The 137995-nt window shown below is 37.3% G+C and overlaps 7 protein-coding genes, 1 long non-coding RNA gene, 1 other non-coding gene and 1 pseudogene across 13 annotated transcripts; 6 read left to right on the top strand and 4 right to left on the bottom strand.

Moving 5' to 3' along the window:
• Positions 1-3104: 3104 nt before the first annotated feature.
• Positions 3105-47030, top strand: LOC122294097 (callose synthase 3-like). Its single transcript, XM_043102560.1, has 44 exons — positions 3105-3263; positions 3398-3434; positions 3567-3826; positions 5217-5317; positions 8925-9049; positions 9147-9240; positions 9422-9532; positions 9617-9730; positions 9881-9973; positions 11606-11697; positions 11872-11998; positions 12401-12538; positions 12639-12715; positions 12796-12886; positions 13767-13889; positions 13987-14104; positions 16441-16775; positions 16923-16975; positions 17066-17126; positions 17532-17613; positions 17698-17747; positions 17828-17914; positions 22975-23112; positions 23210-23295; positions 23432-23516; positions 23591-23751; positions 23904-24027; positions 24118-24215; positions 24302-24434; positions 24522-24673; positions 39710-39819; positions 39910-40065; positions 40194-40262; positions 40390-40579; positions 40653-40806; positions 41204-41323; positions 41415-41533; positions 41635-41718; positions 43347-43459; positions 43542-43771; positions 43867-44664; positions 44749-44799; positions 46104-46289; positions 46562-47030. The coding sequence occupies exons 3-44, from the start codon at positions 3619-3621 to the stop codon at positions 46808-46810; spliced, it is 5886 nt and encodes a 1961-aa protein (XP_042958494.1). The 5' UTR covers positions 3105-3263; positions 3398-3434; positions 3567-3618; the 3' UTR covers positions 46811-47030.
• Positions 47031-48638: 1608 nt separating this feature from the next.
• Positions 48639-52024, top strand: LOC122293202. 2 transcript variants are annotated; one of them, XM_043101706.1, is made up of 3 exons: positions 48639-50689; positions 51519-51599; positions 51719-52024. In XM_043101706.1, the coding sequence occupies exon 1, from the start codon at positions 49015-49017 to the stop codon at positions 50431-50433; it is 1419 nt and encodes a 472-aa protein (XP_042957640.1). In that variant the 5' UTR covers positions 48639-49014; the 3' UTR covers positions 50434-50689; positions 51519-51599; positions 51719-52024. The 2 variants fall into 2 exon arrangements, with proteins under 2 accessions (XP_042957640.1, XP_042957639.1); XM_043101705.1 differs by having other exon boundaries at positions 51519-52024.
• A 1451-nt stretch (positions 52025-53475) lies between these two features.
• On the bottom strand, positions 53476-57548 carry LOC122293203 (probable plastid-lipid-associated protein 12, chloroplastic). Of its 2 annotated transcripts, XM_043101708.1 has the most exons (12): positions 57224-57548; positions 57044-57097; positions 56644-56718; positions 56325-56444; positions 55860-56051; positions 55643-55726; positions 55458-55550; positions 54386-54439; positions 54204-54283; positions 53984-54091; positions 53762-53873; positions 53476-53676 (listed from the first exon to the last, which is right to left on the bottom strand). In XM_043101708.1, the coding sequence occupies exons 1-11, from the start codon at positions 57491-57493 to the stop codon at positions 53786-53788; spliced, it is 1218 nt and encodes a 405-aa protein (XP_042957642.1). In that variant the 5' UTR covers positions 57494-57548; the 3' UTR covers positions 53476-53676; positions 53762-53785. The 2 variants fall into 2 exon arrangements, with proteins under 2 accessions (XP_042957642.1, XP_042957641.1); XM_043101707.1 differs by having other exon boundaries at positions 53476-53873.
• Positions 57549-62738: 5190 nt separating this feature from the next.
• On the top strand, positions 62739-64697 carry LOC122293206 (peroxidase N-like). Its single transcript, XM_043101712.1, has 4 exons — positions 62739-63173; positions 63278-63460; positions 63673-63841; positions 64176-64697. The coding sequence occupies exons 1-4, from the start codon at positions 62958-62960 to the stop codon at positions 64601-64603; spliced, it is 996 nt and encodes a 331-aa protein (XP_042957646.1). The 5' UTR covers positions 62739-62957; the 3' UTR covers positions 64604-64697.
• Positions 64698-65435: 738 nt separating this feature from the next.
• On the top strand, positions 65436-65508 carry TRNAA-AGC. The gene has a single exon. It is a non-coding gene; the product is annotated as a tRNA-Ala (tRNA).
• Positions 65509-65569: 61 nt separating this feature from the next.
• Positions 65570-68112, top strand: LOC122293207. Its single transcript, XR_006237201.1, has 2 exons — positions 65570-65891; positions 66744-68112. It is a non-coding gene; the product is annotated as an uncharacterized LOC122293207 (long non-coding RNA).
• LOC122293204 (peroxidase A2-like) lies at positions 67073-69148 on the bottom strand. Its single transcript, XM_043101709.1, has 4 exons — positions 68851-69148; positions 68505-68696; positions 67902-68067; positions 67073-67784 (listed from the first exon to the last, which is right to left on the bottom strand). Exons 1-4 carry the CDS (start codon positions 69067-69069, stop codon positions 67294-67296), a joined length of 1068 nt encoding a protein of 355 aa, XP_042957643.1. The 5' UTR covers positions 69070-69148; the 3' UTR covers positions 67073-67293.
• A 20399-nt stretch (positions 69149-89547) lies between these two features.
• Positions 89548-99962, bottom strand: LOC122293205 (peroxidase A2-like). 3 transcript variants are annotated; one of them, XM_043101711.1, is made up of 6 exons: positions 99910-99962; positions 96828-96844; positions 91396-91547; positions 91068-91259; positions 90447-90612; positions 89548-90308 (listed from the first exon to the last, which is right to left on the bottom strand). In XM_043101711.1, exons 1-6 carry the CDS (start codon positions 99960-99962, stop codon positions 89818-89820), a joined length of 1071 nt encoding a protein of 356 aa, XP_042957645.1. In that variant the 3' UTR covers positions 89548-89817. The 3 variants fall into 3 exon arrangements, 2 of the variants coding, with proteins under 2 accessions (XP_042957645.1, XP_042957644.1); XR_006237200.1 differs by lacking the exons at positions 96828-96844; positions 99910-99962 and having other exon boundaries at positions 89548-89710; positions 89745-90308; positions 91396-91686; XM_043101710.1 differs by lacking the exons at positions 96828-96844; positions 99910-99962 and having other exon boundaries at positions 91396-91686.
• An 18218-nt stretch (positions 99963-118180) lies between these two features.
• Positions 118181-122382, top strand: LOC122293172 (metal tolerance protein 4-like). Its single transcript, XM_043101661.1, has 7 exons — positions 118181-118465; positions 118603-118772; positions 119019-119217; positions 120851-121029; positions 121126-121276; positions 121494-121624; positions 121922-122382. The coding sequence occupies exons 1-7, from the start codon at positions 118252-118254 to the stop codon at positions 122099-122101; spliced, it is 1224 nt and encodes a 407-aa protein (XP_042957595.1). The 5' UTR covers positions 118181-118251; the 3' UTR covers positions 122102-122382.
• A 687-nt stretch (positions 122383-123069) lies between these two features.
• On the bottom strand, positions 123070-124380 carry LOC122293858 (annotated as a pseudogene).
• Between the last annotated feature and the right edge of the window lie 13615 nt (positions 124381-137995).

A 137995-nucleotide genomic window follows, 5' to 3' on the forward strand; every position in this document is an offset into this window, starting at 1 on the left:
TTGATCCAATTTGGTCCCTTAGAGGTGATTGGTCCGGTCTGTCCTAAAAAATGATGGACCGGACCATCATCCTTCTAAATCGGACTGTTTTACACCCTTATTAATCTAGAAGTGTAACGAAGTTAATGTTGATACGTCATATTCTCATAGGAGGGTAAGGAGTATTAATATTCTCATATCATTTGAAATTTTAAAAATTAATTTCTTAATATTTTCTGATACCGTACACTTTTTATATTTTAATTTTTAAAATAAAAAGTAACTTGACATGTGTGCCGGCATGGTTTACCCAAAGTTAAATTGAAAAACTTCGTTTTACGCAACTTTTCAAATCTATTTCACAAAACTCAATATAAAACATAATTAGGCAGATGGGTTTAGGTGGTAAAAGTATTTTATTTTATTTTATTATTATATTTTTTTAAATTTTTATAAATAATTTAATATTTTAAAGTCTTAAAATAATAATAATATTTAAAAAAATATTTTAACACTATTTTATTTTATTTTTAATTTTTATTTCAACTCATCTCATCTTAATTTATTATTTATATAATATTAAAATCCATAACAAAACAGATTTCAAAATTCTTTTAAATAATTCTCAAAATGTCCAACAACTCGCCAGGCCCAGAAATTAGAATACACGGCCTTATCTCACGGCCGACAATCATCACAGCATGAGTCAAGACAATGGTACAACATTAAACTTTAATGTAAAAGAAAAAGAAATGGCATAACAGTAAATGGGACCTACCTTTCACTTTTTTCCTCGTAATTCATAAAGCAAAGTTTGCAAAAGTCAGGAAGAGAATCATAAAATGTCGGTCCCACGGGACCCCGGTTTTCATGGTGGTTTGCTCGGGTCTTGAGAGCGTTAGGGACTCCGTCACTGTCACCGTCACTCCTGACCAATGGGGATATAAAATATGTCACTTTAAAGGACAAGTTAATCCGGACAAAGAAAAATTTTCTTGATAAACACTTTTGCCAATTACGATGATGCTAGTGGAGTTCATAATATTTTTAATATTAAAATATGTACACAATTTCGATAAGAATTCCCTGCCGACTCTCGTCCCAAAAGCTCGATCGGATACGTTTGGGACACAACTTCCTTTTAAATATTTTATTATTATTTTATAAACTATTTTATATTATTTATAAATATTTTAAAATATTTTTACTATCTAAATAAACCATAAATTTAAATTATTTACTTTAATTAAAAGGAATAGAATTTTATTTTAAAATATTATTAATATTATGAAATTTTCTTTAAAATATAAAATATTTGAATAAACAATTATAAATAATGTAATGAACATGCTACAATTATATAAAAGAAAAATTTTATTTGCAGTCTCTAAATAAGAATTATAAATAAAATCATTATTTTAAGATAAATATTTTTGTAATTTTAAAAAATTTTAAAGATAAAATTATCTAAATTTATATTATAGTTCTCAAATAGAGACTATACGTAGTATTGCTCCACAGAGAAAGGCCACCGAAGATGACTACCGAACATGCTATTTTTTTTTATTTGTTTTATATCTTTAAATATTTCTTTTAAAAGAATTTACAATATTATTTAAAAATATTTTCTTAATCATTAAAAATAAAAAATGAAAAAGACACCGATAGCCCGCATAGATATTTTCTTAATCATTATCCTAATACAATACAATTTTACGGTTTATACCAAAATGATATCATGATATTCTTGATAGGATAATATAGAGATTAAGGGCAGTTTGGATTTTAAACTCTTTTTAATTTATCTTATTTAATTTTTATAATTTTTTTAAATTTTAACATAAAAGATAATAAATAATTTAATTTTTTTCAAATTTTAAAATAATAATAATATTAAAAAATAATATTCTAATAATAATTTATTTAATTTTTAACTTATAATTCAGCTCAACTCAACTCAACTCAATTTAACATCTAAATAAAACTTAACAAATTATCTTCTGAACAACAAAATTTCTATATAGTTCTCTTCTTTTTTCTTAGAGTTAGTTTGGATTTAAAAATGGTATAAGATAATTTTAGATAAAAGGTAAAAATTTAATAAAATTTTATTAAAATATTATTTATTAATATCATTATTAATTTAAAAATTTTAAAATATTAAATTAAGATTTGAAAAAATTAAATTATTTATTATATTTTATATAAAAATTTAAAAATTTATAATAATAAAATCAGATAAACGATCTAATCCAAAGGACCTTAATGCTTCACCATCCTTGCGGTAAAAAATAATTGAAGGGCCCATCAGTTGTTACCGCTGTGTGATGCATTTACTATATTGGCCCCGCTCTTGCTTGGGAGGTACTGGGTGGTGCGTGAGAGGGATTGTAATTTAGTTGTTTTTAGGAGGGTAAAAGGCGTAATTCGATTTTGTGAAACGGCTACTTTTTCCCTCGATTATCTTAACTTTGGATCTCCGTGAATCTTATTCAACATTTTGAAATTTGAACCTTTTATTCCTAAAAAGACCCTTGTATTTGCCCCTTTTTACGAGCTTTTGATCTTCGTGTACGTTGCAAACCTCAAGGGCCTATTTGACGAAAATACCCCTTTCCATAACTCAATTTAGTAATTTACCGGGATAGAAGAAACAAAATTAAATTCTAATAAATATCATAATCATTTTACAAGAATATATGATTTTTTAATATTTTTTTATTGGGCTAAGCTTAATATTAAAATCTCAATATAAAATATTATTTAAATATTTTATGTAGAAAAAAATATTATTTTAAAGAAATATTTAATTTATATATTGAAATTGCTTCCACTTTTAACCAATGTATTGGATTTATTTAAAATAATTTTCCTTTAAATCTCATGGATAAACTCATAAACTTGTTGTAATGGAAATAAGAAATGTCAATATAACATTTTTTAAAAAAATGGATAGAAGGGGTTTTGAGTAATTTAACTGGATTGCTACATGCACATGACAGAATGAGAGCCCGTGGCAGTCTTGTAATTTCATGCTAACAGTGACAGTTGCCCACACTCCCTCAGTCCTCTCTCTCTCTCTCTCTCTCTCTCTCTCTCACCTCTTTGCTTGGAGCCACACTCAACCCCACCCCCCCTTCTCACTCTCTCTCTCTCTCTCTCACTCATATTCTGCTTTGTTTCCTTCTTTCCTACGTAGCTTAAAATTGCAGCAGCACAGAATCCTTGTCTCTCTCTTAGGGTTTGTTCGTGCTTCATCTGAAACCCATCTACATCATTTCTCCGTGAGATCTCTCTCTCTCTCTCTCTCTCTCTCTCTCTCTCTCTTCTAAGCTTTAAGTTTCTATTTTTGTTCACGTTATGTGTAGTTTGCTTCTTAGCTTCGGTAGTGGTTTTTACTCTCTCTGTAATGTTGCAGATGTCAGATTCAGAAGTTTAGCCTTCTCAACCAGTTGGTGAGCAAAACATAAAAAAGATCCTCCTTTTTTATTTTTATTTTTTTTAACGCTTTTCCACTCTGTGCTCTCTTGCTTTGATTTGTGTTTCACTGTCTTGGATTTGACCTTTTCATTTTCTCTTTTTCTTAGGGTGGGGAAGTAAGAGAGTTGGGTTCTAAAGTTCTGATAGGAGTCCGGGAACATGTTGTCCTCGTCGTCTTCGATGAGAGCTGGGAGTTCTGATCAGCCTCCGCAGCCGCAGAGGCGGATCATCCGGACGCAGACTGCTGGGAACCTTGGGGAGTCGATGTTTGATAGTGAGGTTGTCCCGTCGTCGCTCGTTGAGATTGCTCCGATTCTTCGTGTTGCCAATGAAGTTGAAAAGAGCAACCCCAGAGTGGCTTATCTCTGTAAGTTCATGTATAATTTTGCAAATTTTGTATTGTTACTGGCGTTTATTTGTGAAAAAAATATTGTTTTCGGTACTTGTTCTGCAAGTGGGTTTGGTCTTTTCTTTTTGATAGCCTGATAATTTTGTTTGAATTATGCGTATGGTTCGCAATTATGACAAATTGAGCTTTCATAAAAAAAAATTTGCTTAGAAATGAAGGCAATGAATTCTCCCGAGCTTATCTTGCTTGTTAAATATGTGCTTTGCACTTGTAAAACCGTTCAAAAAGAAATGATTTGTGTTTTGCATATGTAAGTGGTTGTGTGCTTGTTTATCTCTTTCTTTGCATTGGCATATTTGGTTCTCTGATTGATTGTGTGCGAGTACGCTCACGGTCATAAGGTCTGCCTACAAGAGCAAGGCATTTAAAAACTGAGTTGGATATGACTTTCCTGGTGCTAGTGGGCAGGATGTTATAAGTTAATATATTATTCCATTCCCCAGCTCTTTTTCCAGTTGGGAACCAAATCAAAATGGAGTGTAATTTTGGATTTTTCAAAAATGTTTTTAGCTTTCGGCCATCAAGCTATAAAATTGGGGTACCCTCCCTCCCCCCTCCCCCCCAACAAAAAAAAAAAAAAAAAAACAAAAGAAAAAATTCACTATCCTTTACTGTCTAGGCTCGGAACTCTGGGAGAGGGGGGGGGAGTAGAGTTCGTTTGGTAATGTGGAGGAAGAAAGCATGGTGCAACGTTTGAAAAAATTACTGTCTTGGGTTGTTGAGTTACACCCATCTGAAATGATAAATTGTGTGGCATTCCCATTAGTGGTGATACAAAGCACTTACATTGTGAAAGAAGTACTAGTTCAACTACTGTATGAGCTTTTCTTCTGGTTGAACCTTTTACTAACTACTCATTTCTGGAATTTGCAATTTTATAATACAAATGCTGGTTTCAATTTTAGAACCTTTTTCTTTCTTATCTAATGTTATGCTACCTTGATTAGTTAAGCTGTACTTGTTGGACATGACATTGTACATAATTATTTTGTGCTTTACTTGATATGCACATAAGATACTTGATAGCCACTTGTTCTAAAAAAATAAAAAAATAAAATTGATTGCCAATTATAAGATGCATGGTATGTGAATCACTTTGGCCATGGCACTTTGTGTTTAAGTGCGACTATACCAATGCTGCTCGAGAGTAACTAATTTCTGCTTTTGGCCTGTGACAAGTCATCTGTATATTCTATTATTGTTATTTTCAACCTACATCCGATTATTAAATTTTATATTTGCAAGTTCAATAAGCTTGTTTGAGATGTAGTTGTTCTTTATTTGCTACTTTCTTGTGGCATATTTATTTTTCATATTTTTTGGCTCATCTGTTGTGGCTTTGATGTAGGCCGGTTTTATGCTTTTGAGAAAGCTCATAGGTTGGATCCAACTTCTAGTGGACGAGGTGTCCGTCAATTTAAAACTGCCCTTCTTCAACGTCTTGAAAGAGTAAGCATTATGTTATGTTCTTCATTTCAAGTCCATACCAATACTGTTTTACATGTAATGAGAATTATGCTTTCATTTATTGTACTGGTCTCAACAAGTATAGTTTTTTTAATCTATACCTACTATATGCTTTGCCACTAACGCAATCAAAGATTGGAAAAATGAGTGTTGATACACTTTCCATACATGTAAGATGGGGAAGGGGGCGAAGAGGTTGTAGTGCTTTTTGTTTATTTCCCTCATTCCCCACTTGCTTCCCCCCTCCCCTTCCTCTGAAGGCTCACTTGCTAGGAAAGTCAAGGATGAGCTGAAGCCCCTATCATGTAAGGCTCCCTCGAGCTTGTAGTCATGCCTTCTTCGTTCATCTAGATTATAGTGACAAAACCAATGCCTCATAGATTTTCATAGGCCTCTGTAATAAGATTATATACAATTTGGAGGAAAGGCAGCAACAATATTTTCTCACACCACCTCCAGAAAAGCAGCCTTGTCTGCATCACTAAAATGGAACTATTTTCTGATTAGGGAACCTGAAGGAAAAAGAAATTAAGAAAAAGGAAAAAATACAAATCAGTAGGACACACAACAAATGTTGGCTTAAATTGCCTACATTTTTTTAAACATGATGTTGTAATAGTATGTGGGGTGGCTTCTTGTTCTTGTTAGGCAATAAAAGCAACCGGATTGCTGACTGGTTAATTCATCACCTTATGCAACGATATTAATGCATAATAGTCATATTTTCTTCTTTCAAGTAAATGAAACCCCTTAAAAGTGCAGAGGGGCGCAACCTAGATACACATAATGTATACAGGAGAAGGAACCCATCTTAGGGGATATAAGAAAACCATAAATGCATAAACCTACAATGGTAAGAAAGCATAGATTTTGGCAAGCCATTGTCAAGACAAAAATGGATTACTTGAGCATGATAGAGTCTAGCTCTACCTCCGGCATCCGTTGATCTTCAAGATTCTGGTAATAGCATTCCCCCAAGGAACTGGTGTCAATAAACAAATGTCAGCCTTGTGAGAGCCTTGTTGCTAACACTACTTCATCTTTCGTGGGGTTGGTTTGTGTACTATTAACAGAGTCTTGTCTTAAGGGACGTGTTTACTCTGTTATGATATATTTAAAAATGAAGGGGTGTAGAAAACATGCCTGGATTTCATTTCTATGAAATCTGCAAATTACTTGATCAAATTGCAGGCTTTGACAGATAAAGTTCAGTATCCCAAGGATAAAGGTTCAGTGATACACCGATCTCTTGTACTTGCTTTTCATGTTGGCTACAGCACGTTCACAAAATTCAGTAGTGCTGATTCTTCTCTGATTAGTTATAGAAATGTAATAAGATTGCCAAAAGTTGTAACCTGCATTCACAAGTATTATACAAATGGGATTACCCTAGAAAAAAAAGTATGAGGTTACTCCTCAACACTTGAAATTGAAAATGTCTGAATGATCTAGGAAAGATATCAAAGAGACAAGTGAAGAATAAATTGGAGCCCATCTGAACAGGACATTATGAGAATTCAACTTTGATTTCAGCTGCGGATTTTTTTACACTTTAAAAAATCCTAGTACTCTCAAACCAAATGCAAACCATAAGACACATGGCATCAAGAATTAGCCTCAAGTCACCATTATGAAGGTTTGCTTTTGGTAGTGTTATTGCAGTCATGAGATTTTAGCTAGAAGTTGAGAGTGTTGGGCTCAGACATGGGTAGGTTTATAGTATAGAAACATGGAAACTCCAAGGAAAAAGATGCTAATACTTTACTGTATGCTAGTCTTCATATCCTACTAGGGATGCAAACAAGCTGAGTTTGAGCGAGTAGTGGGTGGTCAAGCCTTATTCGTAACTTTTATTCGAACTCAAATCAAGATCTAGCTTTCATTTAGCTGGATTTTGGATTTTATATTTGTGAACAACTCATTTAAAATTTGGGTGAGTTCGAGCTTGTTCACAACTGTTTACTTTTTTTTTTTTTGATAAGTAAAAATATTTTATATATCAAAAGGAGTAACCAAGTATACTGTTGCCTGGGTGATCTCGGAGGGGATACCTGAAACTGTTGTTTAAATCTGTGTTGGCCCCAACTTACAGATCTTGAAAAACACAAAAACCCAGAAAACGATACTATTTGCTTGAGAGAATTGACGTTGGAGGGCCCTGGATGAGGATGCCGGTACCTGTCGATTGTTTTTGTGTCGGTGTTGGAGCACATGAACAAACAACTGATAAACCCCCGAGAAAGACAGTGCAGGTCCTACAAACACCTAGGTTGCTGGAGGGTGAACCTAATCCGGATGGCCCTTGGTGAGATCGCCGGGGCCCGTTGACCTTGTCTACGCCTGAGGTGAGGTACCACTTGCTGGACAGTGGTGGCTGGAGTCACTCGTCGACTTTGGTTCTCTCACTCTCTCTGGGTTTGAAACTTTAAGAGGGAAGATATTATTTGAAAAATAGATATTTATTGCATTCTTCCTCTCAGTATTGTTTTGGGCTGTCACAACTGTTTACTTTGACAAAAAAGATTATTTATATTGTATTTTATAACTTCAAGTACAAATTTTAATAATCTCTATAACTTTTATGTATACATATATCAATAATTATATTTGTAAGGATTCAAGGGATAAGTTTAGTATTAGGAATATGATTTCCTCTAATTCTTTTAAATATTAAAAATATTCTCATTATAACTATAAAGGTAATATTATAAGAAATAATAAGTTGAAGTTATTTGAGTTTATTTGAGTTTACATGAGCTTATACGAGTTGTGCCGAGCTTTATCCGAGTTGTATTGTTTAATAATCGATCATAATTTACAAGTTCATGAATGGCTTGTTTAAATGAAATGAGCCAAACGCGAGTTTGACCAAGTTGATTTTGAGTGGCTTATTGAGTACCCTTATTTATTTACAGCCCCATATCTTACTTGTCCTATATTTGGTTTATGTTGATGCCAAAAAAAGTTTATAACTATGGTGATAGTAATACTTTTAAAACCAGGATGTTAGGCTAGAAGTCATTACTGAAGTATCCAATTATGGATTTTTGGAGTATTTGGGTGGAAATTTCTAATGTTGACCACTCCTTAGGCGTCTTGGGAAGTGATGGAATCTGTTGTTGAGATTCATAAACAGCAGATGCAGTGATTAATTTATGTTCTAAAGGAGTCTTGGTTGGTGAAGCCATTGAATACAATATTACAAAGTTAATTTGCATGATGAAAGACAAGCAGAAATAAGAAGGTACTTTGAAGCCAAATTTGGTGCTTTTCTGTAGCATTTATCAATTGCCTTTTGTAAGATCTTAGTGCTTGTATGTAATGGGGACAGCTTTCATAATCTGCTTGTACTAGTGCTTAGTGGTCATTAGTTGTATTCTGTGTATACTTACTGTGTACTTGTACTATGCCTTTTACTATCAATAAAGTTTTACTTTGACCTGTCAAAAAAAAAAAAAAAAGAAAAGAAAGAAAGAAAAAAGAAAAAGAAAAAAAGATCTGAGTGCTTTTAGCTTGTACGTTTTCTTTTCTTTCTCTGCATGCTGATTATCAGCTACAGCCGTTTCTTAATATTTTCTAACTGTTGCAGGAGAATGATCCTACATTAATGGAAAGGGTAAAAAAAAGTGACGCCCGGGAAATGCAGAGTTTTTATCAAAATTACTACAAGAAATATATACAGGCTTTGCAAAATGCTGCTGATAAAGCTGATCGGTGGGTGCTCTGGAAGCTATTAGGTCTTTAGTTGGTATGATTGTAATCTGCTTTAGTCAATCCTCTACTTGACTGTGGACTTTCTGTTTTTATCCAGTGCGCAACTTACAAAGGCATACCAAACCGCTAATGTTCTCTTTGAAGTTCTAAAGGCTGTAAATATGAATCAATCTATGGAAGTTGATCGCGAGGTGAATACCCGACATTTGTTGAACTTTATATCTTAAGGCCGTTTTTTTGTGCATGCTTTGTTTGTTTAGGTTTCGTTCATTTTGGGATTATATTATTGAACTAGCTATCAACTTAGAAACTTCGAGTTGCTGCATAATGCTGCATATATGACTGATACATTCGTGGTTGATATTTTATAAGATTTTGGATGTTCAAGATAAGGTTGCTGAAAAGACAGAGTACTATGTCCCTTACAATATCCTTCCGCTTGATCCTGACAGTAAAGATCAGGCAATTATGAGATACCCTGAGGTATTTTTCAATTTCCACACTTCTTACCATGCTGAGTACAGTTATGTTATTTTTGGTGTACCATTATAACACCTTGATTTGCAGATCCAAGCTACTGTTTACGCCCTTCGTAATACTAGGGGTCTCCCTTGGCCTAAGGACTACCAGAAGAAAGATGAAGACATTCTGGATTGGCTCCAGGCCATGTTTGGCTTTCAGGTGATATTAGTAACTGGAACTGTATCTAAATTTTTACCAATGCTGTTGGATCCTCCTGCATGATTTTTTTAGAAAAAAGCTACTAGAAATGATTATAGCCTACTGGATTATTTTCTTAATTTAAAGTTCATTGCTTATATTATTTTGCAGAAGCATAATGTGGCAAATCAAAGGGAGCACCTAATCTTATTGCTTGCAAATGTACACATACGACAATTTCCGAAGCCTGATCAACAACCCAAGGTTGGTCCCTGCACAAACACCTAGTCTCAGTGGATATACTTCTGTTTCTTTCCATGTTGTCCACTGCTTTTGTTTCTTTGTTTCTATTCCCTTTTAAATCAGTGATTTGTACTAATTGTAATACTTGCTAAGTTTATTTTGGCAACAAATTGGTCTGAAGTTAATGGATTGTATTTATATCCATGAACTATACTTTTTGGAGGACTTGTTCCCTTTCAGCGATGTCAACATAAGACCAATTCCGCCAGTGACATCTTCATGGTTCATTGCACCTGAAAGGAGCCTTATGTTATTGGCATGACGTTTGAGACAGCCACCATGCCTACTTAGAACACTTCTTCCGTGAAGTGTTGTTTGGGGGGGGGGGGGGGGGGGGACACTGCACCAATCCTCTAGGTGTTCTAGGATTTTTGTTGCCACCCAACTTTCACTGCTATAAACCTGCTAGCAGAACAAATTTCACTGCAGAGTTTGTTTAATGAATGCTACCTGTGTCCTCGTGCTATGTCTTTTGCTTTATTTAGTAAAATATCGATTATTTATTAAAAAACTTGCTTAACGAGATAAATGAAAGAGAAACAAATTTGTGCTCATGTTTGGTAACTTCCACACCCCCTGTCGAGCAATTTAGGCTTTGTAAACATGCAATGATTCTGTGGTAGCACTTAGCATGGAACAAATATTCCCACTATTCCGTTATGCTGTTCCCTTTTGTGGGAATCCAGTTTGTCAATGGAACAGTCATTTCTCTTAAACTATAAATAATGATTACCAGTCTTGGTTGACATGCAACTCAAATGGAACGGGTATTTCCCTTTAAGTAAAGAAGTGAATTACCAAACCTAACTTGGTTCCAAGTTTTCCATCCAGAGGGATGGTTGAGAAACTAAATGATTTTTTTTTTTTTTTTTTTTCAATTTGACATTTCAAGTGGTACATGAATGTGGGGTTTGGTATTAATAATGTGGGATGGATGGACTAGCTGTGTTTTTTAGGATGCATTATGCAGCAAGTTAAAGCTTTTGCATTCGACTTTTCAAAGATTACACCAAAATAGAAGTGGCTGACATTATTGAACAGATGGAGTAGCTGATTTTCTTTGTAGCTGGGTCACTACGCACCAAGTGTTTTGATTAGGAACAGTCATTTTTATTTTTTAATCCTAACAGTAGCTTTTTGATCTCTTTCCCTCCCTCCCTCCCTATATATGTGCATATTTTTTTTTTCCTCTGGTAATTTAAATTTTATGCTTCTTGCACAAGTACCTGTTACGTATTTTGAGAATGATTATGAATTATGAGAAGATAGCATATTTTGACTAGTTGTTTTCGCTTGTGTATGTTGTGTACACTTGAGCTACACCTTTTTCCCAGTTAATATTTATACTATCCTTTTACCGATCACAAAAAAAACTATGTACATGGAAGGGTGAAATTAACTTGTAAAAAAAGGGTGATATTGACCTGATTATATTCTTGATATTTTCCAATAAACTTAAAAAGTGTTCTGCCTAGCTTTTTAAATACAGGTGCATAATGTAAAAGTATATTCCATACACTTAGTAGTTCATCTTTTATCTTAACACCTGCATATTTCTTGCGTAGTTCTCATCAAAAAATATTTCTTGCGTAGTTGGATGAACGTGCCTTGACTGAAGTGATGAAAAAACTTTTCAAGAACTACAAAAAATGGTGCAAGTATCTGGGTCGCAAAAGTAGCCTTTGGTAAGCCTTCTCATATGAATAGGATTGACTGATATGGCAGCTGCTTACATACTGGTGGCTATGTCTTGGCTTCATATGGGCCTCGTATGCTATTTGTTGGGCAAGTTTCAAGTAATAACCTTTGTTTTCAATTTCAATAATCTATTTAATGCTTTTAAGTTTCTAAACTTTCAGGTTACCAACCATTCAGCAAGAAGTGCAACAGCGCAAACTACTTTACATGGGTCTGTATCTGCTGATATGGGGGGAAGCTGCAAATTTAAGATTCATGCCAGAATGCCTTTGCTATATTTATCATCACGTAAGTTTCCAGATATTCTTTTTTGTTTTCTATGATTGTACCTACTAATGTGCCACCCCTTAACTCAAATACCCCCACCCAAAGCAAGCCCTTTGAATGTAAATATTGTTCTTAACTAGTCACTTTGCTCAGATGAGTAGCATGTGTAACCCTTCTAGTATTGAGGCAACACATGTTTTGTTCTAAAATAGCCTCTTTTTCATTCTCTCTAAAGCAATATCGTAATTTGTAGCTCACTGTGGCATTACTTGTTTGAATGCTATGTGAAGCATTTTCATGGTGATATATCTTGTTTCAAAGCTCTAAATATCTTACAATTGGTTATTCAACTCCATGATGTGCTTTCATAGACATAATCTTCATAGAATAAGAGTTGGCGCTTATTTGTTCTGCTCTTTTTAGATGGCATTTGAATTGTATGGTATGCTTGCTGGGAATGTTAGCCCCATGACTGGAGAGAACGTAAAGCCAGCATATGGAGGTGAAGAAGAGGCCTTTTTAAGGAAAGTTGTTACTCCAATCTACAAAGTGATTGCTAAGGTATTGTGTGCAGTTCCTTTCTTGGAGTCCACAAAATTTGAGTGCTGCTTCTTCGTTTTGATTATATGTTTTCATGTGTTATGATTGCTTTGCTCTGCAGGAAGCTGAAACAAGTAAACAAGGGAGATCAAAGCATTCTCGGTGGAGGAACTATGATGATTTGAACGAATACTTCTGGTTATTTCCATTTACTTATTTTGAGCCATTTCCTTGTTGCCTAGAGTTTATACTGATTAATTTCTTTTGTATAATCATAGGTCAGTTGATTGTTTCCGGTTGGGCTGGCCGATGCGTGCCGATGCTGATTTTTTTTGTTTGCCAATTGAAAAGATTCTTGAGAACAATGGAGTAAGCAATGATGGTTATTTCCATTTATTTTTGTTTATTTCATGCTTCTTCCAGTTATTAGGTGTTGTTCTCCTCCAACCATTCTGAAAAAATATTATAAGATGACATGGATTTTCTTGGGATATATGTAGCTGTATTGATATTATGTATATTTACTGAATTTGTTGAGTAGTTTGTCTACTTTGGGGATTTGGGGAGGAAGTTGTTGCTATGTACTTGGGAACTTGTTAATGACCCTTCCTTTAGTTTTTTTTTTTTTTTGGGGGGGGGGGTTCATTTAGTGGAAATCCAAGACTTAGGGCTTGTTTGGACACTTAGAATACGTGTGAATAGTAGTAAACTGGTTTGAGTTAAGATGTTTAATTGGGTTTTGGGAAAGGAAAAAGAAAAATTTAAATAAAAATATTACAAAGTTAAAATATTGTTTGAAATTTTGAATATATATATTTTAAATTTAAAAAAGCTTTATTATTTTTTGTGTTTTGTTTGGAAGTTTGGCAAAATTGTAATGATTAGAAAATGATTAGATGAAAAGGCTGAAGATTTGAAATTGAAAAATATTTTGTGTTTGAGTGATGTTTGGGAGGAAATATTTGAAAATATCTGAAAACACATGAGGATATACCTTGTTACACAAACAAGGCCTTAAATTGTTTGTGAATCCTACAAAATACTGTTGGTTTTTCATTCTATGCTTGTAATTGTGCTACATGTCCAATTTTCCATTGATCTTAATAGTGATCTTTGTCAAAGGTCGTCCAAATTTTCAGCTTTGGTGGTTTAGGTTGGATATTACAAAAAAGGTGGTAGTTCAGGTGTGCAGAATGTATTTATTTGATTCTTTCATAATCTTATCTTTTACAACATAAATATTCTCCAGGATAACAAGCCGGCCACTAGAGATCGATGGGTGGGAAAAGTTAATTTTGTTGAGATCCGATCATTTTGGCATATTTTCAGAAGTTTTGACCGTATGTGGAGCTTTTTCATTCTATGCTTACAGGTGCCAAGTTCTACCACATGCAGTTTATTTTTCTAATTATTCATTTATGTCATCAATCACATGGAATGGAGCTGAAAGTGGCTATTTTTATTATAAGGCTATGATCATTGTTGCTTGGAATGGCACGGGGGATCCAAGTTCAATCTTTAGTTCTGATGTATTCAAGAAGGTATTGAGTGTCTTTATAACAGCAGCAATATTGAAGCTTAGTCAAGGTAGGTAACAACATTTCAATGTGATTTCCCCCATATTTGCATGTTGAAAGCAATAGTATTATAAAACTACTGTTAGCTCCCACCCCGGCGTGAAAAAAAAGAAGAAAGGAAATAATTCAATTTTCATAGTCTTCTCTTGCTCTATATAGACACACATTTACGAAAGTGAAGGCCAAGTGTAAGTTATATTTTATACATGCACCAGTTTTGGTGCTTTTGTGAGCTTGAAGTAATGAAAAAATTGCTTTTATAATTTTCTTAAATTATAAAATATAATTTCAAGACCTAAATCGTTATTTAAACAAATATTCTTATGCAGTTGTTGATATCAAATTCCATTTATGTACTCTAGTGCTACTTATAAAAAAAAATTGATTTACTTGAGTGCTACATGTTTTATAGGCATGGCTATGCTTTGAATTGATATATGTCCAAATTGGCTTTCTAGATGGATTGATATTTGATTGCCTATGTTCTATAGATGTGAACGCCTGCAATTATTGTGCTTTTTGGTTATATTTTTAGTATATTTTGATTCAAGGTGGTACTTTAATGTGACTAATTATAAAGTTGTTTATAATTTAAAGTGTTATGCTTTAATTTTATGTAATGAGTTGATTACATAATTTTAACATTGCAATGTACTCTAATAAATTTAGTTGATAGGCTAAATATATTACCATCTTGCTTTTAAACCTTTTTTATTATATTTTTTGTTATTGTACATCATTTCTAAAAAATGTGTGCTTTACTAAAATCAAGTGTGTGCTTGCACTTTGTGCCTAAACTCTAGACACAGTTTGCGTTTAGGTTGGCCTGGCTTTTTAACCAACAATGACATACATATAGATTGTTAATTACCAAATTTTCAAAAACTTGAGCTGATAGGAAAGGTTGAACTCAGGACAACTAGTCCATTAAAGGCTTTTAGGAAAGTCTGAATTTATCATTTAATTATACCATCTAACATAGATAACTGCATCCTGCATCAACTGCCTCTAAAAGTGGGTTGAATTCGCTCCAAAATAGTATCCAAGGGTAAACACTGTACATGAGTAATGCAGTTTTTTAAAATTTTTTCTTATAATAGATCATGAATTTTATTAATAAAAGAAGAGGCACGATTCAAGTACCCAGGTTGTATTCAATATAAACATCTAACTAGGATTTACAGTCGATTCAAAAGGATTTACAGTCGATTCAAGAAACTCATGGACACTTAGTTCATTAAAATCTATTGCGATTGCCTAGAGGAACAAAGCGTTGAAAAAGAAAACTTTAAGCTTGTCGAATGTTCCCTTGCATTCTTCAAAGCTTCTATTATTTCTCTCCTCCCAAATGTATCAAGTTAAACATATGGGAGCCATCTTCCATATTGTTGCAATTTATGGATTAAGTCCTCCAATTTTCTAGGCATGATCCATGCTGACCCCACTTTAGTAAATAAAACATCCCATTATCCTAGCTATCTCGCAATATAATACCAATTGATTAACATGGATGAAGTTAATCATAAATGCTTGTTGCATGTTCATGGAAAAAATGAAGATTTTTGTAAGTATAAAACAAAAATGAAAAATGATCATTCAAGTAGTCAGAAACTTGCTTTTGTAATCAAATATTTTGAGCTCTTGATTGGAAAGTAGGACAAACCAAACTACTTTGGATCCTATCATATTTTGTTACTTGTTAAAATTTTCGAGCCAAGCTGAGATGGGCTGCAGCATTGGGCGACAAAGCAGGTTTTAGAGTACTCATATGGCTGAGATGGGCAAGCTAAATCTTCTCTTGACATTTATTTGGTTAGAGACTCATCCCTATGATAAGCTCATCTACCCGAATTCTGTTGAGGTTGTTAGTTTTAAGCCAAGCAAGAGTTTCCTGCCTGTACTTGGTTCTTTTCCAACCCCTAGTTTTGGAGAATATTTGTGTTCAACGCCTATGTATCTCTTGTAATCTAATGCGATTGTTGCATTAGATGTAGTGCAGCATCTTCACATATTCAAACATGGGTGTTGCCATTATACACACCATGTGTCTTTGACATCAAACTTTGGGGAATCAAGCACTTTATTCTCAGAATGTGATTTTTGACGCATACCTGTTGTATGAGGATGTCTATGAAGCTATTATGAAATATGTTTTCTTTCTTTACCCATGGCTATTGAGTTAATTGCTAAATTGTTTACGAATAAAGTTTGACTCAATGAAACAATTTTATTTTGCCTATGAAAAATGGAATAAATTCAATTTTTTTGTTGGAAGTGACTATAAGATTACGATTCAGCATACCGGGCAGGAATTTTACTTTATGATTTCCCTTTTGATTTGTGCAGCTGTCCTTGATGTTATTCTTAGTTGGAAAGCACGATGGAGTATGTCATTCCATGTTAGGCTTAGATACATTTTAAAAGTGGTTTCAGCCGCCGCTTGGGTGATAGTTCTTCCTGTTACTTATGCTTACACTTGGGAGAATCCACCTGGATTTGCCCAGACCATCAAAAGTTGGTTTGGAAATAGTTCGAGTGCACCTTCGTTGTTTATTTTGGCTGTCGTCCTCTATTTGTCACCAAATATGCTGGCTGCATTATTGTTTCTCTTCCCCTTCATTCGGCGTTTTCTTGAGAGGTCCAACTATAAGATTGTGATGCTAATGATGTGGTGGTCACAGGTTTGCGTCATTGCCTTCATATTTTTCCAGATTTATTTATTTTTGGTGTTATACTAAGGCTCGCTTATACAAAAATATCATCGTCTTTGTGTTCATCTACTTGTATACATGTTGGGTCATTTGTATCTATGAATTAAAAATTTGCAGCCTCGGCTTTATGTTGGGAGGGGAATGCATGAGAGCGCATTTTCTCTTTTCAAGTAAGAGTGTACTGTTCGGTAGCTGGGTTAAATTGCTGCTTTAAATGATTTAATGATTCACAATATTAATCTCTTTTTCAAAATTTGCAGGTACACAATGTTTTGGGTGCTTCTTATAGTAACAAAGTTGGCATTTAGTTACTATATAGAGGTGATTCTTTTATACATCATAGAAGCTGTAGTTGCTTTTGCCTACCATTACTAATCAATTTAATTAAAAGAGTAATGCTAGATACAGTTCTAGGGTGTGCAAGCCCCTTGCACTCATTTTGAAAAAGAGTAGGTTCCACCAATTAAAAAATTAGTTTTTTCATGTGAACTTCATATTTATTTACTTTTTTCAAAGGGGGTGCGCAAGGCTTATATTTTATGAATGCAAATATCATTTCTCTAATTAAAAATACTATAAATAATCCCCGGTGCAAATTTTTGTAAAGACCAAAAGGACAAAGGTTGAGGGAGTAACAAAGCTGTAATGCTTAAGCTCTTCCAGTTGTATGTTCATAGGCAGTTGCTAATGCATTTATACTTGTTTTGATGATCCATTGTCTTGTAGATAAAGCCGCTAGTGGGTCCAACTAAAGCTATAATGGATGTTCAAATAAGAAATTACCAGTGGCATGAGTTTTTCCCCCGCGGTAAATATTATGAATATGTGCCTTGTATTTTAAATACTTCGTTCCTACAGGAAGTGGTTCATAATGTGCTCATTTGCTTTGCAGCAAAGAACAATATTGGCGTTGTGATTGCACTTTGGGCTCCAATTATTCTTGTATGGACGGATTATGCTAATGTCTGCTTTGTCTCCATCTTTCGCAACATAATGTAACTTTTGGTAAATGTATTCTTTAGGTATATTTTATGGATACCCAGATTTGGTATGCTATATTCTCTACAATATTTGGAGGTGTTTATGGTGCATTTCGCCGCCTTGGAGAGGTTAGCGGACCATTTCCTTACTCTAAATTAATTCTTTTGCCATAGCTTCTATCTCAACTATTCTTCTTTTGTAACACCCTTTCTCGTAGTTGTGGAATGTTTTTTTTTTTTTTTTATGGCATCGGGTGTCCAGGAACGTCCAAACTAATCCTGGGGGTGCATAGGCCCTCAGCAAGGAGTTTTCTGCTAGTGCACCTTGGGAAGTTCAAGGGAAAAATTCCCCAGTTTGATGGCCCCTAGAGATTGTTTGCACCCAAGGGGATTTGAACCTTAGACCTTGGGGGAGCATATCCCCAAGCGCAAGGTCTTTACCACTTAAGCCAACCCCTAGGAATTAAAGTAGATATAGAATGTTAGGTACATTCCTAGCATAATGCCTGGTAAAGAGATGCAACCTTATAGAAATGCCTCATTTATTGAATCATAAAACTAACTTAGCTAACAGAGTTTCAAAATATAAAGGCCAAAACGTACAAATAACATAAACTAGTTCTATGTATCAAAAATCATTTATTTAATTGTCTAATCATAACTAGATCCATGTGGTACTAACAATTATTCAAGGTCTAAGATCTGGTTTGGTTACACAAACCAAACCATCTCATTTCACCTCATACAATCATTACAAAATTTTCAAATTCCCGCAATAAATATAATAAACAAATCAACTTTTTCAAATACCAACAAAAATAATATTAAAAAATTATATTATGCCAATATTTTATTTAACTTTTAACTTTTATCTCATTTAATCTCATATGTATAACCAAACAAAACCTAAGGTCCCGTTTGGTTACACAGATGAGATGAGATGAGATGCTTTAAATAGTAATGAATAAAATATTGTTATAATATAATTTTTTAATATTAATTTTGTATTGGGATTTGAAAAAGTTAAATTTTTTATTATATTTTGTATGGGGATTTGAAAAAATTGTAATGATGAGTTGAGATGAGATTTTTGGTTTTGTGTAACCAATCCGGGCCTAAGTCTCTTGATGAATAATCTACTCTTGGTACTCTCGCTTTGTATACACATAATCATCATTTGGGAGGTGATTGATCGGAAATATGGGTGTGAGTGGGGGAGATGGTGTTCTAAGGAGGGTAGGGGGGGTCTTATGGTGTTTTCCTTTGGAAATATATTAGAAAGGGGTGAAACATTTTTGAAAAATATATCAAGTTTGAGGTTGGAGTTGGTGATAAAATCCGGTTCTGGTTTGACGAGTGGTTTTGTGAGAGATCTCTTAATGCTGTTTTTCCGGTAGTTTTCAGCTTGGTTGGTAACCAGCAGGTTGCTGTTTGAGAGGTGCTGTGTTGTGTCAATGGCGCTGTACATTGGAATATTATTTTTACTAGAAATGCCCAGGATTGGGAACTTGATGAGATTGTAGGTTTTTTGAGTTTTGTGTATTCGGTAAAGATAGGTGCAAATGGGAGAGATCGGTTGCTGTGGAAACACTTGGGGAGCAATAAATTTTTTGTTCATTTTTTTTTTTTAATTAGCACAGGGTATTCGAGAACAGAGTTCCGACTAATCCTGGGGATGCACAGGCCCTCGGTAAGAAGTTTCCCACAAGGGAAAATTTGCCTAGTCCGATGGTCCTTAGAAATTGTTTGCACACAAGAGGATTCGAATCCTAGACCTAAAGGGAGCATACCACTAAGATCAAGGTTCTTACCACTTGAGCCAACTCTTAGGGGTTTGTTAAGTCATTTTATAAGGTGTTGTCTGCCCATCAACATGTTTTCTTTTCCTTGGAAGAGCATTTGGAAGGTTTGCGTGCTTTCTAAAGTTGCCTTTTTTACATGGACTGCTGCACCTGGGAAGATTTTGATGATTGATAATCTGAGAAAGCGTGGTATGATTATGGAGTGGTGCTTCATGTGTAAGAAGAATGGTAAATTGATTGATCATCTTTTTCTTCATTGTGAGGTGACTAGGGAGTTGTGGGTTGGTATTCTTTGTAGAGTTGGGCTGAGTTGGGTTATGCCTAAGGGTGGTGGAGGTTTTAGCATGCTGGAACAGAAATCACAATAGCTCTCAACTGGATGCGGCGTGGAGGATGATACCATTGTGCTGATTGTAATGTTTATGGATGGAAAGGAATGACAGATGGTTTAACAACAGGGAAAGAGTAGTGGGGGATATCTGGAATTTATTTGTGTCTTCTCTTTTTCACTGGCTTTCTGCTATTGTATTAAAGGGAGAGAGTGCTCATGAGTTTTTGTTTAAGCTTTCTAGAGTGTTATTAGGTGTCTCATCTTGTATACTTCCCATGTACATAAGCTCTGCCTAGTTTCATTCGTTTCAATAAAGTTGACTACTTATCAAAAAAACATTAATAGAGAAATAAATAAATGAGTCAAAGACTCAATAATAGCACATCATACTGTAAACTAAACTTAGCTTAACATTAGGCTTAATTTTAAAAACTTACATACATCATCACACATACACATAACATATAGATAATTCATTAGTAACATACGTGGAATCAAACATAATCATGGCAATACATGTAACATGGATGCATGAATGACTGACTCCATGCATTTCCTATCATTCGTACCTAACTTATTCATCTTGTCTTTCACTCAGTGGTCATAATATACGTGCATCGGTCCAATTGTTGTTGATGGCATAGATCATATGGTGAACCACGCTTGGGTTTGTGGCACCGTATAATGTATCATAAGATATAGTGAAACACACTTGGGCCCGCGTTATCACGACATATGGTGAACTATGCGTGGGTCTATGGCATTGCATAACATATCATAACATGTGGTGAAACACGCTTGGGTCTGTGTCACCTTAAAACATCCTAGCATGCGTGTGGTGGACCACGCTTAAGACGGTGACTTGCACATCCACCCATAAACACAAGGCCAAACTTAAAGCTTACTTGTCATTCATTTGTCTTCTTACTAACTTTCATAATGCATGTGACATACTCTTGTGCATGACATGACATTAAATATGGCTTATTAACATGAGCCTTACGTAACATAGCATAGTATAGGCATGGCATAACATAATCTGAACATTACATGGCATACATGTGATTTTCATGACATATCATCCATTCTAACAACAATCCATATCGGCATAGCTACATAGTCTCATTCACAAGCATATCATCTTAATTCATTGAGCTTCATGAAAAGGGGCTAACCTTGAATTGGCTCGTAGTGTAGCATAGGTAAACATCAAATTTTTCATGCAAAACAGAATATTTACAGCACACATAAAGTTATGATCATGCTAATTACCTCTTAGTGTTGCTTCCTGAATCTCACTTTGTAGTCCGTTACCGTGACCGTGAGAGAAGGCTGAACGCAATGATGGCTTTGGCGGCGGGACTGAAATTGAAAGTCAAGGTGGCCTCTTCTGCTTGTGAAGGAGAAAATCTGAGAGAATAAATTTTTGTGGTTTGTTAGACCAAGAACCACGACGGGAAGAGAAAGAGGAGGAAGATTTCAGCGTGGGCTTACAGGGAAGGTGCAAGTCGGCAGTTTCTGTGGCTGTCCAACCCGTGTGGTGGTTGATGATGGCTGAAACGAAATATACACAGGTGGTTTTGGTTATTAAGGATGGAGAGAGAAAACGACAGAGAAGAGGTCTATGGGGTCGACACATGTCGTAGGGGAAGGAACACATACTGATGGCATCTTTTGTGATTGTTTCCGGCAAGAGAGCCTCGGTTTGCTGTGAGGAAGGCTATGGGGCTTTTGTTTTCAACGTGGGGGCTTGCTGTGAGTATGGATTTGGCCTCTAGGGTGCTGCTGGTTTGATGGAGAGGAAAATCGTGTGGAAAAAGAGTGTATATATATGGGTTTCTTTGATGTGTGAAAAACTGTTGGGTACTAATTGGGGAGGTTATGCAAACTAGGAAACCAAAAGCGATAGGTATGGGCATGTAGCGAGTGGAAGGATCTCACTCAAATAAACCACTATCTTAAAACTGATCTTTAATAATAATAATACTGAAAATAATAATAATACTAATTATAAACTAGCAAAAATGATAATAATAATCCTTAAACCGCTAACTTAGAACCTGTATGTTACATCTTTTTCTAGTGCTTGTTTCCCTTAATTAAATTATTGTTACTATTGTTGTTTTTGTTTTTAATATTCGTGCTGGGCAGTCATTAAGCTTGTTATGTGATTGCCACTTTGAGTATGTGGGAGCTGTAAAGAAGAATTCTGTCCATGCAAGTGCTACAAATTAGTTCCTTTTAGAAATGGAGGAGTTTTAGCCTTAAAGTTGAAGATGCTACATAACTTCCAAGTTTCATTTTTAGTCTAGGCTCTAGGATTTTTGCTTAATCTCGTAGTTTTACATTAATGCGAAGATGTGAGTTGCATATGCTTGTAAAGTGACCTGTCAGTGTCCAAATATGTTATGATATGCTCAACTGCTAACAGGCGGAAGTTTTTGTTTATCTGAACTCTTGCTAATTTCTTTAACCTGGAGTGAACCTTTCACACGCTATCTCTTTGATTGTAACTGTCACTGACATAATTTTAGTCTAGGCTCTAGGATTTTTGCTTAATCTCGTAGTTTTACATTAATGCGAAGATGTGAGTTGCATATGCTTGTAAAGTGACCTGTCAGTGTCCAAATATGTTATGATATGCTCAACTGCTAACAGGCGGAAATTTTTGTTTATCTGAACTCTTGCTAATTTCTTTAACCTGGAGTGAACCTTTCACACGCTATCTCTTTGATTGTAACTGTCACTGACATGACTATGAGTGCTTGCTGTTGATTACAATGTTTGTTGAATGTTAGATGTTGCTTTTATTAACATGAAGCTTCTATCCCTTCAATATTTTGCACATGCATTTCTGATATTAACATGAAATTTCTAGTTGCATTTTTACATTGTTACCCAGTTAAATAATTATTATCATTTCTTTCCTTGAATATGAAAGCCTTTTTTTTATTATTTATTATTTTTATTTTTTATTTTTTTATCAGTGAGATATCTCATTTTCCCAGCTCTGAGTCTCCTCTTGCACTGTTAACAACTGCTTTTATTGGTTCCAGATTCGAACACTTGGAATGCTTCGATCTCGTTTTGTATCCTTGCCTGGTGCTTTTAATGCCCGTTTGATTCCAGAGGAAAAAAGAGAGCCAAAAAAGAAAGGACTGAGGGCCACTTTGTCTCGTGACTTCCCTGAGGAGGTTAACTCATTGTATTTTCAGCTTTCAATTTCTGAACTTGGGTAACTTAAAAGTATTTCCATTATCTTGAGTTTTATATTTCTTTCTCCTACAACAGATCCAACCTAACAAGGCAGCAAGATTTGCGCAGTTGTGGAACAAGATAATCACTAGTTTTAGGGAGGAAGATCTCATTGATGATCGGTAATCTGGAGTGTTTTGCATTAGAAGATATATTATTTTTCTAAGTTCTTCTCAAAAGCATTTTCTTGTTCCTGGATGTTTGTTATCTGTCCTTTATTTTGCTTTACTATCAAGCTTAAATTGTTATAATTTTCAGGGAAATGGATCTGTTGCTTGTTCCTTATTGGGCAAACCTTGATCTAGGCCTCATACAGTGGCCTCCATTTTTACTCGCTAGCAAGGTTTGTTTTATGACCTTTCTACAGGAAATTTCAGTATCTTTTTGTTCAAATATTTATCTTGTTTCTGCTTCTAGATTCCCATCGCATTAGATATGGCCAAGGACAGCAATGGCAAGGATCGTGAGCTACTGAAGAGAATTGACAATGACAGTTACATGTCTTGCGCTGTTCGTGAATGCTATGCATCATTTAAGAACATTATTAAGTTCTTGGTTCAAGGGCAACGTGAGAAACAGTAAGTTCTGTGCAATAAAAGAAGAAATACTGATGAACAAGAAGGATTTCAGTCTCCTTTGTAATCGCTATTACTGTTGTTTAATAAACTTACATAACATAAAGTTCTCTATCATAATGATTTTTTGCATATCTCTTGATGCACATTTTAAGGGTCATCGACTATATATTTGGAGAAGTTGATCAACATATAGATAAGCATGACCTAGTACGCGAATTCAAGATGAGTGCTCTTCCAAGCCTTTATGACTACTTCGTGAAGCTTATGAAATGTTTGGTAATGTTTAATTGTCTTGATTAATAATTTTTCAGTTAATTGGGTAGCGTTTGATGACAAGATTTGACTAAGTCACTCTGACTTTTGCAGTTAGATAATAAGAAGGAGGACAGCAATCAAGTTGTGTTTCTTTTCCAGGACATGCTGGAAGTTGTGACAAGAGACATAATGATGGAGGACCATTCCAGGTGCTGCATCTTGATATTTTTGCCCCCTCAAATACTTCTATGATTTAAGTATCTAAATTTAAGCATTTTCAATGTTTTTTGAATAGCTTGTTGGAATCAATCCATGGTGGCTCTGCTGGGCATGAGGGGAGGGACCCCCTTAATCATCCATATCAATTATTTGCATCTTCTGGTGCTATTAACTTTCCAGTTGAAGTAACAGAGGCTTGGACAGAGAAGGTTTGATGTTGTTATCAATGTTGTTATCAATGTTGGACAGAGAAGGTTTGATAATAACATAACTTCTGCTCTTAATTTTACTTACAGATTAAACGGCTTTATTTACTGCTTGTTACAAAGGAATCTGCCATGGATGTACCATCCAACTTAGAAGCAAGAAGGCGTATTTCCTTCTTCTCAAATTCATTGTTTATGGATATGCCTTACGCACCCAAAGTTCGCAATATGCTTTCTTTCTCGTAAGCTCCCTTTGTGATTACTTCTAACAATGGCTTTTGCATAGTACATTGATCTTGCTGACAAACCTTGATGGTTCAAACAAAAGCAGGTTGAGCCTTTCCTTATTCTTGCCAATTTGAAATTTGTCACTTTTAGGGTTTGGGTGTTGAGAAGCGTTGAGGTATATTGTGAATAGTAGTGAAAAAGTAGGTGAAAAGTAATAATAGAATATTGAATAGTAGTAAAAAATAGGTGAAAAATAATAATAAAATAATGAATAGTAGTGGAGTACGTTGAGAAGTGTTGAGGTGTTCTCAACATCCAAACACATCTAAGTCACATTTCCTTTATGGTTTATCAAGAATCATAACGACTGATAGAAAAAAAGAACTATTAAGAAAATTTTGGGATGGTATCTGGCTTCCCTGTTACCTAAAGACATCTCTTGCCAAAGTTATGCATTTATACCCTTAGTTGGGATCTACATTAGGACTTAATAAAAGTCATGGATTTAGTTTACTCAAAGGGGCTTTATTGGCCTTGTTTGGTTTAGTGAGTTTTCCAATGTTTGGAAATATTTTGAAACTGTCCAAACGTCTTTTAATCTTAAAAAAGTTTGCTATTTCAACTTTTCATCCAATCATTTGCATAGATTTCAGTGAAGTCAAAATTACATAAACCAAAATAAAAATACCTCCCAAAAAAATTATATTCAACTTTTCAGCTCTACTTGCTTTCACAAATCCCAATACTAAACATAGTTTAAAAAATTTATTTCAAAATTTCTTATCTACCTTCACAAAATCCAGTAAAAAAAACATGCCTTTAAATCTTTCAAAAGATTTCTTAAGCAAACACACCCATTGTGTCTTGCATTGTTTATGATAATTTTACTCATGGTGGAAAGGGATGCAACCTGCGAATACATAATGTATACAAGAGAAAGTTCCCTACTAAGAAGGAAGAATATTAGAAGTTATAAAATATGAAAATTGGAGAAGCCAAAATGATTCTTAGTTGCCATTCAAACAGAAAGGGTATTAACATTTCTCCTCTTTGCTGCATCCATAGACTTTAATGGACCAAGGAGGAGGTCGAGAATTTCTTTATCAATACCCTTTTCCATTTAGTTGCATCTATAAGCTTTAATGGACTTAGCATGCATCAGTTTTTTGTATCATTTTCTCCTTTTGGATAAGTTTTTCTCGTGTACTTTTTGTGTACTTTGGTTGCACCAAAGTTTTTTCAAAGTTCCTAGCATTGTGTTCTTGCTAAATACACCATATTAAACAGAATGGAATCATCTGCCAAATCTTCAAGTTGCTTTTTTATTTTTGATAAGTTAATCTCCATGTTGCATTAACCTACATTCTGATTTGTCCAGCAAGCAAACAACCCTATTACTCTCTGAGGCATCATCCAATGTTCTCAAAATAGATGGAAAGCCAAGGCCTACATTGCTTTAGCAACTTCACAGTGTAGTAGGGGATAGACATGTTTCCATGTTTCCTTGACCTCCCTCAGAAAATGATGACGTAAAACTCACCCTCAATATAACATGGTACATTCCACCAATTTGTTCCAGTAGTCTATTACTACCATCAATGTTAGGGCCAAAAGTTCCCAGGAAAGCCCTTTGGAAATTATCATCAACTTCTATATATATACATGCTACAAGGAATTCTCACATGAAATCATCCATTTATTCCATCACACTATCCCACATTAGTAATAGACCACGAACAACCTCTACTGACACTTGTGTGGCTGTTTTATTTTTATTTTTATTTTTTATAGGTAATCAAGAAAATTTATTCATAGAAGTAGGCAAAGCCCAAGTTCCGAAAGTAGAAAATCATGGACATTTAGCCCATTACAAACAATGGCCCCCACCTATAAGAACAATGATTTATAAAAGGAAATTTTAAGCTCCTCCATTGTTCTCTCGCAATCTTTGGTGCTTCTATCATTTATCTCCTGCCAAATACACCAACACATGCATATATGAATGATTCTCTAGATTGCTGCCACTTGTGAATTACCTTGGAGACCTCTCCAGCTTGCTAGGAAATCCACCAGTCTAAGAGGCATGACCCATAATAATCCAATTCCTACAAAAAACCATCACATGTGATCCGAGCCACCTTGCAATGTAAAAGCAAATGATCTATTGATCCACCATTCTTCTTACACATATAACACTAGTCCAACACCATTACTCGACATTTCCTTAAATTATTTGTGGTGAGAATCTTGTCCAATGATGCTGTCCAAACGAAAAAAGTTGCTTTTGAAGGAGCTTTCGTATGCCGTTTTCTCTTCCATGGGGAACTTGGCCATTCTCGGGCTCATGAGAACTTGGTAAAATGATCTGATAGTGAATTTACCTATCTTGGAGGGGCTCTAGTTCATCTTATCTATGGTACCCTATGTCATGCTTATGAATACAGTGTCATATAGAACTTTGTGATAGCCTCCAACTCCCAATCTTGTGCTGCCTAATGAATTATACATTACATTGAGGGGAGCCACTAGAAAAGACCAAGAGATTAGCTATCACTGCATCCTTTGCTTGTGTGAACTCAAAAATGGCTGGGAAGGTGTATTGGAGGCTTCGTTCACCACATCATTTGTCATACCAAAACTTAACACGTGTTGTCGCCCACCACAATATATTCATGTCTTTGGAAGATCTCACAATGTCTCCTAATGTATTTCTACAAACTCACCCCATATGGGCCGCATACCTCATTTGTTTACCATCCTCCCTAAGCCTTCCCAAACTGTGAATTTATAACAGACTTCCATAGGGACGCCCTTTCGTATCGTGCAAAGGTTGCCAACTGTATTGAGAAGCTACAATGAGAGTTCTTGTGGAGTGGATTGAGGGAAGAGTTCAAATTTCATTTCGTAAATTGGTCAATTGTTTGTACTCCAATTTCTGGGGGGTGGATTGGGGATTCATAACTTGATGAAGTTCAACCAAGCCCAATTGGGTAAATGGTTGTACCTTTAATCAAGCCCTCTTCGTAGCTTCTCAATATGCTTGGCTGGTTTTAAATGACAACCAACTTATAATTAAACCTATCGCATGAAACCCTTTAACAATTTATGAAAAGTTTAGTTTTTGTAAAACTAAATTTGAAGATTCTGATAAGGAAGGAACATTGTGGCCAAAAATTGCAGGTTCGCAATACCTGGAGTTTTATTGCATAAAGAATCAAGGCCGTAGGAGTTGGATTCTATTATGTCCCCTCTCCACCATCTACTGTTAACGTTGAAATGCCCTACGTCTTGATTTCCTATGGCATAACAGTTTGAGGGGAAGAGTAAAAAGCACCTTTGCCTGCATCGTTTCCCAAATTAGATTTCTGCCCTGGAAGTAAAACTATTTCCCATTCTGATCTCCCTCTGCTCGATGTGTGACGTCCATATTTTCCGCCATTTAAGCGAATTGAGGGGTTTATGTCAATTAGAATGGGCATAGAAATGTTTTCAAAATACATTACCCACCGGTTCCATTGCATTACTTACATGTAAACATATTTGGCACACTTGGGTGATATGGGCCAACTTTTTTTTTTGATAAGTAATTAACTTTATTGAACGAATGCAACTAGGCAAAACCCATGTACACAGGAAGTATACAAAAGAGACACCTAATTACACACTAGCAAGTTGACAAGAAATAAAAAAGTCATGAACATTCCCTCCCTTTAGTACAGTAGCAGAAAACCATTGAACCAAAGAAAATACAAAAAAGTTCCAGATTCATCCCCCCTTGTTGTTGAAGCATTTCTCATTTCTTTCCATCCAAAGACACCACAGTAAACACAAAGGAATCATCCTCCACATCGTAGCCAGCTGTGAGCTTTGATGGTGTCTCTTCCAACATGCTGAAAGATCCACCATGCTCTTGGGCATAGCCCAATTTTTGATCAGTCGTTTCACCATTCTTCTTACATAGGTAGCACCACTCCAACACAATCATCTCTCTTTTCCTTAAATTTTCAGCCGTCAAAATCTCATCTAAAGCTGCAGTCCATGCGAAAAAAGCAAATTTAGGAGGAACTGGAATTCTCCATATACTCTTCCAAGGAAACATAAAAGACTGGTGGTCTTGCAACACCTTATAAAAGGATTTGACAGAAAATTTTTTGGTTCCCCGAATGTTTTCACAGCATTCTATCTCTCCCATTTTCTCCAATCTTCGTGGAGTAAAGAAAACTGTAAAAACCTACTAACTCCACCACTTCCCAATCCTGCACATTTCTGGAAAAAGACAAGTTCCAATGCACTATGCCATTAGATCGACACAACACATCGGAAACAGCAACCTGTTGATTTTCAGCTAATCTGAAAACTCTTGGAAATGCAGAAAATAGAGCTCTCTTTCCGCTCCATTTGTCAAACCAGAAGCTGATTCTTGAGCCCTCACCTATCGCAAAATTGGTGTGTGTTGCAAATACCTTCCACCCTTTTCTAATAAACTTCCAAAGACTCACTCCATAATTCCCCCTACCCTCCTTGGAGCTCCAACCCCCCCAATCACAGCTGTACTTCCCCTCCACTACCATTCTCCACGACGACTCCTCTTCAGATAGAAATCTCCAAAACCACTTTCCTAATAAGGCTTTATTGAAAGTAATCAAATTACGCCCTGCCAAGCCTCCCATCTCCTTTGGATTGCCCACCTTTGGCCAACCCACAAGATGAAATTTGTGTTCCTCACCCAAACCACCCCATAAGAACACTAAAAAGTTTTTCAATCCGATTAGCCACCCCCACTGGTAAAGGAAAATGAGAGAGATAGTACGTAGGGAGATTGAAGAGAGTACTTTTGATGAGAGTAATTCTCCCACCTTTTGAAACGTAAAGCCGCTTCCAGCCTGAGAATCCTCTTTCTACCTTCTCTACTACCCTATCCCAAATGGATTTTTTTTTAAAGGAGGCTCCCAATGGAAGGCCAAGATAACACATAGGAAGAGCGGCCATTTTACAACCCAACAAATCAGCTAGAAGATCCATATTCTCCATCTCCCCCACTGGGACCAATTCCGACTTCCCTAAGTTTACCTTGAGACCCGAAATCGTCTCAAAACACAGGAGTACAGCCCTTAAAGCTTTAAGTTGTCTGCTGTCCGCATCAGAGAAAATTAAAGTATCATCCGCGTACAATAAATGAGAGATGGATAACCTATTACTATAATTTCCTACCGAAAAACCAACCAAGAACCCACCCCTTACAGCAGTTTCCACCATACGACTCAATGCCTCAATAACGACAACAGATAGAAAAGGAGATAACGGATCACCTTGTCTCAGACCCCTCGAACTCTGAAAAAATCCACAAGGTTGCCCGTTTACTAACACGGAGAACCGGGCGGTTGAAACACAATGTTTAACCCAGCCACACCACTTATCAGCAAATCCACATCTCCTTAACATATAAAGCAAAAAATTCCAGCTCACATGCTCATAAGCCTTTTCCATATCCAGCTTGCAGAGGACTCCCGGGATACCATCCCTCAACCGGCTGTCCAAGCATTCATTCGCTATCAAAACTGAATCCATAATTTGTCGACCCCGAACGAAAGCATTTTGAGGTTTGGAGATTATTTTCTCCATCACCAAACTCATGCGGCTTGCTAGCACCTTCGAAATGATTTTATAGATCCCTTCTACGAGGCTTATAGGTCAGAAATCTTTCAACTCCATGGCCCTCGCAATCTTCGGAATGAGAGCAATTAAAGTGGCATTAAGGGACTTCTCAAACTTGTGACAAAGGTGAAACTCTTGAAAAACCTGCATCACATCATCCTTCACCACATCCCAACACTCTTGGAAGAAAGCCAAAGAAAAAACATCGGGGCCCGGGTTTTGTATTTGCACATACTATGCACCACTTGATGCACTTCGGCCTACTCAAAAGGTCTCTCCAGCCAACTTGCAGCACCATTATCTAGTTGATCGAAAAACAAACCATCCAATTTAGGGCGCCATCCCGCCGTCTCTTTGAGAAGCTCCTCATAATAGCTCACTATATGATCTTGGACGTCCTTAGGGGCTTGAAACACCGTCTCTCCCGATCGAAGACTCAATAACATTGTTCCGCCTATGTGAGTTTGCCATTTTATGGAAAAACTTAGTACACTTGTCTCCCTCCTTCAACCATAGCATCCTAGATTTTTGTCTCCCAGAGATTTCTTCCGACAACAAAACCTTCTCTATCTCCTCCACCACCTCAACCTTCCTCAAAGAATTCTCCTCATTAGCCCCCACGACTTCTAGAGAATGCAACTCCTCCCATATAAGATTCTTTTGCTCATCCGTGTGTCTAAAAACCTCAATATTCCTCCTCTTCAAATCAAACTCAAGAGCTTTTAATTTGTTAGCCACCAAGTGACTGGGTGAGCCATTTAATGAATAGGAAGCCAACCAATTCCTCACCCTATCCACGAAATCAGCCAATTGAAGCCACATGTTCTCAAATTTGAAATATCTTATACCCCCTTAATACCCCCACAACCACAATCTAACAAAATGTGGTCGTTTGAGCAAACCCGGGGCAATCTCTTCTGACATAAATCTGGATACTGAGTCTTCCAAGAAGTAGAGATTAGAAATCTGTCCAACCTTGACCCCTCTCTACTATATGATCTTGGACATCCTTAGGGGCTTGAAACACCGTCTCTCCCGATCGAAGACTCTTAATAACATTGTACCGCCTATGTGAGTTTGCCATTTTATGGAAAAACTTAGTACACTTGTCTCCCTCCTTCAACCATAGCATCCTAGATTTTTGTCTCCAAGAGATTTCTTCCGACAACAAAACCTTCTCTATCTCCTTCACCACCTCAACCTTCCTCAAAGAATTCTACTCATTAGCCCCCACGACTTCTAGAGAATGCAACTCCTGCCATAGAAGATTCTTTTGCTCATCCGTGTGTCTAAAAACCTTAATATTGCACCTCTTCAAATCAAACTTGAGAGCTTTTAATTTGTTAGCCACCAAGTGACTGGGTGAGCCATGTAATGAATAGGAAGCCAACCAATTCCTCACCCTATCCACAAAATCAGCCGATTGAAGCCACATGTTCTCAAATTTGAAATATTTTATACCCCCTTGAATACCCCCACAATCTAACAAAATGTGGTCGTTTGAGCAAACCCGGGGCAATCTCATCTGACATAAATCTGGATACTGAGTCTTCCAAGAAGTAGAGATTAGAAATCTGTCCAACCTTGACCCCTCTACTATTGGACCACGTAAAATTCCCCCCATGCAAGGGGAGATCGATCAAGTTAAGATTAAAAATCAGCTCCAAGAAGTCCTCCATCGTCCTTGTCAAAGAAGAGGCCCCTTCCCTCTCACAAGGAAATCGTACAAGATTAAAGTCCCCACACAACCCAAGGGAGTTCCCATAAAGAAAACAAGCCCAGTTCCTCCCACAAATAGCTTCTGTCACTCACTATCAACATTAGGCCTGTACACTCCCCAAGAGCCCCCCCACCCATCCTCAATGTTCTTGAAAGACCCCGCAATAGAATAGAACCAACTGCATACCTCAACTAGATCCACCACTCTCCTATCTCACATCAACAACACCCCACCTGAGGCCCCCAAGGAAGCTAAATAGCACCACCCAAAAATGAACAGCCCCATAAGCTATGAATGATGCTTTTGTCAACAAATTGCAGTTTAGTCTCTTGAAGACAAACGATATCAACTTTCCAACTACGGAGGAGGGATCAAATGCGAAGTCGCTTATCGACGTCGTTGATCCCCCTAACATTCCACGATAGAATTGTAGGCTTCATAAGATAGCAACTTGTTGAATCAACCCAAGTATGAAGGGCTGCACATGCACCATTTTCTTTCTTGGTTGTATTAGGCACCAACTGCAGCTACCAACCATCTACCCATCCACCGTATTCTGCAGCAAATATTGACAAAAGTTCATCTGCACCGAAAGAAGACTTGAAGTTGCATGCTTCTTGTCCCCCATGGTTCTCCTATAAAAGGAGATGAATTCTGAAGAGAAACCCATCCTCACTGCGGTGAGAGATCAAGGGCAGTGGGTGAGGAAAGGAAGAGGGACGTGAGAGAGAGAAATAGAATTTTGTAGATTTTCTGAAAATCTTGTACAAATTCTATAAAAGAGGCTCCAGTGGACGTAAGCAATTTGCTGAACCACTTTAAAATTGTTTTGTGTGATTTTCGGACAGGTTTGAGGCTCAACAAGTGGTATCAGAGCTCTGGTTCGATCTGTCCGAAAATTCAAGTTGCTCAAAATCAATTTTTGATCACACCACAATGTTCCTCTCATCAAGACGAATCCGTAGCCGCAAACGGCGTCGAAAACGGATGTCGGAGGTGCCCGTACGCGCCCCTGGAAGTCGGAGAGTGCGATGCACGCGCCTCAGTCGCACTGGAGGAAGAAGACGAAGTGGGATACACGATCCACGCGCCCCCACGCGCGGCTGGAGGAAGAAGACGCGTGGAAAACACTGCCTCACGCGCCCCCACGCGCGGCAGATGATTAAGACGCGTGAGGGACACGCGCCCACGCGCCCTCACGCGCGGCTGGGGGTTGAAGAAGCGTGCAGTGCACGCGCTCACGCGCCCCCCACGCGCACTCGGAGTACTCTGGCGCGTGTGGTACACGCGCCAGACGCGCCTCAGACGCCCTACTGCGGCGCGTGTGGTACACGCGCCAGAGAGATCTGGACCGTCCGATTTTCAGATCTTTGTTGGGCTAGATCTAAGCCATCCGGAGTCCGATTTCAACGATCAAATAGTGCTTTCCAACTATTTGGATCATTCCGGACTCATCCGTACGGTGGGAATGTCGAGATTCGCCATCAGTAATGTCGATCTGAACTGTCGATGTGTTGCAGATCATTTTGGGCTAGATCTACGCCGGTTGGAGTTCAATTGTGATGATCAAATAGTGTTGACAAACTATTTGGATCATTCCGAACTCATCTGTACGGTGGGAATGTGGAGATTCGCCATCGGTACTGTCGATCTGAACTGTCGAGGTGTTGCAGATCATGTTGGGCTTGATCGTAGCCAGTTGGAGTTCCATCGCGATGATCAAATAGTGGTGGCAAACTATTTGGATCATTCCGGACTCATCGGTACGGTGGGAATGTTGAGATTCGCCATCGGTACATTCGATCTGAACCGTCCACGTGTTGTAGATCAATTGTGGGCTTGATCGTAGCCAGTTGGAGTTCCATCGCGATGATCAAATAGTGGTGGAAAACTATTTGGATCATTCCGGACTCATCGGTACGGTGGGAATGTTGAGATTCGCCATCGGTACATTTGATCTGAACCATCCACGTGTTGCAGATCAGTTGTGGGCTTGATTGTAGCCAGTTGGAGTCATGATGGACTCATTGGTTTTGGGCTTAATTTAAGCCAGTTGGGATCGTGAAATTTGATGGATCAAATTTCAGATCATTGGACGATGCTGATTAACTTGTTATATCAGCAGGTTTTGGCAGTCATACAACTCATGGAGCATATTGTTATTAAGAGGAGAACCGCATCGGATCTCGTTGTGGCTTTCTTTGAAAAGCCAGTTGCAAATAACAAAGTGCAGATGAAGCTTTGATGTGGTAGTGTGGATACGTACAGTCTAAGAAGGTTCTGTCTAGGAGATTGGAAATTTTAAGTGTGTCCATTGTGACCCTCCAATCTTTCCTGGGAACTGACTTAGTGAGGTACTATTCATTTCTACGGTAAATTCATTAAAGCAATGTCAGGAAGTAAGGTTTCAAATCTTGTCAGATTTGAGGTGGAGAAACGGTTCAATTTCAGATAAGGCAGAAGGTACTATTGTTGCCCAATAGCATTTGGCGTTGTGGTCAAAAGGTTGGGAGGTTATGAGAACGGCTATAAGTAATTCTGCAAAGAAGTCAAAGTTGAAGTTTCTCAATGTAAGAGATCTTATCCTGGATGAGGAAGTGCGCAGAAGAGATTCTGGCAAGATTTCGAGTTGTTGGTCCTGAATATTGATTGTAAGGACAGAGGCAAGTCAAGATCTGGACAACAGATGACTCGCTAGAAATTGTGGCAAGATAGGCCACAAGAGACTGCTAAAATCAGGAGAAAATTGAGAATGATGCTGTGAATATGGTGACTGAAGAAATACATGGCGTTGCATTTCTTGCAGTGCACAATGCTATTAAAGACAGCCTGAAGACAGCAGTCATTCAGTAGTGTTTTCTCAAAGGCGTTGAAGGGCAAATCAATCCCTGAAGTCAACAGTGATACTAGCGACTGGTGAAACGGCTAGTACAAGGAGCAGTTTCGGCAAGTGGCTCCAAGTCAGTAAGTGGAGATACTGGTATTGATGCTAATGTTGTGTCTCTCTCCATGGAAAAAGAGACATGTATATCCTCATGGCATGCCGCTAATTCCCAGAGTTGCCATGATAGAGGATGTGTTAATGTTAGCAGGTCCACAAGTTTACACACAGGCATTGGTTTGGCATTAATGCAAGGTGTGTGGTGGAAATTCATGTCGATGGCTGATGAACTTCCAGGAGAGCCAAACGTGGAAGTTACACCATAGTTTTCAGCAAGGTTATTTTCGACATGGGCCGAAGTGAAATGCTTGGAATTAGTTTATTCTGAGTGGATATGCTTTTATGGTGAAGCATGATAGCGGGAGCTATGAAGATCTTCATTGAGGTGGAGCTTGGCTGTGGGACCAGTCAAAGTCACAAGGTGGAGATTGTTGCTATTGTTGCCAATAGCATTTGGTGTTGGAAGGTCACGAATGATTAATTGGTCTTGGCTAGTGGTAATTGTCGTGTGAATCAGATGAGAAAGTAAAAGGAACCCAGTTTTACTTTTCTAAAGAAATCTCCCTAGACCACGACATGAAGTATATGTGTGAGAGATGGGAACAAAGCGTCAGATGTTCCAGGGATATCTACACCTAAAGAACTGCCAAGACGATCAGACCTCCATGGTGGTTACTACCTTAAAATGTATCCTGCTGAATGAAGGTAGTGAACTACGGTATGAAGAAAAATCTTGCAAGAAGGGAGATTATGCAAGTCGAAGACTGCACACAAGATGGACACATGCGACTGAAGATAGCAGCAGGATGAAGGGTCAGTCACCCAGATCAGAGATGAGACCTCAGCAACAGGTTCTCTGATATGTGTCAAGGTCTGTGCGAGACCATTGATTCCCAGTGTAGTGGGAGATGTGTTGCCCTATGTAGATGTGTTGATTAAGGGCATTGTACGTGATGAACTAAAGTTATGCATCACTTTAGTTAGTCTTCTAAGTTGAAGACATGAGCTGTAAAATTGTATAAGGGATCATGCTGGAGATAGAGCTCGGCATGTTGAGAACCAGTCTCCAAGTTGGAGATTGGTGTGATTGTAGGATTATGGAGCCTAGTTTGAAGGCTGTAAAGGCACCAAGCAGATTGTTCGCTCGGATGTGGCTAGAGCGAAGCAGATTGTTCGCTCGGATGAGCCTAGAGCGAAGCTCAGTTTGCTCAAGGTGTACATGAGTGCGGACTCATGGACTCGAGCAAAAGAAGAATCCTAGAGAGTTGAGATTGTGCAATTGAGCACTGGTAAATCTCCTCTGAAGAAAATCCCTTGCAAGCTCCGTGGATGTAGAAGATGCTGATGCATTTGAAGATGCATTTGGAAAAGCATTTGGACATCCATTTGAAGACGTACCTGCAGATGCATTGGAGCGTATTCGATAGCAGAAGTCTCTCATATCAAAGAAAAAGGTGTATTCATTTGAATAATGAATTAGTTTGCAAGCAGCCTGGTATGGCATACTTGGGTGGAGGGGGTGATTGTTGAATCAACCCAAGTATGAAGGGCTGCACATGCACCATTTTCTTTCTTGGTTGTATTAGGCACCAACTGCAGCTACCAACCATCTACCCATCCACCGTATTCTGCAGCAAATATTGACAAAAGTTCATCTGCACCGAAAGAAGACTTGAAGTTGCATGCTTCTTGTCCCCCATGGTTCTCCTATAAAAGGAGATGAATTCTGAAGAGAAACCCATCCTCACTGCGGTGAGAGATCAAGGGCAGTGGGTGAGGAAAGGAAGAGGGACGTGAGAGAGAGAAATAGAATTTTGTAGATTTTCTGAAAATCTTGTACAAATTCTATAAAAGAGGCTCCAGTGGACGTAAGCAATTTGCTGAACCACTTTAAAATTGTTTTGTGTGATTTTCGGACAGGTTTGAGGCTCAACACAACTACCCCGCCCCTTCACCTTTTCCTGCCCAACACTGCCCTCCTCATTATCATAATTTATAGTGCACACCAATCTTTTCAGCTCTCTTATCTTTTTTAACCACTGACTTCGTGGCCATTGATTTGCCTGCTTCAACAGCCACCAACAGGGCCTTAAATTGCTCCTCCTAACATTCCACGATAGAATTGTAGGCTTCATAAGATAGCAACTACCCCGCCCCTTCACCTTTTCCTGCCCAACACTGCCCTCCTCATTATCATAATTTATAGTGCACACCAATCTTTTCAGCTCTCTTATCTTTTTTAACCACTGACTTCGTGGCCATTGATTTGCCTGCTTCAACAGCCACCAACAGGGCCTTAAATTGCTCCTCCTAACCTTCGCACGAAATCCCTACCCATTGCTGTAATTTTGTCACTTTTTCTAGCACCCAATTCGGAGACTTAGGGACTGGAGTAGGTGGAATAGCACACAGAGGGGTAGGGCTACCCAACTCCTTCAAATCATCTCCCCCACACTTACCTAACACTACAGCAAGTCCATCTGTCCCCACCACCCCTGTAGCTCCACCACCCTTCTCAGCCTCCTTGAAAGAATCTTCTAACTGACCAGCCTCTATTGGAAGAGCCAATTCACACACCCCATGCAACACCTCCCTTGATGTCCCTGTGCCACTCTCGCCACCTCTGCCGTCAGCCATTTCACGCAACCATGGGACAATGCTCCCTTGATGGCGTCTCCCCCACCGAATGACTAGAAATTCACTAAAGGAAACCTAATCTCTTCAGACGATGCCTCCCCTTCCTTTGCCCACTCCTCTACCAGCTTTCCATCCACCATCTCCTCCCTGCGAGGTGATTGTTTTGGCCCACCATTATGATCGCTGGCGACCGGCGAAACTTCTTGTGCCGATGGGGGGTCCGGCATGATCCGTGGTGACGCTGCGGGAGGGTGACTCAAGTCCAGAACCGAGATATCGGCTGAGACCTGAGATGCTCTCCAAATTTGCTTTGGGCCTGGCCCCTTGCTCAGCCCACTCCCCTTTGAAGGCCCAGCCTAACCCGAATCCTGGCCTAGGCCTGTCTACTTAATTCCCTTCCCCTTGACGCAGCGTTTAAGGCTATTTATTTCTTCCAGCAATGCCCCCACTCTCTCCTCCATACTAAGCAACACCTTTAACATAATTTCCTCATTTGCACCCAACATCACGATGCCATCTCCTTCAACCTTCTAAACACCCTCCGAAATGATCACTCTTGGCAGCGCTGCATGCTGCACGGCTTGAGGCAGTACCCTCTGAGCTTGAGTCACCTCGCTGTACGTTTTGAGCTGTCTGTCGTCAAACATGCAGGAAACACCTGTGCTGTACCTCTGTCACCGCCACCCACTCTATTTCTCTTGCTCGTAATAGGGAAGGAGAAGTAAGCTCCTTCAAGGTATCCTTGAAATTCCTCCATCCCTCCCCCTTCCTCCCTTCCTCCCTTCCTGCACCACTAACAGGCCTCTCCTCTTCTCTTGGCCAAGCACCGAAATAGAAAAAAACCTGCCATTGTGGTTGCGGCCCGTCTGCACGACTAGCACCTGGTTTCCTTTTCTATGGGTTCTAAGGTACTCAAATGAACCCATTGAAGCTATGCATTCCTTCACCACAAGCCCTACCACCCCAGAGCTTCAGAGTCCATAGAGATGTGATTCACCACACGGCGACTGCATTCCATGTTTCTCCACCTCCACTCATTTTCCCTCTTAAACGGAAAAAGCTTATGATCAATAAAAACCTCTATATGCAGCCCCATCACACCCAACTAACTGCAAACCAAATTGTAAACGAAAAAGAAATACTATGAAAAAAGTTCCCGACGAGAAGCGTCGTGGAACGAAGAGAAGAAAGGAAACGAAAGAAGTTTCCGACGAGAAGCGTCGTGGAACGAGAGGCTCATGCCCGGCAAGAGACGCCGATGATGAGATTACGAATATGCATGAGAACAGAAATACGTACGGACAAAGCTGTATGGACAAGTTAATCTCCTGCTCTAACCCTCCAATTCCCTGTATGTTTTTCTAGCTTCAACAAATCTAACCCATATCCAACTCTTGATAACACATACTAGAAGAGTGGAGTGACAATTGATCATTTGTTGCTCTGCTGCAAAGTTGCTAGATTAATATTGGCCTCAATCTTCCATCATTTTGGTGTTTATTGCCTGATGCCTCAAAGTGTTGTAAAGTTGATGGCTTGTTGGAGAAGTCAGAATGTTGGTCAGAGCAACATGGAAGTTTGGTGAATGTTATGTCTAATGTGGTGTGCCTGCAAATGCAATGCATGGAACTTTGAAAGAAAACGGTGGATGAGTGAAAGAAATCTGTCTGGATGTTGGCTCAAAATAATCCTGGATTTTTTTAATTATATTGAGTTTTTGTCATTTTACTTTCCTCTTTTTCCTAGTCTTCTGCTCTCTTGTTTATACCTTGTGTACTTGGTTTGCTCCTTTTTGTTACTAGCATATTGTTTCCCAGGAAATGTGGACAACAAAAGTGACCATATTGCATTTTAGGTGGTAGGCATGATGGTCATGTACTGATTTCAAAAGTTAGAAACAGAAGATTCTGTAGTTTTAGCTTTATAAGATTTTGTGGGAACCGAACATTGAAATGCATAATAATGATATTACTTGTCAAAAAAAAAAAAAAAATGATACTTCGTTCTAGGATCATTGATTCATTAGGTGCATTGTATATACAGGAAGTGGTTAATTTTATCCAATATATGTTTCTAATGTGATAACTTTACCTGTAGCATTTTAACTCCATACTACAATGAGGAGGTTCTCTTCTCCTTGCATGATCTGGAAGTGCCAAATGAAGATGGTGTTTCAATCTTGTTTTACTTGCAAAAAATTTATCCAGGTTCTTTTTTGTTCCTCTTTCTTTTGCACCATTTCCATCTCTAGCATTTGGTCTGGGGTCCATAACATACGGGTAATTATGAATATATAGATGAATGGAACAACTTTCTTCAACGAGTGAAATGCTCTAGTGAAGAAGAACTTAAGGTGAAATGCTCTGGTGAAGAAGAATCTAAAGACTCTGATTATTTAAGGGAAGAACTTCGCCTCTGGGCATCTTATAGGGGCCAATCTTTGACTAGAACTGGTACTCTCTCTCTCTCTCTCTCTCTCTCTCTCTCTCTCTCTCTCTCATGTACATGTTTTGTTTTGACAAGATTTATACTGGGAGTTTATGTGTTTTCATCTCAAACTGGATACTTTTACTAATGCCAGCTAGAGGTATGATGTACTACCGGAAAGCTTTGGAGCTTCAGGCTTTCCTTGATATGGCCAAAGATGAAGGTACCTTTTACTTAAGAAAATATTTTGATAGGTTTATTCTTGAAAAAAGAAATAATCATTTTCTTAAATTATATCTGTTCTAATTATTTTTCTTTTTTATTGTGATATCATTATTGTGATTATTCAGATTTAATGGAAGGCTATAAAGCCATAGAATCAAATACTGAGGACCACTCAAAGGGGGAAAGGTCGCTGTGGGCGCAATGTCAAGCTGTGGCTGATATGAAGTTCACGTATGTGGTGTCATGTCAGCAATATGGGATTAACAAACGATCTGGTGACCCTCGTGCACAGGACATCCTGAGGCTCATGACAACGTATTTAGCCAAACTTAGTACTGTGAACTTATTTTCATTGCTCTTGGGTATTGAATATGTTTCTGTTTGGCAGATACCCATCACTTCGTGTGGCATATATTGATGAGGTAGAGAAACCCAGCAGTGAAAAATCCAACAAAATCAATGAGAAGGTTTATTTTTCTTGTCTAGTGAAGGCTGCTTTGCCGAAGTCTGATAGCTCAGATCCTGGACAGAATTTGGACCAGGTAGAGGCTCATTCAGTTGGAGAACTGAAATTACTCAAATTTCGGATAGTCATCTTGTAATCCTTGCCATTTAAATCACCATATCCATAAATGTTGCGCTCAAGTGTGACAAAACACTTGTGAATGCTGGACCTAGTTGATTACTTAAATGATATGACATTACCAATGAAACTAGACTGGCATTAGCGGTGTAGAAGTGAATGATTTTCTTAGCACTGAAGATAAAATCTTCAGTAGTTGCGAAACTTGTGTATATAACTATATTTTATGAATGCGGTAAAAATTTTCCAATTTATTTATTTGCATTTATATTTACACATTTATATAAAATTATTTTTATGTACACGGTCTATGACCTCCTAATATATTGTATTTAATTGTCTTAATGTCAAAACAGGAAATTTATAGAATAAGACTTCCGGGACCAGCTATCTTGGGTGAGGGAAAGCCAGAAAATCAGAATCATGCCATTATATTTACTCGGGGTGAAGGCCTGCAAACGATAGATATGAACCAGGTGTTGATAGTCGAATCTTAGAAATCATGCTTATCTCTATTGGGAAATTTCTTTTAGCATATTCGTTTGGTTAAAATGTCTATTGCTATAGGATAACTACATGGAAGAAGCATTGAAAATGAGGAATTTGCTTCAAGAATTCCTTAAAAAGCATGATGGTGTGAGGTACCCTACAATTCTGGGGCTTAGGGAGCATATATTTACTGGAAGGTAAGCAACTTAATGTTGTTATTGGATCTATGCTGTTTGTCTTTGGAACTAATTATATGATATTAATGTCTGGCTAACTATTCTATTCCACTATTGTGCAGTGTTTCTTCTCTTGCTTGGTTCATGTCAAATCAGGAAACCAGTTTTGTGACAATTGGACAGAGACTGTTGGCCAACCCTCTGAAGTAAGTTGTCATTTTATGAATCCCTTCAAAAGGTTGAATTTTTTTAATGACAAGTAGAAAGGGTGAAAACTTATTTTAATTGATTGATGAAAGTTTGGAGTGTAATATCTTAATGATAATGGCATGAACATACATGATTTTCTTGTATCCCTAGACAGTCATGGCTAGGTGTGTCTCTTGTATATGTCCTGTGTACTTGGCTTCACCTATTATCTATAAAATTTCTTATTTACTGAAAAAAAAAATATTTGAACTGAGAACTTATTTTAATTGATTGAGAGAGAGGAATTGCTTTATTTGTAAATCCTGTAAATCTTTTGATATTCTATTTTCCGTTCATATGAACTATTTTCGCATGCACTTTTAACAGCAGCTAGAAAATCATCACTGCGGGAAAGTGGTTGACATTATGGCTTCATAGATGATGCAATAGTGTCATACCAGCTATATGGCACGTTTTAAGTAATTTTCATGTAACAGCTTGACAAATGAAACCACTTAATTGTGTCACGTAATTGTGTCAAGTATTAAATGCCTTCTCCAAAAAACAGAAGTGCTTAGTCAAAGAAAGTAATTCATGGTGGAAGTGCTTTGGATTTCTGGTTAATTTATTGCTACTCAAGATTCCACCTTCGAGTATCTCATAATTCTGTGAGTAGTAATGAAATGATTTGAACTAAGATGTTTTATTGGATTTTGGGAGTTTTGAAGTAAGAAAAGGTTGTATTGATTTTTTTATTTTGTTTTGAAGTTTGTAAAAGTTGTATTACTTTTGTGTTTGGATGGTGATTAGGTAATTGATTAGATGAAAAAGTTGAAGATTTGAAATTGAAAAGTGTCTTGTGTTTGTGTAATGTTTGGGAAGGAAATTATGAGAAGTTTTGTTAATTTCATGTATCATCTTTGTATCCAAACATTCCCTTTCTCTGCCAGAAACTTACTTTTCTACCTCTCTTGGAAGTAGTAGACCCTTGCAAACAAGACACTAATGTCAAGCTACATTGAAAACTTAATCTCTAATTATAAGTGCTAGTCATGGTCTTGCAGAATATGATTTAGGACATTTGTAATGTATAATATAACAAGTGCTCAGAAATAAAATGACATTGGGGCCACTGCAGTGGGTTGTTGTGCTAGTCTCCCCGGGGGTTTAGGTTCCATGGCTGAGTCCTAAGGGCTCTACTGTGGGGTGGTTCCCCCGTTATAAAAAGTAAAATTGACATTGGGGCACCATTTTTAAACTAAATATTGCAAGTCTGTGGAATGACTAAGCTTTCATGATTTCCTTGTATCTATTTCTACCTCTTGGCGTCTTCTCTTGTATTCTTCTGTGTCCTTGGGTTACGTTTATACTTTACTGTTAATAAATTATTTGATTTCTTATGAAAAAAAAACTATGACAATGGCAGTTTTAGTGCATGCGACCTCGGAAAGTATGCAATCAGTTTCTTTCTATGTCCATCTGTATATCTGGAAGGGAACTTTTTATAAATGTGTTGTGCTTGTTTCTGTTCATAGTCTTGCATTTCATAATATATTATGAATGCATGTCTTCAGTTGTTTCTTCAGATTATCTCGTTCTTAAGAGAGATTCTAAACCAATTCTCTTCCTTGTTTTGTGCATCTAGGGTTCGATTCCACTATGGTCATCCTGATGTGTTTGATAGGCTCTTTCACCTTACAAGAGGGGGTGTCAGTAAAGCATCTAAAGTTATTAATTTGAGTGAAGATATCTTTGCTGGTATATAAGCTTTTATACTCATTTTTTGTTTGTGCAACATTCTGGCTTTATCCAGTAACTTTTATTATAACTGCAAACACAGGCTTCAATTCTACCCTTCGTGAAGGCAACATTACCCATCATGAGTACATACAAGTTGGGAAGGGTAGGGATGTGGGCCTCAACCAGATTTCTATGTTTGAGGCAAAGATAGCTAATGGCAATGGAGAGCAGACATTGAGTCGGGATATATACAGGCTTGGACACCGTTTCGACTTTTTCCGGATGTTATCAGCTTATTTTACCACAGTTGGTTTCTACTTCAGTACTCTTGTATGTACAAATTTAACTAGCTAATATTTCCAGGTTTTGGAATATTATGTATGTAGCTGAAGACTTTTGACCATTATCTCATTTTCTTCTGGCAGATCACTGTGCTCATTGTGTATGTGTTCCTTTATGGTCGCCTTTATCTTGTCCTTAGTGGGCTTGAAGAAGGGATGATTAATCAACCAGCAATTCGAGACAATAAACCTCTTCAAGTGGCTCTTGCTTCTCAGTCTTTTGTTCAAATTGGATTTTTGATGGCGTTGCCTATGTTAATGGAGATTGGTTTGGAAAGGGGTTTTCGAACTGCATTGAGTGAATTCATATTGATGCAACTGCAACTGGCTCCTGTATTTTTCACATTCTCTCTCGGAACAAAGACCCACTACTATGGGAGGACATTACTTCATGGGGGTGCAAAATATAGGGCTACTGGTCGAGGCTTTGTGGTGTTCCATGCCAAGTTTGCTGACAATTATAGACTGTACTCCCGTAGTCATTTTGTCAAGGGTCTTGAGCTTATGATCTTACTTCTTGTTTACCAAATATTTGGTCATACTTATAGAAGTCCTGTTGCATACGTCTTGATCACTATATCCATGTGGTTTATGGTGGGCACCTGGCTTTTTGCTCCCTTTCTGTTCAACCCTTCTGGTTTTGAGTGGCAAAAGATTATAGACGACTGGACCGATTGGAATAAGTGGATTAGTAACCGAGGAGGCATAGGTGTTCCACCCGAAAAAAGTTGGGAATCATGGTGGGAAGAGGAACAAGAGCATCTTCGTCATTCTGGAACGCGTGGTATCATAGCCGAGATATTGTTATCTTTAAGATTCTTTATCTATCAGTATGGGCTTGTATATCATTTAAACATTACAAAAAACACTAAGAGTTTTCTGGTAAGGATCTTGTTTCTTGTGTTTTATTTTGTTTCTCGGAAGATATTAATAGCAATATCATGTAATCTTTTTGCCTGGTTGCAGGTATATGGAGTATCTTGGCTGGTGATCTTTCTAATCTTGTTTGTGATGAAGGTAAGTGCAAACTTTTGCGATTATTTTCCTATAACATGTTCCATAATGCACAGCATAAAATATTACTTCCTCCATGCAACTAGTCATTTTCATCTTTTTAGACTAACTAGTTCGCATAATGTGAGGAATTATTAAATTTAATGCAAAATTATACAGTTAATTCTGTTGAACGTGATTATTACATGCCAGAGCATTGAAGCACCAAAAATAGCCCTAGTAATTACACTACCCCGTGTAGTTTTTTTGTTTTTGTAATGATTATTGTTTTTCTAGTAATTACCCAAAGTTTCCAACTTATTTATGTTCTCGCTGAAAGAAGAAAATCATAAATTTACTACTAATATAAATTTAGTCCCAAGATATTGCCCACTTCTCTCAAAGCATATCTCCACATTTGCTATCTCTCCATGACAAAACTTGAGATGCGTGGGTGGAAAAAACCAATATTGACAAAGATGAGATGCATGGAGGAGAAGAGAAAGAGGAAGGGATTCCAAAAAGAGAAATACTTTAGCCACAAAGTAATTACACAAAAGTAATCTCACAAACTGATGTGATTTGTCAAATTGTAAAGTTATTTTTATTGTATTTGACAAACCACATCAGTTTGTGAGATTACTTTTGTGTAATCCTTTTGTGGCTGTAGTACTCTTCCAAAAATTTACTTAATAGAAACTGATTGGTAGATGAAAAGCTTGGCACAGACAGGTGAGATTCATGGGAGGGAGGAGAAGAGCAAAAGATTGTGTTTCAAATATATATAAAAAAGGAAAAAGAAAAAGAAAAGAAAACTAAGGGTAAATTGTCTGTAAGGACAAGAAATAATAAAACGTTTGCGATTAAAAAAAATACAAATGCATTTTATACATTTTAAAATTATTCAGGCAATAGATTGGAGCCTAGCATTACGATTCTTTTTTAACTGCAATTCAGGAGTGCATTCCCCAAATATCTGAATATTGAATTGAACTTGTTCTTGGTTATAGAATTCAGCTAGTAAACATTTTTTGTACACAAATCCCATATTTTTATGAATTAAGGGTTGGTAAATATTTTTCTTTCACACAATCTGGCTGATTTTGTGATGAAAAATGTTTGGGGGTTGGCGACCGAGTGCAGCTTATAGGGCATTCTTTGTTTTTATTCTGTTTTTAATTTGCACGTTCCAGCACAATATTCTGCTGCTTGCTTCTTAGATGTTGCATCTTTTGATTCCTCTTGCCTGTTTTTCGTATTGCAGTGTAAGGTTTCATTTGCGTGTCTTTATGAGCATTTATTTTTTAAAGTGTTTTTTTCTTTGTTAGACTGTCTCTGTTGGGCGTCGAAGGTTCAGTGCAAAATTCCAACTGGTGTTCCGGTTAATCAAAGGACTGATATTCTTGACTTTTGTCTCCATTCTGGTCACTTTAATTGCCCTTCCGCATATGACACTACAAGACATCATTGTTTGCATCCTTGCCTTTATGCCAACTGGTTGGGGGCTCCTCCTGGTACTCTACTGTTTCTGTTCTTTATACTTCCATTTTGCTATTATATTGTGCTGAAGTAACAATGTGTATTGGAGTAGTCTCCAAACAGATTTGTTGGTTCTTGACCCCCATATTTTATACCTAGTATCTATTTGAACACACACACACACACAACACCCCCCCCCCCCACCCAAAAAAAAAAAAAATCTTGTTTGGTTTCACATATCCAGTAATGCAAGCTTGTGTGCTTAATTAAATTTCACATGCTTGTTTTTTCTCCTCAATTGCACCAGATTGCACAAGCCTGCAAGCCGGCTGTTCAGAAAGCTGGGTTTTGGGGTTCAGTTCGGACGCTTGCTCGTGGTTATGAGATTATTATTGGCTTGCTTCTCTTCACTCCAGTTGCATTCCTTGCATGGTTTCCTTTTGTTTCAGAATTCCAGACTCGTATGCTCTTCAACCAGGCATTCAGCCGAGGTCTACAGATTTCTCGCATTCTTGGTGGCCAAAGGAAGGATCGTGCAGCACGCAACAAGGATTAATCTTAAGAATTGCTTTTTTCCGGAGTACCTGATATGGTTGGCAAATGAATTCATTGTTCGTATCTATTTTAAGCTGTTGTAATTATGGCAGTAATAGGACTGCATTAGTGCAATTTTGTGTATTCCGTCTGACTCAAAGTACTGCAGCTCTTCACCATGTCATCCAAACACATTTAACTGATTGAATTTTTATTGGAAATGATATTTTCCTTATTACTGATTTTTTTTCTTTTCCAACAAACTGTAGCCTCAAATTACTGGCGAAATGCCAAGAGAGGGAAAAAGGAAAACATTGGGGATAAGGTGAAAAATGAATTGTAGTTTCCCTTCTTTTTGACCAGGCAGCATCTTGCTAAGATTGATGGAATCTTACCTATTAACATTAACCCAAGAAATGTAAGTACAGTTGTGTATTTTGCATGATAATTTTTACATCCAACTGATTGCAAAATATGATTCAAGAATAATCATCCTATGTGCTACTTGGGAGATCAATAAGCTAGCTCAGACTAGTTTGGAAGTTCTAGCAAAGACTGCAACAAACGATTTGCAAAGAAAGAATGAAAAAGGATGATGGATTTGGATGATGCTTATTCCTTAACCTTGTGCAGTTTGCTTTTATTTCTCCAAGCTAGAAATTTTGAAGTGCCCCTGGTTAACCTCAAGTTCTGTTCTCACTCCCTTTAATGGTGATCCCAAAGAATACTTTTCATGATTAGTGTTTGATGTAACTACCCAAATATCATTTTTCTATAAACTACAAGATAATTTTGAACAAGATATGTGCTACAAACTTCAAAACTTCCATTAGAAAAAGACACCTTCAAGGATATGAAAGCATAATTTTCCCATGGATCTCTCTCTTGCCCACTCCCTAAACCCCCCAAATCCTTGCTTTAGATTTCTTAATTTCTCAACACTTATTTTCCCATGCATTTCCTATGCTCCATTTCCTACCCCCCTTCAACCACCTCCTTTGGGAGGTTCTGATATGCTCATGTTTGCTTCTCTGCTCATAGAAACTCCATCTCTCCTCTTTAAAGAAAGAGTGTTTTGCTTCAAAATAAAAAACGAAGTCTAAAATTTCTTGAATGGTTTTGATCTTCTTTCAATTTGATATGCAACTGTAAAAAAGACAACATTTTAGTTGAGCCTTTGATTTTTTATTTCAATTATTATTACTTTGCAATATATATATATATATTTATAGAGTTGAGAATGCTACGAGGATTCCTCCAACTATGGTTTTTCTTTTTCTTCAATTAAATTATTTTCTTTTTGACTTGACAGCATTAAAAGTTTCTTGTCTTGTAACAAGTATCTCTAGCATCTAAAACTTCTAAAAACTTGAGGAGAATTTGATCATTGGACGACGTATTCTTCATGAATAGTACTTTTTCAAATTTTACCATTTCATGAATAGTTTTGGTGACTTATTTTTTTGTTACATTTTTTCTTATTACATTCTCTTCCTCCGAAATTAAGAGCATTCCCAATTCATATATATATATATATATATAAGCAGTTGGATAAAATGAATTATGGTCATCTAGATTTTGTAGTTTAAGGAATTTATGTTATTTGGTTGTATTTTTCAAACAAATAAGAATGTAGATTAGAAAAGAAAAGTTTTAAGAAAAATGAGGGGATGGGAGAATATAATCCGACATTGAATAAAAAAATGTTTCAAGCTGCTTTAGCCAAAAAAAAAAATCTCAATTACATATAGCCGACAAGAATCTTCAGTCTCAGCCGTTCAAGTACTAAGTCCTTAAATCCAACCGTCCATCCCATTATACTTCTATCTATAAAACCATCCTTTAGGGGACGATTTGGTCACCCCTGAAACGGTACTTTGGAAAGAAACCTCAAGGATTTCCGTTTCTCAAGACCTTACCAGACTGAGAGAGAGAGAGAGAGAGAGAGAGATTTTTCTGAGAAAAGTGATTATTTTTTCACCGAAATTAAAGAGAAACGCGCTCAATGGTCTCTTAAGATCGGAATCTGAAATGGATTAGATTTCTAGGGTTTCGATCTATCCTCTTTCGTTTGATTGTATGTTTGTTTGTTTTTTTGTCGCTAATTGTTCGATTTCGGATTCAATTTAACGAACATTAAAATTATCGTTCTAACCCGCGATTGTGATTGGAGGCTCTGAAGAATCAGTCTTTAGGGTTTGGTTCCATTCATTTAGTGGAAAAACGATGAACGATCAGTCACAGATGATGAATCAGCAGCCTCCGCAGATGTTGAACCAGATGATCAGCCAGCCCCTGCCTCCCCAGATTCAGATGATGGCTCAGCCCCAAGCTCAGCAGTCTCAGATTATGATGATGAACCAATCTAAGCAGCAGTCGCAGCCTCTGCCCATGTTGAACCGGGGATACAACAAAGTGTGGCCCCAACACGCTTCGATGGATCATCCTAGCAATAAGTTTCAGAGCTCTTCTTCTTTGAAGCCCAATTACACGGCGGCTTTAAAGCCTGGTCGAAGCAATTGGAAGGGCAAGAAGGTGTCTGATAAGCACAAGAATCCGAGAAGGATGGAGAAATCAATGTCAATTCCCATGCCGATGCCTAACCCGGCAATAACCGGTACTAGTAGTAGTGGGGGAGGGTACAAACCCCCGGCTCTTTACGAATTGCAGTCCCAGAATAGATTTAAAGCCCGGAAATTCCACCAGAAGAAGAAGTACAACAATAGGGTTGCGCCTTATGCGCCTAGGAACACGACGTCGTTTATAATCAGGGCTAAGAAGACTGGTGGGATTGCTGATCTGGTGTCCCCGTGCCCTGTGACGCCGGCGGTGCTCCCTACGCCAATATTCTCCCCCTCGAGGGAAGTGTTGGGGGATATGGCAAAGGAGGAGTGGGGTGTTGATGGGTATGGGTCAATGAAAGGGTTGATTCGACTTCGGTCACCTGGTGGGAATGAGCACGAGGAGGAGGAAGAAGAGGAGAATGGTGGGTCGAGTGAGAGTGATGTTGAGGAGCACGTGGAAGTGGAGAGGAGGTTGGACCATGACTTGAGCCGCTTCGAGATGATATATCCAAATTACAGTGGGTTGGAGTACCATAATGTTTTGGAGAATAGGGTTGATGATCAGGATTCACATATAGCGCAGTTGGAGGAGGAGAACTTGACGTTGAAGGAGAGGCTTTTCTTGATGGAGAGAGAGCTGGGGGACTTGAGGAGGAGGTTGCAATTCCTAGAGAGACAGAACCAAGTGATGGGGGATGTGAATGAGGAGGTGGTGGAGAATGGGTCCGAAAACGATAGCGAGGGCGGGTTGGATGCCCCAGCTTTAATGGGTTGCGAGAATAATGCAGACATGGAATATGTGCCTGGAAAGGGAGGGAAGGAAAGAACTACTGATAATGAGAATGATGTGGCATCGGGTAATGAGGGTGTAAGCGGTGCTTGTATGGAAGAGTTTGAAGAAAGGAATGAGCTTTTACCGAAGGAAGTGATTGCCGATCAAAATGAGCGTAAAGGTGAAGAAATTATGAAGGAAAATGTGGTGAAGGATGCGGAAATGAGGACTGAGTCTGTAAGGAATGAAGTCATTGCAGTTGAGAATGGCGCCAAGAATGAAGAACGAAGGAGCGATCATTGCAGTTGAGAATGACGCCAAGAATGAAGAACGAAGGAGCGAGTTATTACCAAATGAAGCCGCCATTGCAAAGGAGGTGGTCAAAGTTGAAAAGGTTGCAAATAAATTTGTGTCTGATGTAGAATTGACTTCGGTCAACGATGGACTGGAATTGAAAAGGCAATGGATAATATTGTGGAGAAGAACGAGTTCACGAATGAGGAACTGAGGAATGTATTCTCAGAGAAGAGCATTGGCGACGGTGACTAATTTGTCCCGCGTTAATGTAAGTAGCTTCTCTGAACAGATAGATCTCGAGAACATCTAAATTACCGTCGTTGATTTGTGCAACATATGGATATAGGAGATAGAGTAGAATGTAGTTTATTAGTTTTCTTTCTTTGTAGTTGGTCTGATGAGGAGAGACGCAAAGAACTGGCATTGTACTCTACATGCTGCCATCATTCCGCGTAATAACATCTGTAGGCTTATTAGGTTACTTAGTTCTTTTCCCTTTTCTTTGGGTGCAAGGCTAATTTGGAAAGAAACTGTGAATTTGTATGCTAAATCTGATGACTTATTATGCACTTGTGCTTCTGTTTTTTCCCGCGGGAGTTTTTTTCTTTTAAGCATATTGTTTCTGGTTCAATGCATTGTTGATTCTTTCGTTTGATTTCTTTTGCATGTTTGCCAATATTTTTATTTTTATTTTTTTGCTATCTGTTAAAAGGGAACATCCTTTTGTTGTTACGCTGAAAAGCTGTATGGGAACTTTAGAATGAGTTTTGTTTCGTATGATTTATACTTGGAAGTGGTTTCTGAAGTACTATCTAATACCTGACTTCTCGGTGAATTTTGCTGGAGTATGCAAGTTGCTTGTGTGCGTGTGCGGGGGGATCTGCTAGTTGGGAAACGTCCTGTGTAAATGGTTATGCTTTTTGCAGTCTTCAATAAAATTTTTCATTTCTGTCTGTGGCCTCGTACTTTTCAAGGGAAAGATTAAGGAATGAGATCAGATTAAATTTTGATGGATCAGCTGCAGAGGGTTAGAAATTCTTTCGATTCAATGCCTTCATTTTCATGTTCATAATGAGTTTACTTGATTTTTCTGGCAGGCATTAGAGTCCAAAGGGAGGCCCCCCACTGCCTCATTATTTGAGGAAAGTTTATGCAATTCTTGTGTTGCTGGTCATGGGGTATAGAATAATCAAAGGATAATGCTGATAACTCACACACTTCACTAAATGAGTTAAAGAAAATATATGAATTGAACAATTACTATTGAGCTCTTTAATTTTTTGTTATTATTGTACAGTTGTAGTGTGGCCACGATGGTTGCTTTCAAGGTGGAGAGATGGGAGGTGAGATGTTATAGGTCAGATCTCGTCCATGGGATGGTTTTTGAGGTCGGATCCTGGTTGAATGTGCTCTTACCCCGCTCTTATTTCCTATTGTATTTGGAGAATGTGCCGTCAAAGGTTGCCAATTTTTCTGTTTTTTGGTTGGCACTTGGCAGCCTTAAGAAAGATCTGTATCCATGGGATAAGATAATCCAAGAAAAACGGTATTGGATTGGTGCCGTGTAGGCAAAATGGAAAAAAGTAAGGATCACTTTTTGCTACATTGTGAGTTGGTCAGGGAATCAAGGACGACGATGCTAAACGCCTTTGCGATTGAGTGGGGTTATCACCCAACAGGTGGTGGTGTAGGAACGTTCGCTGAATCCCTTTGGAGACCATAGAAATTCTGATGTTTGGCTGATGGTTTGGAAAGAACACAATATTCAAACCTTAGAAGACGGTCGAAGATTGAGAAAGGATGATGTTGACTTTAAAAGCAAACATCTAGCATTCTCTATAGGAAAATGCTACTCGGTCATTTGAGTTTACCACTCGGACCGCTTAAGTTAGCAATGCCACGTAGCACAGTCAAGTCATATTAATTAGAAAAAAAATAATAATAATGTAACACTCCATTTTTTTTTCCTCAATTGTTAGGCATATCATCCGAAGATTCACTTCTCGTTTGTTTTTTTATTAATAGCAATGACTATAAAACAAGGCACATCAATTGTAAGCTGTGATATTTCTTTGGCACAACAGAATAGACATGAAATTATGAATTTGGAAACAATGGAGATTGATAAAAAAATTTTAGAAGCATTATTGTTTGGTAATGAGCTGAATGATACATTTTGGAAATTTATTAAGGGATTTGATAATTTTTTGTATTCAACGAATCATTCTGCAGATGCTTGCGCAATCACGATAACAAATTAATACTTGTGATAATAAGAAAAAAAAAAAAGAGATTTACATTCAGCATTATTGATTGGTAATGAACTGAATGATGCATTTTGAGAATTTATTAAGAGATTTAATAATCTTTTGTATTCAGTGAATCATTTTGCAGATGATTGCAATTATGATGACAAATTAATACTTGTTATAATAAGAAAAAAAATGAGTTTTAATTTTTTTAATTTTTAATTTTTTATATTTTCATATAACATGGCAGTGTCACGTAGTACTATCAGGTTAAGCGGTCTATCTGAACAGTAAACTTAGATGGCCGAGTAGCAGAGTCCTACTCTATATTATTAATATTATCAGATTATGTATAACTTGGTATTCTAGTCTACTTATTAAATGTCACGTTAGTAAAATTGTATACTTCTAAGTTCTAATTTGAAGATATAAATATCATATTGATGCTTCCATCTTATAAATGGATTGAGGTGACAGGCACGCACTCAATATAATCCAAGTTTGGTATCTTTCCCTTGTATATATCTTGGGTCGTGTTCTTTTTTTCTCTACAATGAAATCATACTTATCTGGAAAAGAAAAAACGACACCCAGAGGACAGAATGACGCATGAAAACACTTTTATCACTTGATTTCCTCTGTGTGGTTCAATCAACAGCCACAGGCTTTCTTTTCAGTTATTAAATTGGGATCAGCAGCCCTTGTTATAAATTATTCACCAAGTTACTCATGGAATCTCAAAGATCTTTTGACGCCTTTAACTTTTTGTCGTGTCTAGGTTGATAAGAGGCTGAGGTTGCCTTCATGCTTGAGAAGATTGCTGAGTTTCTTAAAGATCAGATACAAAAGTTCAAAATGTCAATTCGGAGAGACGAAGACTGATTAACCAACCAAAGTAGAGACGACCCCTCTTGAGATGGGGACCACTTCATCTTTTGTAGTTGTCCACTACGATGATGTCGATAGAAGGATATATACTTATTTCATAGGCACAGTAAGAGCAAACATGTTCGCCCTGATATTTCACTTCACAAACAAGACATCCATATGGAGCAAGAGGGTAGTGTGAATGAATCTAAATACATGTCTTCTTTTGGTCAAACCCAAACTGTGTTTTATTTCTTGCTCGATCCATCTGTCCTTAAATGCACAAAAACAATGTTGTTGTACCCCCGGGTTATTCTGATCTTGTCGTCGCTATATCTGCAAGAAGTAAATTCGGTTATCTTCTTTTACCTAAGTCTGCAATTTATGACCATATATTAGTTGTAAATGAACAGAAAAAGGCAGCGATGTTGAATGAATTGTCTTACAGTAACTCCAGGTTAAACTTGCTTTCCATCTCTATAGGATATCCAAAGGGGCCGCCAAGTATGACAGCATCGTCCATTGTAAGTTCATATAGGTTTTTGCCAGATTTCCTGCCGAAATGTGTCACAGCATGAATCATTCCAATTAATGTAAAAAAAAAAAAAAAAAACTGTTCTTCAAGATGCTTGGTGAATGGCAATCAGCAAGCTGTGAGGAACTTACACAAATTTACCAATCATGGAGAATCTGAGCCCCAGGAAGATGTCAACCAGAAACTTTATTTGACCATTTTCCTTGACAACCTATAGGAGTAGCATTTTAAGATTGTGGAAGTGATTAATCATCTAAGAAAATCCTATTACACGATCCGTACAATTGACTGAGCGCTCTTATTATTGACTCACCTGCTTACCCATAAGACCGTTGGCAGCATTCTCTATCCAACTATCTGTCTCTACCTACAAAGTGAAAGGGGATCGATGAGTTTAGCTCAGCTCGAAAAGTTTGCAAGTTTAAAAGGGACAGGCATTCTTCTGACAGCAATGAGTTCACCACGGAGACTAGTATTTTTGTCTCAATGAAATACCATACAAGTAAACATGACCCTTTTCGGAGGTGCGCAGATACTACACTCCAATAAATGCAACTGTGGAGATCTTGTACAGCTACATAATTTGAAATTTTGTACATATGCAGTACATAATATTAACTTTTATAAATGGTGGTGGTATCAGTAGTCCCTGGTTAGAGATAGAGTAGTAGAACATAGAAGTTACTAGCTAGTCCCAACTAAGCTATAAAATCTTATTCTTGTCTGGTGATGTTACTATATTAAGAGCCATATTTGATGACTAGATTCTCCATTACTTTAAGCAATGCCTTTATACTGGATGGCTGAAGCATAAAGGAGGATTCATTAGGAGTTTCTTGACGTTTGGGAAGCGATTACAGAAGCTACTAGCGGCCTATCTGGTTAAACTTGTCATGTTTACAGAGAAGTCAATGGTGCTGCTGATTTCTTTGCAAGGAGTCGAGCCAGAGGGGAAATTTACAGTATTTTGCTTAGGACAGTATTCTAAAAGAAGTTGAAGGAACTCTTTGATTAGAGAGTGGGGTGTTGCTACTTGAGATGTAAATAAGTTTTCTATGTTTAGTTTTTGTAGATTGGGCTTCCTGCTGCTTTTGCATCTGTTTCTGCTCTCTAATTCTGAGGCTGACTAATAAAGTTTTTCTTTCTTCTAAAAGAAAAGCAATGTCTTCATATCCACTTTGCCTAAATTTGCACCATAATGCTCTGAATTGCTATCGTAGCCTCTTGCCAGAATATCAGAAACCATGTCTACCACAAAAACATGGCTGGTTTTGCAGCCATCTTCAGGCATTTCTTGTTGGCTTTCTGTGCAAAACAATCATCTCCATGTATTCTTGTTTATGTAATTAAATAATGAGGTGATGTTATTATCTTTAGAAGAGTACCTGTGAACTCCATATCATTTGCCATTCACCTTCTTGGAGTTCAGTTTCATCTCTACTTAGATTCTGATGGAAGGAGATAAACTCATCGATTGCCTGCCAAAGTAATGAATAGGGCTGACCCAAATCAGCAATAGAGCAACATTTTTCCATGACATCTAATGTAAAAATTGTATCGGCATTTTTACCTCTCTAACTCCTGTACCCGTGGAAATGGCTGATATCAATCTTTGCCTTGGTACAGTCTTCTTTTGCAGGACAAATGTGGTGCCCTGCACTACAGAGACATTACTGGATATAGTTAGCATTTAGCAAATCAAATTAGAGGAGGTTCTCGCAAGGGTTTTTACCTGAGCACAAGTACTGAAGTAAAAGTATCAAGGAACAAACGAAGTGCCCATTTACCTTATTTCCTCTTGAGATACGGAGGTCTCCAGAAGGGGACAGGTACGTGGTATCCAACCAACCCTTTGCTTCATCTCCTAGAAGTCTAAAAGGCACTGGATATGGAACCTTAAAGGGTAAAAACTTAAAAGAAAAGGCTGCTCGATCAAACTGGAAAAGTATTCGTTTACCATCTTTAATTGATGCTGCTGCCTGAATAGAACCAAAAAATAATTCATGATATAAGAGAGATGAATTTTGAATATAATTATTGCTTTGCAGGTGAATGAAATTGAGATTTTAGGCCATATCAATGATATATGCTTTGAATTGAGAGTATCGAAAAGTTTGGTAACTGAATATTTAATTTCATGTCTTAAGTATAGCATCTCTGTATTTTTGCTGAAGAGGGCTTAGGTAGCAACCCTTGCCATATGTAATTCACCCAAAAATGTAAATATGAAAGCTAAGAAATTGAAGTCATACCTCTACTTTCAGCTCACCTATTGCATCAGAGAATTTTATGATATTGGATACACGCGGATCATTCGTCCGAAGGTAAACCTCTTGAAACACGCTAAAGAAGTCAACCCCCACAAACGTTCTCTACAGAAACATACATAGGAAGTGTGAGTATTGTTATATTCCGAGATTTTAAAGCTCTATTTTGCACTTGGGAAGAATTGATCAAAGAAACGAGATAATTAAGATGCATGATTCTCAATGGAGTCCATCTAGAAAATGGAAAAATATGAGCTACACAATCTCATCTAGGCATTTGAGAGGCAAGAGTTCGAAGTCTGACCTGAATTGGAGATGCTGTTTGAGGTCTAGTTGTAAACATCAGCTGCCAGCGACCTTCAATCAAACTAGAGCTCGTCTGCAGATGTTCAAGGCATAGTCAATTCTGAGGAATAGACATGTATATAGGACTAGAACATATTATTATTTTCTACACCCAAAACCCCAGTGGCAGCAAATAAACATTGGCCCATTTTTATCATAGCAAATAAACAATAGTACTATTGCAGCAGAATTTCCTGGTTTTCCAATTGAAGGATAGAAAAACAATTTAGGCTTTAGTTTTCTCAAACTCTACCAATCAGTAAACAAACAAACTTGGCTAACTTCTTATCGTAAATGACCTCTTGAAATTTTGCACAAAACAGAAGATGAAAACGATTTTAATACATAAAACAACACACCGGTTCCTGCACGCCTTCAAAACCTTCTAGAACTTGCACGGCACGATCAACATCCTGCAGAAAATCTTTCATACTATATCAACATTGATAAAAGAGAAAGCAAGTAAATTCATAAGAACTAGGTTAGCACTTAATGCAGCCCGGAAAAAAAATAAAGCACTAGTGTAAGAAGCACTTTACACTGAGTTGCTGAGGAGAAGCAGAACGGCCTCGGCCCTGGATCCCAATAAGCGCTTCAATGAGCTTGTTTTCTTGTTCGTTGAATGAAACCTGTTGCTGCTCATCCACAACATTAGATCCATTAACAGTAACGTTTCTGCGAATACTGCTAGAGGATTCGAAGAGCTTAGGACTTTTGTACCGAAGATTTCTTGTCTTGAAAATAGGTGAGAATGTGGGTGTTGGGTTCCATTGAAATCCAAGATTTGTTGTATAGACTTTGAGAGCCATTGCACAGAGGAGGAGGAGGAGGAGGTGAATTATTTGGTTCTTAGCTTAGTACTGTGGTATACAGTTAAAACCGTTGGATTATCATTGTAGATGTTGCTTACGTGGAAATTTTTGGATCAGACACGTGTTGTTATCCTTCAGGGTTTAGATTCTTGGAGGAAGTGGCAGTAGATGCATATAAAGCTCAATGGGCCGAGTTAGGTCGGTTCAACGAACCATTGATGGGCCAAATTAAGGTCCTCTCACCATGCAATAGAAATGCCTTACTTTTGTAGTCTTCAGCGGCAAAACGACGTGTCGTGAAAGAAAACTCTTGTTTTTGTAAAGCAAGAGCAACACTGGCATTCATCTATGGGGATTGGGTTATTGAATATGAGTCTATATATGATGTTGCGCTTATTTCATACATCAGTATAAATGAAATAAGTTCAATGATGATTGCCACGTGGCATGCATCGTTATTGAAATTATAACGATGTGTGTAAGCTTGCATGGCTAATGTGCTTACCTATAGCTTAATGGCTATTGGCGAGCAAATGGACGAAATCATGCAATGTATATATATATATATATATATGAAAAATTCTATAAACTATACTACTATCTTATTTGCATTTCACTAAGTAAGATGTGACACATTCACTACCATTGAATGTATATTTATTTCATGTTTCTTTATCATCAAACAGTGATAAATGCACCACATTATATATAGTGAGATGCAAGTATGATAGTAGTGTGGTGTATAGTATTACTCACACACACACATATATATATAATATAATATTAAAGAAAATTATATACACCATATTATCATCCCACTTGCATCCCACTAAGTAAGATGTGGCATATTTACTACTATTGAATGATCATTTATTGCATATTTCTTTATCATCAAATGGTAATAAATGTGTCATATCATATATAGTAGGACGCAAGTGAGATGATGGCGTGGTGTATAGCATTACTCTTTAATTAATAGATTTCTTGAGAAGGGAAGACTAAGAAATATTTGATCAAGCAGAGTCCGATCGATTATTTATCATATCTAGCATTCGGGTACGTATTCCAACGTGATCATGAGTAGTTTCCACGTAAAGTAAGAAATGCCGTCCAGAAAACCAAATATTAATTGGTATTAATGCTATTAATGCTTGCTAATGGTTTCAAGGGATAAGGCTTGGAGGAGGCATTGAAAGTTTTATAATGCATGCACTATACAATAGAAAAGTGTTATTTCTGAGGTTAATGCTAGGGATGTAAGACTGCAGTACTCAAATAAGCAGTGTGTGCATGCATGTACTGTTGATAGAGCAAGCTGAATGATACGTGCACAAACCAAACAGATCAGTGATTTTAATATAACCGACCTTTTTGTTTGGTAATAGAAGTTTGGTGGGTTCCTGAGTTGTCAGATTGCTTAGAATATATATATATATATATGTAAGTTTTTCTTGCAATTTCTCAACTGCAGCGCACTTAAAAGACTAGTAGTGCATGCACATCTGAAAGCCTTTTTCCTACCATTTGCTTCACACATATTGTAATTAATCAAGTTGTCCATGCATGCAGTAAGAATGTTTAAGATTTAAGTTTTGTCAGCATTAGCTTTTTGGTTTTTGACAACTTTAACCGATCATTGATGGCCAACCTTCTTTAATTTCTGACTATGCTTGGCCATAACTTCCATACTTTCCTTACATTATTTTAATTAATTTAGTAATTAAAACTGGTTGATTAGGATCATGATGAGAGAAATGAACATTTTGGCAGCTAGTGTCCTTGTCTGGCATTCTGCTCCCTACTTGTCTCTTCTGATCACTCCCCTCCCTCCCTCAGTTATCAAACCAAATAAACTCCTAATTTAGATGGTATATATCTGAGCATGATGATCAATTAATCATAGGGAGCAGTCCTGATAATATGAAAACTGGAATAGGAGTTCTTTGGAATATATAATATCAAGCAATCCACTTTTATTTTAGCTCCATCTAATTAAATATGCATACTTTACATTTGGCATATATGTCAAGCCAATTACCAGATTAATATATATGCCTTTGGATTGAATCCGCCTTTGAATTATATATGTTAATGAACTTAATGCACAAATATTAGTAGCTAGAGATCGATAAACTGGTTGCAAACTCGAGCGATATGGCGCGGAAAATAGTGAAGTTAGTAAACAAAAATTAATACATGTAATCAAGTTAACACACCTCGAGCCATCATATATATATACAATAGATAGAATCTTTAAAAGACTAGTCCAAATGCTACTAAGAAACTTATGGTCTTCTCTTCATAAAAAAAATCAATGCATGCTTTACTTATAAAGTTTGAAAAAAATTAATTCAATGATAGATAATTTTTTAGGGACATTAATGCTGATCTAGCGTCAGGGGATTGAACTTCAACCTGCATGCTGCATATATATAAACCTCATGGTCCCTGAGGATCAAGGGTATACGCGATCGAGAGTCATTAATATTGGCATACACACACATATATATATACACACTTATATAAAGATATGAAAACTTGGCCGTCTAGTGATCTATATACAGAATGCATTGGTGAAGCAACATATATATATGTTTGTCGAAGTCAAAAGTAACGACTACATATAATTAATTTGCCACCATCAATATTTGAGATTGCAAGCTAGCTAGCTAGCTAATAATTACAACATGATCACGAGCTAGCATGACTAAATCGAAGTGATCTAAAGATTAATGCCGATAACGTACGAAAAATTTGATTAAAATATCAAAAATTCTTAAATAAATCAGGCATATATATATATATATATATACACGCACACATCATTAGTCATAACTAAATTGTGCGTGAAGTACTGTTGCCAACAAGCTTTAGCTAGCCTTTTCACAAGCTAACATGACATTTCTAAGTGTGTTTTGTAGTATAGCAAATAATAAACTCTGTCTTGACGTTGTACATTAGATTATAACATATTTTTATTATAAAGTAAATTTAACGTATCATATAAAACCATGTCAGTAAGCGAGTTTATTTTTGTAAAATCTTTTTATGAATCTAATACTTCTGGTAATATGCAGCATGCACTACAAGAAATCTCCCTTTTTGCAGCGTTTTTTATTTTGTTGCAATAAAAATCGCTGCAATAGATAGTTTTTTGCAGCAAAATATGTAATGTTGCAAAGATTTCGCTGCAAGAACTGATTTAATGAAGTGGGCCGCTAGGCTTTATTTTTTGCAGCGGAAACTTATTTTATAGCGGCGAAAATACGCCTTGCTTTTCTAAAACACTTGTTACAACGGCGTGATACCGTTGCTATTGCCTCAGGGCGCCAAAAATCAGAGGACAATTTATTTTTCCCCCCGAAACAACTCTGTTACCAGCTACCCTTGTCCACTTCGAAGTTCTTGCCGATTTCCTCCACCTTCGGTGCCCAGCTAACCAACGATATACACAAGGTTGGAAATCTACCGTCGATCGTCGAAGAGGTCCCGAACCCTAGATTCTCCACCACTACATTTCCCTTCCGCGGAATCTACGGTCATCGTTTCCTACCCATCCCGCTCTGTGTGTGTGTGATTAGTGTCGGAGTGGTTTGCCCCTCCGATTTCCAACCGTTGTATCGGATGTAGACATTGTGGAAATGGTTTGATTAGATGAATGAATGTGTTTGATTTATTATATCACAAGGAAATGGTTCTTTTTTAAATTGATCCATCATATTAATGAGTGGAACTAAGGGAAGTTCCAGGTTTTAGTATTATGTTATACTAGTAATTTATGGGAGTACTTAATATTGGATTGTTGGGCAAATTGTGGCCGTTTCATGTAGGTAAAAAAGTATTGGTAATATTTAGAAAACTGGGTTTAAGGTATTTTGACAAAAATACCTAATATTATTTCATCAGGGTCTTTGGTGATATATAAGTATTTCAATTTTGTCACTAAATTAGATATGTTAATAATTTAGTGATTTAAATACTAATAATTTAGTTGAGTGTGAAAAATAGACATTTCAGATAGCCCAGCTCTTTAGCCGAAGCGGATAAAAAAAAAAAATGGCCTAAGCTTTTTGCAGCGATTATTGGTCACTGTAAATGACCAGCGACTGTAAACCTAAAGCCTTGCAAAGAACACTAAAATTGCTGCAAATCCCTAATTGCAGCGTTTTCTTAACGTTGCAAACCTCCAAAAGCAACGGACATAGAACGCTGCAAATAGATATAAAATCAACGTTTATAAAATTTGTTGCCTTAGTTTAACGTTAATTGCAACGTTTTTAAACGTTGCAAATTCTCAACTACAACGACCACTGTGCGCTGTAAAAACCTTTAAAGCAACGATTTAAATATTTGCTGCTTTTGATTTACGCTAATTGCAGCGTTTATATTTCAATTGCAGCGGTTTTCTAGTGTTGCAACAAAAGTCTAAAGCAACGAAACTGATCATTGTTGTTTTGTGTATCATGCTTCTGCAGCGCTAAAGTGACAACTACAGCGTTACTTTTCGCTGCAAATATAATCAAAAGCAGCGCTATACGTAACTGTTGCTATTGACAAATATTTTTTACAGCGATTCTTGTGTAATTGCAGCTAATTAAAGTGTTGGAATTACTGCCAAAAACAACGAAAATATATACACGCTGCTGGACGGGGTAATCTATTGCAGCGAATTTATTATAACTTGCAACGATAATCATCGCTGTAAGTGAGGTTTTCCAGTGCTAACTACCGAATATGTAGATGATTTTTGCAGCGTGAAGGTAAATATAATACAGCGATATTTATACGCTGGAATAGAGGTCAGTTGCAGCGTTTTTATGGTTTCGTTGCAATAGAGCAACAATAAAGGCTTTATACCGTCGAACGTGCAAGGAAGTTGGTAACGCTGTAATTGATCATTTGCAGCGTTTTTAGTGACTATTTGCAAGGATTTTAGGCGCAAAGCCTAAATCCTTGTAGTGATGCATATATAAACGTGCATTATTAGAAGCTCATTTATAATTTTCTATGCAATCTGATAAGTATAATCCCACTACCGATCTGTCAATTAAATACAAACGTCGGCAATATTGTTAAAACTACTACTAATTTGCAGTACTTAAGGCCGGCTTATTCTAAATACCATCAATCTCAGTGCAGAACTTTATATTTTGAATTGAGGCAAACACGGGCTAGCTACAGCCGCCATACATCACCATGCACCACTAGTTAGCAATAATAGAGTAAACAACAAAAACTTTATTGATGATACATTATCAAATTCCTATTGCATGCTCTCGTGATCATACATTATCAAATTCATACTATTGCACTCGTGATCACCTCGATCGGCTATATATATTAAGCCTGCCAGACGTAATTATATGCATCAAGGCCTTAGCACAACTGCATAATATAAGGCATTATAGCATTTTGGCCGTGTCTTTGATTGCTTCCCTCGATCACTTGTTTGTGGAGGCTAATGAAAATCATGAGCATGAAGAAGCGTTATTGTTTGATTATGACCACCTTTATGTTGTTCCTTGTTGCAAGGTCTCAACTAACTACGGACTTTTACAAGACAACATGTCCAAATCTTCTCAGCGTTGTGCGGAAACAAATGATAAATGCTATCAAGACTGAAATGCGAATGGCTGCCTCTTTGCTTCGGCTTCACTTCCACGATTGCTTTGTAAAGGTACGTGAGTTTGGGCATCACTACGTACTCTTTATATATCATGTAAATATCATGCATCGTCGTGTCCTGATCATTAAACAATAATAATATTTGTTCGTACGTAGGGTTGTGATGCGTCGATACTGTTGGATGGAACGGATGGTGAGAAGTTTGCCCTTCCTAACCAAAACTCAGTTAGAGGATATGAAGTTGTGGATCAGATCAAAAGCTCCGTGGAGAGCTCATGCAGTGGCGTTGTATCTTGTGCTGATATACTCGCCATAGCTGCCCGAGATGCTGTGCTCTTAGTAAGCTTAACTAATACATAATATTCACCCCAATTTCTTTGGGCTAGCTGAATTAATCCATATATATAATCACTTCTAGGGAAACGCATGCATGCAATTTGATATTTGGATCAAGCAACGCTAGCCAGCTTAAAGAGATCATTATGAGTTCATGTTAAGTACTTCGGTCATTAATAAGCATGTTGTGTATATGATGCTTAAATAATTTGCAGAGTGGAGGGCCGTCATGGAAGGTTTTGCTGGGCAGAAGAGATGCACTGTCGCCCGCAAACAATTCCACAGTAAATGGTGCACTTCCTGGTCCAACAGAGGCACTGGACTCTATCATTTCCAAGTTTGCAGCTGTTGGCCTCAATCTCACAGATGTCGTCTCCTTATCAGGTAATTAATTAATGCCAACCAAATTAATGTTTTCCACTAACAGTTGCTTTTCAAAAGTAAAGGAGAATATATAATACCTCTTAGCCATGCACTCTAATACCTCGTGGCCATGCACTGAAAAAATAAGAATTAATGTTTGCCATTAGGAATATTAGAGGAAGAGAAGTGTTACAACTACAAAGAATTATAATAAAAATAATTTTATAAATTGACGTGATTTTATATCAACTTTGTTATAAAAATATTTTATAATCTAACGTACGATACGTTAAGATAACTTCTCTCGTAAAAAGAATATTTGGTATCATAATCGAGTATGCATGTTATTGTGCAGGAGGTCATACCATTGGACTGGCAAGATGTGTCACCTTCAGCAATAGGTTGTTCGACTCGGCTGGGACGGCCGCCGCAGACAGTACAATGAATGCAAGCATGGCGTCTGATTTGCAGAGTTTTTGTCCAGTGAATGGGGATGGAAACAGGACAACAGCCCTAGACAGAAACTCAACTGATTTGTTCGACAGCCATTACTTTCAGAACTTGCTCAATGGAAAGGGTCTTCTTAGTTCCGACCAAATTCTAGTCTCCGGTAATGTTGACGCCGTCACAACAACCAAAAGTTTGGTCCAAAGTTACAGCAACAACTTTTCTCTTTTCTCTGCCGATTTTGCTAATTCCATGATCAAGATGGGCAACTTCAATCCTCTTACTGGTTCCAGCGGAGAGATTCGGAAGAGCTGCAGGGTAGTGAATTCATCATAAATTGAAAATTGTGCTGAACTAATTAGCAAAAAATACGAGTGGAAAAACAAATTAAGGATATATATATGTACGTACCAAAAAATGCTACTTATAAAGTGCAATAATAATGTTAATTAGTCTTGCTTTATATATGACATCATGATCTCCTTTTTTGTTTTTATAACTTATGCCTTTTTATTTTGGTATAACTTTTTTGGGTCCATCTAACATAGAAACACATTCTACAATGGATGGAGTACTCTGTGACCTGTGTATGCGAAAGATTTTTGGATTTAAGATTGTTGGGATTGAGATGAGATGATATGGTTTTAGATGAAAGTTGAAAGTTGAATAAAATATTGTTAGAATATTATTTTTTAATCTTATTATTGTTTTAAAATTTAGAAAAGTGGAATTGTTTAGTATATTTTATGTGAAAATTTAGAAATGTTGTAACAATGATATGAGATATGTTGAGAGTATTTCTCAATCCAAACAGCCTCTTAACAAATGACATTTTAAAAAGAAAAAAAAACACCCTCTTAATTATTTGTCGCAATTAAAAATATCCCTCTTAATTAGTAGTCGCATTGATATTTGATCGCATTTTGGCACAATTTATAGCATTTTCTGGAGACCCCCTCTCTTAAAGGCTTGTTTGGAAACACAACTGTTCTTAAATATTCTTAGACTACTATTTACAAATAGTTCACAAATTATTTCATTTCTAAATGTCACTTTCAAGCATTTCAAAATTTTGCATTTTCATATCAACATTGTAGATGTCTGTGTGATTATTTGAAAATGTCCATGGAGAGTAGTTTAATAATAAAATTTTCTACGACCTCCAAAAGGGGATGTAGCTCAGATGGTAGAGCGCTCGCTTAGCATGCGAGAGGTACGGGGATCGATACCCCGCATCTCCATTATTTGCCATTTTTTTCCTTTTTCAACTCCCAATCTCAAATATCAGGTCCCAGGAATAGGATTATAATTATATATAAACGCCCACACAAATCATAGAAAGTACGTAGAAAAGGCCACGAAATAATTGCACCCAAAAAAATCAGATTCCTGAAAACGAATTCTTCAAAGAGAGTGGGGAAGCTGCATGTGGCGTCTCCATCATTTCTCTGAGATTGCCACGGAGCTCAATTGTTATATCGTTCAATCGCTGCTGCTGAGATGTTTTGTTTTAGGAATCACTTTTCCCTTTTCTCTTCTGTTGCAACTTCTTCTCGCCAAAGTTTTGAAATTCGTTTAGAAGACCATTCTGGTTGAGGCACTGGAATGGAATATTTCGATACCGGTACGTTTCGGTATACTGTTTCGAAATTAATTATATATTATATATGAATATTTATATGTATATATAAACTAACAATTAATAAAATAAATACATATATATGTAAGTGTGTATCATATATATGTGTATATATATAGAAGAATTAAAAATTTATAAAATGAATATCTATTAAAAAAATCACAAACTTGAGTTGAGACACAAAAATAAAAGAAAAAATTAAAGAATAGACAGATTATTAAAAGTAATAATACTTTTAGTGCATGGGAAGGGATATTTGAATGCTAAAAGTACAATTTTATCCATTATTTTTCAACTTATTTAGAAGCGAACTATTTTTTTAATTTGAATTTTAATTTCAGACCGGAATTACTATTCCGGCCGGAATACCGGAATTCGGCCGGAATTGATCGGAAAGGCCGGAATTTGACCGGAACAGTCGGAATTTGACCCGAAACGGAATAGATACCTACCCCATTCCGGTCACTGTTCCGGCATGAAAAATTCCAGCCATTCCGACCAGAACAGAATGGTTTTTAAAACTTTGCTTCTAGCACTAAATCTTTTCCTGGTACAGCTAAAGAAAAGGCAATGTATGTTGCGTGTCAAAACTGCCCAAAATCATATGATATTTAAGTGGTTCAAACAATTTGCCTCTTAGAGTCAAAAATGAATATATTTGTATCAAATTACAAACACTCAAAAACTTCTCACGTCCGTTCTATGTTTTTGCACACACTCACTTCACTCGTGAGGGTTCTCTTTTTATAGAAGAAGCTTTGCTAAATATTTTACTAAATATCAATTATTATTGATGACAAATAATGAGCTGCAGCAACTATGCTTAATCTGCAACAGATAGGTTGGTGCAAGTGCTTGGATGGTGTAGAGCATTAAACCGGACGGTGCAGAGCAGCCAAGTTTGATCTTCTGCATTCACACTTAGTGGCTTTTTCAACAGTGTACAGAGCAATCTTAAATTCATGTGATTCATACAACCTAAGATCCAATCAATGGAATTCATTGTTATGCATGCATAAAGAAAGCGTGACACAGCTGCTTAAACCAATTAGAAGGTGATGAAGTACTAAGGGAGGAAAATATGAAATGATCTATGCTTCAAGTACACTATCTATTCTGAATTTGCAAAAGAATGTGAAAAAGTATAGTAATGAGAACCAAGTACGTACTTCTTAAAAGGCCAAAAGACAAATCTTTATTCATACCCAAATCCTTCTTCTATAAAAGAAGTTTCCAGCCACTTCTATGAAAACATATGCTAATAACTCTAAACAGTTATCTAACTTATATGGCTTATCAAACATATGCCAATAACTCTCAATACTTATTAATTTATTGTCTTGTTAACATAGTTGTAATCATCACCATTTATTAAAACAAGCTAGTTTTATATGGCAGATTTGTACTCAGCATTATCTCTGGTTTCAATTGAGCTATGTAAAAAGCTTTCTGATCCAGAAGCGTTTGCATTCACTCTGCCGCAGTTCAATCTAACTTCTCCTTCCGACCCCGTTAACACACTGATATTCCCCATTTTAAGCATCGACTCCACGAAGCTGGCAAAGAAAGCACTCTGGTCACTACTAAAGTTGTTGACAATATCAATGGTGTCCGCTCCTGTCGTTGAGAACAGCTCTTGATCGGTCTGCAGTAATCCGTTCAAAAGTTGAAGATTGGAGAAGTAATTGTTGTCAAAAGTATCGGGTGTTGTGAGGTCGAGGTTTGCCAAGCCAGTCTCATTTCCATTCTGGGGGCATATTCCTTGGAGAGTTTCCAAGTAGGTTGAGTTCAGGGTGACATCAGGACTACCTGTGTTGTTGAAATCGTACAATCGGCCACTGAAAGTCGGACACCGTGCGCGTCCAAACGTGTGAGCGCCTGAAAATTACGCATGTCAACTTTGTCATCCAATACATATTTGCGAATATCAATCATGAAAAATTACTTGAAATGTGACATATTTTTGGACGCTAGTGATGATTATAGAAATGCTACCTGAGAGGGAAACCAGATCGGTGGTGTTCAGCCCCACAGCTAAGAAGACCATTTTAAGAGTGTCAAGGGTATCGACGGCGCTTGGAAGGGAAATATCAGCAGCAGTACGGTTGGCTGTTGTGCCGTCCCTTCTTCCCAGTAAAACTGCCCACGAGGGACCATTTGCCTGTGAGCACCAATTGGTTTGCTTCATATGTAAAACAGACATGCTGTAAACTGGTTTTGGACTGACAGTACTAGACTTTCCCTTGTGTTTTATGTGGCATGATTAATGTTTTGGGGGCAATAAAAATGTTTCATAGATCAAAACGTGTTTAATCTCAACCATTATTTTCAACTAAATGGTCCATATTTTGCCATCTATGAAGAACAGAAAAGAACATTTTCTGAGATAGAAGAAGCTGAAAATTTTGTATAGAAAAGGTATTTAAGGTTTAATAAGATATTATATACTAGATCTTGATCTGGATGCCTTCATTTAAGTAGCATAGCAAACTGTTAATTTATTTTCTCTTCAGTTTAGTTTCCTTCTATTTTAAGTTGTGTATAGCAGAGTGACAAAAATTTAAAGAGGTCAAGGGCGTGTTGATGTTGTCGTTGTACCAATGAAACAGATTCTTCAGCTGCAATGGCAAGAATATCAGCGCAGGAAACTGTGCTGGGACAAGCGCTTTCCAACGCAGTCTTTATATCATCTACAACGCCAAAGCCCCTGACGGAGTTGTTATTTCTGGCAGCTTCTTTTTCGCTTTCTATGGTGTCACTGTTGTTCAGTAAAATTGATCCATCACAACCCTGCAAGAAAGTTAAATTAAAACACGTTTCAACACAATTTATAAAAAGAAAAAAAAAAACAAAACAAAAACAAAAACTTGAAACCCATTAATAAGCAAGCGGTGCTTGATTTTAAAAGTAAGGAGGTCGATGCATGGAGAGAAGTAGTACTTACATTGACAAAGCAGTCATGGAAATGAAGCCTAATAAGGCTGGCACCAATTCTGGGATCGCTCAGCAACGCATTCTCGATGACACCACGTGTGATGTTCGTCACGTTTGGACATGTTGAGTCATAAAATGTTGAGGAAAGCTGCGCATGGGATACTGATATTCCTCCCAGCAAGAATGCAACGCAGAATAGAGCTATCGCAATGCAGTGGGAAGAAGACATGATCTCCCTGTGCAATGTTCTCTCTCTTTCTGGAAAAATAAAGAACTAGTTTTCAATGTTTAACGGGCCAAGTTGGGAGCCTTTATTTATAAAGTGACAATTTGACAAACACGTTATTTTATGAAGCACGCTAGCTAGTTTGAAGGTTCATGGAATCGGCAATAGTCGTAAAGTTGATTTGAAATGTTAAGGTGTACGTACACTGGTCGGCGTGCATTGGGTTGAAAGATTATATAATTCGATGGCTGGAACAAGGTAATTTACTTTTCTTGGATTCTAACCAATTAATATTTCTGCCTTCTAGTTCTAAATAATATAAATACGTGCTAGCTAGCTAGCTAGCTTATATATATCTATAGAAAGTTGCATGACTTGAAGTGTAGCTAGGTAGGTAGGTAGGTAGGTTTGGAGTACTTTGTCATGGTTGTGGGAAAATTATAATAATAATCCAAACATATATAATTAATTTACTCGAGGACGTGAAGGTCTTTTCGTTTTCTCTCTCCAGAGCCTCTTATCTCAACTACCGTCGGCGTCCTTTCCTTGTCTCCGTCCAGAGGGGCTGAGCTTCACGCCTCGCCGCGCCACCAAGCTTCTTCTGCCAACGTCACGTGTGACTCTATTAGGCTGGGTGGCCTCCGATCTCTACATCATTCACATCTCATTTTTCATAAAAAAAAAATTTATAATTTAATTAAAAAGTATATTTTTAATTTTTTTTTTAAATTTTACTCATTTTTTAAAAATTTCATACATTTCATTTTCTATCATTTTTTTATTATATTAAAGTCATATTTCTCTATTATTTCTTTATTACTTTTTTCTCTCACTTCCATTTATAAACTTACTACTCAATATTTATTATTATGCTTTGAACTATTACTCTAGTGAATATTTTAAACAAAAATTTAAATTATTTTTTTGTTGATATGATAATATTTTTTAAATTAATTTTTTATATTTTGGTAATTAATTAAATTATTTTTAAAATTATTATTTAAAACTATGATTGAAAAAATATTTATTTTATATATTAGAATAAAATATTGATAAATCTTTTCCCTAAAATAAAATGGGAATCCGGATGTGAGAAATATTTTTGATCAAAACCCTATAATAAATCTTAAATTATAGGAAATTTGGTACTTTGAAACATCGGATGTGAATGCTCTCAAATCCAACTATAGACAATGATGATATTTTTTCAATGTATTGATGCTTCTTCTAATTACTACGTGCTTAAGTTTTTATTTTCTCTAACCGATGATTAAGATGAATTGGACATGAAAGACTCTTATAGCCAATTCATACAAACAAACTACAGCACATTCATCTCAATATAACTTTTAGTCGTAGTTTAAAATTCTATTTATCAAATTATTTAAAAATTATTTCAAGCAACTACTTTTTTTTTTTTTTAATAGAAATATGATTCATTGTATTCATTCAGTAGTCGAAGTTACAACTCTGACTTATAAATCAGGAGAATCGGACTATAAATCAACTAACGTAACTGTTTAAGAGCTTCCCCGCATACAAAGTGACGGACATTATCTTAAAACTTCTAAAACTCTCAAAAGATAGAGTAAACGCTCTGTATGACTAGAGACTTGATGCCTCCTCCAACTTCCAAAGAGGTAGAATGCGGAGACAATTACTATGAACAAACAGTTCAATAGCATATACTTATACTAAAACTAAATAACTATACAACCCACAAAACCAAAAAACTAACAAAAACAACCCAATCACGAGCACGGCATGAGCTTCTGGGGCACACCCTCTATAGACAATCAACATCACGAGTACCCAACTTGCATACAAACCACAATAACCTTCACAGTAACCTTCGACCGTATTATCGACCGCCCAAGCGACTTCTTCTTAAGAAGAAGTGGATGAGAACTAAATTTTAACTCTAGATATTCCTTTTTCTTTTTACTATTGTTACATTTTATTCGTTTTAGAATTATTGTCGTGGATTTTCACCTTATTAAATCATATATTACGTAACTTTTAATTTTATCTACGAAATTACTTGTTTGAAAAAAAAAAAAATCTATATATAATTAATTTATGTTCCGGGTCCAAGCTGCTAGCTACTCTTTTCAACAATCTAGAAATATCCTGTCCATTTCTTGTTGGGGCACGTACCTCTCTTTCTCATGCATTATTTACTATCTTTCCCCGTCCATTTCACATGTGGTACAGTGTCATAGCGATGTGGTAACGTTTTATGGTGCTGTAGTAGGGACCCTCATTAGGTTAGGTAAGATTGCATTGAATTTTTGCAATATTCTCCAATTAAGTCAATAAACTATTTGGTTTCTCTACTTATTTGTCGTCATTAAACAAAGGATAATCCTTTCAAAAGAAACCAAAGGAAAACGATTAAAAATTAAAGCAGAAAATGACATCTCCATTATTGACATAAAGGTTGAAGGCACCCTCAAACATACATGAAAGAAGTTTCTCCTCAGTGGATGGCATATGTGTATTCGTCCGTCTAAATGCTAGGTTTTTTTCTTAATTTTATGTTGAGGTACAAACTAGGTGTTTACTATTTAAGAGTGTGTTCAGTCGTTACAAATTAATATTTAGTACGTTTAGATGTTAAGAATATCTATAAATAATAAAACTGTAATTTATGAATAATAATAAATAATAATAAATTGATTTAGGCCTAATTTGATTAGTCAGATATTTCAAGCTGCATGGTAGTAGTTTTTACTGTCCAAACCTAATATTTTATTTTTAAAGTTTTGAAAGTATTTATTTAAATTAATAGTAAATATATATTATAAAATAAAATAAAAATTATCTTATTTTATCTTATTATTTAAATATATATTTTTTTATTAATAATTTTATCTGATTTTAATTTAAAAATTTTATTATTATTAAAAATATCTTATTTCATTTTATCTGATATGATTTATTCTTATCTATCTTTATCTTATATTAGCTAAAGTGAATAGAGAAGCGACGCTTTATTAATATGTAGCAAAAATGTTGTTTCCAAATTTAGCCCAACTGACAGGCCGACAAAACCATCAATTCTATTTTCAGGTCAGAAGTGAACTTCGATCGACATGTATGCATGCATTTGCTGGGTTTGATGGGTTGTCAGTCAGACTTACCGGTCTTTGTTGCTCGTTTTCCAAAACTAGATCTGACAGGAATAAATGGCCTGCCTCACTTCAAGTTTGACTGCCATTGTAAGATAGATTGAAAGGACCAATGGATTTTCCAATATGGCCAAATTCACAATTGAAATAAAAAGACCCCTTACAAATTAGATGGCAAACCAATGCGGATTATTGCAATAGTCTTTAACGTTGTGTGTTGTACGCTTTTAAATTAAGCTTTCAGTAGTCTGGATTTTTACTCTCGGGCCTACAAATACACAGAAAAGATAAAGAAGAAGTGGCCTTTGTGATGGCCACGGAGCTTTAAAGTCAATAATGCTTTAAAAAAATATACAAGAGATTTGACAGGACAAAGAGAGTTTATAGAACCAAGAATATCAAAAGTGTAATTCCCTTTTCACTACCTAGAGTTCTCTTTTATATCTGATAATGAAGATTGGGCAGCCATACCCTAGGGTTAAGGAGGGGATGTTTTCTTGAAGTTTCTTCCGCCATGCCTATTTAATGCGGTGTGGCCCTCCATCTAACTTATTTAATGCAACGTGATTCTTTGGAGGGCGTATTTAATGCTGCGTGATCCTCCATTTCATCTTAGGGTTCAATCTCATTGATATGGCGTATTCCCCTTCTCTTTTCACCAGGGCACATTTCTCTCGCTTCCGAGATAGTGGATTGCCCTCCACTCCGAGGCTCGGAACCCGTTCATTCGGATCGATAGCCCTTCAATCGGCTCGACAGATGGCTTAGCCAGTACAAGCCCTTAGGCCGGAAAAAATCCCGTAACATCTTGTTTCGTAGTTCGAACAACTCAATGGAGGCCCAACTCGTTCACCTGCAACTATGAAGAAATGAGAGTGTCGGGGTAGTGAAAAACATCTCCGATGTCAAACTCAATATGTAATTCTCTAGTGAGAATTATGGAGAAAAATAAGTGTAAGAGTTTGAAGAAGACCCCCCCCCCAACTAAGGAAGGGGGTATATATACCTGGTTGGGATCCCCTGCCAGAGGGATCGTCGATGTGTCGCTCCATACTCTGGTTAGGTCTCCCTGTCAGCCCCTGATGTGCAACAATATTGCAGGGCATAGTCGTGGTGACCACTGGCACCCCAGGAGGCACGTTGTGGTGTGCTTGCCTCCGAGTTTCATTGCATGTGGCGTGGCTCCCTTTCAGTGGCGTGCCCATCTCCGTATCTCATTTAATGTGACATGACTTCAGTCAGGCACACCCACTCCTGAGACGTGCCCAGCCGCTAGGGTTCAAGGTCAAGGGCTATCCTCGTCCTTGCACGCAAAGAGTTGTTAGCCAGTAGAGGAATTAGGCAATTCCCTCCTCAACCGTTGATGTCACGTGTTGCCCAGCCGCTCCTTCCCTTGGGCTTCTTGGGTCGGCCTAGTTTGGCCCATTCTCAGGCCGTGCTTCACATGCGCCCAATGTGCGTCTCCCTATCTACGCAGATTCGCACCAATTGGGTTTCCCATAACCATACGCTGGCGTCATCAATGTCTGGGGCAACTCAGTTTCTACTGCCTTTCTAACTCCCCAGCAGCTTGATTTGATGGGGGGTCCACGTCTCGCAATGTGCATTGGCTCGTGCCCCTTACGCGCCCAATGTGTTTCCCCCTTGTCTGCGCACGGTGCGAGCTAGTTGGGTTCCACAAGGCCACTATGCACGTTTCTCGGGACGTGGCGCACCCCTTGGGTTCCCGGCTCATGATTGCAGGAGTTCTACCGTCACATCCATCCCCTTTATAAAATCTGTCCCCCTCCTCTCTCATTTTCGCCATTGTTGCCCTTTTCACTCTTTGATCCTCCTATGTTGTTGCCATCTCTGCTTCTTGCTTCCTGTGCCGTTCTCATCCTCTAAACCTTCTTCTTTACTTTCACTGTTATCCTTACTATTTTCATGGCCTCGAAAAGTTCCTCTAGTCTCAAACCTCTGTATTTCACCGGGAAGAGTTGGGAGTCGCCCCCGACGACCTCCGAGTGTTCAGGGCGAAGCACAACATCCCTACTTCGGATGTTTTGGAGGTCCCAGGATGCTAAGAGCACGCCGTGGACCCTGGTGGAATGGCGTCCTGCTTGGCACTCTACCCCCTCATGTTCGCGAATGGGCTTTGCCTCTAGTTCTACTACCCCATTCGAGATGTCCTCAACTTTTTGTGGTTGACCCCTGTGTAGCTCCATCAGAACACTTGGCGGCTCCTGGTGTCGAGTTGCATTATCTACCGAAGGGTGCTCACTCCTGTCCTGAGGAGTATACCTGATGGCTCAGGAGTTCCTGTCAATATACATTGTGCTACACCTCGATGAGATTTTGTGTAGTTTCCAGGGGCACACTGTTGGGAGGTGCATTGCCAACCTGGAGTCATGACACTTGAGCATCAAGGAATGGTCTCGAAAGTTATTCTTCGTCTTGGGCTCATGATGGGAGTGCCTCGAAGGAGAATAGGTCCACCAAGAGTATCATATTCTGGCCATTTGGTCATACATCCCTCTCTCCAAAAGCCTGTTTGTTATGTTGTTCAGGAAGGAGGAGACTAGGTTAGCGATAGTGCTATCCTGGGTATCGGCCCATCTTCACAATATGAAGATTGACACAATGCTGCCTGGCGTCAACATCAGGAGCTACTTGACCACGCCTGACCGCTTGTACATGCTTGGTCAGGACTTCTTGAGTGACCCTTCATCGGCTCGAGGCAAGAAGCGTCACTCTAACCCTTACTCGGCTAGCAGTAAGGGGAAGAGGCAGAATGTGGGCTACGATGTAGCTAGCAGCATTCCCCGAAGTGAGGCCAAGGGATCTTAAAGTGATGGGGGTGCCTCCCGAAGCGAGGCTGGAGGGACCAGATCCCCTTCTTCTCCTCAGGGTCGAGGAGCTAGGCAGGGAGGTCTGAGCGCTAGAGGTTCGAGCGTGAGGAGATCCCAACTCCCCCACCTGGGGGACTTCTTCATTCCCTAGAGCACAACGCCCGACATTCGCCCCGTCATTTGCCCGACTGGAGATCCTAGTTCCCCCCTCCTGGGGAACCACTTCATTCTTGGGGGCGCAACGCCCAACTTTCGCCTCGTCGTCCACTCAACTGGAGCTCGTCGTTAAGGAGAAAGAAGATGATGACAATCTCTAGGCTGCCTTCCTTAATGCCTTCATCAAGCCTGCCCCTTGGGGGGGCCCCGGTCGTGGAGTCATTCTTCTCCTTCGAGGAGACACTATAGGAAGTTGTTTTCCCTGTTCCTCCGCACTCCCCTCCTGTTCCCAAGACCGCTGGTCTGAAAGAAGCTGGTAGGTGTGTAACTGACCTGGTTTGGTTTGGTTTTGTAGAATTTCTGGAACCGAACTGGTTACATCGATTTTGTATTTTCAAAAACTAATTCTGCATCGATTACTATCATAAACTAGTACTTTCGGTTTTACCGATTCCGGTCCTGGCCGATTTTCCGGTTTAAACTTGCACCCCTAGAAGTTGCTCCCTCAATTTCTCCAAGTATCGAGGCAGATGCTCCCTCCTCCTCTACAGCCTCGAGGCCCAAGGATAAGAAAGAGGCCCATAACAACTGAAGAACCCTCCTCAGGTCCCATTGTATCCGAGGAGCTCGAGTAGGTTCCCGAGCAAGAGGAGGCTAATGCGCCAGAAGCTCCCGACATGGGTCCTTCCTTGGAGTCCGTCCAGGACGTCCCGAGGCCTTCATGGCAGTTGGGGAGTGCTGGTGCTTCCTCCTGTGCAGGGGCGGGAGCGAACCAAACCGCTAGTCCGGTCTTTGAGAAGGCTTGGGCAAAGGAGATCGAGCTAGAGGATGTTATTTCGTCTTGAGAGACGGTGGTCTCCAGAAAGGGATAGGTACGTGGTATCCACCCAACCCTTTGCTTCATCTCCTAGTAGTTTAAAAGGCACTGGATATGGAACCTTAAAGGGTAAAAACTTAAAAGAAAAGGCTGCTCGATCAAACTGGAAAAGTATTCGTTTACCATCTTTAATTGATGCTGCTGCCTGAATGGAACCAAAAGATAATTCATGATATAAGAGAGATGAATTTTGAATATAATTATTGCTAATTTGCAGGTGAATGCAATTGAGATTTAAGGCCATATCAATGATATAATATGCTTTGAATTGAGAGTATCGAAAAGTTTGGTAACTGCATATTTATTTTCATGTCTCTATTTTTGCTGAAGAGGCTTAGGTAGCAATATTAACCCTTGCCAGATGTAATTTACCCAAAAATTTAAATATGAAAGCTAAGAAATTGATCGATCGAAAGAAACGAGATAGTTAAGATGCATGTTTCTCGATGGAATTCATCTAGAAAATGGTGGAACAACTATTAGTAGAGATAACAGGCCAGTTGCAAACTCGATCGATCGATATTGCGCGGAAAATAGTTTAGTTTGTAAACAAAAATTAATACATGTAATCAAGTTAACACACCTCGAGCCATCATATATACAATAAATAGAATCTTTAAAAGACTAGTCCAAATCATGCTACTAGCTAGGTACGTACATTGATGTTTAGAAATTTTGATGTTAATGCACATAAATATTGGTCTTTTCTCCATACGTTTTTTATGCATGTTTAGTTATAAGAAAACCTAACAGCCATGTGTTTTGTGTTACACGTGTACAACCATGTAAACATGTACAATATGAACTTATATGGGCAGATAGTAACGTTAAATATGGTTTTAGGATGTGCAATCCTCGCGTATTATTATTGAAAAAAAAAAGTTGAGCCCATTATTAAAAAAGTAATTTTTTCGTGTAGGTCCCAGATTTTATCCTTTTTTTTTTTTTCAAATGAAATGTGCCGGACTTACATACACTAGGCTAAGACTATAAATATCAATATTTATCCATGGTAGAAGGAATGAGATTTGAATTTGGACAGCATTAATATTGTACTTGAACCATATAATTTGCAAATGTGCAAAAAGATATGGTATTATTAGTATTGGTGGAACAATTAGATCCAAGAGAGCTTATAACTTAATTCACTGTTAGAGTAATGTTACGTACAGTCGTAAAGTATATAAGTACCATGTAATCGTTTTAAAAAAGAGTGAGATTTATTATTAAAAAATTAATTTATTTTTATATATGTATTGTATTTATTTAATTTTTTCAAAATAATTATATGACACTTACATATTTACTACTGCAACTATTATATATATATATATACTTATATATAAAGATATGAAAACTTGGGATTGATCTGTACAGAATGCATTGATGAAGCAACATGTTTGTCGAAGTCAAAAGTACCGACCGACTATATATAATTAATTTGCCACCAATATCAATATTTGAGATTGCAAGCTAGCTAATAGTATTCCCACTACCGATCTGTCAATTTAAGTACAAACGTCGGCAATGTTAAAACTACTAATTCGGCTTATTCTAAGTACCATCAACCAGCTCAGTGCAGTACTATTTTTGAATTGAGCGAAGCACGGGCTGGCTGCAGCCGCCATACATCACCATGCACCACTGGTTAGCAATAATACAGTAAACAACAAAAACTTTATTAATGATATATTACCAAATTCCTATTGCTCTCGTGATCATACATTGTCCTATTCATATTGTTTGATTATGACCACCTTTATGTGTTGTTCCTTAGAGTTACTGTATATAGTTACTATGTATTCTATATATTATATAGTTATACTATAGTATAGTTTTTTTTTTTTTTTGATAATCAATATAGCTATCAATCTTATTGAACTGAAATATGACATTCAGCCAATATAATCAGTATTTATTAATTCAACATCTAAGTTAATTGTTGTTTGTGCTAAACGATGTGAAACACCATTCAACTCTCTCGTGACATGTTGAACCTTCCATTGTGTATGGCACATGAGCCTGCTGACATCCGAGATAAGACACTGCAATTTTCCAACAGGAGCATCACCACTCTTAACAGCACTAACAACTTGACTAGAATCACCTTCAAAGATAATGGAATCGATACCCAGCTCCTGACAAAATAAGACTGCTTCTGCCAACATTGGATCAGTACAATATGTCATTGGTTGCATCAGACTTGCTAAAACAGAACCAGTTGTATCTCTGATCATCACACCTACACCAATCTTATGAAACTCAATTCTGATAGGAAGTTCCCAATTCACTTTCACCCAAGGTGATGGAGGTGATTCCTAGTGAGTAGCAGGCAAAGGCCTCTGAGAACCATACCCTGCAGACTTGGAATTAGCATTTTAGTAATCTTTAACAGTTTGAACTACAATCCTATATAGCACATTGGGATACTGAAAAGGGCCATCATGAATCAGTGTGTTCCTTCTAAACTAGATGAGTCGAGCTAAGGTGGCAAAAAGCACAAGATCCTTAGATGATAATCTGTCAAGCAGCTGCTAAAAAACATAGAAGGAAGAATGAGTGTGAATGCTTGCCCTATGAATAGACTTAGAACACAGAAGCCATACATCTTTGGCTAATGGACAAGTCCATAAAAGACGGACAAGTGTTTCCTCCTCAAGCATACAGATGGGACAAGAAGAGTCAGAAATAACATTCCTCTTACATAAGTTGACTCGAGGAGGCAAAGAATCTGTACCGGCACTCCAAACAAACTATAGTTACTATAGTTACTATTATAAGTTATGATAATTATACTTCATTATAAGTTATATAATAAGGTAACACTAAGTATAGTATAAAGTTACTATTAGAAGTATAGTATATTCTACAAATTATAGACTCTATATAGTATGTAATATTTATATACCTTGAATCAATATAGCATAATATATATTATACTATATAGTAATATGTAATAATATAATGCATAAACGTTTGAATGGTACAATAGAGCGTTCGACCACGAATTCAAATGGGCAAGAGGTTGAACAAAACAATACACCATTCGAATGAGATTGCACTATAAGAGCACCCAGCACTGTGAACGACTCATTTCTGTTCAAAACCAAAAAACATTCAAATGATAGTCGTATCTCTACCGTTTCACCACCATTTCACCGTCATCGTCGACCAACAATACCACTATTCAAGAGATACCTTTTTTATTTCGTATTTTTCTACTTTTGTTGTTATTTTTCTGCTTTTGTTGTTATTTGTCATTATTGTTTAGAATTTATATAAAACTCATTTTAAGTTTAGATTTAGTACTCTAGGGCTACAAACCTCAAGGCCGAAATACTTCTATGAACATTTATGCCTTGTGTATGTGTTATTTTGTTAAAGAAACAGATTCCTTTCGTTTCAATGGCCATTTAGTCGATTCAGCCATTGTTGAAATCGATCCAATTATCGTTAGAACGATTAGAACCCAAAATTCATTCTTGGGAACGGTGTTTATACCATTCGACTGCCTATATCCAAAGCCAGTCAAAATGTATTGTTAGCATTCGAAGGTGTTCGAATGAGTTTGAACAATTAAACAATAGATTTAAATTGTCTCATTAATTATATAATTTTATAATTGTTTTGTATATTATATTTTGTAGTTAATCACTCTAATTTTATTATTTAAATTTTAGGTTGAAATGTCTGATAGGGGAAGGTCAAAGCGTGCTAGACCAGGGGAATAAGGTTCTTCTAGTAGTACGGTTGATATATTATTAGGCCGTAAAGTTTTATTAGAGAGTCAGGTGAAGATCGATGATTTTCAGGATCTTCTTTTCAAGGGCCGCTCTTTGACATCATTGTTCGTGGAGCGCAATTGGTCACTGATTCTGGACCACAGGGACGAGGTGTTCCTGTTCTTGGCAAATATTGATTTTGTCACCGAATTTTATAGAGGGCTTGATGCATCCAGTCTGGATGTTGATGGTAGATATTTTATCCACATACAAGGTATTTCATTCCCATTCTCGGCAGACATACTTGCCGATTTTATCGGCATTGCATGTTTGGGAACTGCATATTCGAACATGGTGCCTAGGGAGTCTATAGCTAATGAAAAGACAGTTGAGGATGAAGGCACTGATGCTAATGGACTGGATGGCCTCTCGGATGCTGAGGTGAGGTAGTTGGTTGTTGGTCCAGATGCTCCTCCTTATGATGGGATGAAGAGCATCAAACAGGTTCATTTATTAGATTTTTTCAAGATTATAAACTCAATCATCGCCCACAACATTGACCATCAACAGCACAAGACGGAGGTTGGCATGGATAGGGCGAGATTTATGATACGTGTCGCTCATATGATTCCTATCAACCTAGTGGGTTATATATTCACTAGGATGCAATCAGAGGTTTCATACGTTACGTCAATAGATATTTTGCTGTTCAGCCTCTTGATCACATGATTCCTATTATTGCTTGGAGTCTTACATGATGTTGTTGAGCATATCCGAGAGCCGATTCGACCAATCAACTCCTCCACCCTGTCACAAAGCATGAGGCACTCGAGATTTCATCTTCGTGCTCATACTACAGAGCCAGTCGATACTCAGACCAGAGATGCACACCCGACTTATCATGGGGTATCGGTCGGTGAGACGTCCACTTAGCCCGAGACATCACGCACTGTTACTCCTGATCAGATTGCTGATATAGTGCATACGGAGATCCACACTACCTTTTTTGGCTTACGTACAAAGATCACTGGTGCCATTTCTGAGTTAGCTGTGAATGTTGATCACGTGTCTCGGACTTAGGAGATGATATCTACTCGATTGACATAGATAGAAGCAAAAATAGAGGCAATTGAGGATGTCCTCAAAGAGTTAGGGACAAAGTATTTTATATCTTTTATGCGTATTTTGTTTAATTTTTGGTATGGACAATATTTGATCTTTTGTATGTTTAATTAATTTTGCATTATATCTTTTTTTATAAATTAATTGTTGGTTACTATTATTATTTCTTTAATTGATTAGATGTTTTATTAAATTAGTTAATCGTTCGAACACAATATTACCATTCAAATGGGACCGTTGAAACCCTATACACCGTTCGAAAATTTGTGATCTACATGTTTAAACGGTGTATAGAGCCGGTTGAACAGTAAATCAGTTTCCCATGCTTAACCCGCCAATTTTTTCCCTCCTTGAACAATTATTTTATTAGGGACGAAATTAATCATCCTTAAGTATACCGTGTTCGAACAGTCTGCATGTCTTAGTCTTTTTTTGGAATGAAATAAAAATTTGGTCTCTAGATCTTATTTTTTGAGACGATTTTCATTTCGTTCTAAAGAAAAATAGTCCCAATAGCTCAAATTTGTTGTAGTGCTTGTTGCAAGGTCTCAACTAACCACCGATCGACTTTTACAAGACAATATGTCCAAATCCTCTTAGCGTTGTGCGGAAACAAATGATAAATGCTATCAAGACTGAAATGCGAATGGCTGCCTCTTTGCTTCGGCTTCACTTCCACGATTGCATTGTAAACGTACGTGAGTTTGGGCATTACTACGTACTCTTTATATATCATGTACGTATATATCATGCATCGTCGTGTCCTTATCATTAAACAATAATAATTTTTGTTCGTAGGGTTGTGATGCGTCGATATTAAGGAAACAGAGGATCTTCCCATTGATAGCCAACCCTGCCAGCGAGCTGCCTCCCATGCAACGTGATTTTAGGAACTTAACTCATGCAGTAATAGACGCTGTAGTTATGTTTCGTATCCCTGTAATTCTGTCCATGATTCTAGGCTAGTTTACAATATACTCAGTCCTTGTAAATTGTCTATATATTTGTAATGCGTTGCCATATCATAGACGAGAGTTTTCCCAATATATCTATTCTGTTTTATGGTATCAGAGTGTCATCGTGACCTCTGTCAGTTTTCCTTCAATGGCCTCACCTTCATCCTCGTCTGTCAACCCAGTAAATATCCAGAGCCTTGTCACAGTAAAACTCACCAAAGATAACTATTTGCTATGGAAAACCCAAGTCGTCCCTTACTTGCGTGGCCAACGTCTTTTCGGTTTTGTAGATGGATCGAATCCACCTCCCCCCATCACCATTCCCAATCCTGATGGTGCTTCTACGTCTGATGTCGTACCAGACATTCCAAACCCAAAATTTTCCACTTGGTTTCTTCAAGACCAAGTAGTGCTAAGCACTCTGGTGTCTTCCCTGTCTGAAGGCATCCTAGCTCAAATGGTCGGACTTACAACTTCCCGAGAAGTATGGTTAGCGTTAGAGAAGATGTTCTCTACCTTTTCCACTGTTCGGGCCATACAAACCCGTCAGTTCTTGGCTACGACCAAGAAAGCCAACATGACCATTTCTGAATATTTTCAGAAAATGAAGTCATTCTCGGACGTGTTATCTGCCATTGGCCAGCCTCTTCTGGACCAAGAATTTACAGCTTATCTCCTTGGTGGTCTCGACTCCACCTATGATGCTATTGTAACATCTATCTCTACTCGCATTGAGCAAATGCCTACTGAGGAGATGTTCAGTCATCTTCTCAACTTTGAGTTGAGACTTGAGCAACATCAATCCGCCCTTGAAACAACTGTAGGATCTGTTAATGTTGCAACACGACATGAGACTCGTGATCGTGGTGGAAGACCACCCCAACGCTCCTATGGCCAAAACCAGCACTATCGTAGTCGTGGCCGCAGCAACCGTGGACGAGGAAGTCACGCTCACTCAGCTCACTCCTCTAGTCCCTCTCCTTCCACTCCTCGACCAACTTGTCAAGTATGTAATAAAACTGGACACACGGCAATCCAATGTTATCATCGGTTTGATCAAGCCTTCCAAGGATCATCTCCCAATATGGCAGCCTATCTGAGTGCATCTTCCTCTTCACCAGATACAAACTGGTATCCCGACACAGGATCAACGAATCATCTCACTCATGACCTACAAAATCTCACAATCAATTCTGAGCCGTACTCTGGTGGTGATCAAATACAAGTAGGCGATGGGTCAGGTTTAAACATCAAACATATTGGTTCCACAACTCTTGAAACTCCCTCGCACTCCTTCTCATTATCTAATCTGCTACATGTTCCCAGTATTAGGAAGAATTTACTTTCAGTAAGCCAATTTACCCTTGAGAATAATGTTTTTATTGAGTTTCATGCATCTTGTTTTTTGGTGAAGGACGAAGCAACGGGGACAACTCTGCTGCGCGGCAACACTAAGGATGGCCTCTACACTCTTCCCTCACAACCGATCTCTCCTTCAACTCCTCAATCCAATTTTTGCAAGCGTGTTCCACTCGACATTTGGCATTGTCGCATGGGTCATCCCTCCTACTCCACTGTCCGTCGTGTCGTCTCCAAATTTTTGCTTCCAGTCTCAACAACCAAGCCTTCTAGCGTTTGTTCCGCATGTCAACAAGGCAAAAGCCACCGTCTCCCTTTCTCAGATTCTCAAACTATTTCTCATTTTCCTCTTGAGTTAATTTTTTCTGATGTATGGGGTCCTTCCCCAACTCTATCTACTAATGGAAATAAATATTACGTTTCATTCGTTGATCATTTCAGCAAGTATACATGGCTCTTTCCCATCTCTCAAAAATCTGATGTTTTAAAAGTTTTTTGCTCCTTTCAAAAACTTGTAGAACGTCAGTTTAATTGCCAAATTAAATCTGTCCAAACCGACTGGGGTGGTGAGTTCCGATCGTTACATACCTTCTTTACCAACGTCGGCATACAACATCGAGTCAGTTGTCCGCATACATCAGAACAAAATGGTACTGTCGAACGAAAACATCGACATATTGTCGAAACTGGCCTTTCCCTACTCTCTCACAGCAGCGTTCCCCACTCCTACTGGGATGATGCCTTCCTCACCGCAACCTACCTCATCAATCGGCTTCCCACTTCCCCACTTGGAACTTCTCCTTTCGAAAAATTACACAATCGTGCTCCTGATTTCTTTTTTCTCAAAATATTTGGTTGTGCGTGCTATCCTTACCTTCGACCCTTCAATCAACATAAACTTGACTTCCGTTCAAAACGCTGTGTTTTTCTTGGATTTAGTAATCTTCATAGAGGTTACAAATGCCTTGATCTCAGCTCTGGCCGCATCTTCGTGTCTCGACATGTGATTTTTGACGAGTCCACATTTCCGTTTCGCACAACTCCGTCTACAACCATTCGGTCACAACCCACGCTTCCAGAAATGACCACCTTGCCCATGCCCATACTTCTCCATGACTCTTCTCCTTCGGCCAATATACTGCCGTCAACCCATACGTTCTCTTCACTTTCAGAAATGTCTTCCCCATCCACGTCTACTTCTCCTTCACGTCCCATACAATCTCCTCTGCCCGAAAACTCTGTTTCAACTCCTTCGGCCAGTGACTCCCCTTCCCTCAACCTCTCTCCCCCACCTGACGTTGCCGCTGCTGCAGACTCTTCGATGCCTCGTGCTCACCAAATGACAACTCGAGCTCAACATAACATTGTCAAACCCAAGGTCTTCACAGATGGCACTGTCCGCTACCCCCTTCCTCGGGCATATCTCTCCACCTCCACTGTCCCGGAGGCCCCTTCTTGTTACTCAGAAGCTTCCAAACATGGTGAGTGGCGTGCAGCCATGGATGCTGAGTTCTCAGCTCTCATGAAAAATGGCACCTGGTCTTTAGTGCCCATGCAACCCGATATGAACATTGTTGGCTCAATGTGGATTTTTAAATCCAAACAAAAGTCAGATGGCACACTTGAACTGCGCAAGGCCCAGCTAGTCGCCAAGGGGTACCATCAACAACAAGGTATCGATTTTTCCGACACCTTCAGTCCTGTGGTCAAGCCCACGACAATCCGACTGGTTCTTAGCTTGGCTGTCTCTCATCAGTGGTCTATTCGCCAAATTGATATACAAAATGCGTTTCTCCATGGAAACTTGTCCGAAGAAGTGTATATGAGCCAGCCCGTTGGATACGTTCATCCCAACTTTCCCAACCATGTCTGCCGACTACATAAAGCCCTTTACGGGCTCAAGCAAGCCCCTAGGGCCTGGTATGCTCGACTCCATGAACATCTGTGTACTCTCGGCTTTACCAACTCAACCTCAGATTCCTCCTTGTTCATCTCACGCCACGGCTCCATCACATTGTTTGTTCTCGTTTATGTGGATGATATCTTGATCACAGGGTCCCACTCCTCTGCTATTACAAAACTCATCTCTGATCTTAGCCAAGAATTTGCTGTGAAGGATCTCGGTGACTTGAAATATTTTCTGGGTGTTGAAGCCATTCAGGTTGCAGATGGTCTCCTCCTTTCTCAAAGTCGCTACATCACCAACCTACTCCAACGGACCAATATGCATGCTGCGAAACCAGTTTCTTCCCCCATGTCTTCAACGCAGCAGCTCTCTTTATTCACTGGGTCTCCATGCGCCGATCCCTCCTTATACCGGAGTGTTGTTGGTGCTTTACAGTACCTATCTCTAACACGTCCCGACATCTCCTTTTCAGTCAATAAAGCTTGCCAGTTCATGCACAAGCCTACTGATGCACACTGGACAGCGGTGAAGCGTATCCTCCGATATCTCAAGTTCACAATTGATTTTGGTTTACTGCTACGGCCCAACTCTTCACTTCAGTTATCCATCTACTCGGACGCCGATTGGGCAGGATGCCCAGATGATCGTAAATCGACGTCTGGCTATTGCATTTTTTTGGGACATAATCTAGTGTCTTGGAGCTCCAAAAAGCAACCCACAGTGGCGCGTTCAAGCACCGAAGCTGAATATCGAGCTGTCGCGCATGCTACTGCAGAAACTCTCTGGTTACAATCATTGTTGCGTGAACTTGGCATCTACCTTCCTCATTGTCCAGTTCTTTGGTGTGATAATATCGGCGCTACATATCTAACCGCCAACCCTGTCTTCCATGCTCGCACCAAACATGTCGAAATTGATTACCATTTTGTCCGAGAAAAAGTTCAACAGAAAACACTTGAAGTCAAGTTCATCTCTAGCAAAGATCAGTTAGCGGATGGCCTCACTAAACCATTGGTTTCTACTCGTTTTTCTCTATTACGGACCAAGCTCAACGTTCTTCCCTCCACGTTGAACTTGCAGGGGCGTATTAAGGAAACAGAGGATCTTCCCATTGATAGCCAACCCTGCCAGCGAGCTGCCTCCCATGCAACGTGATTTTAGGAACTTAACTCATGCAGTAATAGACGCTGTAGTTATGTTTCGTATCCCTGTAATTCTGTCCATGATTCTAGGCTAGTTTACAATATACTCAGTCCTTGTAAATTGTCTATATATTTGTAATGCGTTGCCATATCATAGACGAGAGTTTTCCCAATATATCTGTTCTGTTTTAGTCGATACTATTGGATGGAACGGATAGTGAAAAGTTTGCCCCTCCTAACTAAAACTCAGTCAGAGGATTTGAAGTTGTGGGTCAGATCAAAAGCTCTGTGGAGAACTCATGCAGTGTCGTTGTATCTTGTACTGATATACCCGCGATAGCTGCCCGAGATGCTGCGCTCACTGCTCTTAGTAAGCTTAACTAAAACATAATATTCCCCCCAATTTCTTTGGGCTAGCTGAAATATTAATTCGTATATATATAGAATCACTTCTAGGGAAACATATGCAAGCAATTTGATATTTGGATCAAGCAACGCTAGCTAGCTAGCTCAAAGAGATGATCTCTTTGGTCATTAATAAGCACGTTGTATATGATGGTTAAATAATTTGCAGAGTGGAGGGCCGTCATGGAAGGTTTTGTTGGGCAGAAGAGATGCACTGTTGCCCGCAAACCAATCCACAGTAAATGGTGCATTTCCTGCTCCAACAGAGGCACTGGACTGTATTATTTCCAAGTTTGCAGCTCTTGGTCTCAATCCCACAGCTGTCGTCTCCTTATAATGTACTAATTAATTAATGCCAATCAAATTAATGTTTTCCACTTACAGTTGCTTTTTAAAAGTAAAGGAGAATATATAATACCTCTTGGCCATGCACTGAAAAAATAAGAATTAATGTTTGTCGGCCATTAGTAGTATTAGAGGAAGAGAAAGTGTTACAACTACAAAGAGTTATAATAAAAATAAATTTATAAAATTATGTGATTTTATATAATATGTTAAATCTACTTTACGATAAAAATAATTTTACAATCTATCGTATTACAAGCAACTTAAGATCTCTTTGTCACTAAAACATGTCTCATATAAGAATATCTGGTACCATAATCGAGTATGCATGTTATTGTGCAGGAGGTCATACCATTGGATTGGCCAGATGTACCACCTTCAGCAATAGGTTGTTCGATTCGGCTGTGATGGTCGCCGCAGACAGTATAATGGATGCAAGCATGGTGTCTCATTTGTGAAGTTTTTGTCCGGTGAATGGGGATGGAAACAGGACAACAGCCCTAGACCGAAACTCAACCGATTCGTTCGACAGCCATTACTTTCAAAACTTGCTCAATGGAAAGGATCTTCTTAGTTCCGACCAAATTCTAGTCTCCGGTGACGTCGCCACCGTCACAACAACGAAAAGTTTGGTCCAAAGTTACAGCAATAACTTTTCTCTTTTCTCTGCCGATTTTGCTAATTCCATGATCAAGATGGGCAACTTCAATCCTTTTACTGATACCAGTGGAGAGATTCGGAAGATCTCATGCAGTGCAGTGAATTCATCATAAATTGAAAATTGTGCTGAACTAATTAGCAAAAAATACATGTGGAAAAACAAATTAAGGATATATATGTACGTACCAAAAAAATGCTACTTATATAGTGCAATAATAATGTTGTTTAGTCTTGCTTTATATCTGACATCATGATCTCATATATAAAGCAACGCATTTAGCAAATGACATTTTAAGAAGAAAAAAAAAACCCCTCTTAATTATTTGTCGCAATTAAAAAAAATCCCTCTTAATTATTAATTAGTAGCAATTGATAGCATTTTGGCACAAATTATATAATTTTCTCTATATCCTCTCTGATCTCTCTCACAAACACACGTATTCTTAAAGATATATTTGGAAATACAACTGTTTTTAAATATTCTCATATTACTTTATTACTATTCACATATGATATATATCATATACTCTTACCATTCAAACAAAGCGTAAATGTCACTTTCAAGCATTTCAAAATTTTGCATTTTCATACCAACTTTGTAGATCTCTCTTGACTTTTTGAACATGGACCTTTCTCCATGGAGAGTAGTTAGTCGAACCATACCAGGCCATTAATTGGTCTATAAGGCCAAGACTGACTACCTGGTTTTGCATACACATTTTGCTAGTTAGGAATATATACTCATGAATATAAATATATGAATGAAAATTATGCTCGCGCTTTCAGAATTTCATTGTTAAACTTTGTACCACCTACAGGAGGGGATGTAGCTCAGATGGTAGAGCGCTCGCTTAGCATGCGAGAGGTACGGGGATCATTATTTGCCATTTTTTATCCTTTTCAACTCCCAATCTCAAATATCAGCTCCCAGGATTATCAATATATATATATATATATATATAAACGCCTACACAGATCATAGAAAGTACGTAGAAAAGGCCACGAAATAATTGCACCCAAAAAAATCAAATTCCTGAAAACAAATTCTTCTTCAAAGACAGTGGGGAAGCTGCATGTGGCGTCTCCATCATCTCGTTCAATCGCTGCTACTGAGATGTTTTGTTTTCCCTTTTCTCTTCTGTTACAACTTCTTCTAGCACTAATTCATGCGATTCATGCAATCTAAAGAAAAGGCAGGGCAGAGAGCAATCTTAAATTCATGCGATTCATGCAAATTCTTAGATCCAATCAATGGAATTCATTGTTATGCATAAAGAAAGCGTGACACAGCTGCTTAAACCAATTAGAAGGTGATGAAGTACTAAGGGAGCAAAATATGAAATGATCTATGTTTCAAATACTATCTATTCTGAATTTGTAAAAGAATGTGAAAAAGTATAACAACGGAAAATATGACATGATCTATGTTTCAAATACTATTTATGTTTGACCCATGTTTTTCGTGAAGGGAATGTTGTAGCTGATTTTCTAGCCAAAAGGGGAGGGGGGGTTTAAATATGGATTGGTCTTTTAATGATACTGAATTTGTACGTTTTTCGCTTTATCTGAATTTGATCTTATTATATTTGCATGTTCTCTTTGCGGGTGCTTAGTGGCTTTTGGTCCTGTTTTTGCCTTGTGCGTTTCGTTGGTTCGTTGTTTTAGGCTTGTTAGAAGTAGTTTTTATGATCATATTGGCTGGTTTTTACACTTGGTTTTGGGTTAGTTCTTCACGCTTATCTTGTAAACCCCTTGTTATGATATTACTACAGTATTCCTCCCCTATAAATAAGGATTTATTAATAAAATTGAAACGAGACCGCTGTGTGTCTACCGACTCTCTTTTTTTTCTCAAAAAAAAGTACGTACTTCTCAAAAGGCGAAAGGACAAATCTTTATTCATAACCAAATCCTTCTATACAAGAAGTTTCCAGTCACTTCTATCAAAACATCAGACCGTGACAACATATGCTAATAACTCCCAACACTTATCTAACAAATCATATATGGCTTATCTAACATATGCTAATAACTTCCATCAAAAAAAAAAAAACATATGCTAATAACTCTCAATACTTATTAATGTATTGTCTTGTTAACATATTTGTCATCATCACTATTTATTAAAACAAGCTAGTTTTATATGGCAGATTTGTACTCAGTATTATCTCTGGTTTCAGTTGAGCTATGTAAAAAGCTTTCTGATCTAGAAGAGTCAGCATTCACTATGCCGCAGTTCAATCTAACTTCTCCTTCCGATCCCGTTAACACACTGATATTCCCCATTTTAAGCATCGACTCCACGAAGCTGGCAAAGAAAGCACTCTGGTCACTACTAAAGCTGTTGACAATATCAATGGTGTCCGCTCCTGTCGTTGAGAACAGCTCTTGATCGGTCTGCAGTAATCCGTTCTCAAGTTGAAGATTGGAGAAGTAATTGTTGTCAAAAGTATCGGGTGTTGTGAGGTCGAGGTTTGCCAAGCCAGTCTCATTTCCATTCTGGGGGCATATTCCTTGGAGAGTTTCCAAGTAGGTTGAGTTCAGGGTGTCATCAGGACTACCTGTGCTATTGAAATCGTACAATCGGCCACTGAAAGTAGGACACTGTGCGCGTCCAAACGTGTGAGCGCCTGAAAATTACGCATGTCAACTTTTTCATCTAATACATATTTGCGAAAATATCAATCATGAAAAATTACTTAAAATGTGACATATTAGTAATTGGTGTGATTGTTTTTGGACACTAGTGATGAGTATAGAAATGCTACCTGAGAGGGAAACCAGATCGGTGGTGTTCAGCCCCACGGCTAAGAAGACCTCTTTAAGAGTGTCAAGGGTATCGACGGCGCTTGGAAGGGAAATATCAGCACCAGTACGGTTGGCTGTTGTGCCGTCCCTTCTTCCCAGTAAAACCGTCCACGAGGGACCCCCTGCCTGTGAGCACCAATTAGTTAGCTTCATATGTAAACCAGACATACTAAAAACTGGCTTTGGACTGACGGTACTAGACTTTCCCTTGTGTTTTATGTGGCATGATTAATGTTCTGGGGGCAATAAAAATGTTGTATAGATCAAAACCTGTTAAATCTCAACCATTATTTTCAACTAAATGGTTCATATTTTGCCATCTATGAAGATCAGAAAAGAACATTTTATGAGATAGAAGAAGCTGAAAATTTTGTATAGAAAAGTTATTAAGGTTTAATAAGATATTATTTACTAGATCTTGATCTGCTATCAAAACTGGATGCCTTCAATTTAGTAGCATAGCAAGCCGTTAATTTATTTTCTGGTCTTCAGTTTAGTTTCCTTCTATTTTAAGTTGTGTATAGCAGAGTCAGGGACAAAAATTTAAAGAGATCGAGGGCGTGTTGATGTTCTTGTTGTACCGCTGAAACTGATTCTTCAGCTGCAATGGTGAGAATATCAGCGCAGGAAACTATGCTGGGACAAGCGCTTTCCAACGCAGTCTTTATATCATCTACAACGCCAAAGCCCCTGACGGAGTTATTATTTCGGGCAGCTTCTTTTTCGCTTTCTATGGTGTCACTATTGTTCAGTAAAATTGATCCATCACAACCCTGCAAGAAAGTTAAATTAAAACACGTTTCAACACAATTAATAAAAACAAAAAAACAAAAACTTGAAACCCATTAATAAGCAAGCTGTGCTTGATTTTAAAAGTAAGGAGGATGCATGGAGAGAAGTACTACGTACATTGACAAAGCAGTCATGGAAATGAAGCCTAAGAAGGCTGGCACCAATCCTGGGATCGCTCAGCAACGCATTGTCGATGACACCACGTATGATGCTCGTCACGTTTGGACATGTTTCGTCATAATATGTTGAGGAAAGTTGGGCATGGGATACTGATATTCCACCCAACAAGAATGCAATGCAGAATAGAGCTATCGCAATGCCGTGGGAAGAAGACATGATCTCTCTGCGCAATGTTCTCTCTCTTTCTGGAAAAAAAAAGAACGCGTTTTCAATGTTTAACAGACCAAATTGGGATCCTTTATTTATAAAGTGACAAACACGGTATTTTACAAAACACGCTAGCTAGTTTGAAAGTTTATGGGATCGGAAAAGTCGTAAAGTTGATCTGAATTCATGTTCATGGGGTTGAAAAATTATGGCACGTGTTATGTCCACCGCGGGGACTTATCGTAAGTAGAAAAATATGTATTTTTATTTTTTTATGTATTTTTTAATATATTTAAATATATATTTTTAAAAAAAATTATAACATCACTTAAAAGTATTTTTTTAATCAGAAAATAAAAAATAAATAAATTAAAAATGGGAAGCAGTAGCTCTCTGCAAGAGTTTTAGCATTTTAAAAAATTGAATTGAAAATTTAAAAATATGAAATAAAATTTTTTAAAAAATTAAATTATTTATTATAATTTATAAAAAAATGACAAGGAGGATAAGGACGAGAATTCAAACGGGGCTTACTTTATTTTGGATTCTCACCAATTAATATTTCTGCCTTCCGTATGTACGTGGTAGCTAGCTAGAGTTGCATGATTCGAATTTTAGGTAGCTAGCTACTAGCTAGGTTTGGACTTTGTCATGTTTGTGGGAAAATATTAATAATAATAATAGTCCAACCATCTAGATAAATAGATATTTTATGTTCCGTGTCCAAGCTTCTAGTTCTAGCTACTCTTTTCAAGCATTTAGAATCCTGCCTACTTCTTTTCTGGGGGCAGGTACGTAGATTTTAACCCATGCTCTCTTTTTCATGCATTATTTATTATCTTTTCCTGTCCATTTCACATGTGGTACAATGTCATGGCGATGTGGTAACGTTTTATGGTGATGTAGTAGGGACCATGATTAGGTTAGGTAATATTGCGTTGAATTCCAAAGATATTTTTGCGATATTTCCCGATTAAGTGAATAAACTATTTGGTTTCTTTACTTATTTGTCGTCCATTACAAAAAGAAAGGATAGTGATTCAAAATTAACGCAGAAAATGACATCTCGATTCTTGACATAAGGTGGTTAAAGGCAGTCTCAAACGTATATAAAAGAATAAAGAAAACTTATAATTACGAGAGTATAAATATTATGTAATTATTTTAAAAAAATAAATAAATATAAAATTTATATAAAAAAAATTAAATTTTTAATAATAAATTTTATTTTATTTTTTAAATAATTATATTAAATTTATATATTTTACGATTATATATAATATTATTTTAATTTTAAAAATATCTTGCAACAATTTTGTTACCAAACTTAACCCTACTCACAGGCCGACAAAACCATCTAGTCTATTTTCAGGCCAGGAGTGAGGCTCGATGAACATATATGCATGCTTTTGCTGGATTTGATGGGTCAGATTTGTGCAGTAGAAAAATGTAGCGTGCAGTCGTGAAGAAAAAAGTAAATTAATATGGGACCTATATGAATAAAAAAAAGTTATAAATTTTTTTATAACTTTTTTTTATTCATGTAAGTTCTTTATGAAAAAAAAAAATTATGATTTTTTTTATTTATTGCGTACAGCCGTTTATATTTCAACTGCGTTTTTCAACTGCATCTAGCAAAACCTGGATGGGTTGTCAATCAGACTTACCTGGACTTTGTTGCTCGTTTTCCAAAACTAGCTTCTCACAGGAATGAATGGCCAGCCTCACTTCAAGTTTGACTGCCATTCTAAGATAGATCGAAAGGATTTATAATGGATTTCCGAATATGGCCAAATTCACACTGAAATAAAGAGAGCCCATACAAACAACATGGAAAAGGAAAACCAATGCGGATATACATTTTGGAAGATTCGTCCACGAAAAAGAAAAAGCTTTTGAAAAATTCATTCATGTTCTTTTACGTATATATATATATACACACACATAAGTATATAGGACATTTACCAATAATTACTCTCGAATTCTGAAGTGGGTATAGAGAGAACGGAAAACTTACTACTAGACTGGACATGTCCCGAGGAAGCAAAAGCAAGACATACTCATAACAGCCATCAAAAGTAGAGAATATTCCACGCACCAACAAGTCGCTCTCATCATTGAAGATCTTCAATAGATCTTCTGACAATATAAGGAGCGGTGAAGGGTAAAATTACAATTTAAAATCTATGAGTAGTACTATAGAGCGGCCACTGTAGCGCTGCACACAGTGCACACCCTACGTGGCTGCCTTTTTTTTTTTTTTAAACAAAACGGTGAGTTTTGTATGTTTTGTAATTCGGTTGGATTGGATTTGCTTTTTGTCATTTTGCTTCCCCCGTTCGAATTTGTCCCGCGAAAGAGCTCCTCCGTTGCCCCCCCGCGTCGTATCAGATTCCATGACGCCCAGCGCCGGCCGGCGACGCCGTCTGTACGTCCGGCGACACCAAGCGATCTTCCTCTGTCTGGACAGCGCCGCCACGCACTGAGTGCTCCTCTAATTTAGCAAATCAAAGTAACAGCCCGAGGACGTCCGCCTCCGACGTTCCTCTATTTCTCCGCCGTCCCTGGTCAACGGTAAATCTTGTACCGTTTTTCCTTCCATATGATTATGTTGTTATTGTTTACGGAGAGAGGTGCAATAAAAGGGTTTTTTGAGATGGGTTTCGAATGTGTTAGGGCATGGAGAAAGAACCAAACTTTATGCTTTTGATGACCTCTGTTTTCATTAAAGTTTTGAAAGCCATCTTTTTTATCCTACTGGAGTGAAACTTTAGTTTGAAATCTAAGTCTAGGAGCCGTAACTTTAGTATATATTAACAGATTGTCTGTTGCCTTCCATTTGGTGCATTGGAAAAGTAGTGATTAACGAGATGGTGGTATGGACTGGAGCATGCATGTCCCAAAGCTTGCACTGATGATACTATCTTAAAAACTAACCATGATGCTTAGATTGGAGCTTGGTCCGAAAGTTTGGTCTGGAGCTTTTGATGACCTCTGTTTTCATTAAAGTTTTGAAAGCCATCTTTTTTATTCTACTGGAGTGAAACTTTAGTTTTAAATTTTAGTCTAGGAGCCGTAACTTTAGTATATATTAACACATTGCCTGTTGCCTTCCTGTTGGTGCATTGGAAAAGTAGTGATTACCTCGATTTGGTTGGACTAAATCATGCACTGATGATACTATTTTAAAATCATGCTAGTGATGCTTAGAAATGAGAATGAATGCACTGTTGTTAGTTTAAATTAGGAATATAGTTATAATTTAAACTAACAAACACACACTGAACATGTGTAACCTGCAAGTTACAAAGGGAATAACATCATTTCTTTTTACTTGCATTCCCTAAAGGGAATAGCATATATCTTGTTTCAGTGTATATTAATTTTAAAAAAAAAAACCAAATTTGACGTGGTCATGAATCTAACTATTTCCATAATTACAGCATGAAGTTGATGTAAATATGTCCTACCCTCAACCGAGTAATCCGGATGACTTGAGGCCAGTTGAAGAGCCATTCCAAGTATTACTTCTCCTAAATTTTTAGCCAGTATCCAACAAGTTAACATGTTAATCTGTTTTGCAATCATTATTCCAAACTAAAGCCCAGAACAATTTTTTATGATGCTAAAATATGCAGTACCCTTCGTCGAGCAATCTAGATGCATTAAGGCAAGAATTTTCTGGGCGCCCAGATTTCTCAGAAAATGTTGATTGTACATTTGACGATGCTGCTGATGGTATTTAACTGTTGTATGAAAATCATACTTTAATGACACTCTCATTGAATTCATGCTAATCCATTTACTTTGTTTTCATCTTTAAAAATGTACTTCGACATAGATGAAGACTTAGAGGGTACCACCGTTGTCCCGGATGATGAGGTAACGGTTGAAGCACCAAGATCTGGGATGGAATTCGAGAGTGTAAAAGAGCTTTTGGCGTACTATAAGAAATATGCGAAGCAAGAGGGATTCGGTGTAAGGACACAGAGGACGAAGTGAGATGATGATGGTCGGCCTGTGTATGTCACGGTTGGTTGTGCTCGTGGAGGAAAATACCAACCGAAGCACAATAATATACCTAAGCCACGGCCAACGACTAAAACGGATTGCAAGGCGAAGGTAAATGCCACTTTGAAACAAAATGAAAAATGGCTTCTCACCACTGTTGAGAATACACACAACCATATTACTGTGAGCCCCAAGAAGACAAGACTGTTAAGATCACACAAGGTTCTAGATGAATATAGTCAAAGAATCCTTGAGCTAAATGACAGAGCCGGTATCCGAATGAATAAGAATTATTATTCGCTGGTAGTTGATGCTGGGGGGTTTGAAAACCTAGAATTTCAGGAGAAAGATTGTCGGAATTTCATTGATAAGTCTAGACATTTAAGGTTGGGAAAAGGAGGTGGCGAAGCACTTAGGGTTTATTTCCAAAGAATGAGACAGAAGAATGATGGTTTCGTTTATGACATCGACGTTGATGATGAGGGAAGGCTAAGAAATGTTTTTTGGGCCGATGCACGTTGTCGAGCATCTTATGAGTGTTTCGGGGACGTTGTGACATTCGACACAACGTACCTAACAAATCGATACGGAATGCCCTTTGCTCCATTTGTCGGTGTTAATCATCATGGGCAATCCATATTACTAGGGGCAGGCTTGTTGTCAAGTGAGGACACACACACCTTCATTTGGTTGTTTAGAATGTGGTTGGAGTGCATGAATGGTCAAGCGCCAAAGGCGATCATAACTGACCAAGACCGGGCAATGAAGAACGCAATTGCCCTTGTATTTCCAGGAACCCGCCATAGATATTGTCTATGGCATATAATGCGCAAACTTCCGGAAAAGTTAGGGTCTCACTCCCATTTCAGCACAGGGTTGAAATCCTCCATTCAGGCTGCTTTGTATGATTCACGTACCTCCACGGAATTTGAGGAGAGGTGGGGTCAACTACTTGATACGTATGATTTAAGAGAGAATAATTGGCTCCAGTCTTTATACGAGGAAAGGACTTTTTGGGTTCCAGTTTATTTGAAAGACGTATTTTGGGCTGGTATGAGCACGACCCAACGTTCAGAAAGCATGAATGCTTTTTTCGACGGGTATGTCCATTCTGGAACGACCTTGAAGGAATTTGTCGACCAATTCGATAATGCTCTCAGAAAAAAGGTAGAGGTGGAGACCACGGCTGATTTCAACTCTATTAACCAAACGATCCCTTGTGTGTCCCCTTTCAACTTTGAGAAGCAGTTTCAGAAAGTATACATGGCAACAAAGTTTAAAGAGTTCCAGAAAGAGTTGATGGGGCTAATGTGTTGTAATTGCACACTGGTCTCCCAGCAGGGGTGCATTTCAACTTTCGATATTTTGGATGAAATAGCTTTTGATGATTGCACAAAAATTGTCCACTACACAGTTTATTATAATGAAGAGGAGTGTGAATTGAAATGCACATGTGCTCTATTTGAGATGAGGGGAATTCTATGTAGGCATGCACTTAGAGTTTGTCAATTTAAGAGGATTAGTGTGTTGCCAGAAAGATATTTCTTGGATCGATGGAGAAAGGACAAGAAAAGGAGATATACATTGATCCCAAGTAGTTATGATGACTGTCGGGCTAGCGGAGATGCACGGAGGTATGAGATGGTGGTTAAACGATGCATGAAACTAGCAACAAAAATATCCCCAAGTTCCGAGCGTGTGAATGCTTTCCTGCGGTACGTCGATGAGTTTGATTCGAAATGTGATGATGACGATCTCAGTCGATGCAACAATTCTGAATCAACGATGGTCGGCCACAACGTAGTCGCGGATAAGGGAAAGAAGCTATTGAGCCCCCATGTGGTCCGAGGGAAAGGGAGACCCCCAATTAAGAGAAAGGTTCCGCCGGTCGAGAAGTTGGCAACAAAGAGAAAAAAGAAAACGGTAATTATTTTAACATATTAAAATTTTGATGTGTTTAAATTTAACTAATTTAAAACCCAAAAATTTTTATTAAGAAATTTTTTATGAATGGTTAGACTTGCAGGCTGATATTTGAGAATGAAACGACAATCTTGGACAGCCCGGGATCTCAACGTGATGAGGGAGTTGGTGATGCTGGAACACAAAACAGTGTTCTCACACAAGGGCTGCCATTGGGGAATGAGGAGGTGTTATACACATTGTTCTACCTCTTGATCTTGTGGTTAAATGCATTTTTCTCGTAACACCCATAAAAATTTTTGATGCATTGTATATTTATTGAAAGGTCGAGTTGATAGTGTATATTAAGAAATATTTTTTTTTCCAGATGGGTGACCATTTTTGATGTGGTCTAAGGCTGGAGGAAGTTTGGATAATATATGTGCTCTATTTTGTATGGGTGACTGTTGTGGGGATTTTTCAGATGCATGACCAAGTGGAAAATATATGTGTAATTATGGAGGGAGTTTTTGGATAATTTCTATTAACCACTTGTGAGGAAAAAATAATTTAGAGTGCAGTGAGGTGGTATGAAAAGGTGCCGATGGTGGAATAACCACTTGGAGATATGTAACAGGTATGAGTTCTCTATACAATAGGCTTTTTTTTTACATTGAGCAACATTATATATACTAATCAGAATTTTTGGGTCTTACTTCTATTTCGGCTTACCAAGTGCTTATACAATTTCTAATTTTAGCTTTGTATATTTTCAGAAGGCAAGAGGGATGATTGACTTGATTTTCAACTCAGGAGGGAGACCATTTTTTATCTTGGTTGGAAGGCTAGAAGATGCACGGCAACATGCAAATGGTTAACTTTCTGGATCATGCATCGATTTCCATAGCAGAAGAGTAGGACAAGAAAAGGATATGGCAAACACACATACACCCATCTACGTGATGCTTATGATCTTAATAGAACAATTTAGACAGTAAATATGTCGGTGATAACAGGGAGTTGGCTGGAACGTATGATTTCGGATGTAATACCATAATTTTGTATGAATTGTATGCAAGTCACGGTTCCTGTTATTCCCATTGGTATTCTTCTTCAAATTCAAGAAATACATAAAATGTCCAAACTTACACAAAGGGACACTGATTTCATGCATCAGGTTACGTGGCTGGAATTCATCACAAACTTAATAGTGAATGCTACTCAATAACAGAATCTGAATGGATACATAATTGATACATATTTTCATTAATTAGGCTCACGGGTAATTATACAAGGTGGCTGGAAATTCCCCTTGGTTGTACATCATAACCAAAACAGTTAAAGTTTCTCTAATTACAAGTGGGGAACGATGCATCAAAATGAAAAGGATACTACAGGACAGTGTATATTAATTTATCCAAACCAAACTAAAATTATTACAGCTGTGAGAACCCAATACAAACACAACAAATTTCTATTTGCTTTTTTCAGGCTTCTCTCTCTCTCATTTACTTTCTCCTCCCTTTTCTGCACTTGGCACTCTCGCAGCAAGACCTCATCCCACATAGTCCAAACTTTAGTCTCTCTAGTCCGAATGTTTTGATCTAGCAACAGGTATATATCCGTCCACACGAAGAATTCACACCGTGCATCGCCCTGCACAAAGTTCAAACTCCCAGTTATTAACACGAATAGGCTGAAAGCATGAATATTAGCAAATATTATGACTAAGGCTTAGCTGCTTTACCGTATCATATTTTGGGCAAGCAAAAAATTTTCTGAACGGATTAGACTTAGTGCGGGATGTCTTTAGTTGTGTTTTCAAGCCACACCAACAAATTGGTGATTCCAACACAAAATCACCAAATGAAGATGATGATTGGGATGATGCCATGCCACCTTCAAAAAATCGAATGACAAGTACCAACACAAGAGTCTATCTAATTGTAATAATCCAGTACACGGTAATAAAGCCTAATGAATGACTGCTGAAGAAAGATGCAACATGTCACTGGTAAAACCAAATAAACAGACTTGAACGACCTGCACAAATACAGTCTATCCAGTTCATTCTTCTTGAACAATGCTCAAAATTAAGACAGCTGCATGTTACAACTATTACAAACAAGGAACCAGGACCTATAATAACTTTAACAAGCTGTTTCTACTCTTGCTTATGGCCATTTATCTTAGATAGATTGTTTAGATAGTGATGTTAATCAAGTTGTTTCTACTTTTGTTCCTGTAAAGCAGAAGAAGCACTCTGCAGCAAGCGATGTACAGCAAAACAGTTTGCATGTCCATTAGAATACGCACCACTTGGCATGCCAAGATCTACAGGCCTATGTGTAATATGTTTGATATTTTCCTTATCAAGTAAAATTAACCAACAACATCAGGTTGAAAAGAGATAAACTAACTAAATGCAAACACCCAATACACATTTGATATAAACATATTTGATAAAGCTATGCACATTTAATGAGTATCACTTTCATGTATTATAAATATTTAGAAGGGTTTAGAACATTTGCATGATTCATCACATGCAACAGGTGTGATCTAGCAAATTATTAGCAAAGTTTTTCCATGATTCATCACATTATTTTTCGGTTTTATTTTGTTTTATGCAGAACCAACACTATAGGGAAGGCTAATTTATTTTGGTATTTTTTTCCACTACCCAGATCAAACTAATAATCATGGAAAAATTATAACATAGCACTACCATATCGATTTGTTAGAATCATCTCATAAAAAAGAGTCTTAAGGAAAAGACAGAGTACCAGAACAATTATCCCTCTTTTGTTCGACTTCAAAATGTAAATGGATAGTGTTTGTGAAACCGAGCCCTAGGTCTTTCGAAACCCATCTGGTATATACTCAAAAAACAAATTTCTCAGTAAACTAATTTGATAATCATTTGAAAGGAAAACTAGGTACCACATTTACCTATGCGACTGAGCAAGCGCCGGTGAAACAAAGGCTGGTCGGATGGATGAACTTCTCTCGCCGGACAAAGGAAGATGATGCGACGCAACGAACCAGAACGACAGAGGAAGGTGATGCGACGCGACGAACCAGGATGACAGCGGAAGGTGATGCGACGCGACGAACTAGAATGTATTTTGCAGGACAGATTCGAATGGGGGTGGGTTTTCTGGGCGACGCGTGGGTTAGGGGTGGGGGTGGGGGAGAGGGATGGGATGGGGGGGAAGAGGATTTGCTCGTGGGGGGTTGGGGACGATTCGGAGAGGAGGAGAACGAGAATGTATTTTGCAGGAAAGATTCGAATGGGGTTGAGGGAGAGGATTTTCTGGGTGACGCGGGGGTTAGGGGTGACGGTGGGGGAGAGGGATGGGATGGGGGGGAAGAGGGAATTGCTCGTGGGGGGTGGGTGGGGAGGATTCGGAGAGGAGATGAGAGGAGGAGGGGGAAGTTTGAAATGAGTGAAAATAATCTGAGGGAACCTTCTGTATTCAGGGAGAGAATTGTCATTTTACTCCTCACCACGTCAGGTGTGCTCCGGCTGAAGCCAAATAGTGGCTGACGCTAAGATTTATTCAAAATCTATATAGGCTCTCGATGATGGATACCTTTAGATAATTTAATTAAATGTATTTTATTTATTAATAGTGAAAAGAATCTACCTTGCAGTCTTTATATACTTCAAACTTTCCTTTATAATATTAAGCATGCTTGATTATTAAAAATTAATAATAATAATAATTGAGAGCCGAGAAGTTAAAGTTATTATTCTCTCTAATAATATTATATACAATAATAAAATATATAAACATCATACAATCATTTAAAAAAATAGAATTTACGATTAAAAAATTAATTTTTTATTAAAAAGTTAATTTTTTTTCATATAAATCCCGTATTAATTTATTTTTTAAAAAAAAAAAAAACTACATGACTTACATAATCAAAACTACAAATATCATTTCTCCTCTCTCTCTCCACGTTCACAGCGGAAAATAGTAGTGGAGGACATCACATTTAGGATTCACCTAGCCTCACCCTGATGGTAGGCTATATATATATATATATATATTAAGGAAAATATTACAGATCTGTCACAGCTCCAATCAAAGCAATAAATCAGCAGAAAATTAGTTTAGAGTAGATCAAGGAGTGTATTTGCTGTCAGTTTTTATTATCTGTGTAAATGCTTTATTTCCATAAACAGCATTTGTATATTTCCATAGATAGATCGGCAGAGCTTGTACTTAAAAACTGAATGTGAATAACAGAGGGTGTGTTGCAAAATCAAACCAAAAGCAGTGTGCTTCCTCTTTATGGTATCCAGAGAGCCAGTACTCTAACGAGATTCCTTCATTTTTTTTTCCAAGTCATGGCTGATATTTCCCAATCCTCTCCTTCCGAACCACAGATCATTACTATCAACCCAGCCACCACCATAAATGAAAAGCTTACCTCTGCAACTTTTCCACAATGGAGAGCTCAATTTGAAGCCCTGCTTATAGGTTACGACCTCATTGATTTTGTCACCGGACACCGTCTATGTCCAGCCATTGATGCAACCAACTCTGCTGCCTCTAAAGCTGCGTACTCCCACTGGGTGCGTCAAGATAAACTCCTCCTTCATGCCATTCTTGCCTCCACCTCCACAACAATAACCCCCATTCTTGCCTCCTGTAAAACATCCCAGCAGGCCTGGTCTCTTCTCACTCGGCTTTATGCTGGCAAATCTCACACACGAGCTCTTCAACTCAAGGAAAATTTAACCTTGAGCACCCGTGGCAGTAAAACTGTCACTGAATTTCTTCAGGCCATCAAGCTGATTGCCGATGAACTTGCAATCATAGATCATCCTGTTTCGGATGATGATCTAACACTTTATATTTTAAATGGCCTTGGACCCGAATTCCGTGAGATTGCAGCACCCATTCGTGCTCGGGAAACCTCAATGACATTTGAGGAAATTCATGACTTACTGGTTGGGCATGAAAATTATATCCGTCGACTGGAAGCCCAATCGGCAACTATGATTGCCACTGCAAATTACACTCAACGGAACGGAGGCTCTTCCGGAAATAATCGGTCTTCTTCTTCGCAGAAGCACTTCTCACCTGGAAACCAGGGACGTGGCTCTCAAGGCCGTGGCAAACGTGGGCCACCTGATTCGGGCTTCAAGAAATACAAGCCCAAATGTCAATTATGTGATCAAATGGGCCATACGGCCAGAAATTGCTTCAAGTACAATTTAACTGAAATCACAGCAAATTGTGCCGGCTCCTCTCAGGAAAAAAATCACAAATGGCTTGTTGATTCTGCAGCATCTCACAATATGACCACTGATCTCTCCAATCTTTCCATCCACTCAGAATATGACGGCACTGATGAAGTGGTAATTGGTGATGGTTCAGGTTTGCCTGTATCTCATGTTGGCTCATTGTCTTTTATTTCTTCTAATCGTGTTTTTCATTTACATGATACTCTTTGTGTCCCCACCATTAAAAAAAATCTTGTCTCCGTTCATCATTTCACCAAACAAAACAATGTCTATTTAGAGTTTCATCCATTTTATTTCTTGGTGAAGGATCGGCTCACGGGGGCGACACTACTCAAAGGTGACTGTGAAGATGGAGTGTACCCACTACCGGCATCCTTGGCCACGGTTTCCAAAAAAGTTGTTGCTTACGTTCATGAACGCACCACCCCTGATGGTTGGCATAAAAGACTTGGTCATCCCTCGTCAAAAATTGTTAATCATGTTATTCGCACTTTTTCTTTACCCACAAAAAATAATGGGCACTCATCTCTTTGTAGTTCATGCTCTCAAAATAAATCTCATCGCCAACCTTTCAATTCTCATGGTTTAACTAGCAATGCTCCATTGGAATTAATTTATTCAGATGTTTGGGGTCCTGCTCATGATATTGGTATTGATGGTTCAAAATATTACATTATTTTTGTTGACCATTATACCAAGTACATTTGGCTCTATACTATGCCCAATAAATCAAGTGTTCAAACTCTTTTTCCTCAATTTCGACATCTTGTGGAAAATAGATTTAACACAAAAATCAAGAGTTTATATTCGGACAATGGTGGTGAATATATTGGGCTAAAATCTTATCTATCTGTTCATGGCATTGCTCACTATACCACTGCTCCACACACTCCACAGCAAAATGGCATGTCTGAGAGACGACATCGTCATCTTGTTGAAACTGGGCTTACACTTCTCACGGATGCTCACATGCCTCGTTCCTTTTGGCCCTATGCCTTTCAAGCCGCTGCCTACCTCATCAATAGAATGCCGAGTTCCAATTCACAAAATAAATCCCCATTTGAGCATCTGTTTAACCAAGCACCAAATTACTTAAAACTTAAACAATTTGGTTGCTTGTGTTACCCGTTTACACGGCCCTATAACAAAAATAAAATGGAGCCCAAAGCCACGGCTTGTATTTTTCTGGGTTACTCTCTTTCTCAAAATGCCTATTTATGTATGGAACTTAAAACGCACCGTGTTTATCATTCACGGCATGTCCTATTTGATGAAGGGAACTTTCCCTTTCGGCAATCTCATTCTCAAAACCGAGACCCATCTTCTCTGCCCTCAAGCGAAAATCACTCCCATGTCCAGATTTCTTTGCCCCAAATTCCTTTTCCTTCGGTCATTCCCTCCATGATTTCGGCACAGGACAGCTTCACGGATCACTCACCTTTGGTAGCGTCTTCACCGGCACCGACCTCCTCTCAGGTAAATATTTCTTCCCCTTCTCCTATGATTGCGCCAGAAATAAATTTAGTTTCTATTTCTGAAAATACTCAATCGGCTCCTGTCCAAATTGAACCCGTGATGCCCTCCCCTGCTGATTTGCGCACTCATACTATGGTAACCCGATCGATGAACAATATCTACCGACCAAAAAAATCCTTTTTGGTCACCCACCATCCCATTCCTCCATCCTTAGAACCCAATTCGGTTTCTGAAGCCATCTCTGATCCCAGATGGCGTGAAGCCATGTCCTTGGAATTAACTGCTCTCATGAGTCATGATACTTGGAACCTTGTTCCACCACCGAAAGGGTCTAATATAATTGGGTGCAAATGGGTATTTCGGGTCAAGCGAAATGCAGATGGTTCAATTGACCGGTTCAAAGCCCGACTTGTGGCAAAAGGATTTAATCAGAGGCCTGATCTGGATTACAAAGAGACTTTTAGTCCCGTGGTCAAACCTGTTACAATTAGAACTGTATTATCTATTGCTGTAATGTAGGGATGGTCACTCAGACAATTAGATATCAACAATGCCTTTTTAAATGGGTATCTTACTGAGAAAGTTTTTATGAAACAGCCCCCAGACTTTCGGGACTCAGACAAACCCGAGTATGTCTGTTGCCTTAATAAGGCGATATACGGACTAAAACAAGCACCTCGTGCTTGGTTTTCAGCTCTTAAACATGCCATGCTTGCTTTTGGTTTTCTAAATGCCAAGTCTGACTCATCTCTATTTGTGTATCATCATGATTCTGTTCTTATCTACTGCTTAGTGTATGTTGATGACTTGGTAATTACTGGAAATGATTCAACACTTGTGGAACAAATAGTTGATCAGCTTGGTAAAAAATTCTCACTCAAAGATTTGGGATCTCTAAACTTCTTTCTCGGCATAGAAGTCATACCCACACAAGATGGCCTCTTTCTAAGTCAACACAAATACATCCGAGAGCTACTTGAGCGAACAAGCATGGACGGTGCCAAAGATGTCACTACCCCTCTGTCAACATCAGCTTGCTTAAAGCTTGATGATGGCACTCCTTCATTTGATGCTACTGAATATAGAAAAGTTATTGGCGGGCTGCAATATCTCTCCTTGACAAGGCCTGACATCAGCTTTGCAGTAAACAAGCTCTCTCAGTTCATGCATTCTCCAACTACAACTCACTGGACAGCTACTAAGAGATTGTTACGATATCTGAAAAACACAATTTTTCATGGCATCTCCATTCGCAAAGCAGCTCATCCATCTCTCTTATGCTTCTCAGATTCGAACTGGGCAGGTAGTTTGGACAACAGGAGTTCAACTTCAGCTTATTTAGTTCTGCTTGGTTCCACACCTATCTCATGGAGCTCAAAAAAACAACGTTCCATTGCTCGTTCTTCTACCGAGGCCGAATATCGTGCATTAGCAACTGCTGCTGCTGAGTGTATGTGGATTCTTTCCCTTCTTCAAGAACTAAAGTTTCCAATCACCACTCCTCCACTCCTGTTATGTGATAATTTGGGAGCCACTCAACTTAGCTTAAACCCTGTTCAACACTCGCGGATGAAACATATCCAAATTGATCTACACTTTGTTCGTGACTTGGTTCAGAAAAATGTGCTCACTGTCCGACATGTTCATACAAACGATCAACTTGCTGATTTATTGACCAAGCCACTCTCACGGCAACGAACAGATCATCTCAAGAACAAGATCGGTCTTACTGACGGAAGCCCGTTCTTGCGGGGGCATATTAAGGAAAATATTACAGATCTGTCACAGCTCCAATCAAAGCAATAAATCAGCAGAAAATTAGTTTAGAGTAGATCAAGGAGTGTATTTGCTGTCAGTTTTTATTATCTGTGTAAATGCTTTATTTCCATAAACAGCATTTGTATATTTCCATAGATAGATCGGCAGAGCTTGTACTTAAAAACTGAATGTGAATAACAGAGGGTGTGTTGCAAAATCAAACCAAAAGCAGTGTGCTTCCTCTTTAATATATATTTGACAATTTATTAAGCGAAAATTCCGTGAATATACTGAAAATAATAACTATCATATAATGTTTTTTTTTTTTTTGAAAAGAACTATCATATAATGTTAGATTATAGACATAGAATATTTTTATGTTATCATATTCAAATTCATTAAAAGATTTAGTATTTATATAAATAATTTAATAGCACCACAATACATTGTGATAGTAAGAAAAGGTTTATTAAATATCTATTAGATTTTATATTGAGGTTTTTTAAATAAAATTTCCCGAGAATTGATAAAAACTCATGGCAAAAGCAGGGCCAACTCAATAGATTTTGAGGCGTAAGGCGAGAAGTTAAAATTGAGCACTTTTCATGTATCAAATTAACTAGGTTATATGTAAATATATTTTTATTTAAAAATTATTCTTCTTGCTTTTTGAAATGCAAAATTGTTAATTAAATTTTAAAATTGATTTATTTTGTTATCTTTTGGTTATTTTTGGTGTATTTCTTGATCATCTACAAATGTTTCACCTACATTATCTGATATATTTTGTTTATTGCTAGTAACAAATTTATTTAAAGATTGTTTTTGGGATTCAATAAATTTTTATTCATTTTTTTTTAAGTTTCTCATATCGAAATGCATATTTTCTATTTACATATTTATAGTAGAAGGGAATAACATCTACTATATAAATTCTTACTATGCTTATGAATATTTTAGAATAAAATAAATATTAATATAAAACAATAGAACCTAATTTAACAAATAAACTTTACTTTTATATAAAATTGTTAATCTGCACAATAAAATAAAATATATTAATATTAATATTCACAATCAAGAAATAAAATATACATTAGAGAGATTGAAAGAGAAAGAAAATGAGAAACAAAGTTGAAAAAAGAGTCAAAAGAATACGTGGCCATGGGCCATGTGAATTGTGAAAGCTATGGTCGTTGAAGTCTTGAAAAAGAAGACAAAAATAATCCAAATATGTTTTAGAAGAAAAGTCATCACGTTGCTGTTTTATTTCTACAAAACTTCATTGTTTATATAAAATAAAAACTTCACTATGCATTGTATATATAAAACAAAAGAGAAATACTTTTTGCAGTCGGCAGATACAGTCGGCGTGCAGTCGGCTGTTAAAAAAAAATTAATACGGGACTTACATGAAAAAAAAAATTATTTTTATAACTTTTTATAATTCATGTAGGTCCTCCTGAATATAAAACAATTTTTTTATAATTTTTTTTTATTCATTCTGTACAGCCGACTGCACGCCGACTGCATCTGCCGACTGTATGTAGCAAAACCCAAAACAAAAACAGATAACCTTTAGGCAATCACTTAACTCGCCTTTGGAAGAACCGGCCCTAGACAAAAGCTGACGTGTCATATGCACATGAGGGAAGCCCTTTCTCATGTGTCATTCAGTTCCAACACCATCCCATGACCTAGCATGCTTGACTCGGCTTCTCACTTATAGAAAGGGGTTGGTTCCTACAATTTCATTTTGATATTTTCTCATTTCTCAACTTGTAAACAAGAGAAAAATTAGACCATGCGACAAAGTGGAGGAAAATTAGACAAGGGTAGCAACCTTATTAACTATTATATGGTAAGAACCGAACAAAACAATAAATCAGTTTGTTAATCATCATTAGTATACTCATTTTGTTGTTCTCTTGTATTTGGTTGGACCTAGGAAAAAAAAAAAAAACAATTCAATACACTCTGTTTGGTAGTGTTTGCCACTGCTGTCTTATCTATATGAATAATAATATTTTAATCATTTCAAATAATTTATGAATTAAATGATGTTTTCTAAAGAGATAATTACACAGAGGCACTTCAGGCCGAATGGGTGCCAAAAAAGCTTTCACATTAGTCAATAGACAAGTGCCACGTAGATACTCTAAAAAGACTATATATGAGCCTGATCTAGTCAACGTCCATCCCTGCTCTGTACTCAACACCGACAAGCCCAAAAAAAATCGCCACCATCCCTGCAATAATTCTTGTCAGAGCATGGATTACGTTTTCAAAAGGGGGGGGGGGGAGAGGGACATAGAGAGAGAGAGAGAGAGAGAGAGAGAGAGAGTTGTAAGTAAGTATATGCTGCAAGCGAGCATGTTGTAAATTCATACAATGAATAGTTTCTCTTCATTCCAGGCAAAATTAATTATACAGATTACAAGTCAGCGTCAAGTGCAGAGTAGAGCAGTGCAATAAATAGTTTCTTCTTCTTCTTTTTTTGTAATTTTTTTAAAAGGAAGTAAAGGACACTACCAATGGAGGCAAAACTTTCTCAGCAGCACGATGAGGAACAGAGAACCCTCCATGGGTACTAGTGTCACTCACTATCAATGTCTTGCAAAAGTAATTGGTGGGCTGTTTGCTTGGAATCCCCAATTCCAGAAGTATGAACATATCCTTTTACTCTTCCTACGTGCACCAACAAGAAAGTAACTTTGCAATTCCATGCAGAAGACTTTGCAAAACACTATTATTATCAAAAACAAAAAATGAAAAGAAAAGAAAGAGATTGAACAAAAACAAAGTCCAGAACACTTGAGTCAAAGGCTATAACGTCACTTGCGCATATACTTCATCCATTTCCACATCAGTGTCAAGTGCTAGATCAGGGAGGGAGGAGAGGGAGAGAAAGAGAGATAGGACTTTCAGAAAAATCATGCAGATGGGAGAGGGAGATGCATTCGAAGAAGGAGAGGGAGACAATTGGGTGGATGTGGGCTCATTTTTAATCTTTTTGGAGTGTCTAAGTGGCACTTGTCTATTGGCTGGTGTGAAAGTTATTTTGGCACCCATCCAACCTGAAGGTTATTCCATAATTATATTCAATCCGACTGTACGAATAATGCGTACAATGCTACGTCAGTTTTTATAAAAATAAATTTAGTAATTAATATAATTTTATAAAAAAGAGTTATACACTATATTATCATCGTATTTTTATTCCTTTAAGATGAGGTGACATTACCTGTCAATCTATATATTTACTCTTTAAAAAAATAAAAAATCATCTAATAATGATAAATATATCATATCTTATATAATAGGATGAAAGTAAGATAAGAGTGTGTATAGTATTATTCAATTTTGTATGATTCATTATATTTATGTTATAATAAAATTAGTTTTATAATCTAACCTAACACATCAAATAAGATGAGTTTATAAATTTATTTTTATTAAAACATTTATCCCTAAATATTTTTATTGACTTTATAGCTTATTGTACAAATTTTCTTTGGGAACAATTATTTGTTCTACATAAGGTCTTATTTGTTTTCAAAAATTATGTTAACGTTGTGTTTCGCACCCTTTTGGACCAGGCTCCAGCGACCTGGGTCTTCAATCTTAGGCCTGCACACTCAGAGAAAACACAGAAAATCGGAGGCTTTAGTGGAGGCCAGGAGTCTCCAATGATTAAGTCAGTATCACTTTAGTTGTTCGTGCAAGAGAAAGTAGAGGAATCAGAGAGAGCTTTTCATACATGGAGATTGGCTTTTATACTAGATTTGTGTGGGTCAACTGCCCATACCTTGTGTCAGGGGGATGTGTCCCTTCAACAGGTCTTTTAGTTAAATTCCTTTAATGCGGCATGGCTTATGGGGTGGCGCAATTAATGTGGTGTGGCTCTCTATCCCTTATATCCTGCTGATATACGCCGTCAGGCTCATTCTCCAGTGCTTGTTAGAAGATTAAGGGCTCCTTGCGTTTCCCACCCACCTACTTGTACAGTGCTATCTGAGACTATGCGTTGTAAGGGAATGTCGGGATGATTTGTCCCCTCATTCCTTACGTTTTGGAGACTTCCCGTGTGATTTTGGCCATAGGTCGACATCTACTTCAAGACCGTAGACCTCTAATGGCCCAAGGGGTTACCCAGCCGAGCCGGGCTCCCTATGTTTTGGGCTTGACTTCTGGGCCTTCAACCCAAGGGGAAAAATCTTCTTATAGTTACCTTGCCAATTTCTATTGGATTGGTTTGATGGGAATTTATTCTTGCCTTTGTGTTCATGTCTTATTGTAGCCATTATCATTTGATATCCTCTCTTTTCAGAAAGGGCGACCATTTTACTTCTAGGCTCTTCCACGTGTCAGGTCCTAGGGCACCCTTACTTGGTCTTTTCGTTATTTGATGTGACGTGCGATGGTTTTCTTCCTGACTTTATTGGCACGTTTTCTGATGGTTGAATTCCGGTACTTGATTGTATATGTTCTGTCCCTTCCGCATTGATGGTATCAGGTGGCTCTTTCCACGTCGCATTGTGCCGCGTGTTCTACAGGATTTGAACTATCTCGTATCCCACGTCTAATACATGGGGGTGGAATGCGAACTGTCACTTTCCTTTATTATCTACATCCTATCCTCTCTCTCCCTCTTTACCGCATTTGCATTCTCCTCATATTCCAACTTTCTCATTCTTCCTCACTTGACTCATCATTCTTCTTGTTTCCTTTCTTAAACTCAACTTTAATGGCTTCCAAGAAGGTCATTCAACCCAATATTCCAAAGGAGTTAGACGGGCCTGAAGTTCTTACTACGAAGCAAACATTTGCTTGTTACCATTGGTGCTCGGAGACTACCCTCTAGTTCTCGTCTTCATTGATTTCCACCTATTACGTTCTAGAGAATGTGGTTTTTGAGATCCTTGGGCCACGAGAAGGGGCCATCAATGACGATGGTTATGTCTCGTATGTTGCCATTTTCCCTAATATGTTTTCTTGCGGGTTGAGGTCACCTTTTCCTCGCTATTTCTGTGACATATTGGATCATCTCAGAGTAGTCCCCTCCTAACTTCACCTGAATGCTTGGGGGATTTTGATGTGTTGTTGCATTTTATGGCGGCGTGCTTTGTTGAAGTCTAACTTGGAGTATGCTGACCTAACTAGCCATGAATTCTTTATGATTCCCAACCTTATAAAAGCGTGAGGGGAATCTCTGCAACTTCAGAGCAATGCAAGCCCTCGTCGCGTTGGAACAGCGCTACCGCAAGGTCAAAGATTGGACCAACAAATTTTATTTTATTTTTTTATTTTTTGTGTCGGGCAGAGGATGGGGATTTCCCGCTAGACAGATAACGGGCGGGGAGTTCCTTGTTCGAGACATATAGGGGTGGTCCCTGACAACAAGGTGGTATGACCGATAGATTGTGTATGGTGGCCTGGAAGTCAACCGACTTGCTTAACCATTCGGGTGCTTGGGAGGTTGGGTGGTCCTTGGCCTTTCCCGCCTATTAACTTGTTATAAGAATGTTAATAAGCCATGAAGTTGAAAGGCAAGCGACTTGTCTTAAGTCTTTAGAGGAGGTCGGGCAGCACATTTAGGTTGGATTCGTCTCGTTCACCCTTGTGCTTGGTAAGAGGGGAGGTGAGCAGTATATTAAGGCTGGGCTCGCCCTGAGTCTTTGGAGGAGGTCGAGTAATGCGTTCAAGCTGGACTCGCCTCGTTGACCCTTGCGCTTGGCAAGGGTGGTCGAATAGCACGTTAAGGCTGAACTCATCCTGAGTCTTTGGAGGAGGTCGAGTAGCACATTCATGTTGGACTCGCTTAATTGACCTTGCACTTAGCAAAGGGGGCCGAGCAGCACATTAAGGCTGAACTCACCCTAAGTCTTTGAAAGAGGTCGAGCAGTACATTCAAGCTAGACTTGGCTCATTAACCCTTGTACTTGGCAAGAGGGGCTGAGCAGTACGTTAAGGTTGAACTCTCCTTGAGTCTTTGTAAGAGGTTGAGCAGCGTGTTCATGCTGGACACGTCTCTTTGACCCTTATGCTTGGCAAATGGGCTGAGTAGCACGTTAAGACTAACCTCACCCTGAGTCTTTGGAGGAGGTCAAGCAGTGCGTTTAGAATGGACTCACCTCGTTGACCCTTGCGCTTAGCAAGGAAGGTTGAGCAGCACGTTAAGGCTGAACTCGTCCTAAGTCTTTGGAGAAGGTTGAGCAGCGCGTTCAGGTTTGGACTCGGCTTGTTGACCTTTGTGCTTGGTAAGGGAGGCTGAGCAGCACGTTAAGGATGAATTCTCCATGAGTCTTTGGAAGAGGTCGAGTAGCGTGTTTAGGCTGGACTTGCCTCGTTGACCCTTGCATTTGGCAAGGGGGGCTGAGCAACGTGTTAAGGTTGAACTCGCCTTGAGTCTTTGGAGAAGGTCGAGCAGCGCGTTTAGACTGGACTCGCCTCATTGACCCTTGCGCTTGCCAAGGGGGGCCGCAACAACATGTTAAGGCTAATCTCACTCTGAGTTTTTAGAGGAGGTTAAGTAGCGCGTTCAAGCTAGACTCGCCTCGTTGACCCTTGCGCTTGGTAAGGGGGGCCGACCAGCGCATTAAGGCTAAACTCGCATTGAGTCTTTGGAGCAAGTCGAGCAGCGCGTTCAAGCAAGACTCGCCTCATTGACCCTTGCGCTTGGCAAGGGGTCCAAGCAAAGACGTAGCGAGGCTTTATGCGAGGCACATACTTGATCCCTTTCTGGCAACTTAGGCTCAAATGGATCACTTCTTGTGACTCGTTTGGCTTCACCTTCTTAAATGGCCTAGGGGTGGATCACGCGTACCCTGCCACCCCTGAGCTTTAGTTCTTGCACATAGCACTCTTGTGTCAGGACTTATTCTCTTCTTATTTCTCCCACTCCCTTAGAGGCTGGGAACTTCATCTTTAAGTGGTAGGTGGACGTCATTGCCTTTAGGCCGTTGAGGGTTGGCTGACCAATTTTGGCATTGTAAGATGATTAGGCCTTTACCACCAAGAAGTTGACCATGACAGAAGTCGTACAGGCGGCGTTATTCTTTAAGATGGACAGCATGATAGTCCTAATTGTCTAGACCTTCTCCCCATAGAAACCCTTTAGTGGCATGGGAGTCGGTTGGAGTTAGGCAGCGTTTATCCCCATTTGGGTGAAGGCTTCCTAGAAGAGGATGTCTGTCGAGCTGCTATTGTCAATGAGGATTTTTCTTGTAATGAAGTTGGCAACTAGCATGGTTACCATGAGGGCGACATCATGCAGGTAGAGGACGCCGTCCTTGTCCCATTCTCCAAAGGAGATTATGAGGGCTGGGTCGCTTCTTCAGTATTTGGTAGGGCGATACTCGGTCGAGTACATTTCTTGATATTGAGCCTCTCTAGTATGTGCCTTCTGCCTGGACAAGGTCGCACCTTCGTCGGTGAATCCTCCTAACGTGGCCACTAGGGGCAGCCATGCGGCAGCCTTCGCCTCGGGATTTCTTCCCTCCTTGGCCTGTTGCCCCTCTTGGCACTCTTTTTCCAGAATCTTCTTCTCCATTCCTATTTCAGCTTTTGGGTGGGAGGATATCTTGACCTTAGCTAATTCGCTTGCTCCCTTCCTCCTTTCAAGGAAAGGCAATCTTTGATATTGTGGGTGGTTGATTGGTGCTAGGTGCAACAGCGATAGTTGGTGCCTTCTTCGGTATTGGGCTGGCTGGTGGTCTTCTTTTTGGATGGCGAGCGCCAACAGGTCAAATCGAAGTCTCAGGCCCTTTGTGGGGGCCTTCTTCCCTCCTACCATCTCGCGGTCCTTTCTTTACCTTCTTGCGAGCCTTGCCTTTGGCTTAGAGGCATTCCCTTTCTTGTTTACATGCTCCAACTCCTTCCTCATTGGCTCGGTTAGGGCACGGAGCATGTCCTCAACATTGATGAAGTTGTCGACTTGATCCATGAGCTCTCGTAATGTAGCGGGAGTCCTCTGTGCCAGCTCTATCATGAACTAGGACCAAGGCTTACTCCTCCTAAGAGCACTGCTAGAGTTATCTTTTCAACTTGGTCATCCGTCGTCATGCACTTTTTGTTGAACCTAGACAAGTACGCTTTCAGGCTCTTGTCTTCTCCTTGTTGGATGGTGAGGAGGTACGCTGTAGGACAACCTTCTTCTCATGCTTGCCATAAACTAAATGAGGAATAGGCAAGCCAATTCCCCGAAGCTGTTTATGGACTAGGGCGCTAGGGACCTAAACCACACTTTCACTGACCCTTTCAAGGTCAGTGGAAAAGCTCTACAGGCCACCTCCCATGGGAAGTTGTGCAGGGTCATATGAGGCTTGAAGGTTCTAGGTACTCGAGGAGGTCTCTAGTCCCATCATGCATCTTTATGAAGGGAGTCTGGAACTTTGGTGGTAAGGGCATGACCATCACCTCCTTACTATAGGGCAGGCTGTGATGGTGAGCAATTGGTCTACTAATGACAATGTTTCTAGCTTCCTCGCCATTTCCATATACTTTCCTTTAAGGTTACACAACTTGTTCAGCTTGTTCTTCCTCTCTTTTTCTACGTTACCTTCCTCTCCAGCGTTTCTGAACCAAACATGCTCGCTATTGCGAGGTTCCGCATCATTCTCTGGCTCGTTAGTGGTTCCCCTGAGTGTCTCGTTTTCTCTTCGGAGAGTCTCTACCTCGCTAGTCAGACTTTCCACCAGATGTTCCATCGCTACGAGTCTTGCTTCCATGTTTATCAATGTTGTTTCATTTTGTCCCCGAGTTATATGAGTCTAGGTTGTGGGACGCATACGAAGGATACATGAAGTCTATAGTGATCACAAAAATGGCGCAATTGTTAACATCATGTTTCGCATGCCTTTGGGTCAAGCTCCAACAACTCGAGTTTTCGATCTTGGACTTGCACACTCAGAGAAAACACAGAAAATCAGGGGCATTCGTGGAGACTAGGGAGTCTTCGATGCTTAAGTTAATATCACTTTAGTAGTTTGTATAAGAGAAAGTAGAGGAATTAGAAAGAGTTTATTGTACCTAAAGATTGACTTTTATATTAGGTTTCTAGGGATCAACTGCCCATACCCTATATCAAGGGGATGTGTCCCCTCAATTGTTCATTTAGATAGATTCTTTTAATGAGGCGTAACTTCTGGGGTGGCGCAATTAATGTAGCGTAGCTCCCTGTCCTTTCTATCCTGCAGGTATACGCCGTCAGACTCCTCCTCCCTTGCTTGTTAGAAGATTGAGAGCTCCCCACTTTTCCCACCCACCTAGTTGTACAATGCTATCAGAGGTTAGGCATCATAGGGGAATGCTAGGGTGATGTGTCCCCTCCTTCCTTGCGTTTGGGGGACTTCCCATGTGATTTTGGCAATAAGTTAACCTTTGTTTCAAGATTGGGGACCTTTAATGGGCTGAGGAGTTGCCCTGTTCGGGCCGAACTTCTCATGTTTTTGGCTTGTCTTTTGAGCCTTCGACGAGAGGGAAAAAAATCCTCTTACAAACTATATCATCTCATTTTATTTTATTTAATTATTATAATTTTTTCAAACTTTTACACAAAATATAATAAAAACTTAATTTTTTTAAATTTTAAAATAAAAATAATATTAAAATATAATATTTTAATAATAAGTTATTTAATTTTTAATTCTTACCTTTTCTCGTCATTTTAATAATAATTTATTTAATTTTTAATTTTTACCTCGCCTTGTCTCCTCTGTCAAACACCTACATATAATATATCTACTCTATTATAATAAATGCTTTATCTAATTGTGAACAGTAATTTTTTCTTATTTTCCCGTTAATTTACTTGTTTTCCGTTAAGTCCCTTTTTTGTACGTTTGTATTCTATTAAAATAGAAAAAACATTATAATAAGTTCCAATCTGTTAAATTTTTTTTTTAATACATTATAATAAAGGATAAAGCCATTTTGCCGCCCGGGTGGTACCGCTCAAGTGTACCGCTTGGGAAAAAAATAATATATTTTTTTTTTTTATTTAGTGATTAAGAAATAGATTTTAAGTGTATTGGTATATTTTTTTTTTACTTAATGATTAAGAAAGTGATTAAAAAATTGTGAAAAGAAAATTGAAAAAAAAAAAAAATTTGCACTGGACGGTATGGCCAGCGGTACGTTTGGGGCGACATAGTAGCTTGACCCTATAATAAATGGAAAACACAGTTTCATATGCTGTCCTTTTTCCCTTTAGTCCGTATGCCAACAACTGAATATCTGAATTTTGTCCATGAATTGGAAGCTGCAAACAGAAAGAAAAAGTACATTAGAATAGGGAAGAATCACCTGAACTTGTTAAAAGACATTGAATTATTAAGCAAGAAAAAAGCTATATACAGACAATGGTACTTCTTGCATAGGCCTACTTTTTACTCCTGAAAGTACAGCATGATTAATATTTATATTCACGAATGTTTTTATAATCTTGCATGCATTGATATAAAATCGTGAGAGGCACATGAAGATCAAGGATACATATTGATCTCTATGATACACATTGGTCTTTACGTAACTGAATTTTTTAACTAGGAATATTTATTATTAAAGTCTAACCATTAATTATAAAAATGGTGCAACCAAAACAAAAACATGAAGAGGCGACCGAATGGCCTAGCGGTGCAGTAGTGAGTTTTATAGTTTGAACATGAACTTCCAGCTTTCAAAGAAGCCAAAGAGGCATTGAACTGTGTTTAAAATATCTCTTATATTTCTTTCAGTTTCTTCTATGCTCTCTTTCTCAAATCAAGTGTGGCCAGGCGATGCAGTGGTGCTAAAGTTTGAAGAAAGGTTGAACAGGTGAGTCTAACTACCTGAATCCCAAGATGCATTGAACTGTGTTTAAAAAATCCTTCTATTTCTTTAAGTTTCTTCTACGCTCTCTTTCTCTCAAATCAAGTGTGGCCAGGCGGTGCAGTGGTGCTAAGCTTTGAAGAAAGATTGAATATGTGAGTATATATAGTCTATCTATGCATTACACATATTTATGGTACCCATTCTTTTTAGAAACCATATATAAATAAATGAAGAATATGCTTAAAAACTTATAAGATCAAAAATTCTGACTTGTCCAAAAAATTAACAACTAGCTAATAGTGGAAAACAATCCCCACCTTTCATTATAACTCATCTGAAAATAATTAGGCTAATAATTATCAATTAATGACCAATTCACGCTCCAGTCAAATGACACACCAACATAAGAAGCTCAAGTTTACATACAAAATACTTTACATACAAAATTTTTAACTTTTAAAAATTTTAAAATTAATTATGTATAAAAATATTTGTTAGGACTTACATTTTTAAATTTTTGATTGAAATTAATTCTATAAGAAGTATATTATTTCTAACAGTCTCATCGAAATAATCTAAAAGTTTAAAAACTCAAAAACTAATTAATACCCGGTTTGGTTAGCCAGTTCAAATGAAATTATCTCATCTGCATTGTATGGATGAAATTAATCGGCTAACCAAACGGCCATAATGTGAAACTCTAGAATATATGAGTTTTTTACTTTTCAACCAATGCCTTTGACATATCAGCCGTAAGTAATGAAAAGCATAAAAAGCTGGTGTGGCGTCGATGTCCTTTAAATAAAAATAATAAAAATATATATATATAAAAAAAAATATTAGATGAAAAGGTTGTCAAGAATAAATCCAATCATAATTATAATAAAAATATATTATTTTAATTATGAATTTTTATTAGAATAAAAAATCTCGAATTTCCTATATCTTGAAAAATAAATAAATCATAATTAAAATAATATATTTTAAAATAAATATTTTTTTAAATTATAGAGTAAATTCGACCAACAACTTTAAAATATATTTTAAGATTTAAATTTATTTATACATGTTTTTTAATTACTCATAAATATTAATTTTTATTAATATATTCGTAACTATAAAATAATATTCTAATTTATAATTTGGATAAAAAATCTCGAATTTCTTATATATTGTACTCTATTTAACTATTATTATTCTCAAATATTTGTTAGAATTCACATTTTTTCATTATATTTTAAATTATTAATTGAAATTAATATTTTTTTATAAAATAAATATTTTTTTTTTATATAAATAATCATTTTACACAATTAGATAAATATACTTCGCATCAGTCTTTAGTGTGTACACACACATTTTACGGCATTTCTTGTTTTTTATAGGAGATATTCCAGAGAGACAGAGTCACAGAGTTCCAAAAAATGGAGGATTCGGATCCGAAAACACCGATGCTGGGGAAGGATAGTCGGGGGTCGAGTCGCAGCGGTCGACGTGGCCGACTCAGTCGGCGGTACTCGGTTAACTCACTGCGGAGAGAGTTTGTCTCCAGACTCCCTAATAGTGTCCGCTTTGCTTTCGACCTCGAGTCTTCGACCTCCGATCTTGATCTTTCCAGAACCAGTGCCTTAAGCAAAGGTATCTCTCTCTCCGTTTGGTTTTTTGATAAATTTAATGCAGGAAAAATAAAGGAAGATGATATGTACATACTCAGTATGGTTGTTCGATTTCTTCTTACGTTGATCGTCTTCTCTTGTCTTGTGTGTTACGTGTAGGACAAAGGGCGTACTATGAAAGACAATTCGACACCTTGAAATCCTTCGAGGAAGTTGATACTGTGATGGCGTCAGATAGCGTTGACGAGGAAAACCTCGAGGAACAAGCTCAGCATGAAAGAGCTATGCGGATTTCTAATTATGCCAACGTAGCACTACTGGCATTTAAGGTTGTCTATCAAATTCAAACTCCACGAATTGAAGCTGACTATATTGACTTGAACGGAAGTGTGTTTCAATGCTTTATCGGACGTATATGTAACAGATGTGTGTTAACTTTCTGTGTGTTATGTATATGAACTGAATAAGTATCCGTACACCCCTAAATCGTCAAATTTATACTTGTGATAATATTTTTCTGTAACGCGTTACTCGGTGTTCATATACATGCGCAAATTCTTACATACAATTTTCAGCTCTATGCCACAATAAAGAGTGGATCGATAGCCATTGCAGCATCAACACTTGATTCGTTACTGGATCTCATGGCCGGTGGCATACTTTGGTTCACTCACCTGTCGATGAAGAAAATAAATATCTATAAGTATCCTATAGGAAAGTTGAGAATGCAGCCAGTAGGCATAATCGTATTTGCTGCTGTCATGGCTACACTAGGTATGTTGAAGTGCCTTTACCTGGCGTAAGTTTCCATTACTTTTCATTTGTCACGTGCTTGTTGATTGCGATACGTATGGTGAGTTTCATTATTAATTGAACTTGTGTTATTATATGAGGTAGTTTTGGTCAATGAGATAAGTGAAGAGAATGCAATTTTACATCTGTTTAATTCTCAACATGATTACTAGCATAGATAACAGTTGCAACGTTGAATGTATTGAAAATGTTCCCAAGTACTCTTTGGTAGGTAGCGCAAGCAGTAAGGGTGAACTTGTGGGAATGAGCCCCATGTCACAGGTTTAATTCTCCCTGTGATCAAACTGCAATTTAAGTGGGAGGCCATGGCGGTTGGTTGTTGTGTTAGTCTCCTCGGGGGTTCAGGTTTCATGGGTGAGCCCTAAGGGCTCTGCTGTGGGGTGGTTCTCCCGTTATTTAAAAAAAAAAAAAAAAATAGCAAGATGGCGCACAAAATAAAAGAAGAATCAATAAACTGTTTTTCGCACTCTTCTACTGAAATTATTTTTGATAGTTGGAGCTGAATATTTGAAGCTTTCTATTGATAATTGGAGCTGAATATATGAAGCTTTCTATTTCCATGCATATCCACATCACTGCTGTGGTTGGCATAATGTGCAACAATATTGAATAACCTAGAGACTGGGATGTTAAATACCAAATACATTATTTATTACTGGTAAGGTTATTGATATGCTGTTCGATAAGCATGACTTAGACATGGAATTATGAAGAACACATTAGGGACTTTTCTTACTCCCTAATTTCTTCTCTTCTGCGGGTAAATGAAAGGGGGCTTGCTTTGATTAAGATGAAGTCAATATTTTTCCTGTTAACCAAGGATAAAAACCTTCATGATCCCATAAAAACAACATTGCTCACTTGCAGTATGAGGCAGGCACTGCTTCAGGCTTGATCTTAATATTATTCCAAATGGGTTCATCCAAAACTTGGATAGAGATAGATGAATCTCCTTGTCACATCCCCCTGCTGGTTATGAAGAAGCCCTGTGGTTTTCCAGGTTTAAGCACAGATACTTCATACTTCAGTGGGTAACTTCTCTAAGCCAAAATCCAATTTAGAAGTTTCCCTTTTCGTAATCTAGGAGAGACCACATCTTTAATATCTACCCTTGGACCGATTATACGCTACAATGGATAAAGGTATTGTTGGATTATAGGAATAATTAATTACAATGACTACTGTTTAGGGACACTAAGAATTAAGCATAACTAATCAGTATGATTAGTTACTTGATAAACTTTGGTTTATCGGAAAGAAGTTTATATTCATTCAAATATCTTCACAAAGGACATATACAATATTTAGCTAAACTTCTTTGTGTATGTCTGTGGTAAAATATTTGTGATTGACACCTTTGGGCTTCTCAGAGGATTCTTGTTCTCCGATGGTAAATTGTAAAATGTTCGCACTTTAACTTTGTAATATACTTTTGCAGCATATTTAAAGAGCTCGATTATTTTCAAAATTAAACACCGTGATGAAACTATAAGACATATGATTCACCTTATAAAACTATGTGTTTAACTTCTCGAAATGTGCGATAGATTCCTTTATAAGATGGCATTTTTATGCCCCTTCAATTTTCTTGCAGGCTTTCAGATATTTATCCAGGCTGTAGAACAACTGGTTAAAGATGAGCCTTCTGAAGATATGTCCTCAAGTCAAATGATATGGATGTGCACAATCATGATATCTGCTACTGTGGTGAAACTTTGGCTGTGGATATACTGTAAAAGCTCAAGAAATGAGATTGTCCGTGCATATGCAAAGGTTTTCCTTCTCTATTTTTTATACTCATAAGCTTCTGTTGTATGCATTAGCCATTTGGTTATCAGCTGCATAACTTTTTGAAGTGCCAATGTTCAGGATCATTTTTTTGATGTGGTAACAAATGTAGTCGGATTAGTTGCGGCTGTTCTGGGCGATAAGTTTTACTGTTGGATTGATCCTGCTGGTGCTATCATCCTTGCGGTGTACACTGTTACAAATTGGTCTAAAACTGTCGTAGAAAATGCAGGTATTCTTTCTGCCTTGTCTTTTTTCTGTTTGATATCAGAATCTCTTATTTGATCCAGGCATAGAAACAGAAAACAAATCTTAAAACTCTTTCATTAACTCCACCATTTGACCAGTAGATTGCTCAAGCCAGAACTTTTCAAACTTCCATTAATACATGGTTTATATGGCTCTAATATTCATATCCACGACATATTAAGATGTGTTTCTTGGTGCAGTTTCACTTGTGGGACAGTCTGCACCTCCTGAAGTTTTACGGAAATTGACATATCTTGTTGTAAGGCACCCCCAAGTCAAGCGTATTGACACCATCCGTGCTTACACCTTTGGTGTTCTTTATTTTGTAGAGGTAAGTTGTGTAAGTTTGCGATTAAATATTGGTGGTCTTTCAATCACATCTTCAATCTTTTGTTCTCTTTTTTTTTTTTTTTCCTGAAAAAAGAAGAAGCTTTCAGACTATATTAAGCAATCAACCACCATCATTTTAAGATTTAAAAATAAATCTTGAAAAATAAAATATTTTACGAGACATTTTCTTTTTGACATTATTATGCAATGAGGGTGACATGCCTATTGTCTACCATCAGAAGTTACATTAGTCTCATAACATGTAGCATGATGATCTTTGACTACATTGTTGAAACAGGTTGATATCGAACTTCCAGAAGACTTACTCTTAAAAGAAGCTCACGCCATTGGAGAGAGCTTGCAAAATAAGATAGAGAAACTTCCAGAGGTTGAGCGGGCGTTTGTTCACCTTGATTATGAATGTGAACACAAACCAGAGCACTCTGTTCTCAGCAGGCTGCCCAACATTCAGTCTTGAATTCCAAGCTTCTCTTACAGATCCACATAGAGACATTTTGTTCACCTTGATCTTGAGTTTATGATCTTTGGTTATATCGGTCAAATGATTTTAGTTTCTTTATATAGAATCACAAAGGGCATTTACTATTTAAGAGGCTGTTTAGTGGTTTCAAATATTAACTCACAGGATAACAACTGTCAATTCTTTTACCAAGAAATAATGTGACCGACTCTGTTTGGTCCGGGGACGGAGCATCCAAATCACTTCTACATATATCTACGAACTCAAAGGCTTCATCATCTCTCCTGGGAAGTTCAAGACATGCTTGGAAATCCCTTTGCAACTTCTGGATGTTCATTTTCTTGTAGTGGGAAAACTCTTAAGGATGTCTTCACTGAAATTTCAACTACCATGGCCACTTGGTTATTTCCACGTTTCAAAGTACTAGAAGAATTTTCAACCCCAATCTAAGCATCTTTCCATCTCAGGTTTTTTATTTTTCTATATCATTAAATATATTTTCATCGGATCAACCGGGAGGTTTTAGTGAAAATAAAAAATACAAAACCAAAACAACTTAAAAAAAAAAACTATCTACAAACATTATACTCAAAACAATTTTATCGTACATTTTTCTATATCTTTAATATATATATATATATATACTAAGTGAAAGCAACGTGTAAAGCACGTTTGTCTAATTTAATTATACAATTATTTTTAAGAAATAATATTGTTTTTATTAAGAAAAAAATGTTGATTAATAATGTAATGCTTTTAAAAAAATATATAATTTCTAACATAAAAAATTTGACAGTTAATCATAATTAAGTAGATATAAATAATTACACGCTTTCATTTTTTTTTCTTAAGTAGATGATAATTAAGTAGATGAGAATCACAAGATAAATAGTTGTTTTATCTTAGTTTCTCCATGCCATTTATTCACTACAGATTAAAACCAGAATAGTTAGAAAATATAATCCTTAAAATTTTTCAGAGTATATGTTCCCCACACCCCTCAATAAATAAAGTTCATTCTCACGATAGCCATATATGAACATAAAACAAGATGGGATAGAACTGTTGCATACATCAACTAATGCACTGTATCGCCTATCTAGATTGGAAGTCATGTGGAGAGCCTCTGAGTGAAGTCAAGAGTTATCCCCAACAAAAATTAGAGAATGGCATTCTAGTTTTCTCAATCCCTCTGTATTGTCAGGTCTCCTGCTAGAGATAAAAAATAGAGTTACTCCAAATCTCTAGGCATTAGCATGTGTGTGAATCACGTTTTTTCAATGTGGGACTTCAATTATAAAAACATAAGGGCAAGATAACCCCATGTAAGACAGTCACCTATAAAGCAGTAAACAATCATTGCACACATAATCAATAGCACATTTTCCAGAGGACAACAAATCCTCACACTGATCAGTTATGATACATAAAGAATTTAAGATATATTATGTGGGTGAGAATATACATAAAGTCTACGAATTAATATTTGAGGATGCACTGTCCCGTCCTCTTCCATAAAACAATATGTGAGGATGCACTCTAGGGTTGCACTCAACCATAGAAGGATTTCAAATTAGACATTTATGCCTTATGTACTAAATTCCAGGGATTTTACCCTTACTATGGAAAGTAAAGCAAAACCATCTTAAAAGCAGGATTTACCCATTGATTGCTTCCAGAAACCACCAAACATTGGAACTCTGCCTCTCCTCCAAAGACTGTTGAAGGAAACATAATGTCATGGAAGTCAGACAAAGTGCTCAACCTTTGACCACAATTATCACCCATCTTTCAATTAATAAATAGATTATTAAAGGAAAAAAGGAAGGAAAGATGGGAAAAGTTGGAGGACTGACTCTTCTACATATCTGAACTACATCTGACTCTGATATTTGAGCACTGCCATGAACTTCTTGCCACCATTATTTAAAATCCAGTTATCTACCGACCAAAGTCTCAAAACATGAAGATCAATGGAGGAAACTTAAGCACATGCATACCTTGCTAAAGTACCTCTTAAGCAATAACTCAATCACCACTCCACATATGCCATAAAAAGTAGAGTAAATTTGATATCACCTACAGATTATATTAAATCTCGTATAAGAATAAGATTCTCCAACCCAAATGATTAGCAAAAAGGTTCAGAAAAAGAACCTTATTATACAACCATTTTGTCCAAGAGGGTGCTTTGCATAGAGGAGAGATGAGTATCAATCCAGGAACACGTTGTCTGTATTTCATTTGTCATTCACTCCTTCCACAAAGTTGTTCGACTGCACATTTCCAAAGTTTAACTCCCAAATTCATTGTTTAGAATGAATAGAAATCTAAATATCATATCAATATCAACATTTGCAACCCAATTGCCACATATTACTCTGAAGAAGTTACAGATTCTATGAACAAAAAAATATGTAATAAATTGATAACAAAAGAAAATTTAGAATTTGAATCTTAAATTAAAAAAAAAAAAAGGAGTATTTTGCACGAATCAAATAAATAGATATTGAAATCTAAATAACAAAGTTATGCGAGATTGTATCCAGATCTTGAATAAATTAACTTCACCAAATCGTCGCTGAGAGAGAGAAGAGAATCAAGGGTTCCAACACGGAGATTAGGAATATTGAACTGCAAAAATGAAACCCAATATACATTAATTCAATAAAAAAGAAACATACTTTGCAATGAAATGGATGGGGGAAATGGAGTAAATACTCTGTAGCAAGGAGTGTCAAAGGAATGTTTGGAGATTTGTTCTTGCAATCGGTTTGAGATAGAAGAGGCAGAGTTCTGAACCGGAAGAGAGACGACCCAATATCTTGCCGCCATTGAAGCTTTGATTGCAAGCTCAGAGAGAGAGACGTGCGGCAATGGCAGAGACGAAAAGGCTGGCAAAATTTCTAAAGAGGTTGTATATCTGTATTCTACTGCAGATGCTAGTTGGCGTAGAACATAAATCCATTGACGAGGCACATCGGGAAGATAAAGTGAGAGTGATGAATACTAAGAGGCGCTTAGTGCTGGAAGTGTTATTTTCTTTTTTCATAAATATTCTTTTATAGCAACCAATGAGACAAGTGAAGTTGGATGGCCAGACAGATTTAACAAAAAGTTAAAGGAAAATAATTAAAATTATTGTAGTTTCATTAAAACAAGAAATTTCCGTTTGATAAACTCTTTATATATATCTTCTATATATAAAAAGTGCCTATGAAACGTGTTGCCCAGATGACTAACACAAGAGGGGGGGTGAATTGAGTTGTATTAAAAAAATAACAATTATAAATCAAATATATAAAATATAAACAAAATATGAAATAGCAATAAATATAAAGAGTAAGGGTAAGAGAGAAGCAAACTCAGTATGTTAACGAGGTTCGGCCCCACTGCCTACGTCCTCGCCTCAAGCTACCCCTTGAGGATTCTCGAATTCACTATTCAATCTCCTTCAGGTGGAGATAGAAACCTATTACACCTTTGAACAACACCGCTACAAAGGATCCGTGTAGAACACCCTCTACACTTGCAATCACCTTACACGTGGTGATTCAACTATTCCCTGTGTAGAATACTTTCTACACGCACAAGGGTTATACACACCCTTTTTCTGATACAAGGGCTGATAGTGGGTAGGTTATCAGAAAACACTCCTCAATGAGTGAAATAAGAACAATACAGCGCAAACTATATCTCTCAAAATGAACAAGAATTAAGGCTCAATGTTTAGAGAAGAGAGAATGAAAGTTTTGAATGAATGTTGAATGCTCTGGATGTTGTAAATGTGAAGCTCTCAAATGATCTATTTATAGGCATATGAGACTTCATATTCAAATTTAAAAAATTCACATGTCAAAGACAACATCATTCACTTTTTCAAAAAATTCAAATAAAAGATTCTTCCTTTTCAATTGTCAAAGACAACATCATTCATTTTTCAAAAACTTCAAACCTAATCTTTTACTTTTGGCATATGACAAAAGGAGCACACTTTCCTTTTTCAAAAATTCAAACCTAATCTTTTACTTTTTGCATATGACAAAAGGAGCACACTTTACTTTTCAAATTTTTTAAACCTAATCTTTTACTTTTTGCATATCACAAAAGGAACACACTTTACTTTTCAAATTTTTCAAACAAAATCATCTACCTTTTGTATAAGTCTAAAAAGGTATCAATCACTTTTGAAAATATTCAAATAAAACATGCACATGTGAAAGATGACAATCGATCATTTTTAATATTTTCAAAGTTCAACCCTTTAATCAAGGTATGCACATGTGAAAGATGACAATCAATCATCTTTCAAAATTTTCAAATTTAATTTTCAAAATATTCATGCACATGTGGAAAATGTATTTTAATGCTTTATGATAAAATATTAATTTTTGAGCCTTAATCCTAATTTCAAATTTTTAAGAGATTTACATATTACTCTATGACTTTAATGTAAACTTGTTCCCTTCTTGCTCATGCTTGGTTCCTTGATGTGTTTGACTCCATTGTGTGGACAACTTGAGCTTGAGACTCCTTCATTCTTTGAATTCATTTGTTATCATCAAAATCCATGTGTAGATATATAATTATACAAAACTTGAAACCTTATGTTCAACAATCTTCCCCTTTTTGATGATGACAAATACTTGATAGAACCTGAAGCCCGTATTAATACTTAAGCTCCCCCTGAGAATGTGCGTTAGTTTTTCAAGCAAAAATATATAAATATAATTCCAAGCATATATAACAAGTTTAGCAATTTAAACAATGTTAATGTTCTAGTCTAAAACTTCTCCCCCTTTTGGCATCATTAAAAAGGATCGGCAGCAAATAAATGGACTGAAGAAAACAGTGCGTTAATAGACACTGTAGATAGTTGAAAAATGGAACCGTCCGTGACCCGACAAGTGCTGCAAAGCCTCGAGGCCTAACTCTATGAATTTAGTGCGGCTGAAAATTTAAACAATCGTCTGATGTTGTTGACAAACGTGATTGAAGGCTCTGAGTTTCTATAAAAAAATGAGCATTTTCATCTATCGGATGCCAAAAAAATACATCGCTTCTTGACCTGAGTTCTGTTTTTCCACAACGATAGAATGGCTGAGCAATTCTCTTCTACTAATGTTCCAGACTTGAATCAGGAACCCTTGACGCATCAATCATCAATCTTCTCTCCTGAGGCCGTCAATACCATGATAGGAGCAGAGAACCGTTTTTTCTAGTAAGGCTGATTCTGAGATTATTGCATAATCAAGAATGCTCAGTAGTCAATATGCTGCCTCTGTTACGATCATGTCTCGGAGGTTAATGGCGAGGATGAGTGAGATTGATCATCTTAACATCCAAATATCTGAGTTACGACAGAAGCTTGCTAATAAGGATAGAGAGAATAAAAGGCTAAAGCAGGAAAACAAAGAGTTGAAAAATTTACAGATTGGTATGCTCATGATCTACAACCACGAATAGAGGAGCTGGAACGAGAAAGGGTTCAGATACAAGGTCAACATCGGCAGATAACAACAGAGGTTCATCGTTTACTAGAAAAATAGGGACAATCTACTGTTAATCTCGCTGGCTTAGTAAGAAAACTTTTGACAATGTGTATCCAGCATATCTTGTATTTCTTTTGACTAAATAAGATTTGAAGAGACAATTGTTTGTCTTGTTCTTTATGCTATCTCTATAAAATCAGTCTTAAAATTCATCCGATTTGTATCAAATCTTATTCTCATCTGCATTCCTTCAGCATTCTCGCTTTAAGTTTTCAATTCTTTTCTCAATGGCTCATTCTTCTAACATTCCTTTAGATTCATCTATGAGGTATTCAGCACCTCAACCTCCTGTCCTTTCTGCAGCTACCATTGGTGCCATGTTGCAGCAAGAGAATAATAGTTTGGCTAGTAAGTCAGACTCCGATGCTATCTACGACTTGGTGAGTCTTGGGACTCGCTACTCATCCTCTATTGTTGCTTTTTCCCAGCGAGTACAAGCCAAAAACCATGAGGTTGAAAGGCTTAAAGAACAAATTGTTGTACTTCAACGAATTGTTCAAGAGTCTCACACAAGGGAAGGAATCATTCGGCAGAAGAATAAACAGTTGAAATCTCTATTAGATTCTTCATTCCGCTTGCCAGTTCCCATGGATAGGGATGACATGATATTGTATGAAGAGAATGAGCGTCTCAAACATGAGGCTAAGAACCTCAAGTTTATGTAAAAGTATTTAAAAAAAATATCTCTCTATTTTTATGAACTCTGGTCTACCTTTTAAGAGATATTCATAACATGCATCATACCTATTTCTCTTCTAATCATACACAATCTATCTTCCGATAAAGGTTTTGTGAATATATCTGCTAACTGATTGTGTGTGTTTGTAAACTCTAGTACTATATCACCTTTCTGCACATGATCTCGAAGAAAATGATATCTTATTTCAATATGCTTAGTTCTACAATGTTGTATTGGGTTCTTTGAAAGATTTATAGCACTTGTATTATCACATTTGATTGGAATGTGATTATACATGAGTTTAAAATCTTCAAGTTATTGCTTCATATAAAGAACTTGAGCACAACAACTACCCGCAGCAACATATTCTGCCTCAGCAGTAGATAGTGCAATAGAATTTTGTTTTTTACTAAACCAGGAAACTAGTGCATGACCTAAGAAGTGACATGCTCCACTAGTGCTTTTTCGATCTATTTTACAGCCAGCATAATCTGCATCTGTGTAGCTGATTAGATCGAAAGATGTGTGCTTAGGGTATCATAACCCTAAGTTAATTGTACCACTAAGATATCTAAGAATGCGCTTAACTGCAATTAAATGTGATTCTTTTGGAGATGATTGAAAGCGTGCATATAAGCACACACTAAACATAATATCTGGTCTACTGGCTGTCAAATATAATAAGCTACCAATCATACCTCGATATACCTTCGAGTCAACTGGTTTACCGGATTCATCTTTATTAAGTTTAGTGGATGGGCTCATTGGTGTTCCAGTTTCCTTAGCACCTTCCATCCCAAACTTTTTCAGCAATTCCTTAATATATTTCGATTGATTGATGAATGTCCCACTTTTTGCTTGCTTAATTTGCAATCCGAGAAAGAATGTAAGCTCTCCCGTCATGCTCATTTCAAATTCTTCCTGCATAGTCTTAGCAAAAACTTGGCACATATTTTCATTAGTAGCACCGAATATTATATCATCAACATAAATCTGAATCAAAAGAATATCATTATTTTCATATTTAATGAAAAGAGTTGTGTCGATTTTTCCTCTTGAAAAACCTTTTTCAATCAAGAAACCACTGAGTCTCTCGTACCAAGCTCTAGGAGCTTGTTTGAGTCCATACAGTGCTTTTGTGAGTTTGAAAACATGATTTGGAGAAATATGATTTTCAAAACCTGGAGATTGCTCAACATATACCTCTTCATTTATAAAACCATTTAAGAAAGTACTTTTAACATCCATTTGAAAAAGTTTGAAATCTTTATAACAAGCATATGCAAGTAGCATTCGAATAGCTTCTAATCTTGCGACTGGTGCATATGTCTCATCATAATCGATTCCTTCTTCTTGATTAAAACATTGGGCAACAAGTCGAGCCTTATTTCTAGTAATGATTCCGGACTCATCTTTCTTGTTTCTAAAAACCCATTTTGTTCCAATAATGGTATGATTTTTGGGTCTAGGAACAAGTGTCCAAATATCATTTCTTTTAAATTGATTCAACTCTTCTTGCATAGCTAGAATCCAAGATTCATCAAGAAGTGCGTCATCAATATTTTTGGGTTCAATCTGAGATAGAAAAGCAGTATGATTGCAAATATTTCTAAGAGATGATCGAGTACTTACACCTCGTGAAGGTTCTCCCAAAATTTGTTCCACTGGATGATCTTTTACAAATTTCCACTGTTTAGTTGCATCTTGTATTAAATTTTGATGATCTTCCCTGATGGCTCCATGTTGAACTTCCTCTATTGTGTTCTCTTTGTTGAGATTGAGACTTTCCGTGTTATTTATACCTCATGTTTCTTCATCAATAGATTTCTTGGAGAGTGGAGAATTAGATTCATCAAATACTACATGCATAGATTCTTGTACAATCAAAATCTTTTTATTGAATACTCTATAAGCTTTACTATTAGTAGAATACCAGAGAAAGATACCTTCATCAGATTTTGCATCAAACTTGCCTAAATTATCCCTGTCATTCAAAATAAAACATTTGCATCCAAATACATGAAAGTAACCAATGTTGGGCTTTTTCTCATTCCAAATCTCATAGGGGGTTTTATCTAACTTAGACCTTAGCATAACTCTATTTATAACATAACATGCAGTACTTACCACTTCGGCCCAAAAATAACTAGGCAAGTTGTTCTCATTGAGCATTGTTCTTGCCATCTCTTGAAGAGATCTATTTTTCCTCTCTACTACCTCATTTTGTTGAGGAGTTCGAGAAGCAGAAAAATTATGCACAAAACCATTTTCATCACAAAATGTTTCAATATTTTTATTAACAAACTCTTTTCCCCTATCACTTCGGATACTTGAAATAGTATAGCCCTTTTCATTTTGAATTCTCTTGCATAATTTGGTAAAGGCATCATGTGCCTCATCTTTATGAGCAAGAAAGATGACCCAAGTATATCTAGAGAAATCATCAACAATAACAAATGCATAATATTTTCCTCCTAGACTTGCAACTCTATTTAGTCCAAAAAGATCCATGTGTATCAGTTGCAATGGTCTAGTAGTGGAAATATGTTTCTTGGTTTTAAAAGAAGTTTTTGTTTGTTTACCAAATTGGCATGCATCACAAATTTTGTCTTTAAGAAAAATTGTTTTTGGTAAACCTCTCACAAGATCATTTTTTAAAAGTTTGGAAATAAGTTCCATGTTGGCATGACCTAATCTTCTATGCCATAACCAACTAGTTTCATTTTGAACTGAAAAGCAAATAGCATCTTGTGAGGTAATTTCTTCAAAATCGATTGTATAAACATTATTGTTTCTAAAAGCAATAAAACAAATATTACAATCATGATCATTCAAAATAATGCACTTGTCCATTTTGAAAGTAACTGTAAATCTTTTATCACATAATTGACTTATGCTCAAAAGATTATGTTTTAGACCTTCAACAAGTAGAACATCTTCAATTATGAAAGAAGATTCATTGCCAATTTTACCTATTCCCACGATCTTCCCTTTCGAGTTGTTTCCAAATGTCACGTGTCCTTTTTCTTTAGATCTAAGATCAAAGAACTTAGTCTTGTCTCCCGTCATGTGTCTTGAACATCCACTATCTAAAAACCACTTGTTTTTACTTGTGGATGACTTCATGCATACTTATAAAAACAATTAAAATGATTTTTCTTGGTACCCAAGTTCTTTGGGTCCTTTATTTATTAGTATTAGAAGAAACAAGATTTTTAGGTACCCATATGGCCCTAATAGTCATTGTATGATTTCTTCTAATAGGACAAGTATAATAATTATGACCATTTCTATTACAGAAATTGCAAATAGCATGTGACATATATGAAGAACTTGAATGATTATAATAATATCTTTTTTTGACAAAATTATTTTTATAAAAAGAATTTTGAATATTGGTTTTTGATGTAGAAGAATTATCAAAGAAATTTTTATAAGGTTTGTATTTTTGTTTTGGCATATAACCCAAACCTGCCTTGTCAAAAACACATCTTTGACTACCAAAAAGTTTTTCAAAATTTCTTTTTCCATTCGTAAAGTTTTCAACAATATTTTCTAAATCGGTTTTCTTCTTATTCAACTCAAGTTTTTCATCTTTCAAAATGATAATTTCTTTTCTTAAAATATCAATTTCGTTTGTTAAAGAAGAATTTTTCTTTTTCAAAGTAGTATATTTGATACCCAATTTTTCAAATTCCTCATAAACCTCTTCTAAAACATTTTGTAATTCTTCATATGAAGGATCTTCAATATTATCAAGATTTGTTACCTCAATGTCATCTTTAGCCATAAGACAAAGATTTGCTGATTCTCCATTGCTTGCTTCACTATCAGAACTACTTGAATCATCATCCCATGTAGCTTTCATTGCTTTCTTGCCCTTGTTTCGATCTTTCTTTAGCAGATGACAATCTGGCTTGATATGACCAGGCTTATTGCATTAATAACAAATTAAAGTGTCATTTTTACCAGAGTCTTTCTTAGAAAACTTTTTGAAAGATTTCCTCGGAGGAGTTTTATTTTTCTTTAAGAACATCTGAATTCTTCTTGTTATCATCGCAACTTTTTCATCTTTGTCTTCATTTTCTTCATCGTCATCGCTTTCACTTTCATGAGGAACAGCTTTAAGTGCCAAGCTCTTCTTTGGCTTTCCTTCTTCTTCTCCTCTTTTCAATGTGTACTCATGGGTGATAAGTGACCCGATGAGTTCATTCACTTCGAGCTTCTTGAGGTCTCTAGCTTCAAGAATCGCTGTCATTTTTGATTCCCAGCGTTTTGGTAGAGAGTTGAGAATTTTTCTTACTATCTCCACCTTGGAATAAACTTTGCCAAGAGCTGTCAAGCTGTTTATGATGTTAGTAAAACGAGTGTGCATACTAGAAATAGATTCATCATCATTCATCTTAAACATTTCATATTCATGAGTAAAAATATAAATTTTTGATTTTTTGACTTGCGAAGTTCCTTCATAAGTAATTTCCAAGTTATCCCAAATTTCTTTTGCCGTAGCACAAGTCATTATTCTATTAAACTCATTTCCATTGAGAGCATTAAATAATAAATTCATAGCAGTTAAATTCAAAGTATAAAGTCTATTGTCTTCACGATCAAACTCTTCTTCTTCCTTTTTGACCTTTACTCCATCAACCACTTCTGTTGGAATATAATGTCCATTTACAATGTATTTCCAGATTTCTCGACCTTGAGCCTGAAGGAATATTCTCATTTTAACTTTCCAGAATGAGTAATTATCTCCACAAAAGAGTGGAGGTCGACTGCTAGATTGACCTTCACCAAATGAAACTGAAATGTTAGCCATAAGATCTTAACTCAAAAAATAGTTAATCTTATAATAGAGCTCTTAGCTCTGATACCAATTGTTGCCCAGATGACTAACACAAGAGGGGGGTAAATTGAGTTGTATTAAAAAAATAATAATTATAAATCAAATATATAAAATATAAACAAAATATGAAATATCAATAAATATAAAGAGTAAGGGTAAGAGAGAAGCAAACTCAGTATGTTAACGAGGTTCGACCCCACTGCCTACGTCCTCGCCTCAAGCTACCCCTTGAGAATTCCCGAATTCACTATTCAATCTCCTTTAGGTGGAGATAGAAACCTATTACACCTTTGAACAACACCGCTACAAAGGATCCGTGTAGAACACCCTCTACACTTGCAATCACCTTACACGTGGTGATTCAACTATTCCCCGTGTAGAATACTTTCTACACGCACAAGGGTTATACACACCCTTTTTCTGATATAAGGGCTGATAGTGGGTAGGTTATCAGAAAACACTCCTCAATGAGTGAAATAAGAACAATACAGCGCAAACTATATCTCTCAAAATGAACAAGAATTAAGGCTCAATGTTTAGAGAAGAGAGAATGAAAGCTTTGAATGAATGTTGAATGCTCTGGATGTTGTAAATGTGAAGCTTCTATTTATAGGCATATGAGACTTCATATTCAAATTTAAAAAGATTCACATGTCAAAGACAACATCATTCACTTTTTCAAAAAATTCAAATAAAAGGTTCTTCCTTTTTAATTGTCAAAGATAACATCATTCATTTTTCAAAAATTTCAAACCTAATCTTTTACTTTTGGCATATGACAAAAGGAGCACACTTTCCTTTTTCAAAAATTCAAATCTAATCTTTTACTTTTTGCATATGACAAAAGGAGCACACTTTACTTTTCAAATTTTTCAAACCTAATCTTTTACTTTTTGCATATGACAAAAGGAGCACACTTTACTTTTCAAATTTTTCAAACAAAATCATCTACCTTTTGTATAAGTCTAAAAAGCATCAATCACTTTTGAAAATATTCAAATAAAACATGCACATGTGAAATATGACAATCAATCATTTTTAATATTTTCAAAGTTCAACCCTTTAATCAAGGTATGCACATGTGAAAGATGACAATCAATCATCTTTCAAAATTTTCAAATTTAATTTTCAAAATATTCATGCACATGTGGAAAATGTATTTTAATGTTTTATGATAAAATATTAATTTTTTAGCCTTAATCCTAGTTTCGAATTTTAAGAGATTTACATATTACTCTATGACTTTAATGTAAACTTGTTCCCTTCTTGCTCATGCTTGGTTCCTTGATGTGTTTGACTCCATTGTGTGGATAACTTGAGCTTGAGATTCCTTCATTCTTTGAATTCATTTGTTATCATCAAAATCCATGTGTAGATATATAAGTATACAAAACTTGAAACCTTATGTTCAACAAAACGGAATTTGTTGTTTTAACAGAAAATCTTATTTCACCGTTAGTTTTATTATTTCCGTTAAATATCTATTAAGTCACCATTTGTGGCCATTTATGTTAGTTTTATTGTTTCCGTAAATAGCTATTAAGCCACCGTTTGTTGCCATTTATGTTGACTGCTTGAATTCTATTATCTAATAATTTAGAATCTGGAAAAAAACAGTGCCAAATTACAAGTATATCCGTTAGTGACCATTTGTGTCTATTTGAATTCCAATACATAATAACTAAAAATTTTGGAGAAAAACAGTGGCAAATTATATACGCCGACTCTAAGTAGGCATACTATTGTCTTTTCCTATACATTATAATGGCAAAACGTTATAATAAGTTAGAATTTGAAAAAACTAGAGTCCCATTTGCTTTTATTTTTCCCCTTTTGTACGTGTGCTAGCTATTGAATTTTTGAATATTGTTCATGCATTGGAATGGAAGTTGCAAAAAAAGAGAGAGTATAAATTATAAATATGTGAAGGCAGATTTTAATCACATGTAATAAAAATTTATAATAAGTTTTTATAATATACAGTATAAGTTATAATTTATAATAAGTTACTTTTTATGTTCGTACGTATAGGCAGGGAGAAATTAGTAATTTCAATCACTTGATGAGGTAGCCGAATGGCCGAGCAGTGTTATAGTCATGTTCAAAGTCTGAATACCAAGAGACATTTCGTAGGAACTCAAGAGGCATTGAATGGGGTTTAAGAAAACCGTTCTATTACTTTCAGTGTAATGGTGCAAACATTTGAAAAGTGACTGATACCTTTTATTAGTTTGGATGCATTGGTGCTACAGTTTCAAGGAAGATTGAAAAGTGAGTAACTTTCTTTTGTGTGTTTATAGTATAAGCCTATCTATGCATTACATATGTTTGTTCATGTTTATCCGTGCTCTCTCTCTCTCTCAAATCAGGTGTGAAGCAGTGCAGTGGTGCAAAGGTTTGAAGATACATTAAAAAGGTAAGTCTTACTACCTTTTGTGTGTTTATATTATATAAAGTCTATCTATGCATTTGATATGTTTGTTCATATTTCTAAGAAATTAAATAACTAATATCATAAAACTTAAGAGATTGTAGAACTAATATCAAGCTCAAAAATTGAGGTAATAAAAAGTCAGAAAGTACCTGGAGAAGTGGCTCATCCTATAGTAATAGATTGTAGAACCATGAAAATAGCACTATTATCAACAATATTATTTGCAAATTAGAATTTGATGTTTGGAATCTGGCTCAAAAGTCAGCGACTTGAATACTTATTTATACATGCTCTCAACAGATTATATTCTTACTCAGCAACATATATACTATTGAGTCTCTGCCCAGTCCATGTGCCGATCAAAATTTCAAGACTTATCAGATTATTACATTAGGATAGAAAGATAAAAAATCCAAACACAGAATTCACAACATGCAAATCCACAAAAACAAAAATTAAAAAATAAAAAAAAACCATCAAACAACCAAAAAAAAACATATATTTAAAAAAAATGACATGAGAACCAAAAAACATCCAGTCGATTGAACAAAAAATGTGAAAAAAAAAACCCAAAGACAAAACTCAAAACATGCAAACCCATGTTTAACATAAGAAGCTCTAGGATCTAAAAAATAAAATGAAAACTAAAAGATCTAAATGAACACATATAGATCTGATGTTGTTTGCAAAAAAAAAAAACAGAGAGCTGCTAAGCGGGAAAGAAAGAAAGAGGTGTAAAATAAGTTAAGGTTTTTACCTTGCTTCTTAACTCCTTCTCAAGATGAAAAATGGAGGGCTGAAAATGGGTTTAGAGAAAGAAATACAGTCTGCCATCGAGATCATTGAAATATAGGGAGAAAGAAAGAGATTTGGACGGAAGATGAAGTTGTTTGAGAGAGAGAGAGAGAGAGAGAGAGAGAGAGAGAGAGAGAGATCGAAAGAGAGGTGGGGAGAGAGAGAGGAAGGGAAATCAGAATTAGACAAGGAGAGAAGTCTACGTTACTGATTTGAGAAAAAATATCCCTGCCAAGATATCACCATCATGCAAGCTGTAAAGCAACTTGAAAACGACAAATTTATAACTTTACACCTATTTAGTTTTACTCAAAAGATATAGGATTAGTATTACATACAGAACTCGCCAAACTGACTTGCCACTTGCCACCATTTCACCCTCTCGCTGAGCTCATCCTCAACACATGTCAATCAAGCTGGTGTTTCATAATTTTTTAAAATAATTTTTTAAGAATTAAATTATTTAATTATCTAATTAGAATAAAAATTTTATTATTGGGATTAAACTATATGTACCAAACAAATTGCTCTACCCTGCCAGCTTTTATTATTTAAAATATCATATATGCATATATATATACACAAAGATTTAAGTGTACATACGATGCGAAAAAAAAAAAAGATTTAAGTGTACGTATGTATAGTTGTTTTCTAAAAGGGTAGGTGTATCTGATAAGTATGAATTAATGCATGAGGAAAAGTTATTTCAATTAGCTATGTAGCAGCAATATGGTGCGTATGTACAGATCAGACCATCAATTTTAAGTTTATCCACCAATAGGTCTAAAATATTCAATGAGACTTATAACTGTTCCCTAACAAAGGTCAGAGAGTCCATTTTCAAGCGTGCCAGCCTACGTCAAGGTGGCCTTTGGATTCTTTATATTTGCGTCGGTTTGAAGGAGGGTATTTTAGTCTTTTGTAGGATTTGTGATCATGATGTTGTGGTAGAGATATTTTCCCCATATTAATTTCATTTCACACAAATCTCTCTCTCGTCTTCCCGAGCTTTCTCTATGAACTCAAGCCCCTTTCATTCGTCATGTAGCTCCTGGCAAAGAGAAAGGAACCACTTCTCTTGGTGAGCTTGAGATTCTTTTCTCCTTGCCGATAACCCCTACCCAGCCAACGTTAAACTGCAGTCCCACCCCTTTGCAGCCTGAAAAAGGCATACATGTAAAACTTACATGGGAGAAGACCCATGATAATGCTTTAAACGCTTAACATTTGTGACCAAAATAGTGTCCACCGAGATATTGTTTGACTATGTCCAGCTGATGGATAGAGCAAACAAAGAAGCACATAAAGCAGTAGCACTTTCCTTGCCTTTCGCTAGATGCGCCACAATCCTTAGTCCATTAAATTTATAAACCCCAAAGTCCACCGCCCCCCCCCCCCCCCCTCCCCAAAAAAAAAATCAGAAGCCACAAGGAGAAAGAATAATACCGATCTGGAGCGACAAACATAGACATTATCGGTTAGCTACGTAATCTTGTCCGACGCGCGGTTAGCAACATATACTCCTACCAAAAGAACAGAGAAATTTAAATAAAAACATAAATCGCCAATGTTACCGGAACAGATA

This window comes from Carya illinoinensis, chromosome 14, assembly GCF_018687715.1.
Source record: "Carya illinoinensis cultivar Pawnee chromosome 14, C.illinoinensisPawnee_v1, whole genome shotgun sequence".
Lineage (NCBI taxonomy): Eukaryota > Viridiplantae > Streptophyta > Magnoliopsida > Fagales > Juglandaceae > Carya > Carya illinoinensis.

Excerpts from the sequence above, each read along its gene's own strand:
- LOC122293172 (XM_043101661.1), top strand. The coding sequence starts at position 118,252 with ATGGAGGATTCGGATCCGAAAACACCGATGCTGGGGAAGGATAGTCGG. Across the intron at positions 119,218-120,850 it reads TGCTGTCATGGCTACACTAG|GCTTTCAGATATTTATCCAG; the intron begins GTATGTTGAAGT and ends ATTTTCTTGCAG. Across the intron at positions 121,625-121,921 it reads GTGTTCTTTATTTTGTAGAG|GTTGATATCGAACTTCCAGA; the intron begins GTAAGTTGTGTA and ends TTGTTGAAACAG.
- LOC122293202 (XM_043101705.1), top strand. The coding sequence starts at position 49,015 with ATGAACGATCAGTCACAGATGATGAATCAGCAGCCTCCGCAGATGTTG.
- LOC122294097 (XM_043102560.1), top strand. The coding sequence starts at position 3,619 with ATGTTGTCCTCGTCGTCTTCGATGAGAGCTGGGAGTTCTGATCAGCCT. Across the intron at positions 9,241-9,421 it reads CTATGGAAGTTGATCGCGAG|ATTTTGGATGTTCAAGATAA; the intron begins GTGAATACCCGA and ends ATATTTTATAAG. Across the intron at positions 9,731-9,880 it reads AGGCCATGTTTGGCTTTCAG|AAGCATAATGTGGCAAATCA; the intron begins GTGATATTAGTA and ends ATTATTTTGCAG.
- LOC122293204 (XM_043101709.1), bottom strand. The coding sequence starts at position 69,069 with ATGTCTTCTTCCCACTGCATTGCGATAGCTCTATTCTGCGTTGCATTC. Across the intron at positions 68,068-68,504 it reads CTGAAGAATCTGTTTCATTG|GCAAATGGTCCCTCGTGGGC; the intron begins GTACAACGACAA and ends TGGTGCTCACAG. Across the intron at positions 67,785-67,901 it reads CGATCTGGTTTCCCTCTCAG|GCGCTCACACGTTTGGACGC; the intron begins GTAGCATTTCTA and ends CGTAATTTTCAG.
- LOC122293203 (XM_043101708.1), bottom strand. The coding sequence starts at position 57,493 with ATGGCTCTCAAAGTCTATACAACAAATCTTGGATTTCAATGGAACCCA. Across the intron at positions 56,052-56,324 it reads TAGGTGAGCTGAAAGTAGAG|GCAGCAGCATCAATTAAAGA; the intron begins GTATGACTTCAA and ends GGTTCTATTCAG. Across the intron at positions 55,551-55,642 it reads CGGGTACAGGAGTTAGAGAG|GCAATCGATGAGTTTATCTC; the intron begins GTAAAAATGCCG and ends TTACTTTGGCAG.
- LOC122293206 (XM_043101712.1), top strand. The coding sequence starts at position 62,958 with ATGAAAATCATGAGCATGAAGAAGCGTTATTGTTTGATTATGACCACC. Across the intron at positions 63,174-63,277 it reads TCCACGATTGCTTTGTAAAG|GGTTGTGATGCGTCGATACT; the intron begins GTACGTGAGTTT and ends GTTCGTACGTAG. Across the intron at positions 63,461-63,672 it reads CCCGAGATGCTGTGCTCTTA|AGTGGAGGGCCGTCATGGAA; the intron begins GTAAGCTTAACT and ends AATAATTTGCAG.
- LOC122293205 (XM_043101711.1), bottom strand. The coding sequence starts at position 99,962 with ATGTGTATTGGGTGTTTGCATTTAGTTAGTTTATCTCTTTTCAACCTG. Across the intron at positions 91,260-91,395 it reads TCCATGACTGCTTTGTCAAT|GGTTGTGATGGATCAATTTT; the intron begins GTACGTAGTACT and ends ACTTTCTTGCAG. Across the intron at positions 90,613-91,067 it reads CTGAAGAATCAGTTTCAGCG|GCAGGGGGTCCCTCGTGGAC; the intron begins GTACAACAAGAA and ends TGGTGCTCACAG.